Genomic DNA, 142,494 nt, shown 5'->3' on the forward strand with positions numbered 1-142,494 from the left:
ATGGCCCCATAAAGTTCATGATGGCCCCATATAATCCTGCATAATGGTTAATAATGGCCCCATAAGATGCTCCATAAAGATATTTGCGCCATATTGTGCTGCACAAACCATGATTATGGCCCCATAAGATGCTCCATAGACACTTGCCCCATACAATGCTGCACAAATGTTGATTATGGCCCCATAAGATGCTCCATAAAGATATTTGCCCCATATAGTGCTGCACAAACGTCGATCATGGCTCCATACAGACACTTGCCCCATTGATGCGATAAAAAAAATAAAAAAATCACATACTCACCTCTCCGTTGCTCAGGCCCCCGGCACTTTCAATATTCACCTGACTTCGTTCCGGCGCAGCTCCATCTTCAGCGACTTCTGCACTGATGTTTATGCAGAGGGCGCGCACTAACCACGTCATTGCACCCTCTGACCTGAGCGTCACTGCGGAAGACGCTGAGGATGGAGCGGCGCCGGAACGAGGAGCAGGTGAATATCGTGCAGTGCTCGCCTCCCCGTTATACTCACCTACTCCTGGCGCGGTGCAGTCCCCGTTTCCCCGGCGCAGCAGCTTCTTCCTGTACTGAGCTGTCACCGTTACCGCTTATTACAGTAATGAATATGCGGCTCCACCCCTATGGGAGGTGGAGCTGCATATTCATTACTGTAATGAGCGGTACCATGTGACCGCTCAGCAAAGTTAGAAGCTGTGGCACCGGGGAACCAGGGACCTGCAGGGACCGCGCCAGGAGTAGGTGAGTATAACAGCCCCCGCTGCCCCTCCCATGACAACCCCTGGGTATGACTCGAGTATAAGCCGAGAGGGGGACTTTCAGCCCCAAAAAAATGGGCTGAAAATCTCAGCTTATACTAGAGTATATATGGTATATATTTGACACACACATATATATATATATTTCATACAGAGCTAGATAGCAGAGAAGCCGGTAATTCAATTGTCGGCTTTTGCTAAATAATAACCGAACCCGACATGATATGAGACATGGTTTACATACAGTAAACCATTGCATATCCGCTAAATTTTTATATATCCCTCCCTAATAATGTTTGTAGTGTGGGTTTGTGTAAAATTTAGGAGCTCTAGGTGTTAAATTAAAGAATTCATGGAAAAAACTGGTGTGGGCAATTTTCTCCGCCAGAGTTGGAAAGCCAGTGACTGAGGGTAGATCTTAATAGCCTAGAGAGGGTCCACGGTTATTGGCCCCCCCGGCTAAAAACATCAGCCCCCAGCCACCCCAGAAAAGGCGCATCTGTAAGATGCGCCTATTCGGCACTTAGCCTCTCTCTTCCCACTGCCCAGTAGCATTGGCATATGGGGTAGTAAGGGGTTAATGTCACCTTGCTATTGTAAAGTGACATTAAGCCTTGTTAATAATGGAGAGGTGTCAATAATGGTGAAGAACAGGAATGTCTGAGGGGAAAATCGGAATATAGAGGAAAATATCCCGCTGTCGACCAGCTGCGGAGGAAATTTGTTCTGAACCAGCTTCACTCTAAATAAGCGGCCTCTGGTAAGGAAGAGATGTCAGAGACTTTATGCACACAGAGTGTTTTCTATTGACGGAGCCATAATATCCTTCTGAACGTGATGGCATTTGCCGATGATAGTGCAACGCAGCTAAGCGCATCCAAAGAGGCGTCCAGGAGACCATGGCTTTAGTTACCCTCGCCGCGGAAATCAATGGATAGTGCTGAACCCGAGGCCTCAAAGACGGAGCGAGTCAGATTCTCTGACGGTCCGTGTGTGATGATCCATCCGGCCAGGATAGAAGGATTTTGAATACCAGACAAAATACTGGCGGGTTCACAGCAGGAGATTCAGCTCAATCTTTCCACAGATCAGCTGATACGGGGGTGGGGGGGGGGGTGGGGGTACCTCGCACGAAAGGCTTCTGACCTGTGAGGCGTTTATCAAGTCACTCTCAGCGCCGGTTAAATATAACCTGGACCTCCGGGTGAATGGTAAATTCTGTATGAGGGTGATTTGTGCTCTTGGAGGGACTGTGTGTTCCGGGACAGAACCGGAATCCCCGTCAACCTTTAGAGTCCCCCATTTTCTGGAACTCTGCTGAGTGCAGATTCGGGGAAACATCCAATTCAAACTCAGAGTCTTGTTCTGCAAATCTCTGGTGAGGGAGAGCGAGAAACACAGCTCACAGACACCAAGGCCCGAGATTGCTCGGGTTAATCGTACCACGGATCCAATGTCTAGATGCCTGTACGTTTCTAGAATACTTGCGGCCCCTGCTAGCCGATGACTCCCGTGTAGGAGAGGATCCATTTATATCAGACCGGCTAACGCTCCGATCCACAGAGGAATCACGGAGGGATTCAATCTCTTTGGCCAGAGAAGCCATGGATTGCTACAGTGACACAGCCCACTCAGGGGAACTAGGTACACTGGGGATGGGCGGTGGAGGGCTCCTGAACGCATTTGAGGTCGCGACTTTGCAAATTAAATAGGACTAATAGTCTTATTAGACCCTTTGGGAGCTTGGACCTTGACAAGGTGTCATGGCGCCTTTAAGACCAGGAAATACTACAGGGGGAAACTGCAGGGGGAGAGAGCAGAGCTTCCTTACCCGGGTACTGATGTCCCTGGAGTTTGCATTGGATTAGTGCTATGTTTTTGCGCTAAGAGTCGCCTGCGAGGTCCTGTGAAGAGTCGTTGTGCCCCTTTAATGCAAAGCCGTCGTCCCTGTGTGAGCCAGCCGGGTGGACCAAGATGGCCACTGGGAGTTGCAGAGATGGTGAAGTCTCGCAGAGAGCGAGAGGCGCCAATTCGGGGGGCAGAGCCACAGCCGTGATGTGGGTGGAGCCTCGTATCTTCCATGAATAGGCCCAAGCCGGGGCCTCAATTTCTGCAGCCGGTGGGAGCAATGCCAGGGGTAGAGTGAGGGGGCGTTTGGGGGGGGGGGAGGTGGCGAGAAAAGCGAGCACTCCCATCCCAGGCAGAGCCACCTTAGTGCGGGCGTGGCTTCCGGGATGCGGCCTACACATCGACCGAAGTCGGGGACTAAATTTTTGTGGCCGGCCAGAGCGTTAGCTCAGGGAGGTGGGGACCACAGGGAAGCCATGGCTGAGGCTGCCTGTCAGCATGTGAATATCCCGCTGCAGAGGCCCACCGCCGACTGGAGCCACTCATCATCGGTGCGTGTCCCGGCATGGAGCCGCCACGGATGACTGGGTTTCTGCGCCAAGGAAGGCGCACGCACTCTACTGTTCTGCTGCAAGTCAGGTATTGCAGCGTGGACAGTGCATCGATAAAGGGGTAAACCTCAATCCATCATCCATTTGTTAGGGAGGTGGAGAGGAACCATCCGCCTCCTTGGGCCATCCGCTTTAACAGTGGTGGGACAGTGGGGGCTGCTCGGACACCAAAGAGAGGGGCCTCTGTAAATCCACGGAGTTCAGCCCCCGGGTGGACAGGGCCAGTTGTCCGGCAATAGGCCTGGCTGCAGAAGAGGGTACGTGGAGGCGGTACTATGTGCTCGTCCGTTCAGGGTGCGGGGAGATCGGTGCTCTTAAAGGGACCCGTCGCCCCTAAGAATCAGCTCAGGCATGGCACATCGCAGGAGAAGATACGGAGAGGCGACACACTCCATGCTCGCCTGTTGATGGTTCAGGGAGATTGGAACCTTGAAAGGATCCGTCGCTCCATTCGTCCATGGAAAGAATAAAAATCAAAAAGGTAAAAGAGTCAAAATTGAGAAGTAAAATAATAAAAGTTTTTGGCCTGAATAGCAGAGCCGTCCGTGTGCCTCCTACGGACACTAAGCAGGAACTGGTTCTCTGGGAGCCAGCATGAGGGTGTATACTGCAGGGGAGGGGCGAACTTTCTTTGTATCACTTAGTGCCAGCCTCCTAGTGGCAGCAGCATACACCACAGTCTGTGTCCCCCAATGAAGCGAAGGAGAAAGATATATGCGTGTGTCAATGACATATATAATTCTAACGCATCGGGTACTCTAGAATATGTATGTCCACGTAGTATATTGCCCAGTGACGTAGTATATTGCCCAGCCACGTAGTATATTGCCCAGTCACGTAGTATATTGCCCAGCCACGTAGTATATTGCCCAGCCACGTAGTATATTGCCCAGTCACGTAGTATATTGCCCAGTTACGTAGTATATTGCCCAGTGACGTAGTATACAGCACAGAGCCACATAGTATATTGCCCAGTGACGTAGTATACAGCACAGAGCCACGTAGCATATTGCACAGCCTATGTAGTAAATTGCCACGTATGACACAGGTTAAAAAAATAAACATATACTCACCTTCCGCAGGCGCGTTGTAGCTCTGTCGCCTGTGTGGGGTGCAGGCGTCATCTTCCGGTCCCAGGGTGTGCCGACGTCGCGGTCACATGACCGTGACGTCACGGCAGGTCCTTGTCGTGCAGGACCTGTCATGACGTCGCGGTCACATGACCGTGTAGCGGTCACATGACCGTGTAGCGGTCACATGACCGTGACGTCACAGCAGGTCCTTTCCGCGCAGGACTTGTGATGACGTCGCGGTCACATGACCGTGACGTCATGGCAGGTCCTTCTGCCAGACCATCCGTGCGACCGGAACGTGCCGGTTGCATCGCGAGGAGCGGGAAAGGCGGCGTAGGTGAGTATATAAATCATTTTTTATTTTTTTAAAATTATTTTTAACATTCAATGTTTTTACTATAGGCGCTGCATAGGCTGCGTCAATAGTAAAAAACTTGGTCACACAGGGTTAATGGCAGCGGTAACGGAGTGCATTACACCGCGGCATAACACGGTCCGTTACCGCTGCCATTAACCCTGTGTGAGGGCTGACTGGAGGGGTGTATGCGGGCGCCGGGCAGTGAGTGCGGGGAGTAAGGAGCGGCCATTTTCTTCCGGACTGTGCGCGTCGCTGATTGGTCGCGGCAGCCATGACAGGCAGCTGCCGAGACCAATCAGCGAACGAATAACCATTACAGACAGACAGAAGGACAGACGGAAGTACCTCTTAGACAATTATTTAGTATGTAGTAGATATATATATATATACTATATAATTGTCTAAGGGTCACTTCCGTCTGTCCTTCTGTCTGTCTGTCATGGATATTCATTGGTCGCGGCCTCCGTCAAGGAAATCCAAGTCGCTGATTGGTCGTGGCTGTTTTGCTGCGATCAATCAGCGACAGGCACAGTCCGGAAGAAAATGGCCGCTCCTTACTCCCCGCAGTCAGTGCCCGGCGCCCGCATACTCCCCTCCAGTCACCGCTCACACAGGGTTAATAGCGGCGGTAACGGAGTGCGTTACCCGCGGCATAACGCGGTCCGTTACCGCCGGCATTAACCCTGTGTTAGCGGTGACCGGAGGGGAGTATGCGGGCGACAGGCACTGACTGCGGGGAGTAAGGAGCAGCCATTTTCTTACGGACTTTGCCCGTCGCTGATTGGTCGCGGCAGCCATGACAGGCAGCTGGCGAGACCAATCAGCGAATGAATAACCGTGACAGAAAGACGGAAGTGACCCTTAGACAATTATATAGTAGATATATATTTTAATGTTTTCACGAATATTTGAGCCCATGAATCCATTTTGCAAGCCGGCGAGAGAATCTCGCCATACGGATGACACATGGATACTTTTTGGAGAAAAAAAAAAATCACATCCTCACATTGAATACGGATCACTGTTCATGAACATTTCTGCGTATCTCGCTCGCTGCCTGCTCTTCGCTCACTCTTTAGCTCACAGACACAAGCCTCAGGAACATGGAGGACGTTATACAGCAGAGCGGAGCTGTCCTGATCTGAATCAACCCCTGACACGAGGTAAAGCACTTGGTACAGTACATTAGGTTCAGTTCTTGTAGGTGGATACAAAATCACACTGCACCATGCTATCGAAACTAGAAAAGGTGGACTATGCTGAAAGAGGCCAGGTGGAGCACAAAGAGACTCAGTCTCATTAAAGGGAACCTGTCACCCCGTTTTTTGAGATTGAGCTATAAATACTGTTAAATAGGGCCTGCGCTGTGTGTTCCTATAGTGTATGTAGTGTACCCTGATTCCCCACCTATGCTGAGATATAACTTACCAAAGTCGCCGTTTTCGCCTGTCAATCAGGCTGGTCAGGTCGGGAGGGCGTGGTGACATCGCTGGTTCTTCCTCAGCTTTACGTTGGTGGCGTAGTGGCGTAGTGGTTGAACAAGCAGCGCGCGATCTGCGCTGTAATCCCTTGCATCGGTGGGGGCGGCCATCTTCCTGGGGCCGCGCGTGCGCAGATCGAGTGCTCTGCTGCACGGGGCTTCAGGAAAATGGCCGCGGGATGCCGCGCGTGCGCATTAGAGATCGCGGCGGCCATTTTCCCAAAGCCGAGATGCAAACTCGGCTTTGGGAAAATGGCCGCCACGATCGGCATCCCGTGGCCATTTTCCTGAAGCCCCGTGCAGCAGAGCACTCGATCTGCGCACGCGCGGCCCCAGGAAGATGGCCGCCCCCACCGATGCAAGGGATTACAGCGCAGATCGCGCGCTGCTTGTTCGCCACCAACGTAAAGCTGAGGAAGAACCAGCGATGTCACCACGCCCTCCCGACCTGACCAGCCTGATTGACAGGCGAAAACGGCGACTTTGGTAAGTTATATCTCAGCATAGGTGGGGAATCGGGGTACACTACATACACTATAGGAACACACAGCGCAGGCCCTATTTAACAGTATTTATAGCTCAATCTCAAAAAACGGGGTGACAGGTTCCCTTTAAGGTGAAGAGCTCTGATGGGAGCATGGCCCAGTTTTTGGAGTTTCAGATGGAACTCTCAATGGAGTTACGAACATGAGGCACAAATATGATGTGAGCAGGGCCTAAAAATGTGGAACAGAAATGGAACTTGTTATTCCAGCCTAAGGCTATGTTCACATGTTGTGTTTTTTTATGCAAATAAAAAACAGTTTTTTACAGTACCAGTAAAAGCTAAGATTTCAGAAATCTCATGTACATGCTTTTTTCTTTTACGGATTGATTTAGAAAAATAGCAGTGGGGTTTTTTTACCCATAAAAAGCAATGAGAAAGGGCAAAAATGCACAGCCTTGCATTTCTGCCAAATAAAACTAAACGTCATTTAACACATACTGTACAAAAACCACACATATAATCCGCACTAAAAAAGACAGTCAATAAAAAAGCTGAAAAAACATAGCAAAATCTACTTTTTTGGTAGCAGCTTCTTCACTGCAATGAGAGCAAGTTTCGACTGCAGAAAAAAAATCTGCATGAACTGATGTGTAAACATAGCCTGAACTTGCAGGCTATGTGCACACGCAGGTTCGGGTCCCTGCGGGTTCTCCCGCAGCGGATTTGATAAATCTGCAGGACAAAACCGTTGCGGTTATCCCTGCAGATTTATCACGTTTTGTCTTGTGATTTCCGCTGCGGGTTTTACTCCTGCACTGGTTTTACTATTGATGCTGCATGTGCAGCATCAATAGTAATGTTAAAAATAAAAAAAAAAATGGTTATACTCACCCTCTGACGTCCCCATCTCCCCTGTGCTGCAGGCGGCGGTCCGGTTCCAAAGATGCTGTGCGAGAAGGACCTTCGTGACGTCACGGTCATGTGACCGCGACGTCACCGCAAGTCCTGCTCGCATAGCAAACCTGAGACCGGACGGCTGCGTGCAGCGCTGAGAGGTGAGTATAACATGATTTTTTATTTTAATTCTTTTTTTTTACCACAAATATGGTTCCCAGGGCCTGGAGGAGAGTCTCCTCTCCTTCACCCTGGGTAGCAACCGCACATTATCCGCTTACTTCCCGCATGGTGGGCACAGCCCCATGCGAGAAGTAAGCGGATCAATGCATTTCTATGTGTGCAGAATCGCTGCGATTCTGCACAAAGAAATGACATGCTGCGGGTTGTAAATCGCTGCGTTTCTGCGCGGTTTTTCCCGCAGCATGTGCACAGCGGTTTGCGGTTTCCCATTGGTTTACATGTTTACTGTAAACACAATGGAAACTGCTGCGGACCCGCAGCATCAAAATTGCTGCGGTAAAAACCACAACGTGTGCACATAGCCGCAAGAGAGCAAAAAAAAAGGAAAAAAAAAAAAAAAGAAACCGCAACAAATAATGAACATAACGCACAGCAATGTGAAAATGACTTTTGTCCACGTTTGTTTTTTTGGTAAAGAGGTAGGTGAACAAAATACAGAAATTTTGGTATTCATTTTTGTATTTTTTTTTCCTTTACGAAAAATTTGTGGTTGTTTTGTGATATGGGTTGCTAAGGACAAGGAGATACCAAATACATGTCCTACTTTGACAAATGCCTTCTTTTTTCACATTTTCATTGTGAAAACTGGCCCTTTTTTTCCTGTTGGGGTGCAGCTAGTGCTGAAGATTTTTTTTTTATTTCAATATTTTGCGATTCTCCTGTCCCTATGCTCTATGCACTTTCCTTATAGTTTATATTTTGATAAAGTAAAGCTCCTGCCACCCCTCCATAAAACTTGAATGCTTTTCTCCCTCTCCATACACTGATCTATCTTATACAATCACACCCCTACTCCTATCTGAACTATTTTGGATACTCATCTGTTCCTGGCCTTATAGATGAGAGTATGCAAAATAGTTCCTTTTTCATCCAGAAAACCAGACTATTTTTTTTCTCTATTGTCATATGCAATACATTTATTTTTACATCTATTAAATAGTCAAAAAATACAGTTGCTTAATAACTATTGATGAGCGAACGTGCTCGGATAAGGTGTTAGCACTCGAGCTTGCTCGGATAACGAGTGTCTTTGGCGTGCTCGAATATCTTGGAGTCCCCGCACCTGCATGTCTAGCTGCTGTTCGACACCTGCAATACATGCAGGGATTGCCTGACAAACTGGAAATCCTTTCATGTGCTGCGGCTGTAGAACAGTCACGAGATATATAGCCGTGGGAACGCGGACATATTTTTCGAGGACGCCGAAGACACTGTTAGCACCCGAGCATGCTCAGATGACACCTTATCCCAGCACGTTTGCTCCTCACTATTCATAACTGCAATGGATCCATAAAAAAAAAAAAAAAAAAAAAACAGTATGTGATCTGTTTTTTTTTTTTACGCACCCATTGACTTATAAAAGAGCGAGTCTGATCCACAAAACAAAATAGTGCAGGCTGTGATTTTTGGCAGACTATGGGTCCGTCGGTAAACAAACCACATCTACTCGCATTGGTTAGTGTGCGGTCTGTATGCTAGCCATTTTGTATACAGGCAGCACAAGGTCTGAATGAGCCCCAAAACTGACAGGAGAGAGATGGAGGGCAAGAGGGAGCTAGAAGCAGAGTACTGTTAGAAGTAGCAGGACAGCTAGCTATGTGAGGGAGTTACACAGACTATACAGAAGAAAAAAGTCAGAATTTTTTTTAATGAAGACTATTCAAAAATTTGCATTCAGGAAACAAAAACAACTAAAAGTGAAGCCATTACTGGGATTGAAGTCACTCAATAACCAGTGTGTCATTAAGCAGCTGGGGTTTAGCTTTCCAAAACACAATGACTCTGAAACTGGCAGTTTTTGTATTAATGTGTAATAGAACTCATCAATCACCTAAATGAGTCCACGACTGTAGTCTAGCGCCATCAAGGGGTGGGAGGGGGTAGTGCATAAACATTGCCCAAATCAAATGGAAGAAGGTATGCCCCACCAGATGCACTGGCCAATGGCTACTTGCATTTATTACAACAAAGTTCTCATTTATCAAAACTAAAATGGCAAACAGAGCAAAAATGATACCGCAAACTCACCGTTTGTTGTGATTTTAGGCTCATGGACAACAATTCTCCCAAGTGCATTGGTACACCACCTGCCTACAGAAGAGAAACAGCGTTATTGAGCTTTACTTAGAAAGGCATGATATAACGCAGCGCTGTGCAAAGAGGGTAGTAATCCAAGTAAAAAAAGTAGTGACTAACCCCAAATCTAGAATTCAACAAGTTACACACTCTCGATTGCAGCCAGCAATGGATATGAAGGACATTTTTATCCTGATTTCTAAGGGTACAACCAGGAACATGTAGTCTTATCATATATATTATCTGGCAATACTGTGAATCGATTTGCAGGACTCAGTCCATGTCCATTGGCCAGGTCAGTAACCCGAGTCTGGACAGCAGCCCTCTGCACCGCCTCTCACCTGACTCAATCCTCGGCTCTTCTATTGATTAGCTGGCCTGGTGAGATGCCACACTGCAACGATGGCCAACCAATCAAAAGAAGTGCCACGGATGCCGGAAGGTAGTTCTCAAGGGTCTTGTATGGCAGCCAAAGACTACTGAGTGCAATTAGAAAGTCTACACTAAATACATAACTAATGAAAAAAATAGCTTAGAAAGCAACTAAACAAAATAGTAACTTATGGAGGGGGGGGGGGGGGGAGCAGGAAAACTTCTTGAACTGACGACCCCTTCAAAATGTCGCAATATTGAGGATGTCCTGCCGACTATGACAGGACAGCGCTTTTAATGGTTGACTATTGACGGAAAAAATGAAAGGATGCCTTTTTGTTTCCTTCTGGACCACACAAAAAAAAGAGAAAAAGATGGAATAGCTTAGTAAAATACGCTTTTGCATCTTGCATGATCCAGTAAAAAACATCAGTTAAACAATATTTTTTTTACATGAAAGTCTATGGATGACCGATGCCATTGTTGGCATAAGTCAGAGCCATAATTTACCAGGCAAGTAGGGAGCTTTTCCCGGCATGTACTGTACGTTTTAAAGGCAACCTTAAAATATGATGCGAAAATAGCCTTAAAAGGCATTCTCCAGGCTATATAAAAAACTGTAATCAAGAGACTGGATATATAAAAAAAAATATACATCAACTCCCACTTGCCTCCAGCGCAAGCGGCTTCATTTCCTGCACAGACAGCACGCAGCCATATCACTATGCCACCAGCCATGGGACAGCTGTGGCCTGTGAATCAGGTGATTGAGCAGAACAGAAAACATCCAAAGTCACCTGACCGCTGCACACAATCACTGGCCACAATTTTCAGGTAAAGTCAAGGTTTCCAATCTCTGCACACACCAGAGCAGTTTGCGCTGGATCTAGGTGGGTGCTGATAGCTTAGTGTGGCGGAGTTTATTTTTTACATATGGGCAGAGTTCTCGTTTGCCGGCACAGCCCCTTTAAGATCCATGTGCACTGGGTTGTTTTAGCGAGAGTCCTGTGGATTCTTTAAATATCAGTAACCCCAGAAAAAAAGGCCTTGAGTAAACTGGCACTTCCAATTCGATAACCAAACCTACATACAAACAGAAGTACCGTAGTTTTTGCCACAAATATTTAAGAAAAATATTCCAGCATTATTTAAAAAAAAAAATAAAAATGGGGAAAATAAATGCAGACAACAGCTGCAGGATATGTTATCACTCATAGAGGTACTTTTTTCTCATACCCACAAAATTGTTACATTCTTGTATATTACAATACCTATAATAATAATAATAATAATAATAATTTTTATTTATATAGCGCCAACATATTCCGCAGCGCTTTACAAATTATAGAGGGGACTTGTACATACAATAGACATTACAGCATAACAGAAATACAGTTCAAAACAGATACCAGGAGGAATGAGGGCCCTGCTCGTAAGCTTACAAACTATGAGGAAAAGGGGAGACACGAGAGGTGGATGGTAACAATTGCTATAGTTATTCGGACCAGCCATAGTGTAAGGCTTGGGTGTTCATGTAAAGCTGCATGAACCAGTTAATTAATTTTTTTTTTTTTTTTAATATAGGCCACACAGGGATCGTTAGGTTAATGCATTGAGGCGGTAGGCCAGTCTGAACAAATGAGTTTTTAGGGCACGCTTAAAACTGTGGGGATTGGGGATTAATCGTATTATCCTAGGTAGTGCATTCCAAAGAATCGGCGCAGCACGTGTAAAGTCTTGGAGACGGGAGTGGGAGGTTCTGATTATTGAGGATGCTAACCTGAGGTCATCAGCGGAGCGGAGGGCACGGGTAGGGTGGTAGACTGAGACCAGAGAGGAGATGTAGGGTGGTGCTGAGCCATGGAGTGCTTTGTGGATGAGGGTAGTAGTTTTGTACTGGATTCTTGAGTGGATGGGTAACCAGTGTAATGACTGGCACAAGGTAGAGGCATCGGTGTAACGGTTGGTGAGGAATATGATCCTGGCAGCAGCATTCAGGACAGATTGGAGCGGGGAGAGTTTGGTAAGAGGGAGGCCGATTAGTAGAGAGTTACAATAGTCCAGACGAGAATGAATAAGTGAAACAGTAAGAGTTTTTGCAGAGTCGAAAGTAAGAAAAGGGCGAATTCTAGAAATGTTTTTGAGATGCAGGTAAGAAGAGCGAGCCAGTGATCGGATGTGGGGGGTGAATGAAAGGTCAGAATCAAGGATGACCCCAAGGCAGCGGGCATGTTGCTTTGGAGTAATGGTGGAACCGCAAACGGAGATGGCAATGTCAGGCAAAGGTAGGTTAGTAGAGGGAGAAAACACGAGGAGTTCAGTTTTTGACAGGTTTAGTTTCAGATAGAGGGAGGACATGATGCTAGAGACAGCGGTAAGACAATCACTGGTGTTTTCTAATAAGGCAGGCGTGAGATCAGGAGAAGAAGTGTATAGTTGGGTGTCGTCAGCATAGAGATGGTACTGGAAGCCAAATCTACTGATTGTTTGTCCAATAGGGGCAGTATACAAAGAGAAGAGGAGGGGGCCTAGGACTGATCCTTGAGGAACCCCAACAGTAAGGGGAAGGTGAGAGGAGGAGGAACCAGCGAAACATACAGTGAAGGATCGGTCAGAGAGATAGGAGGAGAACCAGGAGAGAACGGTGTCCTTGAGGCCGATGGAGCGGAGCATAGTGAGGAGGAGCTGATGATCCACAGTATCAAATGCTGCAGAGAGATCCAAGAGAATTAGCATGGAGTAGTGACCATTAGATTTAGCTGTTAGTAGGTCATTAGAGACTTTAGTGAGGGCAGTTTCAGTAGAGTGTAAAGAGCGGAAACCAGATTGAAGAGGGTCGAGAAGAGAGTTATCTGAGAGATAGCGGGTAAGACGGGAGTGGACCAGGCGTTCGAGGAGTTTAGAGATGAAGGGAAGATTAGAGACAGGTCTATAATTAGCGGCACAGTTTTGGTCGAGGGATGGTTTTTTAAGTAATGGATGTATGATGGCATGCTTAAATGAGGAGGGAAAAATACCGGAAGTGAGGGAAAGGTTGAATATTTTAGTTAGGTGAGAGGTGACAGCCGGGGAAAGGGACTGGAGGAAGTGTGACGGAATGGGGTCACTGGTGCAAGTGGTCGGGCGAGAAGATGCAAGGAGCCTGCTTACTTCTTCTTCTGTAACTGGTTCAAAGTCAGAGAGTGAACTAGATGCAGTGGGGGAGGGAGGACAGTGCATGGTATGAAGAGATTGGGAGATGATTTCCTGTCGAATATGGTCAATTTTTTCTTTGAAGTAATTGGCCAGATTGTCAGCACGGAGATCCGTGGTTGGGGCCTGCGCTCTTGGGTTGAGTAGGGACTGGAACGTGTCAAAGAGACGTTTAGGGTTATTGGACAGGGAGGTGATGAGGGTGTTGAAGTAGGTTTGTTTGGAGAGGTGAAGGGCAGAATTGTATGTCTTTAGCATGAACTTATAATGGATGAAATCTTCGGGTAGAATAGATTTTCTCCACAGACGTTCTGCGCACCTGGAGCACCGCTGCAGGAAACGTGTTTGCAGCGTGTGCCACGGTTGTTGCCGTCTGTGCCGAGTTGTTTTATGTATAGGAGGAGCAGCTTCATCCAGGGCACTTTGCAGGGTTTCATTGTAATGCTTCAGAGCAGAATCAGGACATGAGATGGAGGAGATTGGGGCCAATGAGGACTGCAAGTTCTTCATAAGTTCCTGGGTGTTAATGGCCTGTATGTTTCTATAAGTGTGGAAAGTGGGGGTGACCTGAGCGGGATGGCAGTTCTTGATAGAGAATGAAAGAAGGTGGTGGTCAGAGAGTGGGAGAGGGGAGTTTGTGAAATCATCCACTGAGCAAAGCCGGGAGAAGACCAAGTCAAGGGAGTTTCCATCTTCATGTGTTGGCGAGTTAGTATGCTGCGAGAGGCCGAAAGAGGAGGTTAGAGCCAAAAGGTGAGAAGCAGATGGGGAGAGGGGAGAGGCAATAGGGATGTTGAAATCACCCATGATAAGGGTGGGGGTGTCACAGGAAAGAAAGTGTGGAAGCCAGGTGGCAAAGTGATCCAGGAACTGATGAGAGGGGCCGGGAGGACGATACACCACCACCACTCGCATGGAGAAGGGGACGTAGAGTCTGACCACATGGACCTCAAAGGAAGGGAAGACAAGTGAGGGTACTTGGGGGATAACTTAACTTGGGGGATATACCTATGGGTTGAAAACAGCAACATATGCAATAAATAAAGAAACCAATCTTTCTAAATTTACATGTATCTCCCACATGAAAGTAGCTATTTTGGGGGCATGAGAAAACAGTACATCTATGGCCGGCGTCACACTTGCGAGTTTTACGGACGTAAGAGCGCAGAAACTACGTCCGTAAAACACGCAAAAAATACGGCACAATTATTCTCTATGCCCCTGCTCCTATCTGCCGTATTTTACTGATCAGTATTATACGGCTTTCTACGGCCGTAGAAAATCGCAGCATGCTGCGTTTGTCACCGTACTGCGCAAGAAATACGCCAATGAAAGTCTATGGAAGCGTGAAAAATACGGATTACACACGGACAAGCAGTGTGACTTGCGAGAAATACGCAGCGCTGTTAGAGAGAAAAGCCGGTAATTCAGTGCGGTGTACAGTAAAATCACACTGACAGCTTACAGTAGAATAGGTAGAATAAATGTGTACACATAGAATAGGTATATATATATATATATATATATGTCAGTGAGACACATATATGTATATATATTAATATTTATTCCAGCGCTATACAGCTTGAAAGCCGGTAATTCAATTACCGGCTTTTTCTTTCTCCTTCCTAAACCCGACATGATTTGGGACATGGTTTACATACAGTAAACCATGTCTTCTCTCCATTTTTTTTGCAGATTCCACACTACTAATGTCAGTAGTGTGTATCTGCAAAATTTGGCTGTTCTAGCTCTTAAAATAAAGGGTTAAATGGCGGAAAAAATTGGCGTGGGCTCCCGCACAATTTTTTCCGCCAGAGTAGTAAGCTAGTGACTGAGGGCAGATATTAATAGCCTGGAGAGGGTCCATGGTTATTGGCCCCCCCCTGGCTAAAAACATCTGCCCCCAGCCACCCCAGAAAAGGCACATCTGGAAGATGCGCCTATTCTGGCACTTGGCCACTCTCTTCCCATTCCCGTGTAGCAGTGGGATATGGGGTAATGAAGGGTTAATGCCACCTTGCTATTGTAAGGTGACATTAAGCCTAATTAATAATGGAGAGGCGTCAATTATGACACCTATCCATTATTAATCCAATTGTAGTAAAGGGTTAAATAAAACACAAACACATTATTTAAAATTATTTTAATGAAATAAAAACAACGGTTGTTGGAGTATTTTATTCTACGCCCAATCCAGTCACTGAAGACCCTCGTTCTGTGAAATAAAAAACATAATAAACCAACAATATACTTACCCTCCGCAGATCTGTAACGTCCAACGATGTAAATCCTTCTGAAGGGGTTAAAACATTTTGCAGCAAGGAGCTTTGCTAATGCAATGCTACTCCTCGCTGCAAAACCCCGGGGAATGAGGCTAAATATAGATCAATGAGCTATATTTAGCTTCATTTGCGATGAGGCGGGCTTTCTAGGAAAGTTCCCACGATCTATGAACAGCCAGCAGAGGGCGCCTCACCGCAAATGAAGCTAAATATAGCTCATTGATCTATATTTAGACTCATTCCCCGGGGTTTTGCAGCGAGGAGTAGCATTGCAATGTTTCCCTCTCCATGCTTGCTCATTTCTAACATGCACATTTATGGGGAATCAAAGTCTGCACTCCCTCCGACAGCATTGACAAAATTCTACAATAGGGCCGCAAAACCCACATTCATTTTTATCTGCACCTGAACAATAGGGTTTTCCAAAACAGAGGCCGAAAGTGGCCATTCATGCTTCTCAGACCATGAATCTGGAGCCATAGAAAAGGACTGACACTTTCAGAGTAAAATATCATCAAAGGTATCTTCACACTGAACAACTTAACGATATCGCTAGCAATCCGTGACGTTGCAGCGTCCTCGCTAGCGATATCGTTGTGTTTGACACGCAGCAGCGATCTGGATCCTGCTGTGACATCGTTGGTCGGAGCAAAAAGGCCAGAACTTTATTTTGTCGCTGGATCTCCCGCAGACATCACTGAATCGGCGTGTGTGACGCCGATCCAGCGATGTGTTCACTGGTAACCAGGGTAAACATCGGGTAACTAAGCGCAGGGCCGCGCTTAGTAACCCGATGTTTACCCTGGTTACCAGTGTAAATGTAAAAAAAACAAACAAACACTACATACTTACATTCCGGCTTTACGGCCGGCCGGCGCTGACAGTGCAGGGAAGCAGAGCGCCGGGAGACAGACACCAGAATGCAAGTATGTAGTGTTTGGTTTTTTTTACATTTACACTGGTAACCAGGGTAAACATCGGGTTACTAAGCCCGGCCCTGTGCTTAGTAACCCGATGTTTACCCTGGTTACCCGAGGACTTTGCATAGTTGGTCGCTGGAGAGCTGTCTGTGTGACAGCTCTCCAGCAACCACACAGCGACGCTGCAGCGATCGGCATCGTTGTCGGTATCGCTGCAGCGTCGCTAAATGTGACGGTACCTTTAGACATGAGCTGGAGGGGAGAGAGAATAGTCATCGGGGCCAGGGCGGTGGAGTCGGTAAGCCAAATCTCTGACTCCTCAATTTCCATAACACTGACTCCGCCAAAATGGGCTCCGACTCTACAGCCCTGATCAGGGCAGCCACCCTAGCTTCTCCTTCCCCAGCTTAGCTTGATTGACATGTCTCTTTCTACATAAAAAACGGACGGGCTGACCAAACACTGATGGAAATTGGACCGCTTTTTGCTTGCATACCAGTAAAATCATGAACATCTGAATGAGGCCTAAACTAGGTTTCTCCCTGCCAGCAATAATGACCTTGCAGGTTCTCTGGTTATTCTTGCAACCCCCCACTGAATTTAATCTGCATGTATGGCTTTCAGAAAACACCAAGATTTAAAAAAAAAAAAAAAATGAAATTAAAAAAAAATTTACAGCACCCGCCTCAATTTTCTAGCTAATAAAAATTAAACCCGAGGGAATATAGAAATATAAAAACATGCTCTCCAAAACAGGCGACCTAGTCAGAAGTCTGTCATTGAAAGGAGACAGTATAGTAGGTATTCACACATCAGTGTTTTTGTCAGGAGTGGTGTGAATATTTTAGGCCTTACTCAGACGTTCGTGTTGCACATGCTTGTTGTATCTGTTTTTTTTTTATGGATGCAACACTTACCTATTATGATCTGTGCTGCTATTCACAAGTCCGTTTTTTTATGGTATCATGGATGAAAAAGTGCCACGATAAGTCCGTGGATGGTAAAAACGGACACAGACACAGATGGTAAAAAGGGACACACTGACACGGATGGTAAAAACGGACACAGACACGGATGGCAAAAACGGACACTGACACGGATGGTAAAAACGGACACAGACACGGATGGTAAAAACGGACACACCGACACGGATGGTAAAAAGGGACACACTGACACGGATGGTAAAAACGGACATATTGACACGGATGGTAAAAACGGACACACTGACACGGATGGTAAAAACAGACACACTGACACGGATGGTAAAAACGGACATATTGACACGGATGGTAAAAACGGACACACCGACATGGATGGTAAAAACGGACATACTGAGACATGGATGGCAAAAACAGACAATGACAGATGGTAAAAACTAACACGGATGGTAAAAACGGACACAGACACGGATGGTAAAAACGGACACAGACACGGATGGTAAAAACGGACACAGACACGGATGTCAAAAACGGACATACTGAGACATGGATGGCAAAAACGGACAATGACAGATGGTAAAAACTGACACGGATGGTAAAAACGGACACAGACACGGACGGTAAAAACAGACAGACAAGGATGGTAACAACGAACACAAACACGGATGGTAACAACGGACATAAACACGAATGGTAAAAAACAGACATGTATGGTAAAACGGACACATGATGACACACTGGTGGTAAAAATGGAAACAGGTATGACACACTGGTGGTAAAAACAGGCACAATGATGACGCAGGTGGTGAAAACAGACACACGGCTGACACGTCTGATGGTAAAAATGGACATGGGGATGGACACACTATGTAAAAAAAACAACGTTAAGGATGACTGATGGTAAAAACGGACACACAGACACAGATGGAAAAAATGGAAACATGCATTACACCCTAAAAGTAAAAACGTAAACATGGATGACATACTGAAGGTAAAAACAGACACATTGGTACACTAGTGGTAAGAGCAGACACACAAAGGACACTGATGGTAAAAAAGGACACATTGATGAAACACTGACAGCAGTACCATTTTTTCACGAACGTGTGAATGAGGCTTACTGATAGTTTTTCTCATGAAAAATTACATGTAATCCACACATGTACATGACAGTATCAATAAAGTTTTGTCAAAGCCAAATTCCAAGAAGAGTATAAAAAAAAAAAAAAAAAAGCAGCTTAATTGAAAACATGACAACCCAAAAAAGACAAGAAAAAAAAAAAAGAGTCAAAAACACGAGGGGAAAAATAAAACTCCACAAGTGACATAATTTACTTAAAAGGTGCAGAAAATCTGCGACATCAAAAGGTCATTGTGAGAACACAGTCTTTGTGAATTCACCATGACGCCTTCGTCTGGCAGGGAGTTCAGACCAGCTCCGTTCTTAGGGTAAGCGCACACGATCAGGAACTGCTGCGGGTTTGACGCTGAGCATTTATGCAGCATCCAATCAGCAGCGTCTTGATGTGACCGCATAAAGGATGAGATTACAAGAAATCCTATGTCCACTATGAGTGCACAGAGGCCTGCGGATCATCCGCGGAGACTGACATGCGGCACATTTTTCCAGACTGCAGCATGTCAATGTCTCCGCAAGAGCAATGTCACCAATACAATGTATTGGACACGGTGAATCCGAACGTTTCAGTGGTCACATGCGGATTCACTTGCGTTAAATAGACAGCAACGCTTTTGTACGCAACGAACAAAGTTCCGGATCATGGGCACCCGGCCTTGATGTAAAGAATCTCATTTTGTGCGGGTTAAGAAACTGCTTTCCTCTTGATGTAGAAGAAGCCTCTGTTATAATTTAAGTCCTTAGTATAAGAAGGTGATGACAGAAGTCTGTGTACTAACCCTTGGTGTAATTAGTTACTAGGGTCACTTCCTATCCATCTTTGTCTAAGCTCTCCCCAATACTGCAGCCCCCCATTCTATAGTTCTCTTTAGTTTCCTGCCTTTGAACTCTCTCTTTTCTAAGAAAAATCCTATTTGAAACAACCGGAACAGTCTCGGCCAATGGTAGAAAAGATATATATGAACACACCCTGGGAATAAAGACTATCAGGAAGGTTCCAATTATTTATCAGCTATGTTAGGACACATTCACTCATTTCCTCCCAAGATCCTTCATCCATTTTTAAAATAAACAAAAAAAGGAACAATCTGCCCATTGCTTTACAATAGCAAAGCACAAAACACACTGCATGGTGTCCGTTTTTCTCGGATGAGAAACAAACTAAGGCCACGTTCACACGTTCATTATTTTACATCAGTATTTGTAAGCCAAAACTAGCAGTGGGTGACGTGTTTCTATTATACTTTCCTTCTGATTGTTCCACTCCTGGTTTTGGGTTACAAATACTGACTGTGGCCTTCTAGGTAGGAGTGCTATGCACATAAAATTATGGGCTAGTACCACCAAAATGGGGGCCTTAACAATTAGTGGGGGTCATTGATGGACAAAAAGAACTGCGCACCTCTCAGGGAGTTTTTGACGACGGGGGTCTCGGGACCATCACAAATGTGCTTGTAATTAATAAAATGACAGACGTTTAGTGTACAATTTTCTCTCAATTTTTTACAAAACTGGTGGTTAAAGAAATCTTTTTTATTACATGCCTCTTTGCATTCAGCTCCCGCACATCTCTCCATGTGGAAAAGATGCAAAATGGTCTCCTATTTCTCCTGCCAGTCATAAGTCTGGTATTAACAAGGGCCCGGGCTGCAAAATACTGACATGGGGTTAGGTACTAATGTGAGGGTAGATTACAGTGTGTCACTTTACAATAATCATGTTAGCGCTGTTCGCAGAGGCCAAGTTGTCACACAAAGTATTAGCACTTCATGATCCTTTGTGACACATAGGACAACTGTTGCATTAAAGTTACAGAATCAGAGCAAAAATATGAACAATGTGTACAAATATAAATGTTCTAAAAGTAACAGCAAGCGAGCGATGCCAATTAAAGGGTTGTCAGAACATGACCCTGCTTAAATCAGGTTATGTTGCCAAACACATTTGAGATCATTTTCGACACCACTAAAAAAATAATAAGGTTTTTTTTTTAACACCATCTTCACACCACCGTATTTTACAGTCTGTATTCGGGCTGCATTGCCTGACTCATGAGTCTTCTGAACTGACATATACCTCCTGACCATAGTATTTAGCCTAATATGTGCCAATGAAGCAGCTGGGTGAGGAGACCTCGGTTCGGACCTGGAAACGCAGACCGAAATTACAGTAAAATAAAAGGGTGCATTCACATGACTTTAAAGCTTGTTCAGTAGCCATCGCTTCTCGGTAGTCATCAAAGACAAGATTATATTGACAGAATCCATCACAGTTTACTATAGGTGGTCACAGCTCACCTCCTCTCCCTCTCTGTAAAATGACCTCTGCAGAGCATGCCTAGAAAACTCTGCCACAGACATCAAATCAGCATCTCCAGTCTAAGTCCACATGGCAACTAAAATCCACATTTCAATGCAGTTAACACAAGGCCAGGCAAGAATATGGCTGCACAATAATAACGGACCAATCATAGAATGAAAAATCTACAATAAGAACACAAACACATTAGAAAATAGTACATTTTCTCTAATATATAAAAAATGATCAGTTCATTTTAATATATACAAACTTTTTTTTTTTTTTTTTAAAGTCCCTGACATCAGCAATGTTCAGTAATTCAGCACGAACGCCTGTGTTGTGGTTTAATGATGACTCCTCTCAAAATGTTTATCTACCCATTCCATCAGAAGACATCATCTGGGTACAGGGAGGGGTGAACCATCAGGCTGTTTTCTAACCTCATCCAAATGAACCCACAGCCATGTTGTTTAGGGACAGACATTGTGGGATACAGTTACAAGGAAGATTAGGCAGATTTTCCGTGAATCTCTGCCATTTTGCTCTGTACTTGTCTGTTTTTACAGGTCAGACCTGTAAGATAAAGGTGTCTCACCCACATGACCACTAGCTGTATCACAAAAAGGGGCAAATTGTAGTTATACCACAAGTGGTTTTTCATACACGTGAAAGCACCCAACTTGCATTTGTTACGAACTGTATAAAATGTGTAAAGCCGGTTTCACACGTCTGTAAAATACAGACCGATCTACCATCGCCTCATCCGGTTCGACCACCTATTCCAAGCTGACTGACTAGTATACCTATTATGGGGGTTGTCAAGGCTGGGGGCTCAAGTCTGCAGTCATTCTATGTGACTGCAGAGTGGTGAATCCTCACAGTGCACAGCGCACGCAGTCAGGATTCTCCAGTGCTGAGAGCAAATGGTCATGTGACCATTGCATACTTCCAGCCACATTCCAACTAGACGTGTCCAACTCACTTGCATTGAGCGGGGATGCGCACCTCTAGTTGGCAGGTGACTGCATGAATGCAAACTGCATACTCACAGTCACACGCCCTTCTGCTCCAAGAATTCTGACAGCATGCACACTGGGCATTGTAAGGAATCAAATCTGAGGTCACATAGGGTGACTGCAGATATGAACCCCAAGCGGGGACAACTCCTTTAAGCATATGTGCCCATGATGAGTTTTTGATGCTGTGTATTTTACACTTGTACCTCCAGCAAAGTGGATGAGAATTATAGAAATCTCCTGCCCACAAAGTTTTTTTTTTTTTATGCAGTGTAAACTGACTTACGGTGCAGGTTTCAAATCCGCCACATGTCAATTTTTCGTGCAGATACACTGAGCTTTATGTGCAAACAAAACATCAAAAACTCATGTAATCAGCACATCACTATACAAATAAAGTTGTCAAAACCAAATACTAGGAAGCATCGAAAACAAAGCAGCATTGTTTAATACAAGACACACCACCAAGAGACAAAAAACACGAAAAAACGACTTAAAAAAAAAAAAAAACAGAATGAAAAAACAAGTGACCTAATTTACACAATAGGTGCAGAAATTCTGCATCATCAAAAGCTCATCGTGGGAACGTAGACTAAGGCAATTAGGTCAGGAAACCCAGCTTTGGGTCTTGGTGTTGTACGTTTCCTGAACATATGAAACCGGCCTGATTTATATATTTGGGGTTTGAAAAAAGCATTTTTGCAATTGGGTTTCATTAAATATTGTGCACCGATTGGCTTTTACGGTCTCTTATTTTCCAATTTAGACAAGCTGACGTAGCTTCCAGAACGATCTGTAGTAGATTGCCATTGCTCTCACAAGCACGTCTTTGCACAGGACGATGTGCTGCAGAGATTGACGATTAAAAAGCAATTTCACCTGACGAACAAGCATATTATTTGTTCGTGGCGTGATCGGCAGCCAATTTACACTGGCCAATAATCACAAAACTAGCGTTCCACCCTTAATCTTAATGAGAAGAGATGGAGTGGGAAATTGGGGTGATCTACACCCACCCACACCTGCATGTTGAAGTTTCCTCCAGATCACACACCTATAGATTCAGAGTGGTAATAATAAGAACATGATAGTCTATATAAACCGTAGACTTCCCCATAATATTGCAGTTAAGGACCAAATTGCATCTGGCGCCGCTCTTACTTTGGAGTTTATGGAAGGGTCACTTACATTCTGGTGTAGTACGGCACAATCCCTAAAGGATAACAAACCTCTAATGGCTTGAAACGCGTAAGCGTGGTTTTGTGGACAAGTATTTTTCAACAAAATTAATCCTCCTGTCTTCATTCACACATATTAGTCCATGACCAAACCATCGTCCAGAAACCTGCGGTACTCCAGCTGCTGGGGACTACACAATGGAGCATGCTGAGAGTTGCGCTTCCTCAGCAGCAGGCGCGCCGCAGGATGCTCTATTCTGTCTGTGGGCTCCATAGTGCGAGACACTGATGGCTTTTTCTGGGCTGAAATTGCAAATCTGGGACAATAAGAGAATGTGTATTTTAAGAAGCCTCGCTATAAAATTAGTAGAGCACATCATAAGGATTCCTACTAGCGATACAAGTGACGTACCCAATCACAACAGCACTGGGGTATAAAGAGAAATCATATGGCGCCTGCGGGTGAGGTCGCAAAGGTTAATTAGGCTAATTGCCCAGCCGGTGATAATGGCCTGGGAGGAGTCAACCTGATCTTGTGGGAGGAGTCAGAGAAGTATAAATGGCTGCCCATCAGTGGCCAGGTGGCTTTACGCTCAGACAATAACGTAAGTGGAGCCGGCATGACTACTCAAGAAGAAAAACCTCCTGGAAAGAAGTTCTTCCTGCCCTACTGAGCTGCCCGGCACATCTGAGGACTGTAAGATTTGGGGTCATTTTGCACTGGATTGGGGTAAAAAAAAAGCTATGAATCACTAACCAATATATCATCTAAAATGCAAAAAGTCAACGTCTGGCACTCCCAGCTGCTGCAAATCCCCAACATTACCTGACAGCTTGGGTTTCGTGTTGGATGATGGGAGTTCTAGTTTCACAGCAGCTCGGAGCGCCAGAGGTCGCTGATTCCTACTTATGCGACTTGCCTTCCCTTCCTTCTCATCTCCAGTCCTGCTAATGGTCAAAAAAAAAGCACAGAAGAAAATGCGATGTTAGATTTTTTTTTTTTCCCCCCCCCCCCCCCCCACAACCAATGACTGGTGCAGCAAACCCTATGTGAACTATTAAACTAGATCATAAGACGACGGCAACTTTCCAGCTGTTGCATCAACCCAGTCCTGCTGCCACAGCTGGGGAATTCAACATGTAAGTATCAAAGCGATATGCAGACACAGATAGGACGGCGAGGGCCACCATGTGCAAGCGACGGGTCCTTTTAATATCATATATACGTATAGCAATAGGCGGGCTACCACTCGCCACCTGCACCCTCTTTGTGCTGCAATTTTCCTTAGATCCCACGTTGGAAATGACCATCCTATGGGCTAAAATTATTGATAGCATTCAAAATCCAATTTCTAACTATACAACGGTGGCCCATAGGGCTCAGTATCTGATTCATAACTATACAACGGTGGCCCATAGGGCTCAGTATCTGATTCATAAGTATAATACGGTGGTCCATAGGACTTTATATCACTCATAACTATAGTACGGTGGCCCACAGGGTTCAATATCTAAATTCAAACTGTACTACGGTGGCTCATAGGACTCAATATCCAATACATAACTACACTACGGTGGCCCATAGGACTCAATATCAGACTCCTAACTACACTATGGTGGCCCTAAGGCTAAACATTGATTTTTTTTACTATTCCACAGGCCTTACAGAATACGTCGGCAGATACAATTGCCGTACAAACAAGTATCCCCCCATTATTGAGAACGATTAGACGGCAATCATACACATCCCCGGCATTACCTGCCCGTTACATAGGTCTGAGTGCAGAGGAGGCAGCAATTTCACACTTTTGGGGATTTTTCACCTTGCGTCGGCCATTAGGTGGCGACATTTCATACAAGTGATGGATCTACATAGGAAATGGCAGGTTGGTGATCAGGGGAAGCACGAAGAGCGCGCTCTAGCGCCATGTCTGCCATATTGGAGCGCGCACAGCTCTGCCCCCTGCCCCAGCTCTGCCCCAGCTCTGCCCTGTGCCCCCTCAGCCACAGCTCAGGCCTATGGGGTGAGCAGCAGACAACACACACACACACACACACACACACACACACACACACACACAAGCAAAGTGCTGAAGGAGAAGCTCTCACCGCCCCCGGGAGGATGCAGAAAGGTGGGGGACACCGCTTCCGGTTTGAGGGTTGTTTGGGGTCTATTTTTTATCCAACGTTACTGGGTTTGTACCAAGGCTATTGTAAAAAAAAAAATAAAAAAATAAAAAACAAAACCCAAAGGCGCTCGTCACCCGAAAGCCGGGCCGAGAACTCGGCTTATTTTCGTCACACAGGCTTCCGGAGCTTATTTATTGCCTCTTTCGCTCTCCGTCCACAGCTCGGTGGGACCCAAAATGGCGGCGACGGGCTCGGCCTCCCCCCTTCTCTCGCTCGTTTGCTCTCTTCCCCTGTCTTTCACTCTCCTCCGCGGTGGAACCCAACGGCACGCCCCCTCCACACGTGTTTTGAGATGCTATTAGACGGTACGAGTGTCAGTCAACGAAACGCAGCGCTTTGATTGGACGGTTTTGAGGTCATTCAAGAGCGCCCGCCCTATGCTTGGCTTCTATTGGGCCAGACGGAAGGCGAGGGAGGCGGTGACAGTGATTCTGTTGGGCATTGGTCTGTCAATCACGATGACGCCAGGATGGAGGGCTGTCTGGAAGGCGGGACTTGTGAGGGAGAATATGATTGGATGTTGGGCGGAGGGGATGTCAGTCGGTGCCGGGACTGACAGGAAGAGTTGCTGGTTTGTACACTCGGCTGTCAATCGCGGCCAGCAGCAAAAGGAAGAGGAGTGATTGGCGAGAGCAGCGTATGGGAGCACCGGGCACACCGAGCAGGGTGCAGGCAGGCGGTACGAAAGCAATGGCGGGAATGCTCAGCGATCAGATCTGCGCGATGTTATCTTGTGCGATATTATACCACGAATTCAACCTTACATTAATGTGCTGTCAACTACAACTCCCAGCATGCCGGCAGACCAATCTCTCCGCTATATAGTGGTAGAACAGCTCTGCAGACCAATATCACCGCCATATAGTGGTAGAACAGCTCCGCAGACCAATATCACCGCCATATAGTGGTAGAACAGCTCCGCAGACCAATATCACCGCCATATAGTGGTAGAACAGCTCCGCAGACCAATATCACCGCCATATAGTGGTAGAACAGCTCCGCAGACCAATATCACCGCCATATAGTGGTAGAACAGCTCTGCAGACCAATATCACCGCCATATAGTGGTAGAACAGCTCTGCAGACCAATATCACCGCCATATAGTGGTAGAACAGCTCTGCAGACCAATATCACCGCCATATAGTGGTAGAACAGCTCTGCAGACCAATATCACCGCCATATAGTGGTAGAACAGCTCCGCAGACCAATATCACCGCCATATAGTGGTAGAACAGCTCCGCAGACCAATATCACCGCCATATAGTGGTAGAACAGCTCTGCAGACCAATATCACCGCCATATAGTGGTAGAACAGCTCTGCAGACCAATATCACCGCCATATAGTGGTAGAACAGCTCTGCAGACCAATATCACCGCCATATAGTGGTAGAACAGCTCCGCAGACCAATATCACCGCCATATAGTGGTAGAACAGCTCCGCAGACCAATATCACCGCCATATAGTGGTAGAACAGCTCCGCAGACCAATATCACCGCCATATAGTGGTAGAACAGCTCCGCAGACCAATATCACCGCCATATAGTGGTAGAACAGCTCCGCAGACCAATATCACCGCCATATAGTGGTAGAACAGCTCCGCAGACCAATATCACCGCCATATAGTGGTAGAACAGCTCTGCAGACCAATATCACCGCCATATAGTGGTAGAACAGCTCTGCAGACCAATATCACCGCCATATACCAGCTCTGCAGACCAATATCTCCGCCATATAGTGGTAGAACAGCTCTGCAGACCAATATCACCGCCATAGTGGTAGAACAGCTCTGCAGACCAATATCACCGCCATATACCAGCTCTGCAGACCAATATCACCGCCATATAGTGGTAGAACAGCTCCGCAGACCAATATCACCGCCATATAGTGGTAGAACAGCTCTGCAGACCAATATCACCGCCATATAGTGGTAGAACAGCTCCGCAGACAAATATCACCGCCATATAGTGGTAGAACAGCTCTGCAGATCAATATCACCGCCATATAGTGGTAGAACAGCTCTGCAGACCAATATCACCGCCATATACCAGCTCTGCAGACCAATATCACCGCCATATAGTGGTAGAACAGCTCTGCAGACCAATATCACCGCCATATAGTGGTAGAACAGCTCTGCAGACCAATATCTCCGCCATATAGTGGTAGAACAGCTCTGCAGACCAATATCTGCCATATAGTGGTAGAACAGCTCTGCAGACCAATATCACCGCTGTATAGTGGTAGAACAGCTCTGCAGACCAATCTCTCCGCCATATAGTGGTAGAACAGTTCCGCAGACAAATATCACCGCCATATAGTGGTAGAACAGCTCTGCAGATCAATATCACCGCCATATAGTGGTAGAACAGCTCTGCAGACCAATATCACCGCCATATAGTGGTAGAACAGCTCTGCAGACCAATATCACCGCCATATAGTGGTAGAACAGCTCTGCAGACCAATATCACCGCCATATAGTGGTAGAACAGCTCTGCAGACTATTATCACTGCTATATAGTGGTAGAACGGCTCTACAGACCAATATCACCGCCATATAGCGGTAGAACAGCTCTGCAGACCATTATCACCGCCATATACCAGCTCTGCAGTCCAATATCACCACCACATAGTGGTAGAACAGCTCTGCAGACCAATATCACCGCCATATAACAGCTTTGTAGACCAATATCACCGCGCATATACCAGCTCTGCAGACCAATATCACCGCCATATACCAACTTTGTAGACAATTATCACTGCCATATACCAGCTCTGCAGACCAATATCACCGCAATATACCAGCTTTGTAGATCATTATCACCGCCGTATACCAACTCTGCAGTTCAAGATCACTGCCATATACCAGCTCTGCAGACCAATGTCACCGCAATATAACATCTCTGCAGACCAATATCACCGCCATATAGTGGTAGAACAGCTTTGCAGACCAATATCACCACCATATACCAGCTCGGTAGACCAAAATCACTGCCAAATACTGATGCACCAGTTCTGCAGACCGATATCACCGCCATATACCAGCTCTGCAGACAATATCGCTGTCATATAGTGGTACATCAGCTCTGCAGACCAATGTCACCGCTATATACCAGCTCTGTAGACCAATGTCACCGCTATATACCAGCTCTGTAGACCAATGTCACCGCTATATACCAGCTCTGTAGACCAATGTCACCGCTATATACCAGCTCTGTAGACCAATATCACCACAAAATACTGATGCACCAGCTCTGCAGACCAATATCGCCACCAAATAGTCATGCACCAGTTCTGCAGAGCGTATCAGGCATTTCAGTAGAGTTGTGTTCTTCTTTATAGGAGTCGTTCACCTTTTTCATCCGGCCCAGACCATCACTACAACTTCAAGACACGTTTGACATCTGGCATTTCCAGCACAGTCCTCATCTCTCCCCAACCTGCACAAAGTACCTTCCAGCGCCACCTTGTGTTGCCTCCTCTTACTGCACCTGCTGTACAGCACAATGTTCCCAATTATGGGATGTAAGAAATATTGGTGAGATCAGTAGCTACCGGGGGGTAGAGGGTGCGAGCCCCCAGAGCTCTGAGGGGGCCCTCCCAGAGCTACGCTACTGTAACTGCATCGGCGCGCGCTGCTCTCTGATACAGTTACATTCTGCGGCAGAGCACGGAGAATCAATCTCCCTGCTATGCCGCTATGGGCCCCAAGGCGGGGGGGGCCCGGTGCCAGCAGTGGACCCCCCACCTGTCATCGCAAGGTGAGCTGTATCAGCATTTAGCTGATACAGCTGACCGCATTGATGAGGGAAGGAGCGTTACACTCCTCCCATCATCCCCCTGTCAGCGTTTCTGGCGTCTCCGACAATGACAGCGGGCGCGATGACGTCACTGCCCGGCGCCCACTGTCCGGAGATGAGAGGCAGCTCGGAGCAGTGCTGGAACAAGGAGGAAGAGAGGAAAGTATTGTTTTTTTTTTTTGTTTTTTTTTTATGGGGGCTGCCTTATATTACAGGGTCTGCCTATGGGGGTGCTGTCTTATACTACAGGGTCTGCCTATTGGAGTACTGTCTTATACTACAGGGTCTGCCTATGGGGTGCTGCCTTATACTACAGGGTCTGCCTATAGGGGTACTCTCTTATACTACAGGGTCTGCCTATGGGGGTGCTGTCTTATACTACAGGGTCTGCCTATAGGGGTGCTGTCTTATACTACAGGGTCTGCCTATAGGGGTACTGTCTTATACTACAGGGTCTGCCTATTGGAGTACTCTCTTATACTACAGGGTCTGCCTATAGGGGTGCTGTCTTATACTACAGGGTCTGCCTATAGGGGTGCTGTCTTATACTACAGGGTCTGCCTATAGGGGTGCTGTCTTATACTACAGGGTCTGCCTATAGGGGTACTGTCTTATACTACAGGGTCTGCCTATAGGGGTACTCTCTTATACTACAGGGTCTGCCTATTGGAGTACTCTCTTATACTACAGGGTCTGCCTATAGGGGTACTGTCTTATACTACAGGGTCTGCCTATAGGGGTACTCTCTTATACTACAGGGTCTGCCTATTGGAGTACTCTCTTATACTACAGGGTCTGCCTATAGGGGTACTGTCTTATACTACAGGGTCTGCCTATAGGGGTGCTGTCTTATACTACAGGGTCTGCCTATAGGGGTACTGTCTTATACTACAGGGTCTGCCTATAGGGGTACTCTCTTATACTACAGGGTCTGCCTATTGGAGTACTCTCTTATACTACAGGGTCTGCCTATAGGGGTGCTGTCTTATACTACAGGGTCTGCCTATAGGGGTGCTGTCTTATACTACAGGGTCTGCCTATTGGAGTACTGTCTTATATTACAGGGTCTGCCTATTGGAGTACTGTCTTATACTACAGGGTCTGCCTATGGGGGTGCTGTCTTATACTACAGGGTCTGCCTATAGGGGTGCTGTCTTATACTACAGGGTCTGCCTATAGGGGTGCTGCCTTATACTACAGGGTCTGCCTATAGGGGTACTCTCTTATACTACAGGGTCTGCCTATTGGAGTACTCTCTTATACTACAGGGTCTGCCTATGGGGGTGCTGTCTTATACTACAGGGTCTGCCTATAGGGGTGCTGTCTTATACTACAGGGTCTGCCTATAGGGGTGCTGCCTTATACTACAGGGTCTGCCTATAGGGGTACTCTCTTATGCTACAGGGTCTGCCTATTGGAGTACTCTCTTATGCTACAGGGTCTGCCTATAGGGGTGCTGTCTTATACTACAGGGTCTGCCTATAGGGGTGCTGTCTTATACTACAGGGTCTGCCTATTGGAGTACTGTCTTATATTACAGGGTCTGCCTATTGGAGTACTGTCTTATACTACAGGGTCTGCCTATGGGGGTGCTGTCTTATACTACAGGGTCTGCCTATGGGGGTGCTGTCTTATACTACAGGGTCTGCCTATAGGGGTGCTGTGTTATACTACAGGGTCTGCCTATAGGGGTGCTGCCTTATACTACAGGGTCTGCCTATAGGGGTACTGTCTTATACTACAGGGTCTGCCTATTGGAGTACTGTCTTATATTACAGGGTCTGCCTATTGGAGTACTGTCTTATACTACAGGGTCTGCCTATGGGGGTGCTGTCTTATACTACAGGGTCTGCCTATGGGGGTGCTGTCTTATACTACAGGGTCTGCCTATAGGGGTGCTGTCTTATACTACAGGGTCTGCCTATAGGGGTGCTGCCTTATACTACAGGGTCTGCCTATAGGGGTACTCTCTTATACTACAGGGTCTGCCTATTGGAGTACTCTCTTATACTACAGGGTCTGCCTATAGGGGTGCTGTCTTATACTACAGGGTCTGCCTATAGGGGTGCTGTCTTATACTACAGGGTCTGCCTATTGGAGTACTGTCTTATATTACAGGGTCTGCCTATTGGAGTACTGTCTTATACTACAGGGTCTGCCTATGGGGGTGCTGTCTTATACTACAGGGTCTGCCTATGGGGGTGCTGTCTTATACTACAGGGTCTGCCTATAGGGGTGCTGTCTTATACTACAGGGTCTGCCTATAGGGGTGCTGCCTTATACTACAGGGTCTGCCTATAGGGGTACTGTCTTATACTACAGGTCAGTAATGAGCACGCTAGACCTCAAACATGCTTATTACCATGTACCCATCCATGTCTCACATCAGAAATTCCTCAGATTTGCAATAAAAGACCACGGGTATATACATGATTTCCAATTCCGGTGCCTGCCATTCGGTCTCGCTTCTGCCCCACATATATTCACAAAATTCATGATAGAGGTTATGGCCTCAGCGTCCCATACCTGGACGACCTTCTGTTGATGGCAGACTCTCCACAAGAGATGGAGGAATCTCTAACAGTAACCACGTCACTCCTGAGGAAACTGGGGTGGGTAATAAATTTAAAAAAAAATCAAATTTCAAGCCAGAAAGGAAGAAAACATTCCTGGGGGTACTGCTAGAATCCCAACAGGAATACTCATTCCTTCCAATGCAAAAACAGCAGACAATCAAGCGAGAGATTCAGGCGCTAATGAAACGCAGATACATATCCATCAGGAAAGCCATGAGGCTTCTAGGTCTAATGACTTCATGTATTCCCAGCGTACAGTAGAGTCAGTTTCATTCAAGAGCCCTTCAACGGGAGGTTCTTTCAGTATGGGATTGCAAGAAAGATTCGTTGGACAACAAAATGTTATTGCCCAGAGAGGTAAAACAGTCTCTGTCATGGTGGACCAACATAACAAACCTCAAAAAAGGGAAACCCTGGAGAGCATTTCCATGCATAAATATCACCACAGATGCAAGCCACAGCGGGTGGGGAGCTTACATAGAAGGATGTTACCTTCAAGGAACATGGCCCACATCTGTACGCAGCAGTTCCTCAAACCACAAGGAACTCAGAGCGGTTTGGGAAGGACTGAAAAGATGCCAAGAAGAGTTACACGAACGTCATGTCGGGGTCTTTTCAGACATCTCAATCACTGTATCCTTCCTTCTACATCAGGGAGGTCCGAGGCACCGTCACTTGCAGGACCTAGCAGAGTTAATATTCTCCTGGGCAGAACACACGGTAAAGTCCATCACAGCAGTACATCTGAAAGGTTAAAAAAAAACAGATGGCAGACTTTCTCAGCAGGGAAAGGGTGCAACCCTCAGAATGGCCTCTAAAGGAGAAGGTCTTTGTTCAGCTAACCCAACAATGGGGCACACGACAAATAGACTTATTTGAGTCAAGGCGAAATACAAAGACAAGAGTTCTTCTCCTTAAATCCAAGAGACAATCCAACAGGAGTAGACGCCTTTGCACAGAGTTGGCATATGGAGCTTGCTTACGCTTCCCCACCACTCGCCCTAATACCGAGAGTTTTGAGGAAAATACAGGAAAGTTAAACATCGGTAATCTTAAAAGTTCCATACTAGCCCAAGAGGAGCTGGTTCTCCCTTTTGAAGTGGATGGCGTTGGAAGATCCAATTCTCCTACCATCAAGGCGGGACCTTCTGACACAAGGACCGATGGTCCATCAGAACCTAGACATGCTACAGCTTTCAGCGTGGATCTTGAAAAGGAGATCATTAGGTCAAAAGGTCTGTCAGTCATGTCAACCATGCAAAAAAGCAGGAAGCCGGTGACCTCAGCCATATATCTAAAGGTTTGGAAGAAATTTTGCACACAAAGCAAAACTCCAGTATCCATCTCTCACTGTCCAAATATTCCTCAGATCCTAGATTTCCTTCAAGCAGGCTTCGATAGGGGTCTGAGACCTAGTACATTAAAAGTACAAATTTCAGCTCTAAGCGCCTTTTATGACTATCCACTAGCCAATCATCCCTGGGTGGTAAGGTTTGTTGAAGCTACTCAACGTATTAGGCCAACAATATGTAGTTCAGTAGCCCCCCCCCCCCCCCGGAACCTCAGCTTAGTACTAAACGAATTATGGAAAGTCCCATACGAACCTCTAGACCAGGTAGGCCTAAGTTCTCACTCACTGAGAGCAATCTCTGCTTCATGGGCAGAGAGTGCGGTGGCATCCATGGACCAAATATGCAGGGCTGCAACTTGGTCCAACTCAAATACTTTTTGTAGACACTGCAAGCTAGATGTTCTGTCAAACCAACAGACGGTCTTTGAGAGGAAAGTCCTCCAAGCTATAATCCCACCCTAATAGGAGTTATTTGGTATTTCTTCTGGCGGTGCTGTCAGTAGGGACATCCTGGAAAGTAGGAATTAGTCCTACCTGTAATGGTGTGTCCAGGAGTCCCTCAAGACAGCATCCCTTAGTTACCCTCACTTGGCTTTCCTGTCTGATATGTGATATGAACATGTGTAGGGGGGGAAGTTCAATAAAATTGTGTTGCATGTTGCATCCATCCTGGTGTGGTAGTTTGGAAAATCACTGAAGGGTGGTGGTCGGGAGGGGCTATTTAACCTCTTCTGTGTTCCTGTTCCTATCAAGGACAACGAAGGACAACCTCCTGGTGGTGCTGCCATGATGGACTCCTGGAAACGCCATTACCGGTAGGACTAATTCCTACTTTTTCCCTAAAGTTATTTTTTACGAAAAAATAAAAAAGGCCCCAAAGTTTCAGCTACCTGTGCAGTGAAGTCAGAACTGTGCTAGTGTCTGTCCATGGAGCTGAGTATACCCCTTCTGCAAAGTTTCTCCACTTTTCCAAAAATTGGTGGAACTAGTGTAAAAACATCAAACGTTAAAAAAACTAATTTCTATGCCAGATTTCTAGCAAAAAGGGCTCGAAGAATCGGCACCTGTGACTTTCCTTCAGTCCTGATACTACCAAGGTTGTGTCATACTGTCCTTACTGGATTGATCGCCATTACACCACAGTCAGCCGTATAAATCAGACTGAGATAAGAACGCTGTGCACAAATTGGCCGGCGGCTCTCCAGACCCAAGCGGGACAGTTGCATAGAAATACATGAAGCTGTCGCACTCGGGTCGGGAGAGTCGTTGGCTGGCCAGTCCATGCACTATGCTCCAATCTGTCTGATTTATACAGCCCTCTGAGGGCACTCTTAGAGAGCAGGACACTTCTACAGATGAGAGAGATGTTGGCCAACATACAGGTGCTTGCAAAAGTATTTATCCCCTTGACTTTTTACCCGTTTTATTACTTTACAACCTGTGTTTAAATATTTTTGTAATCTGATTTGTCTGTGATGTATCAGCACGAGTTCTGCAATGGACTAAAAACTTACAAGAGCCTGTGGACCCCTGTTTGCACTTGCTGAGACCTGAGGAGGATAATCATCTAGTAGGATGCTGCTCTGGGGTCCAAGCACCTGGATAAAAGGAGCCTGGAGTAGGACCTTTCTATGATGGAGGGTGTTATTCTTCCTGTTCTGCATCTGCAGAACCCAGCGCTAACCCAAGCCCAGTTGGTAGGTCTCTCTATCTTTGGAGCAGGATATTCTTAAAGGGAGTTATAGTTATCGGCCCCTCATCTACTTTTATTGCGAGGACAAGATGTCCCCCGTAAATGTACCATCTGTTCAAAAAAATAAATTGCTATCTCCCCACAATAAGCCTCCTTACTAGTGATGAGCGAATATACTCATTACTCAAGATTTCCCCAGCATGCTCGGGTGTCCTCCGAGTATTTTTTTTTAGTGCTCGGAGATTGTTTTCATCGCCTCCGCTGAATGATTTACAGCTATTAGCCATGCTAAGTACATGTGGGGGTTGCCTGGGAATCCCCACATGTAATCAAGCAGGCTAGTAGCTGTAAATCATCCAGCTGTGGTGAAAAAAACTAAATCTCCGAGCACTAAAAAATACTCGGAGGACACCCGAGCGTGCTCGAGAAATATCGAGTAACGAGTATATTCGCTCATCACTACTCCTTACCTTGACAAGCCACAGCTGGTATGTCACTCTCCACAAGGAGAAGCCTTACCCCTTCTACCTTCCCACAAGAAACCCCTGTGTCAGAATTGCACAGACAAGTTTATTAAAGCTGAACAGTTCTACTTAATAGAAGCACTAAGAGGCATGGTCCGCCAGAAGGTCCAAGCATCCCTAGCCTCATTTTCCCAGACCTTTTCGGTAACTCCATTGGGGACCAAAAAGAGGAATATAAGTATGGAGGAGCAGTCTGATTCAGACTCTCAAGAAGATCAGAGATCCTTTTCTAATGAATTGTGGGAAGAAAGTGAGTCAACCTTAGGGACGGAATAGACCGAAGAGAACAAAAAATACTACGTCTCATCAGAAAATATGGAGGAACTTATCACGGCAGTGAGAATCACCATGAATGTGGAGGAGGAAGCACTGCTCAGGATTAGATATTTGGGAGCCTCGGGACACAAAAGAAATTATTTCCTCTAGATGAGAACATACAAAAGCTAATACTTGATGAATGGGAGTCTCCAGAGAAGTGCTTGGGAATACAAGCAGAACTGAAGGAGAGGTTCCCACTAGAAGAAAGAATATCTAAATGTTCGTCAAAAATACCGAAAGTAGATATTCAAGTAACAAAAGTGGCAAAAGAGACAACTTTGCTCTTTTGAAGACTCCTCACAATTCAAAGACCCAATGGATAGTAAAATTGACAGCCTGCTAACGAAGTCCTGAGAGACATCCGCGGCATTGTTGAATGCAAAGGTGGTATCCAGCTATATAGCGAGATCAATGTCCTGATGGTTAAACCAGCTGGAGAACACATCAGCAGGGGCACCTCAAGGGAAGAACTATTGGCGGCCATACCTATTTTGAAAAAAGCCACTGGTTTCTTCTGTGAATAGCAGCCAGATCTTCAGTCCTGTCAAACTCCACTAAATGGGCACTATGGCTAAAGCAATGGAGCAAAGACGTAGCCTCAAAAATCAAGTTTTGCTCTATTTCTTTCAGAGGGGAATACGTGTTTGGGCCAGCCCTAGATGAGTTACTAGAAAAAGTGAAATACAAAAAAAAGACGCTGCCAGAACCTTAGATGGCAAAAAAGCTGTCCTTTCGTCCCCCACCAAGTCTGCTCCCATATTATAGGGCAGTGTTCCCCAAGTTCGGTCCTCAAGAGCCACCAACAGGTCGTGTTTTCAGGATTTCCTTAGTATGGCCCAGGTGATGGAATTATTGCCTGTCTAGATGATATAATTCTCACCTGGGCCATACTAATGAAATCCTGAAAACATGACCCGTTGGTGGCTCTTGAGGACTGAACTTGGGGAACACTGTTATAGGGGAAGAGGGAAAACAAGACCCTGAAGCTATTCCAAGGCAGGTAGAGGCAAGAACATCCTATTCTCCCAGGGACAACATCAAAAGATACGACGTCAGAAGAGTTGGGCTTTGGATCTCCAGATTCCTCTCCCAGTGGCAGCTGCTGACCCCAAATCAGTGGGTTCTATAATCTGTCCAAAATGGGATAAGGATTGAATTCTTATCCGATCCTCCACAGATCTTAAGAACCTCTTTCATCTCGGGAGTCATGGAGCGCCTTAACATTGTGGCTCAAAAAAACTCCTAACCGCAGGGGTAATCTCCCCAGTACCAGAAATAGTTTGCGGAGAAGACCATTTTTCTTGTGAGTTCCTTATGAAGATGCCAAATGAGACCCACGGAATAATAAACTTAAAACCACTAAACGTACATGTACGATGCAAAAAGTTCAAGATGAAATCGCTGAAGACCACCATTCCATTAATAGGATAAGACTTTGTGATGGCAACCTTGAGCCTTCAGGATGCTTATTATCACATCCCCATTCATCCAACACATCGGAAATATCTAAGGTTTACAGTGGGCCTTGGACATCGGGACTTCACTATCAATTCAACATCCTTCCTTTCACGATTTCATTGGCCTCCCCCAGGTATTCACCAAAATCATGACGGAAGTGATAGCATTCATCAGAAACCAGAATATTTGTGTTGTTCTGTACCTCATCGACTTGCTGGTAACAGGCCCATCAGAACCAATTCTACAGGATCACATACAAGAGATTCTTCATCTCTTTACACCCCTGGGGTGGCTGATTAAACTATTAGAAATCCGATCTGATCTCTTCCACGAAGAAGATCTTAGGGATACTGCTAGATTCGCAGGAACAGATGCATTAAGAGGTGCAAATCCAGATACGATCCAAGATAACTACTCTGCAAAATCAGAGGAAAACATCTCTAAGATTCACAATATCAACCTTAGGTTCCATGCCTTCTTACATCTGGCGGTGGCTTGAGCCCAGGCCCACACAAGAAGCTTACAAACCCACATCTTATCTTGTTGGGATGGTACCCCGGGATCCCTAAGCAGAACTATCCACCTATTGGGCCAAGAAAGAATATCACTCAGCTGTTGGCTCAATTCAAGAAATTTGAGCAGAGGAGTAGCCTGGGATCCAAATCCACGATCAACCGGCACAACAGGCGCCAGTAGGAATGGATGGGTAGCCACAGTTTCCCATACCTCATTCCAAGAGATATGGTCTCAAAACATCAGGCTTTGCTCATCCAATTTCAGGGAATTAAAAGCGGTAGAGGAAGCATTAAAAGCTGCAGTAAACCTTGTAGAGAAAACTTATGTAAAAATATACTCGGACAATATAACCACAGTGGCTCATCTGTTACCAAGGAGGCATGAGACACAAAAGCTTAAAAGCAATTTCAAGCAGGATTTTTGCTTGGGCAGAACTCTGAATCTGAACGACACCTGCCTGGCAGTAGATGCTTTCTCTCACCACTGGGACTTCAAACTGGCATATGCCTTCCTGCCAATTCCTGTTCTGCCAAGAAAGTTGGAGAAAATCAGGAGAGGCAAAACAAAATTGATCCTGATAGCACCTTGCTAACTGAGAAGAAGCTGATTCGGCACCTTGAATAGTCTAAAAATAGATGGGTTCCCTGGTTCTTCCATCAACCAGCAACCTCCATCAGGGGCCGAATTATCACCCAGATCCTCAACCCTTACAGCTGGCTTCTGAGTCCATCATCTTAAGGGCTAGGGGTCTCTCAGACTAAGTTGTAAATATACTCCAAAATAGCAGGAAGCCAGTAACAAATTCCATTTAAAGCAAGACCTGCGAAAACTTTCATATCCTGATGTGACTCTAACAACGCAAAATCGTTTACATCCGAACATGGCTCAAACTTTCGAAGAAAAAAAATAAATAAATATGAGAAAGGCCTAAAGACTATCACTTTAAAAGTCCAAGTTGCAGCCTTCAGCTCATTCTTGGACCAGAGTCTAGCAGACCATCGCTGGGTGAAATGATTTATGGTTGCATTGTTTTGGTTACAACCCCGAGTTGCCTGTTTATTCCCAACCTTGGATTTAAATGTGGTTCTCAAAGGGCTCACAATACCTCCATTTGAGCCTACAGATGACATAGACTTTGCTAACAGGAAGGCTGTCTTCTGCGACAGTTTATTAATCACAACAGCAAGGAGAATGGATGAACTGCAGGCCCTCTCAACCAGAGAACCCTAGCTAAGAACTCTAAACAATAGAATCATTCTTTGAATGGATCAATCATATATGCCTAAGGTAATTTCGGAAATCCATATGTCCCAAGAAAGTGTTGCTTTACTTTTGTCAAAATCCATCTTATAGTAAGGAAAGGAAATTCCGTACGAATGACTGTCATCCATTATCTTCAAAGATCAAAATCCTGGAGGAAGGCTCAAAACCTCTTCATCCTACACTGTGGACAAAATAAACACAAAAAGGCTTCAAAGAGCACAGTGGTGAACTGGATCAAAAGGGCAATATGTGCAGTTTACGAAAACCAACAGCTGCTACATCCAGAAAAGTTTACGGCACACTCCACCACAGCCGTATCTGTCTCATGGGATGAAAGGGCAAGCGCCACTACTGAGCAGATCTGCAGAGCCGCTACATGGTCCTCGGTCCATACCTTTTCAAAACATTATAAGCTAAATCTGATATCTACTGTTTTGGCCTTTTGGAAGAAAAGTTCTCCAGGCCATTGTTCCTCCCTAAGAATTCTTTGGCATTCCTCCTGTGGTGCTGTTGTGGAGGGTGACTAGAGAAAATAGAATTAGACTTACCGGTAATTTTATTGCTAGGAACCTTCCACAACAACACGGGTAATGGCACCCTACTATTTCATTGTATAATTTGTTTAATGTAAACACATTTTGAAGCATTCTTGCAGGTGTGGTCCTTTTATAAAAACACAAGGGAGAGGAAGTGCAGAGGGCTATCTGACCTTTTGTTTTTCGTGTCCCTACTAGGTCAGAGCGTATTCTCCTGTGGTGCTGTTGTGCAAGGTTCCTAGAAATCAAATCACTAGTAAGTATAATTCTATTTTTGGCCACCAAGGTAAACGCTATGTCTGGCGCCAAACCAACACAGCTCATCACCCCAAGAACACCATCCTCACAGTGAGATAAGGTGGAGGCAGTATCATGCTATGAGGATGTTTTTCGGCAGCAGGGATAGAAAAATGGTCCGAGGGGAAGATGAATGGTGCGAAAAACAGGGATATTCTTGAGCAAAACCTATTCCACTCTGTTAGTGATTTGACATTCTTTGCTCAAGAATATCCCTGTTTTTTGCACCATTCATCTTCCAATAAGACAATAAAGCAACAATTGAGTGGTTTAAGGGGAAATGTGTAAATGTTTAGGAGTGACCTAGTCAAAGCTCAGACCTTAATCCAATTGAGAATCTGTGTACAGACTTGGAGATTTCTGTTCACCAGAGGAGGAAGCCATCTAACTGGAAGGAGCTGGAGCAGTTTTGCCATGAGAAATAGGCAAAAATCCCAGTGGCAAGATGTGGAAAGCTCATAGAGACTTTGTCCAAATGACGTTCAGCTGTAATTACAGCAAAAGGAGGCTCTACAAAGTACTGACTTTAGGAGTTTGAATAGTTATGCACACTGAAGTTTTCAGTTATTTTGTCCTATTCCCATTTTATTCACTGTTGTAGGCATGTTCTTTACAGGAACTGATGCAAACCCTAAAAAAAACACTGAAATTCCAGATTGTGAGGTAGCAAAACACAAAAAAAATGTCAAGGGGGTTGAACACTTTTACAAGCCACTGTCAACGTGAATGATTGCTACGGGGAAGAGCCCCCCTACTAAATATTAAAGATCCAGTATTTAAAGTTAATCTGACTCCATTCATGATGCCCACACCCCAGGCAGCATGAATCTGCTCCAGCCTATTGCACAATTGCAGCTCATTTTTTCTTTCTCTGCGGTTCAGAGAAAATATAAATTGATGATCCTGCCAGGCACCATAGAGAGAGACTGGACTAGTCCAGCTCCGCCGCCCGCTGGTTTCTCACCACACCTCTGATTGGCGGGTCTCTCTCATGTGACTAGTCTTGCCATGCTGGACTAGTCAGGTCTCTCCGGCCACTGGATGGCATTTAAATCCTTGTTTTCTCTGTAATGCTGCAATGTTTTAGATAATACTTACCCAGCTGCCTGTGAATCTAGTGACAGGCTCCTATTAAATGTTTTGTGATACCGTTCACTGCTGCATCAGAAGGGAGCTACATTGATGCAGTTTTGACCCGACATAACTTGCACCATTAACTTGCGCTGAACAACCCCTTTTTAAACTTTATTTTTCTTCCTCCTGAACAGATGCAAAATCGCTTTTTAAATTTTTAAGTTGGCCCTTGCTGGTCTTTATTCACTTAGATGTAGTGATATATTCACGTGACCACTGCAGCCAGTCTCTGTTGCAAAATTAATAAATGGGTCTTGCGTTTATGCAGCAATCAGGAAGGCATGTGGGCAGGGAGGACTTGGCACATTACGGAATCTCAGGAGCAGCAGGATGGATGAAGTGGAACCCAGCAGGGAAGGAAATGCAGGAAGTGGAGCACACCAAACATAGATGCCTAGAGACTCAATCCCAAGACACAGGAGTGTGTGTTACAAGTGGGCCTTAAATGGATCTAGGAAGATGTCATTGGTCCACGCAGGGCAACCTGCAAAACCTGACATGGAGCACAACAGAGGGCCACAGAGACCCAGGAGAAGCAAGCAGAGTCCAGGTTAGATCTGTAAGACTGCCGTCACACGCTCAGTATTTGGTCAGTATTTTACATCAGTATTTGTAAGCCAAAACCAGGAGTGGGTGATAAATACAGAAGTGGAGCTTATGTTTATTATACTTTTCCTCTAATTGTTCCTCTCCTGGTTTTGGCTACAAATACTGATGTAAAATACTGACCAATTACTGCCAGTGTGACAGCAGCCTAACTTGGGACATTTAAATTTTTTTTTTTTATACTATGTCCACGCTGAACTTTCCTCTCACCTTGCATCTGCAGCGCCCCCAAGGGCTGTGGGGTACTCGGAGCCAGGTCCTTCGGTTCTCAGTGGGGATGTCACGGTGGTGGACCCGGTCTGTGGCCCTAGGGGAACGTCCGCTGTAAATTGTGGGGGCAAGGTCTTTAAAGGGATAATGTTCGTGATGCCACCTGTGGTATTCAGTCAGGATGACCGACGCTGCTTAGGGGTCCGCTGGGGTGATGTTATGGCAGCTAGATGGTATACCTTCCCACAGGTGAAGTGTGTCCCCAGGGCTTCCCAGAGTGTAGATGGTGGATGATGTAAGGCACAGTGAATAACGAGGACACAAGGTTGCAGTCTCTTTACCTTTACTGAAGGCTTCAGCGTCCACAGTCCAGAGCACCAGATCACAGGGCAGGCAGAGTCCGGCCGGTCTGAAGGCAAATTCAGAGTCCCCTTATCCAGGTGGAATTCAATAGCCTTCCTCTAGCGCCTGGGCGTTGTAGTCCCTCCCTGCTGAGCAACTCGGTAAGGTCCTCACAACTCTTGTAGATGTTAAGTCTCTTTCTCTCTGTCCCCCTGACGGATAGGACAAACCCGTATGACTGGTGGCCTGAGGCTTTTTATAGGGACCCTAGAGACGCCCCAGTCCCCACAAGTTGCCACCCTGCCTCCTGGGTATATGGTCGGGCAGCCAACGTGAAATCAACTGTCCTGCCAGTCTCTGAAGTAACGGCATAGAGATCCTTACTCCCTCAGTGTTCTGGCTACTGGTACTGCGCTTCAGAAGGAGGCAGCCTGCTTCTATCTGGTCTCCCGCTGATATTCCTCTCCTATTGCTATGACTTTGTTGCTCACTCACTGCAACACAATACCTTTCAATGTCTCTTTCGTGGGACGCTGCCGCATGGGATGCAGGCGCAGCTCCGTGCGCGGCCAGTGGAAGGCAGGGGTGCAGTCTGGAGCTGGCTGGACCCACTCCAACCAACCTCTGCCAAACTCGGTCGAGACTCACTGACTATCTCCTACTCCCTCCAGTCAGCTTCTGTCTAACTTCCTAACCAACCCACCAGTTTTACCTAAGTGTGAGGAGTGCCCTTATAGATAGAAGCATGGCTCCCCCTGGCGGACTGGAGTGTGTATTGTGGTTGTGATACCTGGACAGAAGATCTCCTTCATTGCCTCCAGACGTAACATCACTCCCCCTGGTGGAAGAGCAACATTACTACAACGACCAGGACTCTGGGGCGCTGCACATCTAACTCTCCTCGACAGCCTACAATCTGGCTTCTGTCCCCACCATTCCACTGAGACTGCCCTGACCAAACTTACAAACGACTTACAGCCAAAGCTAACAGACAATTCTCTATACTCCTCCTTTTAGACCTGTCCTCTGCCTTCAACACAGTTGACCACTGCCTCCTACTACAGATCGTCTCTTCCTTTATTGTCAAAGACCTCGTCCTATCCTGGACCTCCTCATACCTTACCAACCGCACATTTAGCGTTTCCTACTTCCATACTACCTTTTCATCTCGCCCCCTCTCTGTTGGTGTACCACAAGGCTCTGTCCTAGGACCTCTTCTCTTCTCAATCTATACGCTTGGCCTGGGACAACTCAAAGTCCTATGGCTTTCAGAACCATCTATATGCCGATGACACTCAGATCTACCTCTCTGGCCCAGATGTCACCTCTCTGCTCTCCAGAATCACGGAGCGTCTATCAGCCATATCCTCCTTCTTCTCTCGCTTCCTCAAACTCAATGTGGACAAAACCGAACTAGTTATCATTCCTCCATCTCGCATATCTTCCCTACCTGATCTATCTATCACAGTAAATTAAATCACACTTTCCCCTGTCCCGGTAATCCGCTGCCTCGGAGTAACCCTTGACTCTGCCCTGTCATTTAACCCCTTAGCGACCGCCGATACGCCTTTTAACGGCGGCCGCTAAGGGTACTTAAACCACAGCGCCGTTAATTAACGGCGCTGTGGAAAAAGTGTATAGCGCCCCCCACAGGCCGATTTTCTCCGGGGTCTCGGCTGCCGAGGGTAGCCGAGACCCCAGAGAACATGATTCGGGGGGTTTTTAACCCTCCCCGCATTTGCGATCGCCGGTAATTAACCGTTTACCGGCGATCGCAAAAAAAAAAAAAAAAAAAAAGCGATCTCTTTTTAATTTCTCTGTCCTCCGATGTGATCGCACATTGGAGGACAGAGAAAAGGGGTCCCAGTTGGCCCCCCAATACTCACCTAGCTCCCCTGATGCTCCTCGTGTCTCCCGGTGGGCGCCGCCATCTTCAAAATGGCGGGCGCATGCGCAGTGCGCCCGCCGGCCGGCACCGGGAGAATCTTTGGGGTCTCGGCTGCCTAGGGTAGCCGAGACCCCAAAGAGCATGATCGGGGGTCGGTTTTAGCGACCCCTGTTTTGCGATCGCCGGTAATTAACTGTTTACCGGCGACCGCAAAAAAAAAAAAAAAAAAAAAGTAAAGTGTAATTCTCTGTCCTCTGATGTGATCGCACATCAGAGGACAGAGAAATAGGGGGATTCGGGGACCCTAGCATACTCACCTAGGTCCCTGGATCCTCTTGCTGCTCCTCCTGGCCGCCGGCAGAAGAACATGGCGGACGCATGCCCAGTGCGCCCGCCATCTGTCTCCATCTGCCGGCCGGCAGGAGAACAGCAGTTAGGGCTAAAATTAGGGTTAGGGGTAGGGTTAGGGTTAGGGGTAGGGTTAGGGTTAGGTTAGGGGTAGGGTTAGGGGTAGGGTGAGGGGTAGGGTTAGGGCTAGGGTTAGGTTAGGGGTAGGGTTACGGCTAGGGTTAGGTTAGGGGTAGTGTTAGGTTAGGGTTAGGTTAGGGGTAGGGTTAGGTTAGGGGTAGGGTTGGGGCTAAATTTAGGGTTAGGGTTGGGGCTAAATTTAGGGTTAGGGTTGGGGCTAAATTTAGGGTTAGGCTTCTTTCACACTTACGTCGGTACGGGGCCGTCGCAATGCGTCGGCCCGACATACCGACGCACGTTGTGAAAATTGTGCACAACGTGGGCAGCAGCTGTAGTTTTTCAACGCATCCGCTGCCCAATCTATGTCCTGGGGAGGAGGGGGCGGAGTTACGGCCACGCATGCGCGGTCAGAAATGGCGGATGCGACGTACAAAAAAACGTTTCATTGAACGTTTTTTTGTGCCGACGCTCCGCCAAAACACAACTGATCCAGTGCACGACGGACGCGACGTGTGGCCATCCGTCACGATCCGTCGGCAATACTATGTGCAAAAAACGCATCCTGCGGGCACATTTGCAGGATCCGTTTCTTGTCCAAAACGACGGATTGCGACGGAATGCCAAACAACGCAAGTGTGAAAGTAGCCTTAGGGCTAGGGTTAGGGTTGGGGCTAAAGTTAGGGCTAGGGTTGGGGCTAAAGTTAGGGTTAGAGCTGGGATTAGGTTTAGGGTTTGGATTAGGGTTGGTATTAGGGTTAGGGTTGGCATTAGGGTTACGCTTGGGATTAGGGTTAGGTTTGGGATTAGGGTTAAGGTTAGGGTTGTGATTAGGGGTGTATTGGGATTAGGGTTAGGGTTGAGATTAGGATTTAGGGGTGTGTTGGATTTAGGGTTTTGATTAGGGTTATGGTTAGGGTTGACATTAGGGTTGTTTTGGGGTAAGGGTTGTGATTATGGTTAGGGTTAGTGATTAGGATTATGGATCAGGTTGGGATTAGGGTTAGGGGTTGGAGCTAGAATTGGGGGGTTTCCACTGTTTAGGTACATCAGGGGGTCTCCAAACACGACAGCCAATTTTGCGCTCAAAAAGTCAAATGGTGCTCCCTCCCTTCTGAGCTCTGCCGTGCGCCCAAACAGTGGGTTACCCCCACATATGGGGCATCAGCGTACTCGGGATAAATTGGACAACAACTTCTGGGGTCCAATTTCTCTTGTTACCCTTGTGAAAATAAAAACTTGGGGGCTACAAAATCTTTTTTGTGAAAAAAAAAAATATTTTTTATTTTCACGACTCTGCATTCTAAACTTCTGTGAAGCACTTGGGCATTCAAAGTTCTCACCACACATCTAGATAAGTTCCTTGGGGGGTCTAGTTTCCAAAATGGGGTCACTTGTGGGGGGTTACTACAGTTTAGGTATATCAGGGGCTCTGCAATCGCAACATAATGCCCACAGACCATTCTATCAAAGTCTGCATTCCAAAAAGGCGCTCCTTCCCTTCCGAGCTCTGCCGTGCGCCCAAACAGTGGTTTACCCCCACATATGGCACATCAGCGTACTCGGGATAAATTGGACAACAACTATTGCAGTCCAATTTCTCCTGTTACCCTTGTGAAAATAAAAACTTGGGGGCTACAAAATCTTTTTTGTGGAAAAAAAAAATATTTTTTATTTTCACGGCTCTGCATTATAAACTTCTGTGAAGCACTTGGGCATTCAAGGTTCTCATCACACATCTAGATAAGTTCCATGGGGGGTCTAGTTTCCAAAATGGGGTCACTTGTGGGGGATTTCTACTGTTTAGGCACATCAGGGGCTCTCCAAACGCGACATGGCGTCCGATCTCAATTCCAGCCAATTCTACATTGAAAAAGTAAAACGGCACTCCTTCTCTTCCAAGCTCTGCGGTGCGCCCTAGCAGTGGTTTACCCCCACATATTGGGTATCAGCGTACTCAGGAGAAATTGCACAACAACTTTTGTTGTCTAATTTCTCCTGTTACCCTTGTGAAAATAAAAATTTGTGGGCAAAAAGATCATTTTTGTGTAAACAAAAGCGATTTTTTTATTTTCACGGCTCTACGTTATAAACTTCTGTGAAGCACTTGGGGGTTCAAAGTGCTCGCCACACATCTAGATAAGTTCCTTAAGGGGTCTAGTTTCCAAAATGGTGTCACTTGTGGGGGGTTTCCACTGTTTAGGCACATCAGGGGCTCTCTAAACGTGACATGGCGTCCGATCTCAATTCCAGCCAATTCTGCATTGAAAAAGTCAAACGGCGCTCCTTCACTTCTAAGTTCTGCGGTGCGCCCTAACAGTGGTTTACCCCCACATATGGGGTATTGGCGTATTCAGGAGAAATTGCATAACAAAATTTATGGTTACATTTCTGTTTTTACACTTGTGAAAATAAAAAAAATGGTTCTGAATTAAGATGTTTGCAAAAAAAAGTTAAATGTTCATTTTTTCCTTCCACATTGTTTCAGTTCCTGTGAAGCACGTAAAGGGTTAATAAACTTCTTGAATGTGGTTTTGAGAACCTTGAGGGGTGTAGTTTTTAGAATGGTGTCACACTTCATTATTTTCTATCATATAGACCCCTCAAAATGACTTCAAATGTGATGTGGTCCCTAAAAAAAATGGTGTTGTAAAAATGAGAAATTGCTGGTCAACTTTTAACCCTTATAACTCCCTAACAAAAAAAAATTTTGTTTCCAAAATTGTGCTGATGTAAAGTAGACATGTGGGAAATGTTATTTATTAACTATTTTTCGTGACATATCTCTCTGATTTAAGGGCATAAAAATACAAAGTTTGAAAATTGCAAAATTTTAAAAATTTTCGCCATATTTCCGTTTTTTTCATAAATAATCGCAAGTAATATCGAAGAAATGTTACCACTAACATGAAGTACAATATGTCACGAAAAAACAATCTCAGAATCAGCGGGATCCGTTGAAGCGTTCCAGAGTTATAACCTCATAAAGTGACAGTGGTCAGAATTGCAAAAATTGGCTCGGTCATTAAGTACCAAATTGGCTCTGTCACTAAGGGGTTAAACTGCACATCCAAGCTCTCGCCACCTCCGGTCGCCTCCAGCTCAAAAATATTTCCAGAATCCGTCCTTTCCTCAACCCTCACTCTACCAAAATGCTTGTGCATGCCCTAATCATCTCCCGCCTCGACTACTGCAACATCCTCCTTTGTGGCCTACCTTCTAACACTCTCACACCCCTCCAGTCCATCCTTAACTCTGCTGCCCAACTAATTAATCTCTCTCCTCGCTACACTCCTGCTTCCCCCCTTGCAAATCCCTTCACTGGCTCCCAGTATCCCACGTATCCAGTTTAAACTACTAACACTGACCTACAAAGCCATCCATATCCTGTCTCCTCCGTATATTTCTGAACAAATCTCTCAATATCTTCCCTCATGTAATCTCCGGTCCTCCCAAGACCTCCTTCTCTCCTCCACGCTTATTCGATCCTCACCCAATCGCCTCCCGAATATCCCCCATCCTCTGGAATTCAGTGCCCCAACACATCCGGTTATCCACATTTGGATCCTTCAAATGGAACCTGAAAACCCATCTCTTCATGAAAGCTTACAGCCTGCACTGACCACACGGCCACCTCAACACCATCGGAGCTACTGCAACCCCTGACCTACTGTCTCCTTCCCCACCATCCTGTAGAATGTAATCCCTCTGTACCAGTCTGTCATTGTTAGTTTTGTTTACTGTAAGTGATATTTGTATTTTGATGTAACCCCGGGTCATGTACAGCACCATGGAATTAATGGTGTTATATAAATAAAAAATAATACGGTAATAATACTATAGACAAGAGGACCCAAAAAACTGCTGAAAATTGTATCCAGCACACTGATTAGAATTAGCATTTATTGTTTTATTTTCAAGAAATTAAACTGATGTGTGAATGGGGCCTTGGATGCCACAGTCAATACTTTTCATTGGACCCCCAACTTTTAAGTGACCTGTGGTATAGTAGCTTGTTCTTCATGTATCAAGGGGTCTACAATTAGTATATATAGGAGCAAAGTTCTCTTCTTAAAGATATGTTTTAATCTAACAAAACAAAGAAGACTTTTATGGAACGGTGAGTGTGACCCTTTTCATTCTACACCATATTATCGGTTCTCAGTTTCTTTGGGTGGATTCAGATAGCGACATATCCCTCTGCAGAATCTCTATTCAGGTTGTGTGGTGAGACAACTCTTTTTAAATAGTTGAGATTTGTCAGTAGTTGGGTTTAGTATTGGGTTTAGTATTATTTGTACAATTTACATTCATTTATTTTACTCCCTTATGTAGCACCTTTAATTCACTTTACAGACATCACTGTCCCCATTGGGGCTCGCGATCTAGATTCCCTGTCAGTATGTCTTTGGAGTGTGGGAGGAAACCGGAGAACCTGAAGGAAATCCACGCAAACACGGTTAAACTTCTGTAAAGATATAGTCTCCAAATCCTGCACGCAGTGACATGGTGTGGTGTCACGGTAAAGCGATAGTGGGCACTAACCTCACAATACAGGTCTAATGCAACCAATAAAACTTTAGATTGTGAATCATGCAAATAGTCCATCTGGCTTGACCCCACATGGAAGTTCTGTCACACAAATTGATCAATCAGAGCTCCATGCTCACCAATATCATCTTTTTCAAGCACCTACAAAGGACCGGAAAATGGCGCAATGAAAGAAAGTGGCCTTGTTTAATAAATAACACTTCCTTATTATACCCTATGGACGCTCAAATATTCGTGTGTCACTTCGTTTGGAAACGGATGGCCTAAGGGAAGAAGACCACCAGAGGAAGCGGGTAGATCCACAGATGGCGGAAATAGTTTTTTCCGCGCAATTTCAGAAAACATGGCAAAAATACGCTAAGTGTGAACTTAGACATTTCCATAAGGTTGCAGTCATCAATGCATCCATGTTGGATGGCCAAGGAAAGGAAGAGTTGCATTTTGTTATATAGTATTTATTTTAAGTTGTTTTTCTCTAGTAACCCCCCACGACAGCACACCTGGAGGATGTTACCCCTTTCCTAATAGGGACAGGAAATGACAAGAGGTTAAATAACCCCTCCCTCATCCTCCCCTCAGTGTTTTTTCCTGTCCCTACTAGGGATGAAGAGGTCATCCCAGGTGTGCTGTGCCGGCAGCGGTCACCGGGGGGAATAGAGATTCTATGCCGGGCAGCTGGGGAGCAGACTTACCTCTCTTCCCCGAGCGCTGCTCCCGTCTCTCCGGACTCGGGACTTCCGCCACCAGTCCGCACCGATAAGGCAAGGTCTGGGCGGCATTCTTCGGCTGGAGGCCTCCCTGAGCTCTCCAGCCCCTCTCCTCCTCCAGCGCTGTGCGCGCGATGAGGGCTTCCGGTCTGAAGCCGGCGGCAGGAAGTGACGTCAGACGCCGGCCGGCTTCAGTACTCAGGAGGCTCCTTTTGCGTTCCACGCTGGAACGCATGACAGTTAGCGTGGATATCGGCGGTTTCTCCCCCCACATCCGGACATTGGAGGAGGAGGTCCTCTCACAGGAGGACAGGTGCTGTGTCCGGTCGCCTATTTAAGAGCCCCGGACAAGAAGACGTCTCAGGTAAGACCACAGTGTGGTGAAATCATGGAGACGTCTGCCTCGCGCTCTGCTCTTGCAGATCCCAGCACCATCCCGGCCCCAGTAAGTAATCTGGCCCAGGGTGTCCATTCCCTGATGTGGGTTGTAGTCTTATGATTCCTTCTCCCCTTCCTTTTTAGGGGGACAAGGAACCCACATCAGGAAGTAAAACAAAAACTACCCGCAAATGCGCAGTTTGTATGAAGAAGCTGTCCTCTTCATACAAGAAATCATTGTGCAAAGAATGCACAGACAAAATAATCAGAGAGGAACAGCCATCCCTGATAGAAGAGATTAAAACCTTAATCCAGCAGGAGATTAAAACATCTCTGGCCACTCTTTCCCAGCCTACACCATCTCCTAGTGCCCCTCCTGAGGCTAAGAAAAGGAAACTTAATCCACAGGAGGAAGAGCAGGAGGACTCTCAAGGAGAGACGTCGGACGAACCCCCAGAGGAGGGTGAATTATCCCTGGACTCTGAAACTGTCCAGCAAGAGAGATACTACTTCTCTTCATCTGATATAGAAGAACTCCTTACGGCTGTAAGGAAAACTATGGAGGTTGAGGAAGAGAAGACGGCCCAGTCAGTGCAAGAAGAGATGTTTGGAGGACTTCGTTCTAGGAAGCGTCAGGTGTTTCCTATTCACCAAAACATCCGGGATTTAGTTCTGGACGAGTGGGAATCCCCAGAAAAGAAGCTGACTACTCCAGCAGAAATCAAAGACAGATTTCCTGTGGATGCTGAGACAGCGTCATGCTGGTCTGAAGTTCCAAAAGTGGACGTCCAGATTGCCAGAGTAGCCAAAAAGACCACGCTACCATTCGAGGATGCCTCCCAACTGAGAGACCCTCTGGAACGTAAAATGGACGGACTACTAAGGAAGTCGTGGGAAACATCAGCGTCTTTACTGAACATCAATTCAGTATCCACCTGCGTGGCTAGATCGATGCATCGCTGGCTGGGGCAGCTAGAGGAGCACTTGTCCTCAGGTACCCCGAGAGAAGATATTCTAGCCTCCTTGCCTATCTTCCAGAAAGCAACAGGCTTTTTAGCAGATGCTTCCGCAGAATCCGTGAGAGTGACGGCGAGATCATCCGCACTGTCAAACTCGGTAAGGCGTGCACTCTGGCTAAGATCCTGGTCTGGGGATATGACTTCCAAGATGAGGCTGTGTTCTATTCCTTTTAAAGGAAAGTATATGTTTGGACCAGCCTTGGATGACCTTTTGGAGAAGGCTTCAGACAAGAAAAAGACCTTACCAGAACCTAGAAACCCTAGGAAAAGACCCTTCCGCGCTCAGCAGGAGCATACTCCTCAATACAGAGGAAAGGGTAAAACAGGTCGCTGGAGCTATCCGAAAGGAGGGAAAGACAGGAATCTTTTTCTTTCACAACCCCAAAACCAGAGAAAGCAATGACGCCGTCATAGTGGGGGGTCGGATTTCGAACTTCCTCCCAGTCTGGCAAGAGATCGGTGTGGATCAGTGGACCTTAAGATTGGTCAAAGAGGGGATGAAAATAGAGTTTACATCATATCCCCAAAAAAGAATGAAAACAACAATGTTATCAACACCGAAGCTACAGTCCACCTTGAATAATTCCAGCCTATTTCTGATAAGGAAACCAAACGGAACCCATCGGATGATAATCAATCTGAAACCGCTGAATCAATATGTAACCTACAGAAGATTCAGAATGGAGTCCGTCAGATCGACAGTACCCTTAATAGGGCAAGACTTCGTCATGGCAACCATCGACTTACAGGACGCATATTATCACGTCCCAGTCCATCCAACCTATCGGAAATTTCTAAGGTTTGCAGTCACCAGAGGAGAAGTTATAGACCACTTCCAGTTCAATGTCCTCCCATTCGGACTATCATCAGCTCCAAGGATCTTTACAAAGGTCATGTCCGAGGTGATGGCGTACATCAGAAGTCGACGGATATGCATAATCCCATACCTCGACGACCTCTTGGTAGTGGCTCCCACGGTTCCAATTCTACAGGAACATCTTCAAACAGTCCAGATCCTGTCATCCCTGGGTTGGGTGATAAACCCCAAAAAATCAGATATGGTTCCGTCCACAACGAAGATCTTTTTAGGGGTCTTATTAGACTCCCACAGACAAACCTCTTTCTTGCCCGAACAAAAACGGTCCCTGCTTACATCAAGGATAAGAACATTGCGGGACAAGAAGAGAGTATCTCTAAGATGGGCCATGTCGGTTCTAGGTACCATGACATCTTGCATCCAGATGGTGGCATGGGCTGAAGCCCACACCAGGATACTTCAGACACATATTCTGTCAAGCTGGGACGGATCCCCAGGTTCTCTAGACAAAAAGATCCGGATACCACCGCATGTAAAGTCCTCATTAACATGGTGGCTACAAAAAGAGAACTTAATGAGAGGAGTTCCCTGGTTGCAGGTCCCAGCAGTGACCATAACAGTAGATGCCAGTGGAAAAGGTTGGGGAGCTACGGTAGACCAGCACATATTCCAGGGATTCTGGTCAGCCGAAATAGCACAACAATCCTCGAATTTCAAACAGCTAAAAGCAGTAGAAGAAGTTCTCAAAGCGGCGGTAACTCTTGTACAAAATTCCCACTTAAAAATATACTCAGACAACATGACAACAGTTGCCCACCTTCGCCACCAGGGAAGTACAAGACACGAAGATCTAAAAAGAATATCAGCAAGAATATTTTCGTGGGCCGAAGAACATGTTCTCTTCATATCCGCCCTACACATAAAAGGGGAGATAAACGTACAAGCCGACTTCCTGAGCAGAACAGAGGTCCATCCAGGAGAATGGAGCCTAAACCCAGAAGTCTTTCAGATACTAGTCAAAAGATGGGGACAGCCAGAAGTGGACTTGTTCGCGAACAGTCAGAACGCAAAGGTAGACCAGTTCTTCTCGCTAGATCTGATGAATCCGGGGTTAGCTGTGGACGCATTGGTCCAGCCATGGACATTCTCGCTAGCATACGCGTTCCCGCCATTGCCGGTCCTACCAAAAGTCCTGCAGAAAATAAGGGCAGAAAAACTCAAGGTGATCCTAGTGGCTCCACTTAGGCCCAAAAGAGGTTGGTTTGGGGCCCTCATCAGTCTAAAGATAGATGGGCCAATAGCACTTCCACCGGTCAAAAACCTTCTCTACCAGGGGCCAATACTGCATCCAGATCCCGAGAGGCTACACCTAAATGCCTGGCTTCTGAATTCTCAATTCTGAGAACTAAAGGACTATCAAAGAGGGTAATTGAAACATTACAAAAAAGTCGCAAAACAGTTACTAATTCTATTTACCAAAAGATCTGGAAGACGTTCATCACGTGGTGTGCTCCTGAGCAACCTAACCCAGATAAACCAAACCTAGCCAAGATCCTGGATTTTCTACAAGATGGGCTGGAGAAGGGTCTCAGACCCAGCACCCTCAAGGTACAAGTGGCAGCCTTGAGCTCTTATTTTGACCAGTCTTTAGCCAACCATAGATGGGTAAGAAGATTCATGACGGCGGCATCCCGCATATCTCCAAGACCCATAAATATAGTTCCATCCTGGGACCTGAATATAGTCCTGAAAGGACTTACACTGCCACCATTTGAACCCTTATCTTCCATAACCATGGATAAACTCGCTTGGAAAACCACCTTCCTGGTAGCTATAACAACAGCCAGAAGAGTGGGTGAACTACAAGCCCTGTCAATCAATGAGCCCTATATGAAGATTCTTCAGGACAGGCTTATCCTACGATTAGACCCATCCTTTCTCCCAAAGGTCGTCTCCGATTTCCACAAATCGCAGGAGATAATTCTTCCATCATTCTATCAAGAACCAAAGAATGAGGAAGAGGAACATTTCCATACTTTGGATGTTCGAAGAATGGTACTCTATTATCTTAATGCCTCAGAGAAGATTAGAAAGGATCAAAATCTGTTTATTCATCTTCTCGGCCAGAATAAAGGGAAGAAGACTTCCAGATCCACAATTGCAAATTGGATCAAAAGAGCAATCCTGGAGGCTTATCAAATTCAAAGCCTTCCACCACCAGAAAAGCTCATAGCCCATTCTACTAGAGCAACAGCTGTCTCCTGGGCCGAGAAAGCCAGTGCTTCCATCGAGCAAATATGCAGAGCGGCTACGTGGTCCTCGGTCCATACGTTCTCCAAACATTACAGGCTTGACCTGATGTCAAAAGAAGACTTAGCCTTCGGAGAAAAAGTCCTTAGCGCTGTAGTCCCTCCCTAAAAATTACTCTTGGGTACTGCTCCAGGTGTGCTGTCGTGGGGGGTTACTAGAGAAAATAGAATTATTCTTACCGTTAATTCGGTTTCTAGTAACCCACCACGACAGCAGGAGTAATCCCTCCCTTTGCTTAATATACGTTCTGAAAAGAATAAATATAATTTGAAGCATTCATTCTCCTGTGGTCCTTTATAATAACACTGAGGGGAGGATGAGGGAGGGGTTATTTAACCTCTTGTCATTTCCTGTCCCTATTAGGAAAGGGGTAACATCCTCCAGGTGTGCTGTCGTGGTGGGTTACTAGAAACCGAATTAACGGTAAGAATAATTCTATTTTTTATATGCTGGATAATCCCTGGTTTGTTTTATACTTTTTGGATGCATTTATCACGTACCTAGGAATAATAGACTCCTCATGCACTACCTTTATGCCTGAGTGGTTAGTCCTCCCCTGGTAACAAATTGACTATGCCATCTGACATGTGGTGAGAAATTGGTACAGTAAGGTACATATATTACAGAGTATCTGTCATGGGGGGTGCAAAGTAAAGTGCCCCCTTGTGATTAGGACAGACTGCTTCTGCCAAGAAAACCTGTCCTCATTGGGGATTCAGACCTCCAGCTTTTATGGTTTCTCCATAAGGGGTAACATTTCTTCTTTCGGAGAGTGACATGCCCAGCCTGGCATGTCAGAGTAAGGAGACTTATAAGCCATGCAGTGCTCCTCTGGGAAAGTAAATATACAAATTGTCTCTGCAGAGAGGAAGAGGGCTAGAATTCTAGCAGAACTGGAGTTCTAGTACCTTTCCTCTCTGAAGAGATTATTTGCATGTTTTTTGTATAAATTACATTTATATTAGTTTTTTAAATGATCAGGACTTGGACAACCACTTAACAAAATGTACTGTCCTCATATAACCTGCTAATATGGCAGGATGGATGCATCGTTATGTAAGGGTGTTGACCCGAAAAGATGCATCACTGAACTGTATTGTATCGAACCAGGGAAGTTACTCGCTCCCCGAGGTATGTTCTGACTTGTTACATTAACTTCTGTTTCCTAGTGTTTTGCAAATTAATCCGGATGCTACTTCTTTATTATAAGGGCATTTTATGAAAAATACGATTTATTTTTTATTATGTATACCCCTCCTCACATGTAAAGCGCCATGGAATAAATGGCGCTGCTATAATAATAATTGTGCTGTAGGCTTTGTGCTTTGATTTACAGCCTAAGCGGTTGTGTTAAGAGTTTACGTGATAACGCGGATATTCTAAGCGCCAGATCAAGGTGAGTAAAACGGATCAGAGACAATGATTCAGCAGAAAAAGAGAGCAAGTGGATCAGAACTGGGACAGCAGATGGGCAAGTGAAGCTGGAAACACTACATGCAGCTGGAGGATGGTCACAGCTGAGACATATATGCAGCCCAGAACTTGCAGCATGGATATAGTTAATAGCAGAGAGATGTATATTCCATCAGAAACTTGCAGTAGTGATATGGTTGATAGCAGAAACCCATGCAATTAGTTGAGAGGGTAATCACAGGACTGAAGCCAGGAAGTAGAAGTTAGATGCTGGTGAGATCACTAGTCTCCTATACCTCAAGACTAATCCAGACAACTGTCTAGCTTCTAAAAACAAAAACTCATGGTAACTAGGTAATATACTTTCCTAAATACTAAGGCTACTGCCTGAGCCAACAAAAAGCTTTGGCAAATGATGCCAGAGGAGTTTGTTGTGTTCCCAAAGTAACCAGGAGCAGACTAGTATAGAGGGAGCAGCCAGAGAAGAAGCGAGCAGGGCTGACGCTGGAGCCTGGACAGGTGTGTAACATTACCCTCCCATCCTTTTAAGGACCCTCACAGAAGATTTATTAAATTAAGGAAAGGTTGCGTGGTGTGAAATCTTAATCCGACAGGAGCATTAATATCCTTTTAGGAATCCAGCATCTTTAGCACTTTATGCCTTTAAATTAACTAAAAAATTCCCACATCTCTTCTTACTGTTCAGGAATTTGGTGGCTCTCATACTCCATGTCAGGATCAGTGGCAAAAGTAGAAGCTGTCTTGACTATAGGAGATTTTTTTTAGAGGAAGTAGTAAGGAGACCTACAAAATATTGGGATTTTTTTTTTACCATGGAAAGTAATTTCAGACAAAAATAATTGGATTGATTTGTTCAATAATTTGAAATAAACCAATGGTCTTATGATCCAATATTTATCACCACCTCTTTTTTTTTTTTTGTGCCTTGGCTGCGTCTGCTGCCAAATTGGATTGCACTTCAATCCAAATGCCATAAATGTCCTGAGTGCAATGATTCCTAATTGGAGGTAGACACTTTGGTCCCAATTTATCAAGACTAGCATTGTTCGTGTCGGTCTTGATGAGGTGGAGTGCTGGACACAGGTTCACGCTTGGAGAAACTGGTGTAAAAACACCAAAGTCGCAAAATTTAGGTGCAACTCCACGTTGCACCTAAGTTTTGCAATTTTTTCTCTAAGCTTTTACATCAGTATTCTGTCGTGACAGCTTTGATGAATCAGACCCTTGGAGGCTGTCACCTGTATAGGTGTTTAATTGATAAGATATTTATCATCATTGGTGTGGTCCATAGAATCTTAGCGAATACCCGGTCCTGGCTTACATTACCCGAGACACGGCCGAGCTCTGGCGCCGGCACTCCGTGCAGCTCCATGTATTGCTGTGCAGCTGCACGCTCTGCTCCGGAGTGCTGGCGCCAGAGCTGGGTTTTCACCTGCAGTGACACATTACTAAACCCAACGTGTGCATTGTGTTTATTTTCCCATGGAAAAAAATGTAGCCTTTTAAACTACCAGCAAAGTGAATGAGATTTCTGAAATTTGCACACGCAGCTTATTTTTTCCCTGCAGATCTGAATCTTTAAAGCATTTTTTTTTAAAAATCAATGTGTCGGCTCTGGGGGTGGGAAATGCATGCAAGAAACGGGTGCATTTTTCCTGCCAACACTTTTTTTCCAGCAGAGAAATTTGCTGCAAATACTAAACATGTCCTTGTAATATGCGGTAGCTACATCCATAAAATACAGGCCATCTGCCCCAGGAATAGAATCAAGATAAGCAAATCTATCTTTGGAGACTTTGGAGTCTCAACTTGGGTGAGCAAAAAGTAAACATACCCTCCCATTATGATCAGTAACTAAATTGTGTAGCTCCAAAACAACAAACTTCATAACCTCTGCCTTATATCATATTATATAGCCAAGCGGAGCATACATGTGTATGGATTGTCTGATCTCTGTATTTAGATTTATAGCACCTTTCTTGTGTAAGCTGCTTATGCCATAAGCACTACTGAAAAAGAGATGCAGAACTGTGCACGGATAACAAGCTGGATGGTCCCCCTCTGCGAACTAGCTGAATGTCTGCCCCCCCCCCCCCGGATAATGAGCTGGATGGCCCCCCTCGGAATGTCCCCCCCACCTCGAGTACACAGGACATGGTTTCCATGTTTTTTTCTACATTTTGATTCATCTGAGCTTTCCATTTTGCCTCCGTCCATTATGAGTTTTGGCCCAGAGAAGACTGTGGTGTTTCTGGATTGTGTTAACAAATTGTTTCTTCTCTGCTTTCACTTACATTTGTGCATTGCTCAATGACAATGATTTATGGAAGTATTCCTGAGCCCATACAGTAATTTGAACTAACAAATCAGGTCTGTTTTCAATGCAGTGCCACCCGAGGGCCCCTAAATCACAGGCATCTGATATTGGCCTTGACCCCATATGCACAAGGGTTTCTCAAGAATATCTGAGTCTTTTGATATCTATGTCCTGTACATGGTGGTATATTCAAAGTGTTTCCAATTTTAAGTTGAACATTTTTCTAAAATTGTTCCACACCTTTTAGATGCAGTTGTTCAGATTGGGGAACCTCCGACCACGTTTTCTTCCGAGAGACTCTGCCCCTCTAGCATACTCTTTTTATACAGTCATGTGACTTAATTGAAAATTAACCCTCCAGCTGTTTTTCATCAGTACCACTTACTTTTCCAGCCTTTTATTAACCATGTCTCAACTTTGAGATGTGTTGTGTCGCCATCAATACTTTTCTTTTTTGCTGGGTACAGTATGATGGAGAGCGCCTAGCTGCTGACCCCCCCCCACCTTCCGATTATGCTGACTGTTATACAACTGGCACCTGGCTGCTAGGCTATGATTGCTGCTGGCAATCATATGCTAGAAGTCACTCCGTTCTGTAAGGCAGCATGTACAACAGTATTAAATGCATATAGTATAGGATAAAACAATATAATACCATTTATTCGGCAGCACAGATACAACATCCATCTGATTAAAAACAAAAAATAAAGTCCATTTTATTGAACATAGAAATTAGATTCTTCTCTAGCGAACTGGCAAATGACTCCTCTCCCATCCTGGCTGACGACATGGTGTAAGGTTGCAATGTGGAGCTCATCCACAACCAATAATAGTTTCCTTTTAATAAATCTTCTCCATTACCCTGTAAATGGTCTCCGTTCCTTAAGAGATGAGGTGTTCAGAGTAGACCAGATAATCTGGGTGGCCAGTTCATAACTCAGACAAGTCCACAATTAATACAGCAGCTTCACTGCGTCATAGTACCATTTTTCTCATGCTTCACTTTCAGGAACTCTGCCATGCTGGAAAAATATTTCTGATTCGCCTCAGCCACCTTCTTCTCTGCAGCGTGTGGGTTAACAATCTCCAGACCCTGAAGTGATATAATAATAAAATAAGTAGGAATATATAATACATGAAACATCAACATAAGCTGAAAAGAAAGTGCCAGCTCCTATAGTGCTGGCAAAACGCAGATAAATAGCAACCACTTACTCAACACGAGCGTGAATGTACCTCATATAAATTATTAACAGTTGAAGAGTTTTTTTTTTTTTTTCAAAGCTAATGTGGTCAAGGGTGGATGCAAAACTAAAGAGATATTTCTTACTGAGTAGCAATGCAAAATATAAAGCGATGATAAAGTTTAAAACAGCAGGGCTTACCTGAAGGGGCGTAAAGGCTACGCTGGAAGCAGTACCCGAAGATCTGTCCCGTACTGTGGACTTTCCTCCATAAACCATGCTCTGCTTCTGTAGTGTACGCTGTTAAAAATGTGAAGATTGGAGGGAATGGTGAATGCAATTGTTAGAAGGCACAAACTAAATGAACGGTAAATGCCTGCGTTTCTCAGCTTACCTGTAAGGTTTTAGAGATTCTGGCTTTGGTTGCTTCATTAACTTGTGCTTGCCGTATTCTTCCACTTCCAGACTTCCCAAGATGTCCTAAGCTGAAGCCCAAGTCTTCCTGATAGGCATCTTCTTCAATCTATGAGAGTCAAAAATCACGTAAATTATTATTTTATAGCATGGTTATATATCATAGTTAACATAAATAATGCATGAAGCTAATAATTTTGTTTTAGTGGTGCTGGCCATGAATACCACCAGAGGTATAAAAAGTGACCCTGGGATAGAGAGCAAAACAGTGTGGCAATACCTTATTGAACCACAAAAACAGGCAAATAACACATAGAACAGTCCCAGCAAAATACCCAAGATGGTACAAAATTACAGAGTCTCACCCTTCCGCTGGCTCACCGGGATAAGAGCAGCTTTGACCTCAGAGCTTACAGTGCCGACTACCCCCATCTGTGGCATGCACAGAGAGGAGGTAATGACAAGCTTAGGAAGATGACAGTCTATTGAGGTGCAAGGCCAGGTGACTGGAGGGTCACATCCTGGCTTCTCCTAATATCTCGATGTAGGCAGATGACCAGTGGGTCCCAATCCTGTCTTTCCTCAAATATGTCCATGGGGCTCAGGTGACCGGTGGGTCCAAATCCTGACTACCCCAAATGGTAGTCAATGGAGCAGACCTGTATTCTTTCAGCCTGGGCCGTGGTCCCCTAAGCTGACATCCTGTAGATTGTCAAATCTGTGTACCTCGTGAATGGAGCCCTATTGTCTTGGCTGCTGTCTTCTAAAGAGTATCTGGGTCTTTTGAATCTCTGGATCTCTTGGCTGTCCAGATGTCTGGTTGTATCTATGTTAGAGAGGCACAGCTCCTCTTTTTATAGTTAACTGTCCTTCAAGCCATCATCCAGAAATAAATCGAAAGAATGGTGATGAGATCAACTCACATTGTTTGATTATTTAATCTATTTGCATAGTTTTTCCTCCTCTGTTTTGCAAGTCAACAAGCTAGCTGGCTGGCGTGTAGAATGTGTAATCAACATATCAGCAAACATCATCGTTCATTTATTCTGCGTCCCTAGTCATGCAGGATCACAGCACAATATGTTAAACAAATGTCAACTTATAATGCAATATTAAAGGCTTATAGGAACAAAAGTCTGTGTTTTCTTGACCAACAACAAAGAAACACATAAATTTAAAAGTCAGCATATAGATACCAGTCATGGCTTGCTGAAAATAGAAGTCTGGTTAATTAATATAAAATGCTGTGTCATCACAGGCGGCTATCATGGCAAAATTTGCGATAAATTGCCAATAGTATCCTACAATTTCCAGAAAGGTCCAAATTTGCTTTTTGGAGATCGGTTGCGACCAATTTTGGATTGCCTACACCTTATTTACGTGCTGCTTTATTTTGCCCCTTCCCACAACATAGCCCAAGTATTTTGCCTCTTCCTTACCCTTTGGTACCCAAGTATGGGGAAGCAAACCCACTCGGCTTTCTTAGGGACCTCTTGACCACCTAGTATCATTCTACTAGGCCAACCAGGTCATCCACCTTTTGTGGATCCCCCTGGGCAACCCAGGTCTGCATCGGCCTGGGAACAGATTCATTAAATCTGTCCATTACAACCTGCTCTACCATCTGGGTGGGGATGGAGGACTCCGGCTGCAACCACTTCTGTACTAGATGCAGCAGATCAAACATTTTGGGAATGTGGGGGTTTATCACCACAATATGCCCAGTGGTGAATTCTTTGAGCTCAGACAGACATAGTGACCCGTGAGCATGCCAATATCTCAGTTTTTACTTTGGCATATTCCCGGGCATCTTGAATATATATAATTAAATAAATAAATATATAAATAAATTAGATAAATATGAAATGCCACATTTATAGTTATGTTTCTTATAATATTTTATTTCTATATGCATAATTTTAATCAATGCTGAGAGATAGTTTTGTGTATTTATAGTATACAATAATTGCTAGGATCACTTGGATCATCTTTGTTATGTCTAAGTGTGACTTTATAAGTTATAAATTTTTTCCTTATCACAGTTGACCTTAAAGACATTATATGAAGACTGTAAGTACAAAGAATTGGTGTTACATAAACTGCAGTCACCATAATGTATTACAGTTACAAATTTTTATATTTACCTGTATATTCCAAACTTTTCTGTTAAATTATATAAATTTCAGATGATCTCTCTAGAATATTCTTAATATGACGTATGACAGAGTCACTGGCACTGTATGCGAGAACAGGGGCGGACACTGACAGCTTGAGGCCCCTGTGCAAGATGTGTGTCTGGGTCCTCCTTTCATGGCTAAAAAAGCTACATATACTATATATATATATATATATACACACATATATATATATATATATATACATATATATATATAATATATATATTTTATATATAAAAGAACCTGAAGACGCACCTCTTCCGACAAGCCTACAACCTGCAGTAACCACCGATCGACCAAACCGCTGCATGACCAGCTCTACCCTCACCTACTGTATTCTCACCCATCCCTTGTAGATTGTGAGCCCTCGCGGGCAGGGTCCTCACTCCTCCTGTACCAGTTATGACTTGTATTGTTCAAGATTATTGTGCTTGTTTTATTATGTATACCCCTCCTCACATGTAAAGCGCCATGGAATAAATGGCGCTATAATAATAAATAATAATAATATGGTGACTGGGTACTGTGCTACTATCCATCATATGGTTGTTTACATGGTCGACTTGATCTCATTTCTCACATTATGAATCTGCAAATCATGGGATAATGGCAGGAGTAACATGCTGGGAAGGGAGGAAAAGAAAGTGTCAACTCCTATAGTGCTGGCAGAATGCTAATGGAGAGGAACTGCTCACTCAAAGATGGATGGCAAATTATGGAGCAGGAGAATATGCATGGTTCCTGGACATAGACTGGCGAGTAACACTAAATCCAGACTCAGACTCATAGTGTGACCCTTACCAATTGCTTGGTCACTATATTTACCTCCATATATATCAATACAAAAATAGGAGAAAAACATGGAGGTTTTTTTTTTAAATCGTACAAAATTCCTTTAATGACACATACCAAAAAACTGACACAAAAATTACAGACAAACAATAAAACGAGTGATGTGTAGATGCCTAAAACATATACAGCGAGCCACCTTTCCATATAATAGCATAACACATGATATGTGGTAACAGGTGCGAGACACCACCCACCTAACAACTCCCAAAGCAAGTCAAAGATCACCCCCTCTGAAAAAGTGGTCAGTGCTCAATTGCAGTGAGCCTAGTCACTCTTATTTAGGGTCTGTCCATGTAGTAAACCATATTATAACCAACAGAGGTAGGTAGATAAAGGGAGAGGGAGGAAGGTATAGATATCTCCTCACCAGTGGCAACGCTGACCGGACATCCCCGACGCGCGTTTCGCCGTTTCTTAGCCCTGCTTTCTCAAGGGGAAGTGTGGTACAGTCTCCTTTGAAGGACCCTAAGTATCCTAGGATACTGGTCATGTGCGCGTCACAAGACCCAGGCTTGTTCAGCACTGCATAATGACGGCGCATGCACCCGCCGTCACTGAGAAAAAGCACCCACTCCCCGCCGCCCGGACATGCCCAGATGACAGCCGCGAGTGTGTACAAATGTCTCAGTCGCACGCCGCGCCAGGACTGCGCCGGACCGCAAGAGGCGGGTGCCCGTGACAAGCGCGCGCACGCGCACCACAGTGTGAAGTACGCCTTAGGTATTACTGATACAAAAACCATTTAACAAAAAACCATTTAACAAATACAAAATAGAAAGATTTTTAAAATCTATAACAGTGTCCAGAAATCCACATAGCTCCACAGGAAGATGTCATGTGCAGTTTTGTTACGCTGATGCCTTCATGAATTATCCAAAGTCCGTAATAAATATAGTCATCAAAGTCCATACGTGACACTACGGTCCCAAAGGGAATCCTGATAATGGAATTATAAAGAACCTATATACGAAACAAAACAATTAAAATCGATTTTAATTGTTTTGTTTTGTATCTTTATAATTCCATTATCAGGATTCCCTTTGGGACCGTAGTGTCACGTATGGACTTTGATGACTATATTTATTACAGACTTTGGATAATTCATGAAGGCATCAGCGTAACAAAACTGCATATGACATCTTCCTGTGGAGCTATGTGGATTTCTGGACACTGTTAAAGATTTTAAAGATCTTTCTATTTTGTATTTGTTAAATGGTGTTATGTTAAATGGTTTTTGTATCAGTAATACCTAAGGCGTACGCCACACTGTGGTGCGCGTGCTTGTCACGGGCACCCGCCTCTTGCGGTCCGGCGCAGTCCTGGTGCGGCGTGTGACTGAGACATTAGTACTTACTCGCGGCTGTCATCTGGGCAGGTCCGGGCGGCGGGGAGTGGGTTCTCAGTGACGGCGGGCGCATGCGCCGTCATTATGCAGTGCTGAACAAGCCTGGGTCTTGTGACGCGCACATGACCAGTATCCTAGGATACTTAAGGTTCTTCAAAGGAGACTGTATCACACTTCCCCTTGAGAAAACAGGGCTAAGAAGCGGCGAAACGCGCGTCGGGGATGTCCGGTCAGCGTTGCCACTGGTGAGGAGATATCTATACCTTCCTCCCTCTCCCTTTATCTTTTATCTACCTACCTCTGTTGGTTATAATATGGTTTACTACATGGACGGACCCTAAATAAGAGTGACTAGGCTCACTGCAATTGAGCACTGACCACTTTTTCAGAGGGGGTGATCTTTGACTTGCTTTGGGAGTTGTTAGGTGGGTGGTGTCTCGCACCTGTTACCACATATCATGTGTTATGCTATTATATGGAAAGGTGGCTCGCTGTATATGTTTTAGGCATCTACACATCACTTGTTTTATTGTTTATCTGTCATTTTTGTGTCAGTTTTTTGGTATGTGTCATTAAAGGAATTTTGTACGATTTAAAAAAAAAAACCTCCATGTTTTTCTCCTATTTTTGTATAGACTGGCGAGTGCATGAAAAGCAGTTTTAACTTGTGGAGGATGAAGGCACAGATGCCATGTTTTTCCACAGGTGTAGTGTAAATTAACAGGTCCACTTTAGACTGAGTTCACAGGTTGTGTATTTGTTGTGCACAAAGTGGATGGGTTTTACCTTAAAGAATTATTCCCATCTCCATCGATAGGGTCAGATAGTCTTTTGCAATTTACTGCTTATTAATAGAAATGAGCAGATCACTTCATGCAATAGTGATCCATTGTCCAGGTCAGCGCTCTCTGGCTGTGGACAAGAACTCTGTGAATCTCCTTCCTTCTGGGATCCCACGCTTACTTATGATTGGCTGGGCTGACAAGATGTCACCAGAGGACGATATACCAAGCCCAGCGAACCAAATTCCACGATGGGGAACCAGGACGCTCATGCCAACCGCAGATGTGTAGCTCATAAGCACTGCACTGTTTTTGAGACTTTTCACATGTCTTAGCCTTAAGGAACTGGGCAGACCGCTCTCCCACTGTTACGTTGAAACATCTTTGTGGGTAATGTGGCAAGTATCCCCATTGAAGATACCAAAGACAAACTTGTGCTATCAAGCAGCCAGACAAAAGCATGGCTGACCATAATTGCTCACCTCCCCAAAGCTCATTCTATTAGCCTGTTTGCGGATTTCAGTCAGTCCAAGTCGTTCTTTCATTTTACGGTACCTGGGGGGAAGAAGAAAGAATATATCATAATTTCATCGTTAAATATAGAAAAATAAAGAGTTAAAATACACTTTACCGGCGCCCGCCTCGTTTCTTTCTCTGTCCATCAAGAGGTGCTGGCAGAGGCTTCACCTGCTTGACAGGAGGAGGTTCTTGCCACTTATCAAACTTCCTTTCAATCTCCTCTTTTAGATCATAGCCGACCTGTAAAGACGAAAATCTAAGTGGTCAAAATCTACAAAAGATTATACATCTGTACATTATAAGAAAATAATTCATGAGACATGAGGGGACACGGGCACAAATATTATAGTCTGACAGCAAGACGACGCGTCCACCATGACGAGAGTCTTTTATCACACCGTCCCCTCTGGATTATATGGATGTTATCAATGACAGGGGTTAATGTACGTGTAGCAAGTCCCATTGATACCAACCTTTCCCTCGGTACTCTCATGAAAGCTGTCTACTCGTGCGGCCAAGGTGCATTTTGCAGACACCAGTCGTGCTGCCTTTCGATGCAAGTCCTAAAATGACATTAAGACAAAATACGTTCAGCCTCGACCACTACAGCTACAGCATGCAAAGCTTTCTATTGCTTACCGAGGGCAATAACTGGACGATGTCACTGTGGTAAATATAACCTGTATGAGGAAGGACAGAAGTGCTAGAAAAGCCAGATAAGGTTTTCCTCTGAGCTCCCAGGAGCATGACATTGCAGGCAGGCATCTTAGAGAGGTTTGTAAGACCACCAGCGATACCTGAAGAGGATGTGTTGTTAGTACACCTATGACCATCAAGTGCTGCACATATGATGGAAAAGTAGTACAGGACAACAAGCTTCATACATTACCCATTATCTTGGCTGCAGTTGAAGCCCCAACAATAATGGAGAGATTGGGCGCAATGAAGGACATGCGAGACTCCACGTACTCATAGATCCGGTGTTTGGACTGGTTCAGCTCCAGCGCCATGTCACATGCTTCTTCAATGCGTTCCAATTCCTCACAAGTCAGCTGCTGCCTGTATACAAACCAGACATTAACAAAAATACAGCCGTCAGCACAGCATGGGATACAGAAAAGAACTGCCTGTGTATGGGCTTACCCCTGGGTAGTGGAGGCTGTTACACTCACAACCATGATGGTGGCATTGGTCAGAATTTGCTGTAGATTCTCATTATTCTTACATTTATCCAGATTGTTTCCCAATTCCTGAAAAATAATAGTAAAATAAGGTTCATATTAGATGCAAGATCAGCTGCTCAGACCCGAATATCAGCTGTCATACAAGGTCAGTGAACATTATAAGTGGATTTACTCTGCATCCCTATCTTGGAAAAAAATAAATAAAAGCAGAGGTTAGCCGGCACCTTCTTTGCTTTCAGGAGCTGAGCCTTCACTGTCTATGGGACTGCCGAGTATGGTGGCGCTTGACTGTTTCCGGCAGTCCCATACAATGAATAGCGCGGAGGCCACACGTGCACCTCTGCTTTCAGGATGGAGTTTCGGAACCCCATTCTGTGGATCGACAGGGGTCCCCATCAATAGAGGAGAACTTCATATTTTGTGAATAAGCTTTTAAAAAGGGATATTGCATCTCTGTATTACACGTTACTGTTTGGGTCAGGAGCCTCGTTACTGGTCCACACACTGCAGGCTATTTACAAAGATCTGAATTTAGACCCTCCCAAAAAAAGTGAACGACAGATATGTGCACCTTTTTGACCCTTAACGTTACACGGCACACCTACCTTCACTGTTCTTATGTAGTCCAAGGCATTTGGAACCAGAGACTCCAGCTCAGGAAACCGCTTTGAATACTTGTCTCTGATGAACTTGTGGATAATATCTAAATAAGAAAAAATACCTTACACGTCATAAGCAGAGTTTGGCTAAACTTGTGGCTGCATCATATTGTAATAAGAACGTTAAAAAATGGTCCTGGACAACCCCCTTTTTTTTTTTTTTTTAAATATGGACCTAAAAACTGACAGGCAGGTGGTTAACAGAGACAACTACCTGCCTGTTCTACTCGACTGGCTCAGAGCGATCCCCAACTGCTCCACGTCAACAGAACAGCACTTCTTCAGGACGCCACTGATGATGGGGCATGACGGGTGACATTATGCCAATTGACAACTGGCTCCTCGCAGTTAGGTAAATAGAAGCTTGCTGTCAATCAGCATGGCGTCTGACAAGAGAGGAAAAGAAGCTCTGTGGATGTGATGTCCGCAGAAGCCACTGAACTGCCAGTAGGAGCCGCCTGTGACTGCTCTGTACTGGTAGATTGGCACCGGGCACAACACACAGATAGTTAGCAACTACTTGCATGTCAGTTCTAAGGCCCATAGCAAAAAAAAAAACAATTAGTCATGGATAATCCTTTTAACCCCTTAGCGACCAATACGACTTTTTAAAGAACTGCGATATAAGAGACTAGCATCCCCCGACGGGTGACAATCCAGCAGCTGTCAGCTGTACACTACAGCTGACAGCTTGCTGCATCAGCCATGATCAGTGTTGGTACCGACTATAATCGTTTAACCCCTTAAATGCTGCTGTCAATGACTACAGAATCTAGATGGATAACAGAGTGTGGGGGTGCCCTCTTTAACCCAATCAGCACCCTGAGACCTCTGATCGTGTGGTCCTGATGTTTGCGATGGCAGTTCACGGCCAAATATCGGCATTAAAGTCTGCCGGCTATAGCAGCCTGTTCAGAAGTCACCAGCATTTAGATTGTAAAAATACGTTTCTTCATTTCTGTTATGCCACTTTGCATTAATTCCTGAAAAGCACCTGAAGGGTTAATGAACTATATGAAAGCATTTTGGATATGTTGAGGGGTGCGGTTTTAAAATAGTATCACTTTTGGAGGTTTCCAATGTATAGGACCCCCAAAGTCAATTCAAAATGTAATACATAAATAAACACAGAAAATCTAAACATAAATTTACCATTATCATAAAATACAATGTGTCACGAAAAAACAATCTCAAAATCAATGTGATATGGTGAAGTGTTCCAGAGTTATTACTACATAAAGTGACACTGGTCAGAATTAAAAAATATGGTCCAGTCACTGAGTGGTTAAAAGGCTGCACATGTGACTGCTCAGAATAAGCGGTCATGTCCTTACATGAGGAATAACACTTTCTGCCCATTACATTACGTCTATCCTGCATATTTTTTATGTTTGTTTTCTCTCTGCTCCAGAAGCCACCATCTTTTTATTGTTTCCTTCCAGTTTCTCCCCCTCCCTTTTCCATAGGGTAGTATAGCGGGAGTAATTTGTATCCCTTGCTGCAGACAAATTTGTAGACATATTTGAGCAGTTTCAGAATGACTGATCAAATCAATAGACTAAGTCATTATTAAGTGGGGGAAAAGAGAAAAAGCACATTCCTCTAATAAGAGATCACCAAGCTTTTTATTTTTTTGAATCTTAATTGGTACTGTTCATTTACGTGGAAATAAATTACTGTTTAAATTTGTGGCTTCATCTCTTAAATAAATATTTTAGTCCACCCTGATGAGCTTACTTAATTCATTTTCTATTTCCACAGTCAAATTGTTTGCATCCACAATCACTTTATACTCGGGTGCTGCTTCCACAGGTCCCATAACTGCGAGTCAGAACAGAAAATCACATTAATACAAAGATATAAACAATCGTAATATCAGAACATAATTCACACTGAACAGGAAGCAACAGCAAATCTTGATATGCCATCAAATCAGGAGAGGCGTAAACTTCTATCATCTTATATCCCCTTCGTAATACAACGTAGGCTAAAAATAAAGGAGTTTTGTCAGCTTCTTCTGCAGCAGCATGGACGCTCCCCGGCCTCCTGCTCAATGACATCATCGCATTACATTCATGAACTTTGCGCTCTAAGATGTGGCAAGAAGCAGCAGCTTTGCCTCTCCAGCCTCAGAAAAGCGCAGTCACTGAAGGTGGCAGAGTACAGTAATCAGAGGAGTGATTACAAGCTCTATATCAAAGAGTTTGTAAGCATTGCACTCTGCCTAGGAGGCTGCCCACCAATGACATTGCAGTAGTGGCCAGTAATCTTGAGTGAGAAAATAATTCCTCTGTTCTGAAAAACGAAGAGCATCTTTAAAGTGGTTGTCCAGTCCAAAATGATAAGCCTGTAGTCACAATGTGTGACTGCAGACTTATGAGTCCCCCAGAGCATGCACTGTGTGCTGTGGGAATTCGCCTGTTTCTGAGACATTACCAAGTGTATGTTTGCGTTATACAAACTCTAGGCTAGAACCTCATTCCATACACTTGTATTGATCCATGGCCATGGCCACTAGTCAGCCACTTGCACCAGACGGCTGTGTCTCCAGTTGGGGTGTAGTGTCTGCTCAATACAAGTGTATGGAGCGAGGCCGCACCCACTAGTCGGGTTCTGGCCAGGAGTATGTATAACGCATACATACCCCTTGGTCCAGACTCAGAAAACTCCGAATCCCCGCAGTCTGCAGTGCATGCGCTGGGGGGGAATTGAGAAGTCTGCAGTCACACAGAGTGACTGCAGACTTATCATTTTGCACCGAACAACCCCTTTAATAAGTAAATTGCAAAGCTGCTTGTTTTTACTAGAGCTTTGCAATTGTCACCACTTATGATGATGTTGGGGATAAACATTTAACAATACCTTCAGATGCTTTTGGTTGTCTTTTGACATATTCATCGATTTTGTCAAGAATGTCTGAAAACTAAAAATACGAATCAAATTAGTATTCATTTTATCTTGAAAGAGTTTGAAAAATATCAACTACTAAAAGCAACAAAGATTAAAAAAGAAAAAGAAACACACCAAGGAGCCAATGTGCCTGAAACAAAGGTTGACGGTCTTCAAACAAATTTTACTTGACCAGAAGTACAGAGGTGCACGCCACTACATGTCTTGCCCAGTTCACTGCATGCACCTCTTAATTAATCAGAAGCGTCCATCCCAACTCACCCCCTGATCAAGACTAGTGGGGGAGAGAAAAAAAAAATAAATAAATAAAAAAAATAAATAAAATAAATTAAAAAAAAAAAAAAATCGCCAACCTTGATGAATCGGGGCCTTTGCTCTGAGGCTTCTTGGTGTCTGGATATTGTATGTGATGGTGCCCAAAGGAAAGCACAAAAATTGAGAAAAATGAGCATGTGGAGTGCTGGTGTGATGCTAGTCACTACTCATGTACAAGCCATGAGGTTGGGTAGTCAAGAGGATTCATCATGAACAAAGGGAAAAGGCAAAGACATACTCAGGACACAGTCCTAGGTCAGAATTCCTGGAAGGATGGTCAATGGCAAAGTCCAAGGTCGGGCAACAAAATCAAATACAGGAACACAGCATAAAGCAAGTCCACATCATTTGAGCAAAATTGCCCAACCTTAATCTTTTGCCTTGATTAGTTTCCTTCCTGGAATTCTGACCTTGGACTCTGACCGGACTACTCCGTTGCCTTGTCTCGTTGTATATGACCCCGGACCTCGTGACTACCCAAGCCTCAAGGGTTGTCAGTGAGTAGTGACTAGCGTTACAGTCGGGAGATTTGACAAGTATTTTTCGGCCTTTCTGAGACTCACCTGTCTGCTATCCCATAACTTCGCTATACTTTTCACTGACTCAGCATTAACGTCCACCTGCATCTCCTCCTGTACTTCTTCAATGGTATCCAAGTCATCCTCATCTATTAAGTTGTCCTCTTCTTCATCTGCAGCCTCCTCTAAATCAGCTAGCAACTCGTCCGCCAGAGACATGTCTTATCACTGTGAGAAATGGCGAATTCATAGCAGGATTATGCTTTATAGCATTAATTCACTCACAGAAAAAATGTTTTTATCCTTATTGCTATGAATGTAGTAATACATCAGTAACCAGATTATACAGCTTTTATGTTACATACAAACCCAATAAACAGTGCTGCAGCACCACACACGTCCTGTAACCAGTGCAGCAGCAGCCCCACACTCACATCCTGTAACCAGTGCAGCACCACACACGTCCTGTGACAAATGCAGCAGCACCACCACACTCACATCCTGTAACCAGTGCAGCAGCAGCCCCACCACCACACACATCCTGTAACCAGTGCAGCAGCAGTACCACACTCACATCCTGTAACCGGTGTAGCAGCCCCACACTCACATCCTGTAACCAGTGCAGCCCCACACACGTCCTGTGACAAATGCAGCAGCACCACCACACTCACATCCTGTAACCAGTGCAGCAGCAGCCCCACCACCACCACACATCCTGTAACCAGTGCAGCAGCCCCGCCACCACACACATCCTGTAACCAGTGCAGCAGCCCCGCCACCACACACATCCTGTAACCAGTGCAGCAGCCCCGCCACCACACACATCCTGTAACCAGTGCAGCAGCCCCGCCACCACACACATCCTGTAACCAGTGCAGCAGCCCCACCACCACACACATCCTGTAACCAGTGCAGCAGCCCCACCACCACACACATCCTGTAACCAGTGCAGCAGCACCGCCACACACATCCTGTAACCAGTGCAGCAGCACCGCCACACACATCCTGTAACCAGTGCAGCAGCCCCACCGCCACACACATCCTGTAACCAGTGCAGCAGCCCCACCCCAACACACATCCTGTAACCAGTGCAGCAGCCCCACCACCACACACATCCTGTAACCAGTGCAGCAGCCCCACCACCACACACATCCAGTAACCAGTGCAGCAGCCCCACCACCACACACATCCTGTAACCAGTGCAGCAGCAGCACCCCCACCACACATCCAGTAACCAATGCAGCAGCAGCCCCACAACCACACACATCCTGTAACCAGTGCAACAGCCCCACACAAGTCCTGTAACAAATGCAGCAGCACCACCACACACATCCTGTAACCAGTGCAGCAGCCCCACACACATCCTGTAACAAATGCAGCAGCACCACCACACACATCCTGTAACCAGTGCAGCAGCCCCACACACATCCTGTAACCAGTGCAGCAGCCCCACCACCTCACACATCCTGTAACCAGTGCAGCAGCCCCACCACCACACACATCCTGTAACCAGTGTGCAGCCCCACACATGTCCTGTAACCAATGCAGCAGCACCACCACACACATCCTGTAACCAGTGCAGTAGCCCCACACACGTCCTGTAACCAATGCAGCAGCACCACCACACACATCCTGTAACCAGTGCAGCAGCCCCACCACCACACACATCCTGTAACCAGTGCAGCAGCAGCCCCACCACCACACACATCCTGTAACCAGTGCAGCAGCCCCACCACACACATCCAGTAACCAGTGCAGCCCCACCACCACACACATCCTGTAACCGGTGTAGCAGCCCCACACTCACATCCTGTAACCAGTGCAGCACCACTACACACATCCTGTAACCAGTGCAGCACCACCACACACATCCTGTAACCAGTGCAGCACCACCACACACATCCTGTCACGAGTGCAGCACCACCACACACATCCTGTAACCAGTGCAGCAGCCCCGCCACCACACACATCCTGTAACCAGTGCAGCAGCAGCCCCACCACCACACACATCCTGTAACCAGTGCAACAGCCCCATACACGTCCTGTAACAAATGCAGCAGCACCACCACACACATCCTGTAACAAGTGCAGCAGCCCCACACTCACATCCTGTAACCAGTGCAGCAGCCCCACCACACACATCCTGTAACCAGTGCAGCAGCCCCGCCACCACACACATCCTGTAACCAGTGCAGCAGCCCCGCCACCACACACATCCTGTAACCAGTGCAGCAGTCCCGCCACCACACACATCCTGTAACCAGTGCAGCAGCCACACACATCCTGTAACCAGTGCAGCCCCACCACCACACACATCCTGTAACCAGTGCAGCAGCCCCACACACGTCCTGTAACCAGTGCAGCACCACCACCACACACATCCTGTAATCAGTGCAGCACCACCACACACATCCTGTAACCAGTGCAGCAGCCCCACACACGTCCTGTAACCAGTGCAGCAGCCCCACACACGTCCTGTAACCAGTGCAGCAGCCACACACACGAACTGTAACCAGTGCAGCAGCCCCACCACACACATCCTGTAACCAGTGCAGCAGCCCCACCACACACATCCTGTAACCAGTGCAGCAGCCCAACCACACACATCCTGTAACCAGTGCAGCAGCCCCACCACCACACATCCTGTAACCAGTGCAGCAGCCCCACCACACACATCCTGTAACCAGTGCAGCAGCCCCACCACACACATCCTGTAACCAGTGCAGCAGCCCCACCACCACACACATCCTATATTGTTTTAGGTCTTGCGTCAGTTTTTTGTTTTTTTCTTGTTGATTAGTAGACCTTGGCTATTGTGAATTTGGTTTTTTCCAGCAGCCCCACCACCACACACATCCTGTAACCAGTGTAGCACCACCACACACATCCTGTAACCAGTGCAGCACCACCACACACGTCCTGTAACCAGTGCAGCAGCACCACCACACACGTCCTGTAAACAGTGCAGCAGCCCCACACACGTCCTGTAACCAGTGCAGCACACACACGACCTGTAACCAGTGCAGCAGCCCCACCACACACATCCTGTAACCAGTGCAGCCCCACCACACACATCCTGTAACCAGTGCAGCAGCCCCACACACGTCCTGTAACCAGTGCAGCACCACCACCACCACACACGTCCTGTAACCAGTGCAGCACCACCACACACGTCCTGTAACCAGTGCAGCACCACCACACACGTCCTGTAAACAGTGCAGCAGCCCCACACACGTCCTGTAACCAGTGCAGCAGCCACACACACGTCCTGTAACCAGTGCAGCAGCCCCACCACACACATCCTGTAACCAGTGCAGCAGCCCCACCACACACATCCTGTAACCAGTGCAGCAGCCCCACCACACACATCCTGTAACCAGTGCAGCAGCCCCACCACACACATCCTGTAACCAGTGCAGCAGCCACACACACGACCTGTAACCAGTGCAGCAGCCCCACCACACACATCCTGTAACCAGTGCAGCCCCACCACACACATCCTGTAACCAGTGCAGCAGCCCCACCACACACATCCTGTAACCAGTGCAGCAGCCCCACCACACACATCCTGTAACCAGTGCAGCACCACCACACACGTCCTGTAACCAGTGCAGCAGCCACACACACGACCTGTAACCAGTGCAGCAGCCCCACCACCACACACATCCTGTAACAAGTGCAGCAGCCCCACACTCACATCCTGTAACCAGTGCAGCAGCCCCACCACCACACACATCCTGTAACCAGTGCAGCAGCCCCGCCACCACACACATCCTGTAACCAGTGCAGCAGCCCCGCCACCACACACATCCTGTAACCAGTGCAGCAGCCCCGCCACCACACACATCCTGTAACCAGTGCAGCAGCCCCACACACATCCTGTAACCAGTGCAGCAGCCCCACACACATCCTGTAACCAGTGCAGCAGCCCCACACACATCCTGTAACCAGTGCAGCAGCCCCACACACATCCTGTAACCAGTGCAGCAGCCCCACACACATCCTGTAACCAGTGCAGCAGCCCCACACACATCCTGTAACCAGTGCAGCCCCACACACATCCTGTAACCAGTGCAGCCCCACCACACACATCCTGTAACCAGTGCAGCCCCACCACCACACACATCCTGTAACCAGTGCAGCAGCCCCACACACGTCCTGTAACCAGTGCAGCACCACCACCACACACATCCTGTAACCAGTGCAGCACCACCACACACATCCTGTAACCAGTGCAGCACCACCACACACGTCCTGTAACCGGTGAGGCAGCGTCACCACCACACACATCCTGTAACCAGTGCAGCAGCCCCACACACGTCCTGTAACCAGTGCAGCAGCCCCACACACGTCCTATAACCAGTGCAGCAGCCACACACACGAACTGTAACCAGTGCAGCAGCCCCACCACACACATCCTGTAACCAGTGCAGCAGCCCCACCACACACATCCTGTAACCAGTGCAGCAGCCCCACCACACACATCCTGTAACCAGTGCAGCAGCCCCACCACACACATCCTGTAACCAGTGCAGCAGCCCCACCACACACATCCTGTAACCAGTGCAGCAGCCCCACCACACACATCCTGTAACCAGTGCAGCAGCCCCACCACCACACATCCTGTAACCAGTGCAGCAGCCCCACCACACACATCCTGTAACCAGTGCAGCAGCCCCACCACACACATCCTGTAACCAGTGCAGCAGCCCCACCACCACTGACATCCTATATTGTTTTAGGTCTTGCGTCAGTTTTTTGTTTTTTTCTTGTTGATTAGTAGACCTTGGCTATTGTGAATTTGGTTTTTTCCAGCAGCCCCACCACCACACACATCATGTAACCAGTGTGCAGCCCCACACATGTCCTGTAACCAATGCAGCAGCACCACCACACACATCCTGTAACCAGTGCAGCAGCCCCACACATGTCCTGTAACCAATGCAGCAGCACCACCACACACATCCTGTAACCAGTGCAGCAGCCCCACACACGTCCTGTAACCAATGCAGCAGCACCACCACACACATCCTGTAACCAGTGCAGCAGCCCCACACACGTCCTGTAACCAATGCAGCAGCCCCACCACACACATCCTGTAACCAGTGCAGCAGCCCCACCACCACACACATCCTGTAACCAATGCAGCAGCCCCACCACACACATCCTGTAACCAGTGCAGCAGCCCCACCACACACATCCTGTAACCAGTGCAGTAGCTCCACCACACACATCCTGTAACCAGTGCAGCAGCCCCACCACACACATCCTGTAACCAGTGCAGCAGCCCCACCACACACATCCTGTAACCAGTGCAGCAGCCCCACCACACACATCCTGTAACCAGTGCAGCAGCCCCACACACATCCTGTAACCAGTGCAGCAGCCCCGCCACCACACACATCCTGTAACCAGTGCAGCAGCCCCACCACACACATCCTGTAACCAGTGCAGCAGCCCCACCACCACACACATCCTGTAACCAGTGCAGCAGCCCCACCACCACACACATCCTGTAACCAGTGCAGCACCACCACACACGTCCTGTAACCAGTGCAGCAGCCCCACCACACACATCCTGTAACCAGTGCAGCAGCCCCACCACACACATCCTGTAACCAGTGCAGCAGCCCCACCACACACATCCTGTAACCAGTGCAGCAGCCCCACCACACACATCCTGTAACCAGTGCAGCAGCCCCACCACACACATCCTGTAACCAGTGCAGCACCACCACACACATCCTGTAACCAGTGCAGCCCCACCACACACATCCTGTAACCAGTGCAGCCCCACCACACACATCCTGTAACCAGTGCAGCCCCACCACACACATCCTGTAACCAGTGCAGCAGCCCCACCACACACATCCTGTAACCAGTGCAGCACCACCACACACGTCCTGTAACCAGTGCAGCAGCCACACACACGACCTGTAACCAGTGCAGCAGCCCCACCACCACACACATCCTGTAACAAGTGCAGCAGCCCCACACTCACATCCTGTAACCAGTGCAGCACCACCACACACGTCCTGTAACCAGTGCAGCAGCCCCACCACACACATCCTGTAACCAGTGCAGCACCACCACACACGTCCTGTAACCAGTGCAGCAGCCCCACCACACACATCCTGTAACCAGTGCAGCACCACCACACACGTCCTGTAACCAGTGCAGCACCACCACACACATCCTGTAACCAGTGCAGCAGCCCCACCACACACATCCTGTAACCAGTGCAGCAGCCCCACCACACACATCCTGTAACCAGTGCAGCACCACCACACACATCCTGTAACCAGTGCAGCAGCCCCACCACACACATCCTGTAACCAGTGCAGCACCACCACACACATCCTGTAACCAGTGCAGCCCCACCACACACATCCTGTAACCAGTGCAGCCCCACCACACACATCCTGTAACCAGTGCAGCAGCCCCACCACACACATCCTGTAACCATTGCAGCACCACCACACACGTCCTGTAACCAGTGCAGCAGCCACACACACGACCTGTAACCAGTGCAGCAGCCCCACCACCACACACATCCTGTAACAAGTGCAGCAGCCCCACACTCACATCCTGTAACCAGTGCAGCAGCCCCGCCACCACACACATCCTGTAACCAGTGCAGCAGCCCCGCCACCACACACATCCTGTAACCAGTGCAGCAGCCCCGCCACCACACACATCCTGTAACCAGTGCAGCAGCCCCGCCACCACACACATCCTGTAACCAGTGCAGCAGCCCCGCCACCACACACATCCTGTAACCAGTGCAGCAGCCCCACACACATCCTGTAACCAGTGCAGCCCCACCACACACATCCTGTAACCAGTGCAGCAGCCCCACCACCACACACATCCTGTAACCAGTGCAGCACCACCACACACGTCCTGTAACCAGTGCAGCACCACCACACACGTCCTGTAACCAGTGCAGCAGCCCCACCACACACATCCTGTAACCAGTGCAGCAGCCCCACCACACACATCCTGTAACCAGTGCAGCAGCCCCACCACACACATCCTGTAACCAGTGCAGCACCACCACACACGTCCTGTAACCAGTGCAGCAGCCCCACCACACACATCCTGTAACCAGTGCAGCAGCCCCACCACACACATCCTGTAACCAGTGCAGCACCACCACACACGTCCTGTAACCAGTGCAGCACCACCACACACGTCCTGTAACCAGTGCAGCAGCCCCACCACCACACACATCCTGTAACAAGTGCAGCAGCCCCACACTCACATCCTGTAACCAGTGCAGCAGCCCCGCCACCACACACATCCTGTAACCAGTGCAGCAGCCCCGCCACCACACATCCTGTAACCAGTGCAGCAGCCCCGCCACCACACACATCCTGTAACCAGTGCAGCAGCCCCGCCACCACACACATCCTGTAACCAGTGCAGCAGCCCCGCCACCACACACATCCTGTAACCAGTGCAGCAGCCCCACACACATCCTGTAACCAGTGCAGCCCCACCACACACATCCTGTAACCAGTGCAGCCCCACCACCACACACATCCTGTAACCAGTGCAGCAGCCCCACACACGTCCTGTAACCAGTGCAGCACCACCACCACACACATCCTGTAACCAGTGCAGCACCACCACACACATCCTGTAACTGCTGAGGCAGCGTCACCACCACACACATCCTGTAACCAGTGCAGCAGCCCCACACACGTCCTGTAACCAGTGCAGCAGCCCCACACACGTCCTGTAACCAGTGCAGCAGCCCCACACACGTCCTGTAACCAGTGCAGCAGCCCCACACACGAACTGTAACCAGTGCAGCAGCCCCACCACACACATCCTGTAACCAGTGCAGCAGCCCCACCACACACATCCTGTAACCAGTGCAGCAGCCCCACCACACACATCCTGCAACCAGTGCAGCAGCCCCACCACCACACATCCTGTAACCAGTGCAGCAGCCCCACCACACACATCCTGTAACCAGTGCAGCAGCCCCACCACACACATCCTGTAACCAGTGCAGCACCACCACACACATCCTGTAACCAGTGCAGCAGCACCACCACACACATCCTGTAACCAGTGCAGCACCACCACACACATCCTGTAACCAGTGCAGCAGCCCCACCACACACATCCTGTAACCAGTGCAGCACCACCACACACGTCCTGTAACCAGTGCAGCAGCCCCACCACACACATCCTGTAACCAGTGCAGCACCACCACACACGTCCTGTAACCAGTGCAGCACCACCACACACGTCCTGTAACCAGTGCAGCACCACCACACACGTCCTGTAACCAGTGCAGCACCACCACACACATCCTGTAACCAGTGCAGCAGCACAACCACACACATCCTGTAACCAGTGCAGCAGCACAACCACACACATCCTGTAACCAGTGCAGCAGCCCCACACACATCCTGTAACCAGTGCAGCACCACCACACACATCCTGTAACCAGTGCAGCACCACCACCTCACACATCCTGTAACCAGTGCAGCAGCCCCACCACACACATCCTGTAACCAGTGCAGCAGCCCCACCACACACATCCTGTAACCAGTGCAGCACCACCACACACATCCTGTAACCAGTGCAGCAGCCCCACACACGTCCTGTAACCAGTGCAGCAGCCCCACCACACACATCCTGTAACCAGTGCAGCAGCCCCACACACGTCCTGTAACCAGTGCAGCAGCCCCACCACACACATCCTGTAACCAGTGCAGCACCACCACACACATCCTGTAACCAGTGCAGCACCACCACACACATCCTGTAACCAGTGCAGCACCACCACACACGTCCTGTAACCAGTGCAGCAGCCCCACCACACACATCCTGTAACCAGTGCAGCAGCCCCACCACACACATCCTGTAACCAGTGCAGCACCACCACACACGTCCTGTAACCAGTGCAGCAGCCCCACCACACACATCCTGTAACCAGTGCAGCACCACCACACACATCCTGTAACCAGTGCAGCCCCACCACACACATCCTGTAACCAGTGCAGCACCACCACACACATCCTGTAACCAGTGCAGCACCACCACACACATCCTGTAACCAGTGCAGCACCACCACACACGTCCTGTAACCAGTGCAGCAGCCCCACCACACACATCCTGTAACCAGTGCAGCAGCCCCACCACACACATCCTGTAACCAGTGCAGCACCACCACACACATCCTGTAACCAGTGCAGCCCCACCACACACATCCTGTAACCAGTGCAGCCCCCACCACACACGTCCTGTAACCAGTGCAGCACCACCACACACGTCCTGTAACCAGTGCAGCAGCCCCACCACACACATCCTGTAACCAGTGCAGCACCACCACACACATCCTGTAACCAGTGCAGCCCCACCACACACATCCTGTAACCAGTGCAGCAGCACCTCACACATCCTGTAACCAGTGCAGCACCACCACACACGTCCTGTAACCAGTGCAGCAGCCCCACCACCACACACATCCTGTAACCAGTGCAGCAGCCCCACCACCACACACATCCTGTAACCAGTGCAGCAGCACCTCACACATCCTGTAACCAGTGCAGCAGCCCCACCACACACATCCTGTAACCAGTGCAGCCCCACCACACACATCCTGTAACCAGTGCAGCCCCACCACACACGTCCTGTAACCGGTGAGGCAGCACCACCACACACATCCTAGAACTGGTGCAGCAGCCCCACACACGTCCTGTAACCAATGCAGCAGCCCCACCACACACATCCTGTAACCAGTGCAGCAGCCCCACCACACACATCCTGTAACCAGTGCAGCAGCCCCACCTCACACATCCTGTAACCAATGCAGCAGCCCCACCACACACATCCTGTAACCAATGCAGCAGCCCCACCACACACATCCTGTAACCAGTGCAGCAGCCCCACCACACACATCCTGTAACCAGTGCAGCAGCCCCACCACACACATCCTGTAACCAGTGCAGCAGCACCACACACATCCTGTAACCAGTGCAGCAGCACCACACACATCCTGTAACCAGTGCAGCCCCACCACACACATCCTGTAACCGGTGCAGCACCACCACACACGTCCTGTAACCGGTGAGGCAGCGTCACCACCACACACATCCTAGAACTGGTGCAGCAGCTACACACACACATCTCCCCCCCCCCCACATTCTGCCATGATAACGCTCCGACATTCTATGCCACCAGCAGACATCAGCGCAACATTTACCAATAGCAAGAAGCCTGGGAACAATTGGCAAAAATCTGTCCGACTTCTGTTCAACTAGAACCGGAAGTTGAGGCACGAAAATATGACGTCACTGCAGCGACAGCATCCGGAATGCTATCTGGCTTTTCGATTGGTCCGCAGATGCGCATGCGTAGTCAAGTGAACGCTACCATTGGTCGATCAGCTGATTTTTTTTTCTTTTTGTATAGTGTAACTTTATTTGTATACACCAGTGTTGCATTGGCTTCTATCACGCTGCACTTGGGAAGAAGGAAGACAGACGATGTGAACAGGTACGTGCGGAGGAGGAGGACACGGTCCTGTCCTGTGATGTCAGGTAATGAGGGGACGTGGCTTCTACCAGTCCTGCTGCTCGTGTGTATCACAGAGACATGTGTGTTGTGTCCGGTTGTCACCCCGGTTACACTGGCAGTAGTACCCCCTGGTGCAGAACCTGCTCCCATACACGTGTGTATGGACTGGAGCACTTGCAGAGTAAGGATAGATCTGTACATGTAAAATGTGGGTGAGAAGGGTAACATCCTCTGTGATCACCACCACAAGTCTGCAGCAAGATCCACAGGAGGATTAGTGGCGGATTCGTCCTTCCTAGTGGAGATGACATAATGGCGCCACACTGGGCTATTCCTTGATTTGCCTGAAGTCACAGCGTAGAGGCTGTCAGTCAAGCAGGAGGAAATAGAGCTGGAGTGACAGAGGCTTCAGATCTACCATAGCTCTTCAGCCTCATTTTGCATATCGATTCCAGCTTTGATTCCTCAATACCGGAGGAACCATGTAAAGGTATCACTGGGCTTGTCTTTAAAGGGCTACATGCACATATAATTAGTTTGGGAAGTGAACTCCCGCTTACAGAATCCCTTTAAATCACCAATTCACAGGCTACATACTAAGAAAATGATCACTTGGGGTCCAGCTACTAAGGCCCCCCCTGATCCCAAAGAACAATGTGAATTAATGGGGTTGTCTGGTTACAAGTTATCTCCTATCCACAAGAATGGACAACTTGCTGATTAGCTCATGTCCCATTGCTGGAATCCACACATATTGGCAGAACAGGGAACTTTTATCCCCAGGTCAGATGTCGACTGCTGCTCCATTCATTCTCTATGAGGCTGCCGGAAAAAAGGCGAGTGCGGAATGAATGGAGCGGCGGTCAAGCTTCCACGCTGCCGATAAAAGTTCCCCATTCTACCAGTCGGCGTGAGGGTCTGCTGATAGGTAATTACTTGTTTTCACAGGACATCTCCTTTTAAGCCTAAAAAAATCCCTTTTATTAAGGTGCAGGTGTGTCCACTGCTGCACTATCAGTATGGACAATGAACTGTGCAGCTGTCGCACATGCTCACTAGGACTGGGGGCTGTGGCACTCTGCCCTTTTGAATGGTGGGGGTCACAGCAACTGGACCCCCAGCATTTATACATTATGTCTCCTGTCCAATAAAGTTGCTTCCCTGCAGCCCCCATTGCCAGACACAAGATGTCTTCTAACAGTAGAGTTTTGTATGGATATGCTCCTGGACCTGGTGTTGTCCACCTTATTAGGGGGGCAATTTCGATAAGAGTTTTGAGGGCAACACCCTGAACCACATATCTGCAGATAGAGATTCTGGTTTGGCTTTTATCCTAAGTCGTGTCAAGCCTCGTTAAAGGGTCAATATTGACTTGTAAGATAAGTACTACCAATAGGTGGCGCTTGATTTCTAGTCCCTTACCCTCTTATGAGGCAATTTGCATATTTAACTTCCCAGAGGAGCATTGCATGGCGTATAAGTCTCCTTACTTTGACATTCCAGGCTTGGCACTCTGCACAAGTAGAAACGTTACCCCTTAGACCCCACTCCAGAACCTCTCCCCTAGCCAAATCAGATCTCATACTTTGCACTGATGAGGAACAACACCGTGAAACATGTGGCTGGAAATAGAAGGTCTGATTTAGCTTTTATCCAAAGTCACATGGCAAGGCTCGTTAAAGGGTCGATAATGACTTTTAGGATTGCTACTTCCAACAGGTGGCGCTATAGAGTTCTAGTCCTCTTCCTCTCTGGAGAGGCAATTTGCATATCGCTTTTCAAAATCCAAATTAGTGAAGCTTCCAAGTAGATGAAGGTTGTGTTGGACTTCACGCCGTACAAATCTAAAATGCCCTTTTTTTTTTTTTTTTTTTTGGTGTCTTAGAAATTCCATCATGGCTGCTGTAAACTTTGAGGAGTTTTCTGTGCCACCTGGCTCTGAGCTCGCTCTTCCACCTCTGTTTGGTGGTAATATTTTAGAAAGTGAATTGGAGACAGAGGTTGAGTTTGTTGATGGAGGCCTGAGTGGCGACAACCTACAAGACGAGGAGGAAGAAGAGGCGCAGCAGCGCATGAGAGAGCTCAGTAGGAGAAAGTTTCTTGCCTTGAATCGCCGCTGCAAAGAAATTGAACAGGTTCGTGCATGACTGTTTTTGCTGCCATCTTGCTATAATTTAAATATGTCCCGATTCATCATTTGTGTGTCTGTGTGTGTATACACACACACACACACACACACACACACACACACACACACACACACACACACGTATTTGATCCCTTGCTGATTTTGTAAGTTTGCTCACTGACGAAGACATAAACACTCTATAATTTTAAGGGCAGGTTAATTTTAATATTGAGAGATAGAATATCAAAAATAAAATCCAGAAAATCACATTGTATAAATTATATAAATGTATTTGCATTTTGCAGTGAGAAATAAGTATTTGATCCCTCTGACTACAACACTTAATACTTGGTGGCAAAACCCTTGTTGGCAAGCACAGCAGTCAGACATTATTGTAGTTGATGATGAGGTTTGCACACATGTCAGTAGGAATTTTGCTCCACTCCTCTTTGCAGACCATCTCTAAATTATTAAGATTTTGAGGCTGTCACTTGGCAACTCGGAGCTTTCACTCCATAAGTTTTCTGTGGGAATAAGGTCTGGAGACTGGCTAGGCCACTCCATGACGTTAATGTGCTTCTTTTTGAACCACTCCTTTGTTGCCTTGCCTGTATGTTTTGAGTCATTGTCTTGCTGGAAGACCCAGCCACGACCCATTATTAATGTCCTGGCAGAGGGAAGGAGGTTGTCACTCAGGATTTTGTGGTACATGGCTCCATCCATTCTCCCATTGATGCGGTGAAGTAGTCATGTGCCCTTAGCAGAGAAACACTCTCATAATGTTTCCACCTCCATGCTTGACAGTGGGGACAGTGTTCTTTGGGTCATGGGCAGCATTTCTCTTCCTCCAAACTTGGCGAGTTGAGTTAATGCCAAAGACCTCAATTTTGTCTCATCTGACCCCAGCACCTTCTCCCAATCACTCACAGAATCATCCAGGTGTTCATTGGCAATCTTCAGCCGGGCCTGCACATGTGCCTTCATGAGCAGGGGAATCTTGCGGGCACTGCAGGATTTTAAACCTTTACAGCGTAATGTGTTAGCAATGGTTTTCTTGGTGACTGGGGTCCCAGCTGTCTCGAGATCATTAACAAGTTTCCCCCGCGTAGTTTTAGGCTGATCTCACACCCTACTCATGATCAAGGATACCACACAAGGTGAGATTTTGCATGGTTCCCCAGATCGATGTCGATTGACAGTCATTTAATATTTCTTCCATTTTCTTACTGTTGCACCAACAGTTGTCTCTTTCTCACCCAGCGTCTTACTTATGGTTTTGTTGCCCACTCTAGCTTTGTGCAGGTCTATGATCTTGTCCCTGACATCCTTAGAAAGCTCTTTGGTCTTGCCCATGTTGTAGAGGTTAGAGTCTGACTGATTGAGTCTGTGGACAGGAGTCTTTTATAAATGTGACTATGTAAGACAGCAGCTGTCTATAGTGCATGTAACGAGTTGATTAGGAACGTCTAACTGGTCTGTAGGAGCCAGAACTCTTAATGGTCGGTGATGGATCAAATACTTATTTCTCACTACAAAATACAAATAAATGCATATAAATTATACAATGTGATTTCTTTATCGCCTCTCATTGGGGGACACAGGAACCATGGGTGTATGCTGCTGCTACTAGGAGGCTGACACTATGCAAATAAAAAAGTTAGCTCCTCCTCTGCAGTGTACACCCCACCGACTGGCATTAAACTCTTCAGTTTAGCTTAGTGTCAGTAGGAGGTGGACACGGGTCTTTCATTAGACCCTTATCTACCTCAATGTGCGTCGTTCCTTTTCAGGTTTTCCGGAGGGATACAGGGTGAGCAGTCACACCTGTAGTCCCACAATACGGACTATGAGTACGGCGTGTACTGCCACCCCGTATCCTCATAGATCCCTCACCAGAACCAAGATCCTAGCACACAAGCGTGCTTAGAAGTTCGGTCCTGGCTCCGTCACCCACCCACTCGCCCACCAGAGCCTGTCGGTTGAGGAGACGAGGACGTCCATCAGCTCCCTGGACGTCTCATACCCTTCTTTTCAGGTTAGTATCGGCGTGGGATGTTTTAGGTGAGTATTTCCCCCATCCCATCCCAGATCTTTTATAGGGGGGGGTTCTTGTTAGGGGCTCCCAGAAGGCGACCCTCTAATACCTGGTCATCGCCTGCATCCATGCAGTGGCGAGGCCGGGATTGTTGTATCGCGCGGTGACATCCGTAGTTGCGCATTTCTTCCCCCCCATTCAGCAACGGCGGCCCTCTGCTTTCTTTCCGGCATGGGGCCCTTACAGGCTGCCGCGCCGCGCTCCTATCCCCTGTGGCCATGTCAGCACCTTCTGCCAGACAGCTCTAAGGCTGCCGTGCGCTTCTCCCCGCGGCGCACTACCCGGCGCTGCGGTTTTTCAATGGGCACCATCCACAGCGCGGCAGCCCTGTAGGCTGTCGCACCGCTTCTCCCTGCGCACTGCTCTGGCGCCGCAGGAGATTGTTCTCTGCGGCGCCCTTCAGCGGCGCAGCCTGGTAGGCGACCGCGCCGCCAACTTTCCCTTATGGCGCTATATTCCGGCTCCTTTCCTCGGCCGCCGGCTCCTAATTTAGGCCCCGGCTCCTACTTCCGGTTTTTGGCTCTTCCGTTTCTGCGGGCGGGCTTTTTCCCACCCGACTTACTGTGCCCTGCCCACCGGCGCCTCTGCGTCTGGCTCCACCCCCTTCTTCCAGGGACACTCGTCTGGTGTGCGCACCGCTTCGCAGCAGCAGCTCACGCAGCGCGCCCCGCTCCTTCGCCACCACATCTTCTGTGGGCTCAGCACGATTTGCGGAATACAGCACCTCAGGGCAGGAGTTCTCCACCGACAAGTGGGACATCTTCCAGGACCTGGTACGCGAGTAGCTGCACTGCAGACTGACACCCCCCTCTGCCCCACTGTCCCCTAACCCGCTGGCATTTTCTTCAGGGACCTCTCAAAATGTCTAACTCTAAAGGGGGCCGCTCTCGTCCCCCTACTTCTTCATCTTCTGTCAAGTACTTTGCATGTTCGTCCTGTAACAGCAAACTTCCCTCAGGTCAGTCCTCTCCGCTATGTCAGTCCTGCAGCAACCCGATTGTTCCCACCGCCCAGGATCCCCTGGCCGATCCACCCGAGAGTGATACCCGCATTCCAGGCTGGGCCTCCTCTCTGTCTCAATCGGTGGCTGATTTAACACGGGTGTCCCAAACCCTGGTGTCCGTGGATCGGTTACCCCTGCAGACCCCTGCAGTTGCCAGCGGGTCGCAGGAACCGCCGCCCGAGCCCTCTTTGATAAGCCACAAAAGGTCCAGACAGGAACGTCGGTCTGAGTCCTCTTCTCGCTCCATCTCGCCACACGGCCCTCCTCCGAGGTCGGCGTCCCCCCCGCTCCTCCTCCCCTGAGTCAGGCGAGGCATTCTCTGATGCGCCCTCGGAGGATATTTCGGAGCTGGATCCTAACCAAATCGCCACCATGAGGGATATAGTCCAGAATCTCATTGGGGAAATAAACCAAACCTATGGCATCAAGGATCCTTCTACGGAACCCGCAGATCAGGCGGTTTCGTTTAGACGGACCAAACCACCTTCTAAATTTTTTGCTCCTCATCCTGAATTCAAGGAAATCTTGTCCAGAGAGAGAGAGAATCCGACCAGACGTTTTCAGAGGGGAAAACGCCTGGGGGTGTTATATCCTTTTTCTCCAGAACTTACCGCCAATTGGACGGTCTCTCTCTCGGTGGATCCCCCTGTTTCCAGGCTGTCCACCAACACGGTGCTTCCACTGTCCGGCGGAGCATCTCTGAAGGACTCTAACGATAGAGTTGTAGAATCCTTTGCGAAGTCAGCCTTTGAAGCGGCTGCAGCGGCCCTATGCCCAGCTTTTGCTTCTACTTGGGTTTCTAAATCCATTTCCAAATGGGCCAAAGATCTCCGTCGAGGTATCCTGGACGGGGCGCCTCCCGTGCAACTAGCGGAGCTTGCCAGCCAGATTTCCCATGCTGGTGAATACCTGGTCTCCGCCTCCCTGGATGTCGCGTCTTGTGCGGCTCAGGCCTCCAGCAATGCTGTTGCCATCCACCGGACCGTTTGGCTCAAGGCCTGGCAGGCGGACTTATCTTCCAAAAAGTCCCTCACTAGTCTGCCCTTCCAGGGCTCTCGTCTCTTTGGCTCCCAGCTGGACCAAATCATTAAGGACGCCATCGGGGGTACAAGTTCTCTTCTCCCCCAGGCTAAGCCTCGTCGCCCTCCTCATAGACGGCAGTTTCGCTCCTTTCGGCCTTTTCGTCCCTTCGCTGCGTCAAACTCCTTTTCCCAGCAGCAACAGAGGCCACAGGCACGTCAAGAGAAGAAGGCGGTGTCCTTTAGGCCCACTCCGTCCTGGCGTCCTCGCTTTTCCCAGGGTAGATCCTCCAGGCCCAGGACTGGAAGATCCACCTCGGCATGACTCATGGCAAGACTCCAGCCCAACTCCCAGATTGGGCGGCCGTCTTCTCCTTTTCAGGGACGTTTGGATTTCCGCAGTAGAGGACGCATGGGTCAGGGAAGTTGTATCCTCGGGATACATGATAGAGTTCGCCTCCCGACCCAGGGATCGTTTCTTCCAATCCCGTCCTCCAAGAGATCCCGCTCTAGTTCCGGGTTTTTTCGCAGCCATCGCTTCTCTGCTCAAATCCGGGGTAATCGTTCCCGTTCCAGAAAAAGAACGGTTCACGGGTTTCTACTCGAACCTTTTTGTGGTACCGAAAAAAGACGGCAAGGTTCGCCCCATTCTGGACCTCAAATTGCTGAACAGGAGGGTTCGTCTGAGACACTTCAGGATGGAATCCCTTCGTTCAGTAATTGCTTTCATGGAGGCCCAGGAATTTCTATGGATAGATATCCAGGACGCCTACCTCAATGTCCCGATATTTCCCGGACAGCACCGTTTCCTGCGCTTTGCAGTGCAACGGGAACATTTTCAGTTCGTCGCCCTGCCGTTCGGTCTCGCAACCGCTCCAAGGGTGTTCACGAAGATCATGGCGGCGCTGATGGCCATCTTGAGAGTCAGAGGCCTGGTCCTATTTCCATACCTCGACGACATCCTCATCAAGGCTCCGTCCTTTTCTCAGGCTCACGAAAGCCTGTCCACTGTTCTCGACACCTTAGCCCGTTTCGGGTGGCTAGACAACCGGAAGAAGTCCTGCCTTATTCCTTCTCAGCGCATCATCTTTCTGGGCATGCTATTCGACACTAGTCAGACCAGAGTCTTCTTTCCCAAAGACGAGATCCACTCTTTGTCGGAACATACGCTTGCTCCAGGGTCCTCGGCCTCCCTCCCTCTGATCGGCCATGAAGGTTCTGGGGAGGATGATAGCTACATTGGAAGCGATTCCCTTAGCCCAATTCCATTTGCGACCCCTTCAGCAAGCCATTCTGTCTCAGTGGGACAGGTCTGTCTTCTCCCTGGATCGGCCGATCAGACTCTCTTCTCGGGTCAAGTGGTCTCTCAACTAGTGGCTGACGTCACCTCTCATCTTCCAGGGCACGTCCTTCCTTCCAGTTCACTGGCAGGTGGTGACAACGGACGCCAGCCTGCTCGGCTGGGGTGCGGTTTTTCGCCACCTGACCATTCAGGGCCGTTGGTCGTCGCAGGAGTCATCTCTGCCAATCAATGTCCTCGAAATTCGGGCCATCTTTCTGTCCCTCCGCCACTGGGAATGGATTCTCAGGGGCCTGCCCGTCCGGATCCAGACGGTCAACGCCACGGCTGTGGCATATGTCAACCATCAGGGGGGGACCCGGAGCTCCTTGGCCCTTGCCGAGGTATCCAAGATCCTCCTTTGGGCAGAGGCAATGGTTCCGGTGATATCCGCGGTGCATATCCCCGGTGTGGACAACTGGGCCGCCGGCTTCCTCGGCCGCGAGGGCCTCGCGGCAGGGGAATGGTCCTTGCATCCGGAGGTCTTCCATCAGATTTGTCTTCGATGGGGGACTCCGGACGTGGACCTCACTGCGTCTCGAATGAACAAGAAGGTTCCGCAGTTCGTCTCCAGGTCTCGCGATCCTCTCGCAGTGGGCGTCGATGCTCTGGCCATCCCTTGGTCACAGTTCAGGCTGCCCTACCTGTTCCCACCCCTTCCATTACTTCCCAAACGAAGAAGATCAAAGCGGAAGGGGTGCCGGTCATCCTGATCGCCCCGGATTGGCCCAGGAGAGCTTGGTTCGCGGAGCTCGTCAACCTTCTCGCAGACGCTCCCTGGCGCCTTCCAGACAGGCCCGATCTGCTGTCTCAGGGTCCGATCTGCTCAGTTTAACGGCGTGGCTGTTGAGACCGCGGTTCTAAGAGCATCCGGCCTTTCGGACCGGGTGATTCACACCATGATTCAGGCTCGGAAGCCTTCATCTTCCAGGATCTACTACCGTACCTGGAAGGCTTACTTCCGTTGGTGCGAGTCCAACCGCGTTCCATCTATCGTTTTTTCCCTGCCTTCTCTTTTGGCCTTCCTTCAGGCAGGACTGGATTCGGGCCTGGCTCTTAGCTCCCTGAAGGGTCAGGTCTCTGCACTTTCCATCCTCTTTCAGAAGACTTTAGCTTCTCGGCCACAGGTTAAGACCTTCCTTCAAGGAGTAGCCCACGCTGTCCCGCCGTACAGGGCCCCTGTGGAGGCATGGGACCTAAACCTGGTACTGGACGTTTTGAAGGTTTCTCCCTTTGAGCCTCTTAGGGAGATTCCTCTATCAGTTCTTTCTTGGAAGGTGCCCTTTCTTGTGGCCATCACGTCTATTCGCCGCGTTTCCGAGTTGGCGGCCCTGTCTTGCCGTCCTCCGTTTTTGGTCATTCACCAGGACAAGGTGGTCTTCCGGCCCCCACCTTCTTTTCTTCCTAAGGTGGTTTCCACCTTCCACCTCAATGAGGACATCGTTCTACCTTCCTTTTGTCCAGCTCCGACTCATCCTCTGGAGCGATCGTTGAACAAGCTAGACCTCGTCAGGGCAGTGAGGATCTACCAGGATAGAACGTCCTCTTTCCGGAAGACGGATTCTTTTTTCGTCATTCCTGATAGCACGCGCAGAGGCCATCTGGCTTCCAAGGCGACTATTGCTCGATGGATCAGAATGGCAATTTTGGAGGCTTACCGGGTCAAGAACAGAGTGCCTCCTCCTGGGATTAAGGCTCACTCTACCCGGGCAGTCGGCGCCTCCTGGGCGGTGCACCACAGGGCTTCCGCCCTACAGCTTTGCAAAGTGGCAACTTGGTCATCCATCCACACGTTCACCAAATTTTACAAGGTCCATACCTACGCATCGGCGGACGCCAGCCTAGGCAGAAGGATCTTGCAGGCAGCAGTGGTGAGTCCTCTGGCCTGATGGAAGTCTGTTTTTCCCGCCCGTGGGACTGCTTTGGGACGTCCCATGGTTCCTGTGTCCCCCAATGAGAGGCGATAAAGAAAACAGGATTTTTGGTTGCTTACCGTAAAATCTGTTTCTTCGAGCCTCCATTGTTTTTATGTTTTTATGTTTTATGTTCTATAACTGTTCTCACGTTTACAGTTCTCAAGTTTGTGTTTATGGTTTTCAACCTTGTTCATTATCTCCTACTGCTTTCTCACTAACTGAAGAGTTTAATGCCAGTCGGTGGGGTGTATACTGCAGAGGAGGAGCTAACTTTTTTATTTGCATAGTGTCAGCCTCCTAGTGGCAGCAGCATACACCCATGGTTCCTGTGTCCCCCAATGGAGGCTCCAAGAAACAGATTTTACGGTAAGCAACCAAAAATCCTGTTTTTCTGGATTTTATTTTTGATATTCTATCTCTCAATGTTAAAATTAAGCTACCCTTAAAATTATAGACTGCTGATGTCTTTGTCAGTGGGCAAACTTACACAATCAGCAAGGGATCAAATACTTATTTCCTTCACTGTCTAAATATATGTAAGTGTGTGTGGTTAGTACAGAGAGCGGCACATGACTTATTCCTTCCAAAGACCATATTGATATAGAATGAAAACCTGATGGAGAATGTTTTTTTGCAACCTATATAACCAATCTCCACATCAATACCCCTGATTACCGTATATACTCGAGTATAAGCTGAGATTTTCAGCCCAAATTTTTGGGCTGAAAGTGCTCCTCTCGGCTTATACTCGAGTCACGGTAGCGGTGGGGTCGGCGGGAGAGGGGGCTGAGGCATACTTACCTAGTCCCGGCGGTCCTGACGCTCCCCCTGCCTGTCCCACGGTCTTCGGGTGCTGCAGTTCTTCCCCTGTTCAGCGGTTACGTGGGACCGCTCATTAGAGAAATGAATATGGACTCCACTCCCATAGGGGTGGAGCCGCATATTCATTTCTCTAATCAGCGGTAACGGTGACCGCTGATAGAGGAAGAGGCTGTGGCACCCGAAGACCAGCTGTCCGGGAGAAGGAGCGGGACGCCAGGAGCAGGTAAGTATCGCATAGTCACCTGTCCCCGTTCCACACGCCGGGCGCCGCTCCATCTTCCCGGCGTCTCTCTGCTCTGACTGTGCAGGTCAGAGGGCGCGATGACGCTTATAGTGTGCGCGCCACCCTGCTGCAAGCAAGAGAGGTGAGTATGGCTTTTTTTTTTTTATTGCAGCATTATATATACCGGTAGCACAGCTTTATAAGGAGCATCTATGGGGCACAAATGAACGGTGCAGAGCACTATATGGCACAGCTTTATAAGGAGCATCTATGGGGCAATAATGAACGGTGCAGAGCACTATATGGCAGATGCTCCTTATAAAGCTCTATGGGGCAATAATGAACGGTATGCAGCATTATATGTGGCACAGCTTTATATGGAGCATCTTATGGGGCAATAATGAACGGTATGGAGCATCTATTTTTATTTTTGAAATTCACCGGTAGCTGCTGCATTTTCCACCCTAGGCTTATACTCGAGTCAATAAGTTTTCCCAGTTTTTTGTGGCAAAAGTAGGGGGGTCAGCTTATACTCGAGTATATATGGTATATTATAAGATGCTGTTTGGTTTTTGGTTTTCTAGGTCAACGAGAGAATCCTGAACAGACTTCACCAGGTTCAGAAGATAACACGAAAGCTGAAACAAGAAAGGAGGTTGGTACTTTCCCATCACATTAATAAGAGTAGACCCTGTGCACACCACGCTGTATTCATCTGTCCAAGAATAGAAGACTTTATTATTATTATTATTTATTGCTATAGCACCATTTATTCCATGGCGCTTTACATGTGAGGAGGGGTATACATAATAAAACAAGTACAATAATCTTAAACAATAAAGGTCACAGCTGGTACAGGAGGAGAGAGGACCCTGCCGCGAGGGCTCACAAGCTACAAGGGATGGGTGAGAATACAGTAGGTGAGGATAGAGCTGGTCAAGCAGCGGTTTGGTCGATCCGTGGTTACTGCAGGGGTGTGAATACTTTTGGCCATGACTGTATGTGTGTGTATATATATATATATATATATATATATATATATATACATACATACATACATACATACATACATACATACATACATACATACATACATACATACATACATACATACACACATATATATATATATATATATATATATATATATATATATATTAATATTTAATACAGTGCTAGATAGCAGAAAAGCCGGTAATTCAATTACCGGCTTTTCCTATTTCCTTCCTAGACCTGACATGATATGAGACCTGGTTTACACACAGTAAACCATGTCATATCCCAATTTTTTTTTTTTGCATATTCCACACTACTAATGTTAGTAGTGGGTATGTGCAAAATTTGGGCTGGCTATTAAAATAAAGGGTTAAATGGCGGTAAAAATTGGCGTGGGCTGCCGCGCAATTTTCTTCGCCAGAATCGTAAAGCCAGTGACTGAGGGCAGATATTAACAGCCTAGAGAGGGTCCATGGTTATTGGCCCCCCCCTGGCTAAAAACATCTGCCCCCAGCCACCCCAGAAAAGGCACATTATTATTATTATTTATTGTTATAGCGCCATTTATTCCATGGCACTTTACATGTGAGGAGGGGTATACATAATAAAACAAGTACAATAATCTTAAACAATACAAGTCATAACTGGTACAGGAGGAGAGAGGACCCTGCCCGCGAGGGCTCACAATCTACAAGGGATGGGTGAGGATACAGTAGGTGAGGGTAGAGATGGTCATGCAGCGGTTTGGTCGATCGGCGGTTACTGCAGGTTGTAGGCTTGTCGGAAGAGGTCTTCAGGTTCTTTTTGAAGGTTTCGATGGTAGGCGAGAGTCTGATGTGTTGTGGTAGAGGGTTCCAGAGTAGGGAGGATGCACGAGAGAAATCTTGTATGCGATTGTGGGAAGAGGAGATAAGAGGGGAGTAGAGAAGGAGATCTTGTGAGGATCGGAGGTTGCGGGTAGGTAAGTACCGGGAGACGAGGTCACAGATGTATGGAGGAGACAGGTTGTGGATGGCTTTGTATGTCATGGTTAGGGTTTTGTACTAAAGTCTCTGGTCAATGGGGAGCCAGTGAAGGGATTGACAGAGGGGAGAGGCCAGGGAATAGCGGGGTGACAGGTGGATTAGTCGAGCAGCAGAGTTTAGAATAGATTGGAGGGGTGTGAGAGTGTTAGAGGGGAGGCCACAGAGCAGGAGGTTACAGTAGTCGAGGTGGGAGATGATGAGGGCATGGACTAGGGTTTTTGCAGATTCTTAGTTGAGGAATGTACGGATTTGTGAAATATTTTTGAGTTGAATTCGACAGGAAGTGGAAAGGGCTTGGATATGTGGTTTGAAGGAGAGATCCGCGTCAAGGATTACCCCAAGACAGCGAGCTTGTGGGACTGGGGAGAGTGGGCAGCCATTTACTGTAATGGATAGGTTCGTTGGGGGGTCAGGAGAGATGGGGGAAAGATGATGAATTCTGCTTTGTCCATGTTAAGTTTCAGAAATCTAGCGGAGAAGAAGGATGAAATAGTGGACAGACATTGAGGGATTCTCGTTAGTAGGGAGGTGATATCTGGTCCAGAGATGTAGATCTGTGTGTCATCAGCATAGAGATGATACTGAAAGCCATGAGATTCTATGAGCTGTCCCAGGCCAAAGGTGTAAATGGAGAAGAGCAGGGGCCCTAGGTCTGAACCTTGTGGGACTCCGACAGATAGTGGGCGAGGTGAGGAGGAGGTGTGTGAGTGGGAGACGCTGAATGTCCGGTCTGTTAGGTATGATGAGATCCAGGATAGGGCCAAGTCTGTGATGCCAAGGGGTGAGAGGGTCTGTAATAATAGGGAATGGTCCACTGTGTCAAAGGCAGCCGACAGGTTGAGGAGGAGGAGGACAGAGTAGTGTCGCTTGCTCTTGGCGGTTAAGAGGTCATTGGTGACTTTAGTTTGGGCAGTTTCAGTGGAGTGGTGTGACCGGAAGCCAGATTGTAGGCGGTCAAAGAGGGAGCAAGAAGAGAGATGGGAGGACAGTTCAAGGTAGACGTGTTGTTCCAGTAGTTTGGAGGCAAAGGGGAGAAGTGATATAGGGCGATGGCTAGATACAGAGGATGGGTCAAGAGAGGGCTTTTTGAGGATAGGTGTGATGGAGGCATGTTTAAAGCTTGAGGGGAAAACACCAGTTTTTAGTGATAGGTTGAAGAGATGGGTTAGGGTTGGGATGAAGACTGTGGTGAGGTTTGAGATGAAGTGGGATGGGAGCGGGTCAAGTGCACAGGTGGTGAGATGCGATCATGAGAGTAGAGTGGAGAGTTGATCTTCTGTAATGGTGGAGAAGCTGGTTTTGGAGGCGGAAGGCTGGGAGGTCGGGAGGAAGGGCTCTGGGGGTTGTCGACTAAAACTGTCTCTGCCTCATTTTTCAAGCAGACGATTGATAGCATCAAAGTCTTCAGCTGAGAATAAGTGGGGGACGGAGGAGAGAATTTAAGGTGTTGAATAACTGTTTAGGGTTGTGAGACAGAGAGGATATGAGAGATGAGAAGTAGGTTTGTTTAGCTGTGGCGAGTGTAGTCTTGAAAGTAGTGAGGGACTGTTTGAATGCGATGAAGTGCTCGTTGGCGTGGGATCTTTTCCATCTGCGCTCAGCAGCCCTGGAAGCTCGCCTCAGTTCTTTGGTCAGGCTGGTGTGCCAGGGTTGTCTGTTGATTTTGCGAGCTTTGGTATGTGTAAGTGGGGCAGCAGATTCCAAAGCTGCAGCTATTGTGGTGTTATATAGAGCGGCAGCGTCATCCGCATTGTGTATGGAACTTATATCTGTGAGAGGGAGGAGGGATTCAGAGAATGAATGTAGGTCAAGATGTTTAAGATTTTTGCGAGGGTGTGAAAGTTTGTGGGGTGGGGATTGTAGACATAGAGTGGAGAGGGAAGAGAATGTGAGAAGGTTTTGGTCAGAGAGAGGAAGAGGTGAGTTAAAGAGGTTAGATAGGGAGCAGAGGCAGGTGAAGATGAGGTCCAGTGTGTGACCGACTTTGTGGGTGGCTGCAGAAGACCATTGAGTGAGGCCGAAGGAGGAAGTGAGAGATAGAAGTTTAGTGGCAGCTGAGAGGGAAGTGTCAATGGGGATGTTGAAATCGCCCATGATGATAGTGGGGATGTCCGCGGAAAGGAAATGAAGTAGCCAGGTGGTGAAGTGGTCAAATGGGTCAAGGTCCTGCACATAAGCGTAGGCAAAGCAAGGGTCAGCATTGGCCCAGTTCAGGTGTGAGGCAGATCTCGACTCACCCCGGTCTTTCCAACTCCTCCTTTGATCCTGAAAGTCATTATTTTTTCCCCCAAGCACACTGAATTATTGATCCCGACCATCCACAGAAGAGGGGACCCTTTTGCACACATTAGTGAAGGGCTATATTGCACAGATCTCATTCTCTCTTGCTTTGTACATATTTCAGATGCCTCATGAAAATCTTGGACTCCTACGGAGATGATTACAGACAGAGCCACCTCACCTTCCTACTTGAGGTATGACTTATTATGAAAAAATGCATGTGTTATTTAAGCCATACTTAATATGGTTTTCTGAATTCATCCAAGATGGCCACCATCACCTGCAAACCGTCCTAGGCATAAATGAAGACTGGCAGCAGCCTGAAGAAACACTGCTCCAGATGTGTCTCGACATGGCAGGCTGAAGAGCTGCATTGCAAACTGATCTGCTCACTCCAACGGAATAGGACTACTAGGAAGAAAGCTTGGAGGCTCACGGAGCAGAATTACTTTTTCTCGCCACGTCTTGTGTCCCTGTTGCAGACCTGTCAGGTGGAGTGTGCAGATCGGTTATGCTTGATCACAATCCTGCTCCTCAGCCTGACAAGGAAGACACACTGTAATTAGCATTTCATTAGGCTGCAACCTGTCCTAATGCGTAACTGCTCCTCCTCTCCACACGGTAAGAGATGAGGCACTCAAGAATCCTGTTTTTCCTCACTCTAGTGCTGGATTCACATTACACTGCTCAGTACTGCTGTATATCTTAAATGATGATGAGGATGATCCTTTGTCTGTACTACAGAATCAGGAATCCCTCTGTGTGCGCTGTGTATAGGAGACTTCTTCACTCCAATGCTGGATTCACAGCTACACTGCTTAGTACTTCTATATAACGTCCTAAATACTGCTGCTCTTTTCAGTCTGTACTACAGCAGCAGGAATCCCTCTGTGTGCACTGTGCATACGAAACTCCTTCATACCAATGCTGGATTCACAGCTACACTGCTTAGTATTGATGTATTCCTTGCTACTTCTCCTCCTCAGTCTGTACTACTGAGAAACAAGCAGGAATCCATCATATGATGTTTCCTGTCCACAGCACACACATAACAGCTAGTCTCCATCCATTAGCTCAGAGAGAAAATTAGAGCCTGCAGAGAGGATACAGGTGACATGGCTAGGAATGGCATTTCTCAATGTATTCTAGATTTATGAAGTTACAGGTGTGTTTTCAATTATAAACTAATTTGTAACCAATTTCTATACATTTACCAAGTTCCCTTGATTTTTTTTACAGGATGAAGGCACCCAAGCCTGTAATACACTCACCCCAATAAACTCTGACAACGAGTTTCCAGATAATGAGGACTTAGCGAGGTGTCTAAGCGGACCTCCCCTTGGCTTAGAGGCTACCAGTCCAGAAAGCTCACCTCTTGTAGAAGGACCGCCAGCTAAAAAACGGAAAAAGATCAAAGAGGAGAAAGACCATGGGAAAAAAATAAGTCCGTCTCTTCTTCCGTCAGAGCCACTTTTAGCACAGGTAAGGCGATGCAAAGAATATAGTAGACATTCCCTTAGGCCGGGATCACACACAGCGAGATACGGCCGAGTCTCGCAGGTTAAAGCCAAGCTCTGGCACCGGCACTCCAGAGCGGAGCGTGCAGCTGCATAGCAATACATGGAGCCGCACGCTCCGCTCCGGTGCCAGAGCTTGATTTTAACCTGCGAGACTCTGCCATATCTCGCTGTAGTGTGACTCCGGCCTTAAAGGGAATGTGTCATCAGAAAATCCTCCCGTGAATGCCGGCGTTCATAGTTCGTGATTTTTGCTATACATAGCAGTGCTGGAGCACAGTCTCCTAAAGAAACTATTAAAGTTTTCACAAATATGAAAAAAATAAAAGTTCAAATCACTCCCTCTTTTGTCCCATTGAAAATGCAATTAAAAAAACACACATTTAGTTTTGCTGCGTTTAGAAAGCCCGATCTATTCAAATATGAAGTAATAAGATCGGTAAACGGTGAAACGGGAAAAAATAAACGCCAGAATTGTGTTTCTTTTGGCCACCGCAACATTGCAAAAGTAATAAGAGGCAATCAGAAGATCATATCTACCCCAAAATGGGATAAGTAAAAACATCAAATGAAGGCGCGAAAAAAATAAGGCCTGACATAACCCCATATCTTGAAAAATTGCGACAAATCAAAAACTTTTTTTTTTGTACAAATTTCAGAATTTTTTTCATCAGTTAAATACAAAACTATACATGTTTGGTATCTGCATACTCTTACTGACCTGAGGAATCACATTGCCAGGTCAGTTTTACCATATAGCGAACATAGTAAATAAAACAAAAACCACAATTGCACTTTTTTTTTCTGCAATTTCACCACACTTGGATTTTGTTTTCCTGTTTTCCAGTACCCTATATGGTAAAAGTAATGGCATCGTCCAAAAGTACAACTCGCCCTGCAAAAAGCAAGCCCTCATACGGCTATGGAAAAATAAACATTATGGCTCTTGGGAGAAGAGGTGGGAAAAATGGCCATGGCATGAAGGGCTTAAGATTTTATTTTCCATATCACAATCTGTATTAAAAATGAAAGTAAGAAATTCCAGTTTTCACACCGATCAGTAGGACTTTTAGTTTTCTGTTTATTTAAAGGGTAAAACTTTCTCATATGCACAGTTTTTACCATCCTTAAGTCCAGTGCCCAATCTCCACTGTGTGGAGACCCAATAATGGACGTACCAGTACATTCAATGTCAGGAAGGGGTTAATAGAGATGCCTTCCATTGAGTGGAGGGATATTCTGCACGATCATAGTCATTTCGATCAAGAACAACATATCCAGCAGTGCCGCCATCACATGATAAAAGAATGGACGTAGAGTACATTATGTAAGTGTCAGACTATTGAATGATAGGTAGCCAAGCGGTTTAAGATTGGGCGCATCCTTCCTTACCAAAACCACTTGATTACATGGGTCAGAGATTAACTGCAGCTTTTGCCTGTGCCAACGATAGTCATATGGGTTCGCTCATGATGGGGTCTTCAGCAACCCTCCATTCTGCCTCGCAGAAGTTAAAGGGATTCTCCAGTGAAAACAAGTTATCACCTATCCATAGCAGAGGTGATAGTGATTGATGGGGATCTGCACCAATCGGCAGAACAGGGCACTCTTATCCCTGATGCAAAAGTTGGACGCCCGACCGCCGCGTCATTCATTCATTCATTCATTCAGTGGAAAGCAGCGGTCGGACATCCAATATTTTGCAATGGGGATAAAAGCACCCTGCTCTGCCGCTCGGCTCAGAGGTCGGACACCCACCAGTCTGAATAGGGAGCATTAATTCTTTCCTCCATTACTCACGTCTGTTTCGCTCTGCTCCAGGTTAAGATTGAAGAGGATTACTTATGCGATGGAGACGAGGAGCTTAATCTTAGTTGGCGCCCTCTCAGTCCACGAGACAAGATTCTGCAATACACAAAGTTTTCCAGCCCGGATTTCGATTGATACATAAACCTACAATGTGATTACTATGAAAGTTGTGTTTTCAGCCGCCCTGGCAGCCATCGTTCAGTCTGGCAAGATCAGGCGGAATTCTGAATTAACGGACAAATGCGCCAATTTCTAGAAATCTGTGGTCGGCGTCTCTGGACCCGGATTATATGTGGACGGTGTCAGACAAGAGAAGCCTCCAACGCCTCGTCTGTACATAAGGATTGGTCTCCTGCTGCCCCCAGATACATTTCACCTCCGACGTGCCCTGTTATTTCAGGCATTTATCTGTCCACTATTTCAATACTATGAGAAGGGATCAGCGCTTTTATACTTTTCTATGTGGATGTAATGTTTTCTGTACAGTAAACGTAGAGCGTCTGTGTGTGCACATTTCATTGTATCCAACGTATCTAATCTTATTTCTGTATATTGCGACTTCCATCCTGGTATAATGGCCATACATCACTATGAAGAACACTTTCTTAAAACGCCAAGATTTATTTTCTATAAATTCAAAGATCAGGTTCATTATACTATATTAAAAAACCCTCACGTGGCCGACTGCATTAAAGTGGTTAGCCACTTTTTTTTAATTTTACTTAATTGCATGTATTTGAGGGTGCAATTCATTTTAGTAGTTGGGTTTGATTAAAAAAAAAAATTGTACCATTTGCCTTCTATCGCCGCTGTGATGTGCTGTTTTATTTAACTCAGAATCCATCAGTGAGCTCACTCTGGCAGGCCAATTAAAGAATTGTCTAGCTTTTTTTTTTTTTAAATCTCAGCTGATTTATCACCACAGATCAAAGTAAAGTGTGCAAACAGCATGTAAAGGAAAATAGTGCGTTTTTTGTAATTTTTAGCCCCAACTATAAATATTTCAAGTTAAAAAAAAAGCTGAACAGGAATGAATGGAGCTGTGGTCCCTTTAACAGTTTGTCTAATGGATGGATATGAAGCAAGTGTCCAAAGCGCATCTGTCTGGAACACTGGAACAGTATCTGCTCAGGTTGAAAAAGCCCTTCCACTATCTGAAAGGGAACATAGAGGATTTCATTGATGGAATCAAGATATTAAGAGATGAGCGGACCTGAACTAAGTTCATGGTTCGTACTAGGGTTGAGCGACTTTTACTTTTTTAGGGTCGAGTCGGGTTTCGCGAAACCCGACTATCTCTAAAGTCGAGTCGAGTGAAATCGGCCGATTATGGATTATGCAAAGTCAATGGGAATTTTTTTTATTTTTTTATTTTTGTTTTATTTTTATTTTTCTCTCTCTCTCCCCCTCTGTCCCTGAACAGAAAAGCTGGTGTTACACATTGCAAATCGCTACTGCGCACAATCGACAAGACGATAGGCGTCCACGCCCCTAAGACCTATGTCATCACTCTGCCCACGCTCCTTCATTGGCTGAAAAAAATGGCGCCAAGCGCGTCACACGAAACGCGACTTTGGTGCGAAAGTCGCGTACTGCATGGCCGACCCCACACAGGGATCGGGTCTGGTTTCATGAAACCCGACTTTGCCAAAAGTCGGCGACTTTTGAAAATGAACGATCCGTTTCGCTCAACCCTAGTTCGTACCAGACAGCCAGTGTTCAATGCTGAATTCCGAATCCCTGAAGTCCATTATAGTGTTCAGATTGGTATTCCGGGTGCACAGATGTCACTCGAATCCACAGTAACATTTTACCATGGATTCGTGTGACGTCGACAACCTGGAACGTCAAATTGCGTGAGAGGCGATGATGCCCATTACTGAAATAAATTAAGCATACCCCTCGGACCAAATGAGCCAATAAGATCTAACCATATCAAGTGCTTTTTGGACATGATTACAGCGCCGGTTTTAATGAAAAAAAGTTAGTGATGCACATTGCATCACTAACAACTCATTGGGGACAGTTCACATGATAAAAATGTGATCGGTTCCCTTTCGTTTGTTTTTTTTTTTAGGGATTTTTTTTTTTTTTTTTTTTGAGAAGGCACCAATCCTATAAACTGAAAAAGCTGTGTGCACATTCACTAATAAGGGATTTTAAATTTGGTTTAGAAAACCAGACAGTCCAATGAATGAACAGATTCCACCACATTCACACAGCCAAAATGGATTCTTATGTCCCCCGCCCCCATGCATAGTAGACTAGCGTCGGCCGCACCTGTATGGGAGCCTCAAACAATTTATTGTTGGGGAAATATTGCTATGTCTGATTTTGGACTGCTGATCATATGGTCTCCGAGAGACAAGCTGCTGCCAGATCGCTCTATAAGGGGGAGATGGCAGATGAGCGATGGATCGCACAACAGCCATCCAATGTATATGGCGGCCTATAGAGCCAGCCTATACTATAATAACATTACAGAGTAAAACGAAGAGTGCGTTCTATTGGGAAAGTAGGTTTATTGTGTTAACGATACCACAAAGGTAATTCTGGGAAACCGTATGTCCTTTACAAATCGCTCTTCCAGAAGAATTTACTCATATTTCTGCATTCCTGGCTGACGCCGTACTTGGGTGCTGTGACCATCGGACGTGATAACAAGCGAAGATTTCTGATGAGACACAGATTGAATCGTCACAATTACAGGTTCTTCAGCCAATCCAAATTAGGCCCAACTTTGTCACAGGGATGGCTGGGGATATCCGGCATGTTCCCGTCATCCCGAACTGGAACTGATAGAAAAGTACATTAATGAAACTATTAAGTTCATGTTTGAATCTTACTGTATCCCTGCCTGCAAAGAGGCGACCTGGTCTTGTATGTTGCATAAGCCTAACACCAAACTTTTTTTTGGGAAGCACATTAAAGGGCATCTGTGAGTAGGATCAGGCCGTCTACATGGGCATGTAGATCATAAAAAGCTGAATAAAATGATACCTTGATATCGGAGATCAGACGTCTTATTCCAGAGAAATCCCTGTTTTTCTTAATGAGCTGTTAAGATCTATGTCCAGCCCATAGATCTTAAAAGCTCATTTACATATTAAGAAAAACATGGATTTCTGGGGAATAGAACATCTGATCTCAGATATTAAGGTATCATTTTATTCAACTGTCCATGACCTACAGTTTTTCAGGTATTTTTGGAGCTGGCCGCCTTTAAAAAAAAAAAGCAGTGGAGTAAAACGTGTGAATATGGTGAAAATACAGTCAGAGTGATGTATTTGTCAACTTTTTTTTTCCAAGAACTAGCAGAATTTCTTGCCCAACACATACACTTGCATTCGTGGGTGCTGGTGCCCTTAGTACTGTCCATCAGTCAGACAGGAGACCTCTTACCTGGGTAACTGTAGGGTACAGCCTTGTTGTACATGGAGGCGTATTTCATATATGGACTAGCCAAAGGAACAATAGCGGCTGCAACGACAAAGATGACAAGTTATCTGGTCAGTACACGGCACACTCAGGTACAAGGGCAGTATGGGAGCGCTGACAAGCCCTCACACCTGAAATTAAAGGCGTTGTCCAACTTTAGGGACTTTTTTTTTTATTAAATGCATGTAATGAGGGCTAAATATTATTTTTGCAATTGGGTTGCATTTAACATTTTGAACCGTTTGTCTCCTATAGCCTCTGTACTCTCTATGACTGGCTGTGAACGAGTTAACCGAGAATCTGTCAGTCAACCCACTACTATGGTCTGCAGGTAGTGTTTAACTCTTAGGGTATGTGCACACGTAGGAAAAGAGGTGCAGAATTTGCTGCACAAAATACGCATCTCCTGGCAGAATCCGCAGCCGCGGATTTTGTGCGTTTTTTATGCGGAATTGATGTGGATTTTGTGTGGATTTTCAGCGGTTTTGGGCCACTGCAGAATTTTAACATGGAGGGGCGCAGAACCGCTGCAGATCTGCACAAAAGAAGTGACATGCACTTCTTTGAAATCCACAGCAATTCCGCAATGATTTTTCTGCACAGCTTTTTTTTGCCATAGACTAACATTGTACTGTACATCACAGTGCGGATCTGCAGCGTTTCTGCGCGGTAAAATCCGCTGCGGATCCAAAGCAAATCCACATCGTGTGCACATAGCCTTAGACTTTTTCTGAGCTGCATCAGAGGGGGGAAAAAAAAAAGAGCCTGTAAGAGCAGAACGGTGGAACATTTTTAATCACTTCCAATTGGCAAAATTACTTAAAAAAAAGTCCCCAAAAGAGAAAAAAAAAACCTTTACAATCAATTGGGGCACACCAAGAGGGTAGGTAACCTTTATTAAAAAATAAACCCTCTGCTATTGTTGGTAATCTATGATAGAAAAGCCAGGGATGTTCACAGAGGTCAGCACCACTAGCGACATGACATCAAGGTCTTGCAGTTAAAAAAACCCTGAAGATGTCAGTAAGATGAACCCGCTGCAGCCCCCTCCAAACCCAATATATGGGGTCATGCAGGTCTTTGAAATGTAAAACTATCAACACCTTTATATCTTCTATCTGTTGCTGCCTTTCCAAATAACTAGCATTTTCCTTCATATGAATATGAGGCTTTAAGTGCTCTGGGTGTGACAGAGCACTTCCAGAGCCTCAGTCTCCAGAGGTTCTTTCCCCACCCAGCAGCAGCCCCTTTAGGTTGATTGATAGCTCACTGTCTGTGCGATATCAAGCAAGGGAATCAGACATAGATCTATCAATCAAGCTAAAGATTCTGGTGCTGGGCGGAGAAACAACCTGAGAAGTGCTTTGTCATGCCAGGAGCACTTAAAGCCTCATTTGCATTAAAACGCTGATTTCTCAGGAATGCAGCAACAGATAGAATATATAAAGGTGATGATGGAGTTATATTTCAAAGACCATGTGTGCAGTTTGGGGATGGGAGGGGAGTTGCCCTTACTGACAGATTGTGTTTAAATTTATAGCAATAAACTTCTACAAATTTCTTCCAAACAGTAATTCAGTGTTCTCTCCTGCCCACAAGGTTCTCCTGACCTGTCAGGTTTAATAAATACTGTACTTGGATGCCTCATGAAATGCTGATTTTGGGGCCTCCATTCCAGAACTCTACCTCGTGCTGTTCCTCCGTTATTACTCCTGGTAATGTATCAATGAATTGACAGCTGGGCGCCCCGAGTCCCTTTGTGGGCAGGAGTTCTTAGACTCTGCCAGCACTGTTTGGACCATACCTGCGCCATCTAGAGCAAGTCCCTATACACTCAGCCTTTATAATTGAACGCCAGGAGGTCTTACCCAAAATACCGATGCCGACGGACACAGTGACGACGGGTTCCTTGTTCCAGGCATTTTTGAGGAACGCTCCCACTCCTTTAGAAACAAAAACAAGAAAACACGATGAAGCGATTGACAGCAGCGGTGAAAGGATCAGGCACCAAAATTCAACATGCCCCATCATCTCTGCGACGGTCTTCATAGTTGGAGCCTAGTCCGGCGGCCAAGGACTACTGACGGGGGCGCTGCAGGCCACCTCCTACCTCCAGGCATCTGCGGCTCCGCGACATCATCATGGAGGCATGAGGAACACACAACGTTCCGCCAACCAATCAGGAGAGAGGACTCCACAGGTAGAGGGCAGCGTGCTGGGCTGCCATCCCGAGGGCACGGAGTACAGACTGGAGCGCTGCGCCAGGATCCTGGCAACTTATCCGCTCATATTTCACTCATAAACATATTTAAAAACATTTAAAGGGATTGTCTGTGTATGGGCAAACGCCTTTAAGACTGCTTTTCCTCACAAACGTGTGTCTGATATAAATCACAGTGGTGTTAGAATTCACTGCTAATAAAGCTGTTACAAAAAAATGCTATTGAGGAGAGTCCCTGCTGCTGCCAGGACAGACAGACGGGCAATGACATGTCGTCACGGAGCCCTCTCACCCGATGCCCGGCCGTATACGAGCCCACACCTGCCAGCACCATGACGCCCATCACCTGTAAAGCACAGGAGTCTCCTTGACCCACACTTACTGGAGAACACGGCCATCTTTTTCTGCCACCGGAAGCGGAAGTGCGGCGCGGGTGCGCTATGACTGCTGGGAATTGTAGTCTTCTATGTGTCAGAGGGCGGGGCTTATATTCCGGACTCAATCTACAGTCTTGGTAGATAGTGTAGATACGTCCTGACGATGCAGAGATCAGAGGAGAGGGGAGTATTTTATTTTTTAATCAATGAGACAATTATCTGGGCCATTATACTGTATGGAGTGTATTATACTGTATGGAAGGCAATGTGGGGTCTGTTATACTCTGTGGAAGGCATTGTGGAACTTATTATACTCTACTAGATGGTGGCCCGATTCTAACGCATCGGGTGTTCTAGAATATGCATGTCCACGTAGTATATTGCCCAGCCACGTAGTATATAATAATAATAATAATAATCTTTATTTTTATATAGCGCTAACATATTCCGCAGCGCTTTACAGTTTGCACACATTATCATTGCTGTCCCCGTTGGGGCTCACAGTCTAAATTCCCTATCAGTATGTCTTTGGAATGTGGGAGGAAACCGGAGAACCCGGAGGAAACCCACGCAAACACGGGGAGAACATACAAACTCTTTGCAGATGTTGTCCTTGGTGGAGTTTGAACCCAGGACTCCAGCGCTGCAATGCCACAGTGCTAACCACTGCGCCATCGTGCTGCCCGTATATTGCCCAGTCACGTAGTATATTGCCCAGTCACGTAGTATATTGCCCAGTCACATAGTATATTGCCCAGCCACGTAATATATTGCCCAGCCACGTAGTATATTGCCCAGCCACGTAATATATTGCCCAGCCACGTAGTATATTGCCCAGCCATGTACTATATTGCACAGCCACGTAGTATATTGCCCAGCCACGTAGCATATTGCCCAGCCACGTAGTATATTGCCCAGCTACGTAGTATATTGCCCAGTCATGTGGTATATTGCCCAGCCACGTAGTATATTGCCCAGCCACGTAGTATATTGCCCAGCCATGTACTATATTGCACAGCCACGTAGTATATTGCCCAGCCACGTAGTATATTGCCCAGCTACGTAGTATATTGCCCAGTCACGTGGTATATTGCCCAGCCACGTAGTATATTGCCCAGCCATGTACTATATTGCACAGCCACGTAGTATATTGCCCAGCCACGTAGTATATTGCCCAGCTACGTAGTATATTGCCCAGTCACGTGGTATATTGCCCAGCCACGTAGTATATTGCCCAGCCATGTACTATATTGCACAGCCACGTAGTATATTGCCCAGCCACGTAGCATATTGCCCAGCCACGTAGTATATTGCCCAGCTACGTAGTATATTGCCCAGTCATGTGGTATATTGCCCAGCCACGTAGTATATTGCCCAGCCACGTAGTATATTGCCCAGCCATGTACTATATTGCACAGCCACGTAGTATATTGCCCAGCCACGTAGTATATTGCCCAGCTACATAGTATATTGCCCAGTCACGTGGTATATTGCCCAGCCACGTAGTATATTGCCCAGCCATGTACTATATTGCACAGCCACGTAGTATATTGCCCAGCCACGTAGTATATTGCCCAGCTACGTAGTATATTGCCCAGTCACGTGGTATATTGCCCAGCCACGTAGTATATTGCCCAGCCATGTACTATATTGCACAGCCACGTAGTATATTGCCCAGTCACGTAGTATATTGCCCAGCTACGTAGTATATTGCCCAGTCACGTAGTATATTGCCCAGCTACGTAGTATATTACCCAGTCACGTAGTATATTGCCCAGCCACGTAGTATATTGCCCAGTCATGTAGTATATTGCCCAGCTACGTAGCATATTGCCCAGTCACGTAGTATATTGCCCAGCTACGTAGTATATTGCCCAGTCACGTAGTATATTGCCCAGTCACATAGTATATTGCCCAGCTACGTAGTATATTGCCCAGTCACGTAGTATATTGCCCAGCCACGTAGTATATTGTCCAGCCACGTGGTATATTGCCCAGCCACGTAGTATATTGCCCAGCTACGTAGTATATTGCCCAGTCACGTAGTATATTGCCCAGCCACGTAGTATATTGCCCAGCCACGTAGTATATTGCCCAGCTACGTAGTATATTGCCCAGTCACGTAGTATATTGCCCAGCCACGTAGTATATTGCCCAGCCACGTGGTATATTGCCCAGCTACGTAGTATATTGCCCAGTCACGTAGTATATTGCCCAGCTACGTAGTATATTGCCCAGTCACGTAGTATATTGCCCAGCCACGTAGTATATTGCCCAGCCACGTAGTATATTGCCCAGCTACGTAGTATATTGCCCAGTCACATAGTATATTGCCCAGCCACGTAATATATTGCCCAGCCACGTGGTATATTGCCCAGCCACGTAGTATATTGCCCAGTCACGTAGTATATTGCCCAGCCACGTAGTATATTGCCCAGCTACGTACTATATTGCCCAGTCACGTAGTATATTGCCCAGCCACGTAGTATATTGCCCAGTCACGTAGTATATTGCCCAGCCACGTAGTATATTGCCCAGCCACGTGGTATATTGCCCAGTCACGTAGTATATTGCCCAGCCACGTAGTATATTGCTCAGTCACGTAGTATATTGGCCAGTCACGTAGTATATTGCCCAGTCACGTAGTATATTGCCCAGCCACGTAGTATATTGGCCAGTCACGTAGTATATTGCCCAGTCACGTAGTATATTGCCCAGTCACGTAGTATATTGGCCAGCCACGTAGTATATTGCCCAGCGACGTAGTATATTGCTCAGTCACGTAGTATATTGCTCAGACACGTAGTATATTGCCCAGTCATGTAGTATATTGCCCAGTCACATAGTATATTGCCCAGTCACGTAATATATTGCCCAGCCACGTGGTACATTGCCCAGCCACGTAGTATATTGCCCAGTCACGTAGTATATTGCCCAGCTACATAGTATATTGCCCAGTCACGTAGTATATTGCCCAGCTACGTAGTATATTGCCCAGTCACGTAGTATATTGCCCAGCCACGTAGTATATTGCCCAGCCACGTGGTATATTGCCCAGCTACGTAGTATATTGCCCAGTCACATAGTATATTGCCCAGCTACGTAGTATATTGCCCAGTCATGTAGTATATTGCCCAGCCACGTAGTATATTGCCCAGCCACGTGGTATATTGCCCAGCCACGTAGTATATTGCCCAGTCACGTAGTATATTGCCCAGCTACGTAGTATATTGCCCAGTCACGTAGTATATTGCCCAGCCACGTAGTATATTGCCCAGCCACGTAGTATATTGCCCAGCCACGTAGTATATTGCCCAGCTACGTAGTATATTGCCCAGTCACATAGTATATTGCCCAGCCACGTAATATATTGCCCAGCCACGTGGTATATTGCCCAGCCACGTAGTATATTGGCCAGCCACGTAGTATATTGCCCAGCGACGTAGTATATTGCCCAGCCACGTAGTATATTGCCCAGTGACGTAGTATATTGCCCAGCCATGTAGTATATTGCCCAGCCACATAGTATATTGGCCAGCCACGTAGTATATTGCCCAGCGACGTAGTATATTGCCCAGCGACGTAGTATATTGCCCAGCCACGTAGTATATTGCCCAGTGACGTAGTATATTGCCCAGTCACGTAGTATATTGCCCAGTCACGTAGTATATTGCCCAGTCACATAGTATATTGCCCAGTGATGTATATTGCCCAGTGACGTAGTATATTGCCCAGTCACGTATATTGCTCAGTGACGTAGTATATTGCCCAGCCACGTAGTATATTGCCCAGCCACGTAGTATATTGCCCAGTCACGTGGTATATTGCCCAGTCACGTAGTATATTGCCCAGTCACGTAGTATATTGCCTAGTGACGTAGTATATTTCCCAGCCACGTAGTATAATGCCCAGCCACGTAGTATATTGCCCAGTCACGTAGTATATTGCCCAGTGACGTAGTATATTGCCCAGCCACATAGTATATTGCCCAGCCACGTAGTGTATTGCACAGGGACATAGTATACAGCACAGAGCCATGTAGTATATTGCCCAGTCACGTAGTATATTGGCCAGTCACATAGTATATTGCCCAACCACGTAGTATATTGCCGAGCCACGTATGTAACAGGTTAAAAAAGACTTAAAATAAAAAATAAACATATACTCACCTTCCGAAGGCTCCTTGTAGTCCTGTCGCCTGTGTGCGGTGCACCCGGCAGCTTCCGGTCCCAGGGTTGGTATGAGCACAGGACCTGTGATGACGTCGCAGTCACATGACAGTGACATCATGGCAGGCCCTTCTCGCATAGCATCCTTGGCACCGGAACCTGCCGCTTGCACTGCCGAGGACAGGGCGCGACATCGGAGGGTGAGAATAACGTTTTTTTATTATTATTATTTGTAACATTAGATGTTTTTACTGTTGATGCTGCGTCACACAGGGTTAATAGCTGTGTTAATGGAGTGCTTTACACTGCGGTCCATTAACACTAGCATTAACCCTGTGTGAGAGCTGAGTGGAGGGGAGTATGGAGCGGGCACTGACTGCGGGGAGGAAGGAGCGGCCATTTTGCCGGTGGACTGTGCCCGTCGCTGATTGGTTCTGGCAATGGTCGTGGGCATTTTGCCATGACAAATCAGCGACTTGGATTTCCATGACAGAGGCCGCGACCAATGAATATCCGTGACAGACAGACAGACAGAAGGACAGACAGAAGTGACCCTTAGACAATTATATAGTAGATAGAAGGGAATGTGGGGCCTATTATACTGTTTTCAGGACTATGTGGGGCCCCTTATACTGTATGGAAGGCTATGTAGGGTTTGTTATACTCTATAGAAGACCAATATCGAAGTGAACATAAACAATAATAACCGAAAAAGTATATAAAAGATATAATTTTATTGAAAATAAAAATCACAAAAAAGGAAAAAACAACCAATGATACTACAACATGTAACAAAGAATATTTTGAATAAGGAGACCAGATCCATATAATATATAAAGATACTAAAAAAGTGTATGCTAAAACATATAACCCTCCAGAGTGCAACAAAATGAGACAAAGTAGATGACCCCAAAAAAATAAGTCATCCATCTCAATAAAGTGCATATGCATCTATCATAAATAGTCTAACCTAGACAAAATAAGTGCATAAAGCTCTGAAAAAATACTAGTACCAGTGTGGAGATGATCTGTGACCCTCAAGGACTCCGACTCCAACGTACGTTTCGCCAAAGTGGCTTTTTTCAAGGACCCTCAAGGACTCCTTGAAAAAGCCACTTTGGCGAAACGTACGTTGGAGTCGGAGTCCTTGAGGGTCACAGATCATCTCCACACTGGTACTAGTATTTTTTCAGAGCTTTATGCACTTATTTTGTCTAGGTTAGACTATTTATGATAGATGCATATGCACTTTATTGAGATGGATGACTTATTTTTTTGGGTCATCTACTTTGTCTCATTTTGTTGCACTCTGGAGGGTTATATGTTTTAGCATACACTTTTTTAGTATCTTTATATATTATATGGATCTGGTCTCCTTATTCAAAATATTCTTTGTTACATGTTGTAGTATCATTGGTTGTTTTTTCCTTTTTTGTGATTTTTATTTTCAATAAAATTATATCTTTTATATACTTTTTTGGTTATTATTGTTTATGTTCACTTCGATATTGGTCTTACATTTGCTGGTGGACATTAATTCACTAGGGTGAATTGTGTTGTTTATTTATACTCTATAGAAGGCAATGTGGGGCTTATTATACTCTATAGAAGGCAATGTGGGGCTTATTATACTCTATAGAAGGCAATGTGAGGCTTATTATACTCTATAGAAGGCAATGTGGGGCTTATTATACTCTATAGAAGGGAATGTGGGGCCTATTATACTGTTTTCAGGACGATGTGAGGCCCCTTATACTGTATGGGAGGCTATGTGGGGTTTGTTATACTCTATAGAAGGCAATATGGGGTCTATTATACTCTATAGAAGGCAATGTGGGGCTTATTATACTTTATAGAAGGCAATGTGAGGCGTATACTCTATAGAAGGGCATGTGGGGCCTATTATACTTTTTTCAGGACTATGTGGGGCCCCTTATACTGTATGGAAGGCTATGTGAGTCCCCTTATACTGTATGGAAGGCTATGTGGGTTTTGTTATACTCTATACAAGGCAATGTGAGACTTATTATACTCTATAGAAGGCAATGTGGGGTCTATTATACTTTATAAAATGCAATGTGGGGCTTATACTCTATAGAAGGCAATGTGGGGCTTATTATACTCTATAGAAGGCAATGTGGGGCTTATTAAACTCTATAGAAGAGAATGTGGGGCCTATTATACTGTTTTCAGGACGATGTGAGGCCCCTTATACTGTATGGAAGGCTATGTGGGGTTTGTTATACTCTATAGAAGGCAATATGGGGTCTATTATACTCTATAGAAGGCAATGTGGGGCTTATTATTCTCTATAGAAGGCAATGTGAGGCTTATACTCTATAGAAGGGCATGTGGGGCCTATTATACTTTTTTCAGGACTATGTGGGGCCCCTTATACTGTATGGAAGGCTATGTGGGTCCCCTTATACTGTATGGAAGGCTATGTGGGTTTTGTTATACTCTATACAAGGCAATGTGAGACTTATTATACTCTATACAAGGCAATGTGGGGTCTATTATACTTTATAAAATGCAATGTGGGGCTTATTGTCATGATCCCAATGGCAGGGGATCACAAAAGGACAAGCACAAAAACAAAACAAGCTCTAGGGTGATGGAACCTTAGCTGACCGCGATCCTGAACCTAAACACACAACTAGCAGTAGCCGGGGAACGTGCCTACGATGATTCCTAGACGTCTCGCGCCAGCCGAAGGATTAACTTCCCCTATTAGAAGAAACACAGACCTCACTTGCCTCCAGAGAAACACCCCACAGAAATAGCAGCCCCCCACATGTAATAACGGTGAAATGAGAGGAAAGCACATACGTAGTTATGAAAATAGAATCAGCAAAAATGAGGCCCGCTAAAGCTAGATAGCAGAGGATACAAAAGTGAACTGCGCGGTCAGCGAAAAACCCTTCAAAAAACCATCCTGAAATTACTTGAACTCATGTGCCAACTCATGGAACATGAGGAGTAATTTCAGCCCACTAGAGCAACCAGCAGCAAGGAATCACATATCTGCAAGCTGGACTAAGACAAAAATAAAGCAAAACGTGGAACAGGAAAATCAAAACTTAGCTAGTCCTGAAGATAACAGACGCAGGGAGCAGAGGTAAAAGGACACGCTGATTACATTGATAGCCGGCGAGGAAATGACAAAAAAGCCAGGTTAAATAGGAAACTCCCATAACCTGATGGAACAGGTGGACACCAGAGACCGCAGAGAACACAAGTCACCCAGTACCATCAGTAACCACCAGAGGGAGCCCAAAAACAGAACTCACAACAGTACCCCCCCCCCTTGAGGAGGGGTCACCGAACCCTCACGAGAACCACCAGGGCGACCAGGATGAGCTCTATGAAAAGCACGGACCAAATCGGCAGCATGAACATCAGAGGCAATCACCCAAGAATTATCCTCCTGACCATAACCCTTCCACTTGACCAAATACTGGAGTTTCCGTCTGGAAACACGAGAATCCAAGATCTTCTCCACAACATACTCCAATTCACCCTCCACCAGCACCGGAGCAGGAGGCTCAAGCGAAGGAACAACAGGTACCTCATACTTCCGCAACAACGACCGATGGAACACATTATGAATAGCAAACGATGCCGGGAGATCCAAACGAAACGACACAGGGTTAAGAATTTCCAAGATCCTATAGGGACCGATGAACCGAGGCTTGAACTTAGGAGAAGAGACCTTCATAGGAACAAAACGAGAAGACAACCACACCAAGTCCCCAACAAGAAGTCGAGGACCCACGCGGCGACGGCGATTAGCAAACTGCTGAGCCCTCTCCTGGGACAACTTTAAATTGTCCACCACAAGACTCCAAATCTGATGCAACCTATCCACCACCATGTCCACTCCAGGACAATCAGAAGGCTCCACCTGACCAGAGGAAAAACGAGGATGAAACCCCGAATTACAAAAGAAAGGAGAAACCAAGGTAGCAGAACTAGCCCGATTATTAAGGGCAAACTCGGCAAGCGGCAAAAAGGAAACCCAGTCATCTTGATCAGCAGAAACAAGACACCTTAAATAAGTTTCTAAAGTTTGATTAGTTCGTTCCGTCTGGCCATTCGTCTGAGGATGGAATGCAGACGAAAAGGACAAATCAATGCCCATCTTAGCACAGAACGTCCGCCAAAATCTAGACACAAACTGGGATCCCCTGTCAGAAACGATGTTCTCCGGAATGCCATGCAAACGGACCACGTTTTGAAAAAACAGAGGGACCAACTCAGAGGAGGAAGTTAACTTAGGCAAGGGTACCAGATGAACCATCTTAGAAAAGCGGTCACACACAACCCATATGACGGACATTTTTTGAGAGACAGGGAGATCCGAAATAAAGTCCATGGAAATGTGCGTCCAAGGCCTCTTCGGGATAGGCAAAGGTGACAACAATCCACTGGCCCGAGAACAGCAAGGCTTAGCCCGAGCGCAAACTCCACAAGACTGCACGAAAGAACGCACATCCCTCGACAAGGAAGGCCACCAAAAAGACCTGGCCACCAAGTCTCTAGTACCAAATATTCCAGGATGACCTGCCAACACAGAAGAATGGACCTCGGAGATGACTCTACTGGTCCAATTATCCGGAACAAACAGTCTTTCCGGCGGATAACGATCAGGTTTATCCGCCTGAAACTCCTGCAAAGCACGTCGCAAGTCTGGGGAGACAGCCGACAAAATCACCCCATCCCTAAGGATACCAGTGGGCTCAGAATTTCCAGGGGAGTCAGGCACAAAACTCCTAGAAAGAGCATCCGCCTTCACATTCTTTGAACCTGGCAGGTATGAAACCACAAAATTGAAACGGGAGAAAAACAGTGACCAACGAGCCTGTCTAGGATTCAGACGCTTGGCAGACTCAAGGTACATCAGATTTTTGTGATCAGTCAAGACCAGCACACGATGTCTAGCACCCTCAAGCCAATGACGCCACTCCTCAAATGCCCACTTCATGGCCAAAAGCTCCCGATTACCAACATCATAATTCCGTTCAGCGGGCGAAAATTTTCTAGAAAAGAACGCACATGGCTTCATCACTGAGCCATCGGAGCTTCTCTGTGACAAAACCGCCCCCGCTCCGATCTCGGAAGCATCAACCTCAATCTGAAAAGGAAGCGACGTATCTGGCTGACGCAACACAGGAGCAGAAGAAAACCGGCGCTTAAGTTCCTGAAAGGCCTCCACAGCCGCAGGAGACCAATCAGTAACATCAGCACCCTTCTTAGTCAAATCCGTCAAAGGCTTAACAACACTAGAAAAATTAGTTATGAAGCGACGATAAAAATTAGCAAAGCCCAAGAACTTCTGTAGACTCTTAAGAGATGTAGGCTGCGTCCAGTCACAAATAGCCTGAACCTTGACGGGATCCATCTCAATAGTAGAAGGGGAAAAAATATACCCCAAAAAAGAAATCTTCTGGACTCCAAAGAGACATTTAGAACCCTTTACAAACAAAGAATTGGCCCGCAGGACCTGAAACACCTTCCTGACCTGCTGAACATGAGACTCCCAGTCATCAGAAAAAAACAAAACATCATCCAAATACACGATAATAAATTTATCCAGATATTCACGGAAAATATCGTGCATAAAAGACTGGAAGACACAAGGAGCATTAGAAAGTCCAAAAGGCATCACCAAATACTCGAAATGGCCCTCAGGCGTATTAAATGCGGTTTTCCACTCATCACCCTGCCTTATCCGCACAAGATTATACGCACCCCGAAGATCAATCTTAGTGAACCATTTAGCCCCCTTAATGCGAGCGAACAAATCAGTCAACAATGGCAAAGGATACTGATATTTGACTGTAATCTTATTCAAAAGACGATAATCTATGCAAGGCCTCAAGGAACCATCTTTTTTGGCCACGAAAAAAAAACCTGCTCCCAAAGGGGACGAAGATGGACGGATATGTCCCTTTTCCAAGGACTCCTTAACATAATTCCGCATAGCAGTATGCTCTGGCACTGACAGATTGAACAAACGACCTTTAGGGAATTTACTGCCAGGAATCAAATCTATAGCACAATCGCAATCCCTGTGAGGAGGAAGCGAACTGAGCTTAGGCTCCTCAAAAACCTCCCGATAATCAGACAAAAATACCGGAACCTCAGAAGGAGTAGATGAAGCGATAGAAATCGGAGATGCATCATCATGAACCCCCTGACATCCCCAGCTTAACACAGACATTGTTTTCCAGTCCAGGACTGGGTTATGAGTTTGTAACCATGGCAGACCAAGCACTAAGACATCATGTAAATTATACAGTACCAGGAAGCGAATCACCTCCTGATGAACGGGAGTCATACGCATGGTCACGTGTGTCCAGTACTGAGGTTTATTCATAGCCAAAGGTGTAGAGTCAATTCCTTTCAAAGGAATAGGAACTTCCAGAGGTTCCAGACTAAACCCACAGCGATTGGCAAATGACCAATCCATAAGACTCAGGGCAGCGCCTGAATCCACATAGGCATCGACGGAAATGGATGATAATGAACAAATCAGAGTCACAGACAGAATGAACTTAGACTGTAAAGTACCAATGGCAACAGACTTATCAACCTTTTTTGTGCATTTAGAGCATGCTGATATAACATGAGCTGAATCACCACAATAAAAACACAATCCATTTTTCCGCCTATAATTTTGCCGTTCACTTCTGGACTGAATTCTATCACATTGCATTATCTCAGGTGCCTGTTCAGAAGACACCGCCAAATGGTGCACAGGTTTGCGCTCCCGTAAACGCCGATCAATCTGAATAGCCATAGTCATGGACTCATTCAGACCTGTAGGCGCCGGGAACCCCACCATAACATCTTTAATGGCCTCAGAAAGGCCATCTCTGAATTTTGCAGCCAGAGCGCACTTATTCCACTGAGTAAGCACCGACCATTTCCGAAATTTCTGACAATATATTTCTGCTTCATCTTGCCCCTGAGAGAGAGCCAATAAAGCTTTTTCAGCCTGAATCTCTAGGTTAGGTTCCTCATAGAGCAAACCCAATGCCAGAAAAAACGCATCCACATTGAGCAACGCAGGATCCCCTGGTGCCAATGCAAATGCCCAATTCTGAGGGTCACCCCGCAGGAAAGATATAACAATCTTGACCTGCTGAGCAGGGTCTCCAGAGGAGCGAGATTTCAAGGAAAGAAACAACTTGCAATTGTTCCTAAAATTCAGAAAACTAGATCTATCTCCAGAAAAAAACTCTGGGATAGGAATTCTAGGTTCAGACATAGGCGTATGTACAACAAAATCTTGTATATTTTGAACCTTAGCAGCAAGATTATTCAGGCTGGAAGCCAAACTCTGAACGTCCATGATAAACAGCTGAGGTCAGAGCCATTCAAGGATTAAGAGGAGGAAAGAAGCAGCCAAGCTGCAATTAAGGCTAGGCAGCAAACACTGAGGAGGGGGAAAAAAAAAAAAAAAAAAAAAAAACTTCCTCAGACTACTTTTCCTCCTACTTCAGCCAAAACGATTACCAATTTTTTTAGGCCGGCTATACTGTCATGATCCCAATGGCAGGGGATCACAAAAGGACAAGCACAAAAACAAAACAAGCTCTAGGGTGATGGAACCTGAGCTGACCGCGATCCTGAACCTAAACACACAACTAGCAGTAGCCGGGGAACGTGCCTACGATGATTCCTAGACGTCTCGCGCCAGCCGAAGGATTAACTTCCCCTATTAGAAGAAACACAGACCTCACTTGCCTCCAGAGAAACACCCCACAGAAATAGCAGCCCCCCACATGTAATAATGGTGAAATGAGAGGAAAGCACATACGTAGTTATGAAAATAGAATCAGCAAAAATGAGGCCCGCTAAAGCTAGATAGCAGAGGATACAAAAGTGAACTGCGCGGTCAGCGAAAAACCCTTCAAAAAACCATCCTGAAATTACTTGAACTCATGTGCCAACTCATGGAACATGAGGAGTAATTTCAGCCCACTAGAGCAACCAGCAGCAAGGAATCACATATCTGCAAGCTGGACTAAGACAAAAATAAAGCAAAACGTGGAACAGGAAAATCAAAACTTAGCTAGTCCTGAAGATAACAGACGCAGGGAGCAGAGGTAAAAGGACACGCTGATTACATTGATAGCCGGCGAGGAAATGACAAAAAAGCCAGGTTAAATAGGAAACTCCCATAACCTGATGGAACAGGTGGACACCAGAGACCGCAGAGAACACAAGTCACCCAGTACCATCAGTAACCACCAGAGGGAGCCCAAAAACAGAACTCACAACAGCTTATACTCTATAGAAGGCAATGTGGGGCTCATTATACTCTATAGAAGGGAATGTGGGGACTATTATACTGTTTTCAGGACTATGTGGGGCCCCTTATACTGTATGGAAGGCTATGTGGGGCCCTTTATATTATATATAGAGCTATGTGGGAGGTCATTGTAATATTTGGAGGTTTATGTGGGGGTCATTATACAATATGAAAGGCTATGTGGGGGTCATTATACTATTTGTAGCTCTATATAGGGGTCATTTTACTGTATGAAAGGCAATGTGTGGCCCAGTATACTGTGCGGAAGGCAATATGGGGATCTTTATATCATATGGAAGGTTATGTGGGGCTCTTTATTCTATTTGGAGGGCTATGTGGGGGCCATTATAATATTTAGAGTGATATGTGAGTTGTGAGCCTGCCAAATATTATTAATATATATATTTATATTTTTTTGGGAGGAGGGGGATCCAATTAGAACTTCTGGTATGGCGCCCCATGATTTCTGTGTATGACCCTGCCTAGGAAGTAGAAAAATTATGCACAACCGCCCCACCTTATAAGGTACAGGACAGGAGAACATATCAGATTGTTAATGACCCTGTTCTTTAAAACTGATGACCTATCTTGCCATGAATATTATGTTAGGTGGGTGTAACTCAGTGCCCCTGTAGAGCGTTGGTGCGATTTGGATGTGTCATTCCGGTAAATTGCTTATTGCTTATGCGTCCCACACAAAGTCAATGTATCGTTAGTGGCCATTCTGGTGGCTTTGTCATATACAGGTGAATGGGATGTAAGGTGCACAGGGTGATGGTCATGGACGAGGGGCTGCTGTGTTCCCACACCCTGGAACCCTACAATTAATAAGTGTCCCATGTGCTATACATGTGGTGCAGAATGCTCTAGTTTCAGCCGCAGTCCTCCTCTGTCTCCAGGCTCCTGGATCCAGGAACATCAGCACACAAATCAGGGGATGCCCACTTCTTAACAAACAGTTCAACTTTACTTAGCATCTTGAGGTCATTTGCAGTTACAGCACAGTACATTTCCACGTTCTCGATTTCTTCTGCTTGAGCTATCCTTTTTCTCACTGGTATCTATGACCATGGGGATACTTTGTACGGCTTCACAGTTTCTATGGGTCCTGTCCTGTCTCCCTAATCGTTTTCTTGCCCGGCTTCCACTTGTTGGAAGGGAATAAGGCATGCTTCCACTTGTTGGAAGGGAATAAGGCATGCTTCCACTTGTTGGAAGGGAATAAGGCATGCTTCCCAGTGCCTAGTTAGGGCCGTAGGTCCCGAACATTGCAGGAATGTCCGCTGAAGACGGATTCCGACGTTCTCATACTGAAAAATATTCCGTACTTCTCTGCCCTCCATCCCTCTGGCCTTGAACTTCTGCTATTACTTTATCTCAGATTTAATGTCCAACTCTCATCTGTCTCAGTAAAACCAGTAAGTGTTCCCTTATTAACTGACCCTGTCCCCTCCACTGGCTGGGGCTGACCCCAACTATATTAACTGTATACTTACCTGCAAACACACTTCCTATATCTAATATGTCCACAACTGAATCTTTCCTAATTTAAACTCTGAGCCCTATCCTATGCCTGATTCTCGAAACTTAATCTTGTACTTCCCTCGATATGCTACACATAAATAGATACATTAATCACAATACATTACATTTACTGAGTACATTAGTGCCTATGAAACTCTATGCAGTTCCACATTTTAATACAATTACAAAAATACAATAAAATCACACACTTTGCATAAACACTGTTTTGAGAGGCATATGACTGCCCCTGTCACACCCTAAGGGTATGTGTCCACGTTCAGGATTGCATCAGGATTTGGTCAGGATTTTTCATCAGTATTTGTAAGCCAATACCAGGAGTGGAACAATTAGCAGAAAAGTATAATAGAAACATATGCACAATTTCTGTATTTATCATCCACTCCTGGTTTTGGCTTACAAAAACTGATGGAAAATCCTGACCAAATCCTGATGCAATCCTGAACGTGGACACATACCCTTAGAGGGACACAACTGCCAATGCCAAGAGCAGACACTTCTAAACTTGCTGTGCAGTACAGAACAGCCACAGCCGCTTACAACAGTAGATTAAAGGGGATCTCCGGTGACTCGTTATCACTTACCTAGGGAATAGGTGATAATTAGTGGTACAGCCTCTGAGACTGTCACTGATTGGCTGATCGGATAACTTTTATTTAGTTGGCATGGCAGTGAGCGTGCTGGACTGCCGCTCCATTCTAATTAATGTGTTTGGCTTTTCCAGCAGCCCTATAAAAATGAAAGTATCGGATCTTGGGGAAAAAGTCTCCCCCTAAGTTCTGCTGATTGGTGCGTGTCTCAGCAGTCAGACCCCCTCAGATCAGTCATTTATCTCCTCTTCTACGTCTCAGGGATAACATTTTCACTGGACAATCTGCTAGGGTGCAAAATAACGTTGAGCTATATCGGTGACACAATATATCATTACATCAGGCCTCCTGATGAGCCTAAGCAGGCGAAACGCGTTGAGGCGCTAAGTTCTTAAGGGCAGACGGTGTAGGATGTTCTTTGAAACGCAGATGAGTATCAATGGTCTCCACTTTTTGAGGGGATATCATACCGGATACTTACCGTATATACTCGAGTATAAGCCGAGATTTTCAGCCCAAATTTTTGGGCTGAAAGTGCCCCCCTCGGCTTATACTCGAGTCACGGTAGCGGTGGGGTCGGCGGGTGAGGGGGTGAGGGCGCTGGGGTATACTTACCTAGTCCCAGCGATCCTCGCGCTGTCCCTGCCGTCCCACGGGCTTCGGCGCTGCAGTTTCTTCCTCTCTTCAGCGGTCACGTGGGACCGCTCATTACAGAAATGAATAAGCGGCTCCACCTCCCATAGGGGCGGAGCCGCTTATTCATTTCTCTAATCAGCGGTGCCGGTGACCGCTGATAGAGAAAGAAGCTGCGGCACCGAAGACAGGAGGGGACAGCGCGAGGATCGCCAGGACTAGGTAAGTATAGCATATTCACCTGTCCTCGTTCCAGCCGCCGGGCGCCGCTCCATCTTCCCGGCCGGCGCCTCCATCTTCCCGGCGTCTCTGCTCTCTGACTGTTCAGGCAGAGGGCGCGATGACGCATACAGTGTGCGCGGCGCCCTCTGCCTGATCAGTCAGAGCAGAGACGCCGGGAAGATGGAGGCGCCGGAACGAGACGCCGGGAGCTGCAATCAAGGGAGGTGAGTATGTGTTTTTTTTTCTTTATTGCGGCAGCGGCGGCACAAATTTATGTGGAACATCTATGGGGCACAGTGAACGGTGCAGAGCACCGTATATGGCACAGCACAGCTATGTATGGGGCACAATGAACGGTGCAGAGCACCGTATATGGCACAGCACAGCTATGGGGCACAATGAACGGTGCAGGGCACCGTATATGGCACAGCACAGCTATGGGGCACAGTGAACGGTGCAGAGCACCGTATATGGCACATCTATGGGGCACAGTGAACGGTGCAGAGCACCGTATATGGCACAGCACAGCTATGTATGGGGCACAATGAACGGTGCAGAGCACCGTATATGGCACAGCACAGCTATGGGGCACAGTGAACGGTGCAGAGCACCGTATATGGCACAGCACAGCTATGGGGCACAGTGAACGGTGCAGAGCACCGTATATGGCACAGCTATGGGGCACAGTGAACGGTGCAGAGCACCGTATATGGCACAGCTAGGGGGCACAATGAACGGTGCAGAGCACTATATGGTTCACACCTATGGGGAAATATGAACGGTGCAGAGCACTATATGGCACAGCTATGGGGAAATAATGATCTATTTTTATTTTTGAAATTCACCGGTAAATGCTGCATTTCCACCCTAGGCTTATACTCGAGTCAATAAGTTTTCCCAGTTTTTTGTGGCAAAATTAGGGGGGTCGGCTTATACTCGGGTCGGCTTATACTCGAGTATATACGGTATGTACATGGGGCATTTGATGTACCTGTCGAAAAGAAAGCCAGTATTGATATAGAGCACTAGTATTTGGGTGGTAATGTGCATCAATGGCTTTTATCCTGATGGTGTCAGATGTTAAGCAAGTGAATACCTGGTATACGTGTGTACATATCATAAGGCCAGAGTGTGCCGTATGCTAAACAAGGCCTATGATTATTAAGGTCTAAGTAAACCTCTTTGGGTATATATAAATCTGTTATATGGTGGAGATGGATATGTAATATCAGCCACCTGATTGGTTATCAGCATCTGCTCATATCTGCTATATTATACACCTGTCCTGCCCTGTTTGTGTTCATACTGTTTTTATGCTTTTTGGGTTCTAGTTATCCCCTTAGGATAGTACTTGCCTGTCTAGCAATAGAGGTCCTGTAGCCTGCGGGTAGAAGGGTTCACTAGCAGCTGCAGGGTATAATAGGGCCCTCAGGGTCAGTCATCGTGGAGCGGGGGCGCCAATACGCTCCCCCCTAGGGTGCCAACCTCCGCTGACAGGTAGGGTGTATCTAGGATCCTAGTTAGGGATTTCTAGTGGAATCCCATAGTTTTTACTGGGTTGAACACTGTGTTTTGTGGTTTTAGTTTTGTCACTCTTGGTGGCATTGTATGCCTTGGTTTTAATAATAAAGATTATTTGGGTATTTACATGATTTTCCTCTGCAAAATAAAGTTGGTCAAAAAGATTAGCAGGACCTTAAGGTACCGTCACACTGAGCGACGCTGCAGCGATACCGACAACGATCCGGATCGCTGCAGCGTCGCTGTTTGGTCGCTGGAGAGCTGTCACACAGACAGCTCTCCAGCGACCAACGATCCCGAGGTCCCCGGTAACCAGGGTAAACATCGGGTTACTAAGTGCAGGGCCGCGCTTAGTAACCCGATGTTTACCCTGGTTACCAGCGTAAAAGTTAAAAAAAAAAAAACACTTCATACTTACCTTCCGCTGTCTGTCCCTCGGCGCTCTGCTTCTCTGCCCTGTGTAAGCACAGCGGCCGGAAAGCAGAGCGGTGACGTCACCCTGGTTACCAGTGAAGACATCGCTGGATCGGCGTCACACACGCCGATTCAGCGATGTCAGCAGGAAGTCCAGCGACGAAACAAAGTGCTGGACTTTCTGCAGCGACCAACGATGGCACAGCAGGATCCTGATCACTGCTGCGTGTCAAACTGAACGATATCGCTAGCCAGGACGCTGCAATGTCACGGATCACTAGCGATATCGTTCAGTGTGAAGGTACCTTTAGTCCGTGGGCACAAGACCTGACCCCGTGAGGCTCTATCACACCAGTTTTGCCAGAAACCCAGGCTCTTCATTCAATTAAGTCATTGTTGCAGCTCACAGGGCTGGCTAATCAATTTCACTGTAACTAATTAGGAGAACTATACTACATTTCTAATTGGAGATATTTGCTAATATTACTACACCTACTACATACTGGGATAGGATCTTAGAGATGGAAATACAGCTTTAATTACATAGTTTTCATCTCGATTATATATAACACCCTCCTTGTTACATGGATCTGATAAAGGGGGTGTACATGATATCAGGGTCCTGACTGCAGGGGGCAGCGTTGTAGCAGATCCACCGTCCCCCACTGTGCTGGATCCAGTGTATTCAGTCCAGGCATTTCCTTGGCTTTGCACTGAGGATGGAATTATTATCGAGGCCTCAGAAGCTGCCGCAGGTTCTCTCCCCCGAGAAATACGGAGGAAATCCTGACCCCATGATGTGTTGGGGCCGTGAGGCCTGGAGTGTGGGGGGCACTGCTGTATGCGCCCACCAGACATAGGGGGCAGTATAATAATGACTACATGGCCGAGCAATGGAGTAAAGACAACACAAAGGTATAGGGGTAAAAAGAAGATTTTATTTATAGATGAGGTTATAATATATTGTATATATTGTATATGTGTAAATTATTCATCTATCAGACTAAACCTATCTATGGGCCGTGTTGATCCAGAGGAAGGCGAAACCCCCTGTGATGAACCGGCCAATTATCCTCATATCAGGGGGGAAAATTCCTTCCTGACCCCAAATATGGCGATCAGAATAAATCCCAGGATCAAGGGCTCATAGCTAATGTGTGTACGTAAGTTTAATTTAAAAAATATAGATTATTTAAAATTATTTTGGACTAATTTACGTTTATATTTTTGTCAACTAAATTATTGTAAATCAAAAATATTATATTATCTTACATATATATTTTTTATTATAAACATAAGAAACTACTTAGTTATTCTATTTTACTAAACCTATCTATGGGCCGTGTTGATCCAGAGGAAGGCGAAAACCCCCTGTGAGGAATCGGCCAATTATCCTCATATCAGGGGGGAAAATTCCTTCCTGACCCCAAATATGGCGATCAGAATAAATCTCAGGATCAAAGGCCGATACCTAATCTGTGTAATGTATCTGAGCTGTGTAATGTAACTGTCATGAGAAAAAAATAAAAACATTTTATTTACATATACTAATTATCATTTATATTTTTGGGAACTAATTTTTTATAACTTTTTTTATGCTACTAGTGTGTGATTCTACTTATTAATCTTAAAACTAAACCTATTTAAGGCCGTATAGATCCAGAGGAAGGCGAAAACCCCCTATGAGGAATGGGCCAATTGTCCTCATATCAGGGGAAAAATTCCTTCCTGACCCCAATATGGTGATCAGATGAAATCCCAGGATCAGAAGCCGATCTATGTCCTACATCTATGTGCTGATATGCACTGTGCTATGTGTGTGCCTGTACTGATGATGTAGTGTGGGGACCTGCACTGACCATGTAGTGTGGGTGATGGGTGATGGGTGCGATACTTACCAGGCCTGTGCTAAGGTGAGTTCAGGGATAATGGCCGCTCCTTACATGCTGCTGCCCGGCGGCCCCAGGACTGAAAGGTGCGACTATTGTTCCTGAACTCACCAGATGGAAACTTAGCACAGGCCGCTCCTGGGGTAGAAGATCTTCGGGCTGGAGGGATGTTAGATGCCAGCCCAGGAGGTCAAGGGTCTGGGGCAGCAATGGCAGTGGTCCAGCATGAAGATGGTATAGAGAGATGATGTTGAAGGGCAGCCGAGGTGACGTACAGCAGCAGAGACATGCGGCACGGGTCAGGAGGCATGAAGATCTGGGCAGTTGGCACGGGCTCATCCTGAAAGACATAAGAGGAAGACAGGAAATCTTCTATCTACCGGATCTTCTGTTACATTAGGGGAATGGTCTTTATAATGAACCATTCCGCTATATAACATCAGATACAATGTACTGATATATAGGTGTCCTGTGTGTACATCGGTCACTCACCAGATGGTCGTGGATCCTTTCACAGTCCAGATCTTTTCATCCACCTAAGAAAAATAGAAACACAAAGTCATTGTTAGAAAAAGTGAAAAAAGGCAAGATGGATGATGATGATTATCACAATGGGAGAACAGCACCTGATGAGTGTTATCCCCAGAGGAGAAGATACTTACCGGGCCCAGCTTGGTGACACGTACGTAAATCCGACCACGGGGTGAAGGACTGTGTGCTCCGGCCACTGCAGATGGTGGTTCTCCAGAACTGGCCTGAATGGTGTAAATGGTGGCTCTACTCTCCTTTCCTCCAGATCCTCCCAGCCGATGGTGGTAAAGAATGGATGCTCTCGGATGTTCCCGCTCACACCCAGGCGTCTCTGAGGGTCTTTGCGCAGCAGCTTCTTGATGAGATGTTTCGCGTCAGCATCAAGCCAAGTTGGAAATTTTGGCTTCTCGTTGATGATGGCTTTGAAAGCCATTTGCTTGACGGGGCCGTTGTAAAATGGGGATCGTCCTGCTGCCATCCTGGACACCACAATCCCCAGGCTCCACCAGTCCACTGCTGCGCCATACCGTTTTCTACGATGCACCTCAGGGGCCATGTAATGGAAAGTGCCCGTCACTCCAGAGATGTTTTTGGAGGAGGAGACGCCATCTTGGGCAAGCCCAAGGTCGATGATACGGATGTGGCCATCTGCATCCAACATGATGTTATCCGGCTTTATGTCTCTGCAATGAAAGAAGAAAACAAAATAAGAAATCTGTCCAGTGATACAAGAGATGGAAAATGGGTCACTACACGATATGGTAGAATAGGCGGCAGGACACCAGGGAAGCCGGGGGCCATATCTACAGCATGTAAAAGGGTCAGAGAGAAGGAGGAAAGTTCTGCTTACCGGTGGACGATCTTGTGTCCGTGGAGGAACTGGAGGCCACTTACCATCTCTGCTGTGTAGAATCTGATGGAGAGAACAGAGTGCAGAATCAATGTCCTGAAATCCTTCTCGGCAATCCCCAAATACCATGGCACCCCACCTCCTGCATCCAGCACCCTAAATATCTGCCCTACCAGTGCTCCCCTAGCTGCACTCTGACCTCAGGTTTTTTCCCTTTAGTTCTCTTTTAAGTAAATTTTCCCCTTTCTCACCTCACATTGCCGATGTTCAGGCAGCCGCACATCCTGATCAAATCCTCCAGGCTGCCACCGGACAGGTACTCCGTGATGAAATACGCCCTGTGCTGAGACTGGTGTGTGGCATAGAGGTGGCACAGGAATGGGCAGTGTCTGGCCGCCAGGAGTATCCGCCGCTCTCTCATGATGGTGTCCTCATTGTCCCTTTTGCTGATCATTTTGACGGCCACGTTGATGTTACTGCCGGGGACAGATGCCAGGACCACCTGAAAAACACAAATGGAGAATACTTAGAAGGTCTCTGCAGGGGTGGAAGGATCTGGATTTTATAGTCCACAAGGTGCATGAGAAAACAGTGATCGCTCAGTCTGCTGGTGACCAGGACCATGTAGAGGAGCAGAGCTATCTATCAGCACAATGCACTGCCTGCTCCATGGATGGGCTATGGAGAGGTCTTAATGAACAGTCATCATTTTTATCTGATAAGTCAATAATACACATGAAAATAAGCAATTTTTGTAATACATTTTTTTAAGAGAAATCTGCTTTTTTCTTTGCCAGGACTGATTTTCAGTTTTAAAAATTCTCTTATTTCCTGGTAAAAATCTACATTCAGTGAAGACAGATTGTTACATTACTGAGAAGAGATGACAGTTGGTGCCAATAATATTGTATGTAAGAGGGATGGGGGAGGGAGGAGTTTTGCATTTAGCCCCTCCCCTCTACATAGAGTACTATCTGCACCAACTGTCATTCTTTGAGTTGGCATTAGTATGGTCCAAATATCATTGATTATCTAGATTTAATAAAAACACAGAGACAAATGTATATACAATATGGCAGCCTGATAGGAGCCAATATTGACAATGACATGTAAAACATCAATGTCCCCTGCCCCCTACAGCTGTGACCCCGGAGATGAACCCTCCAGTATAGAATGATACCAGGTTATAGCAGCACTAGCCCTAACTATGGTGATGTCTTTTACCTCATTTCACAGAAAAACACTACAATGAGCCAAAACAAAGCAAGACATGGCTGATAACAGTGAACAATGCATGGGGATATTACACAGATATTAGCTTTCAAATAAATACAAAAATATGTAGGCCTTACTTTGCCAAATGCGCCTCTACCTAGGACCTGGTGGATGTTGAAGCGGCTGATGTTAAGCCTGGCATAGGGGCCGGATGATCCAGGGTCTCCGCTGCATCCAGGTGTTGGCTCCTCCAATCCGTTGTCTCGTCTCCTCTTCTTCGTGATCTTCTTGAAACCGGTCACGCTGTCCTCTTCCCTCTTCCTCTTCTCCTCGCGCCTCTTCTCCTCGTGCCTCTTCTCCTCGCTCCTCCTCTCGCTCTCTTCTCCTCGTCCAGTAGTCACCATTCTCAGTAATCTCTTCCCGCCTGTAGACCTCGGTCCAATCACCTCAGCCGACAGTTGGAAAGTAAACGGCAGTTGGTCGTGTGCAGGTGACCAGAGGTCAGAGGTGACGGGACCCTCAGGTGGCTCCTGCCAGGCAGCGGCTCCTGGCCCTGCTCTGCCCTATACACTGTGATGTGGGCATCATGGGTGACAGTTTAGGGTCCAGAGGAACGGCACAGAACTTCATGGCGACTGTAGTGATGTTTTTTAAAATTTATTCTCATATACATCAGGAATAATATAAAAAAGTCATATAAAAAATAATATTAATTTTCTGGCTCTTCCCCTTACCTATGTAATCCTATATTGCAGATTTTTTTTTCATCTCATTATAAGATGACACTTTTTATATGCCGTAGTTATAGATGATTTTTCTATTGCATTATACACTGATTATTGATGATTAATTCTATTATTAAACAACTACAATGTTGTCAGTCAATGCAAAAGGTAATAAGCGTAAAATCTGAATATCTAAGAAAGTAAAAGTGATGGTTTTGTATTTTTTAGGAGAATAACAACAAGTGCAGAATTATTGGGCAACTAAATAAAAAATATATATTTTCCAACTCAATTGTTTATTTTCATCTGTTGTGTTACAACAAGAATAATAACCGAACAACTCAGTATGTGCAAAATATATTTCTGACTTTCAAAAATATCAGTGACCAATGTAGTAACATAGCCGCCATTCTATTCAATAAGAGTCATAAGATCCATCCATGGAGCCTGTCAGTTTCTTAATCTGTTGACGATCAACTTCATGGGCAGCACCAACCACAGCCGCCCAGACACTTATAAGACAGGAGTGGTTATCCTTCCTGTACATCTTCTATTTAAGATGGGCCCACAAGTTCTCAGTAGGGTTTACTTAGATCAGGTGAAGAAGGGGCCGTGTCACTATTCTATAAGGCCTTTGGTGGCACCAAGCAGTGGAGACTTCGATGGTCTGATGGAGCATTGTCCTGCAGAAGTATCATGGTTTCCTTGAAAGATGCAGGCTTTTCCTGTACCACTGCTTGTAGAAAGACTCTTCTAAAAACAGGCAATAGGTTTGGGAGTTTATTTTGAGTCCATGTTCTACACGAAAAGGTCCAACTAGCTCCTCTTTAATAAAACCAGCCCAAAACCGTGCCCACCTCCTATCTTACTGGCATCTGAGTCGAAGTGGAGGTCTGTGCCCGTTACTTATCCAGCCACGACCCATCCATCTGGTCCGTCAAGAGTCACTCATCAGTCCATAGAACCGTTGTACAATCTGTCTTCAGTTATTTCTTGACCCAATCTTGACGTTTCCCTTTCTGTGTCTTGCTCATTGTTGGTCGGGCTCAGCCTTCCTTACCTCGGCCATGTCTCTGACCAGTGATCACCTTGTACTTCTGGGCTCTGGGGAGGTTGCAGATCTGGAACATGACAGCACTGGAGGGTAATGGGGCCCAGGACGCTTCACGTTTGATCCTTAAAATCTTTTTTTCTCCACACGTATTTTGTGACCCTGTTGACTATTGGCTACACAACTTTTGCTGGTTCTGTGATTGCACCCCAATATCTTAGCAATTTCAGCAGTGCTGCTCCCTGTGTAAAACTTAATGTTTTACTTCTCAGAGTTAATTATTACCGGTAAGTCTTCTTTTAGTTCATTTTGCCTGAGGAAAACAAGCTGCCTAATAATTCTTCACACTTTGGTAAAGAGCATCGTATCCTGACCTTGGTATAGTCGAAGGCGCTCTCTGGGAATACTAATACCCCTTAATCCAACTAATTGTTGATACCCCAAGTTAACAAAAACCCACCGTTCACCCGTCCCCCATTACCAATTAATGACAGAGACATGATTTTGTTGGAATAATATAGGCCACAGCAGCCTCTTTTATTAAACATCAAACATTAACAATAAATGTAAAAACATTAACACTTCAAAAACTAGGAGAAGTCCTTGGAGCCCCCAAGAATCTGGTGATTTAATAACCCATACCGTGAACAACAACTTAACCAATGTTTTACTCCCAGCCGTTGTAACCCTGGCTCGGGAGCACCAAAAACCCCCAAGAGGGTTCACTGTTCACGGTACTAATCTGGAGATCCGACCACCCCTGCCGGAACTCCCCACCACCATTCACCAGATCCGAAACCAATTAATTCCAAAGGGGGGACCCATATGCCAATGGACCCCCCAAACCAATTTTCACCAACTCCAAGGACTCCCCCCAGCCGCCAAGGCCACAATGACCCAAACTTAAAATAACATGAAATATTCCTATAACTACCCGCTCACCCCGCGATATAACTCCCAGAGATACAGAAAATTAGGGCGGGAGGGAGGGATGCTTCCGCTAAGGTGAGCGGGAACTGATCAGCCCCCGCCCCCTACCCTCTACAATATCCCCTGCCACTAGCCCACCCTCCCCCTACTAATTAGCCTAAAGACGCCCACCCCCTCCTCTCCTAACCCCTGTCATGTAGGCCTTCACTCAGCCGCGGGGGGGAGGGGGCGGCCCGCTCCGGCCTGTCCTTGACCTTGGTATAGTCGAAGGCGCTCTCTGGGAATACTAATACCCCTTAATCCAACTAATTGTTGATACCCCAAGTTAACAAAAACCCACCGTTCACCCGTCCCCCATTACCAATTAATGACAGAGACATGATTTTGTTGGAATAATATAGGCCACAGCAGCCTCTTTTATTAAACATCAAACATTAACAATAAATGTAAAAACATTAACACTTCAAAAACTAGGAGAAGTCCTTGGAGCCCCCAAGAATCTGGTGATTTAATAACCCATACCGTGAACAACAACTTAACCAATGTTTTACTCCCAGCCGTTGTAACCCTGGCTCGGGAGCACCAAAAACCCCCAAGAGGGTTCACTGTTCACGGTACTAATCTGGAGATCCGACCACCCCTGCCGGAACTCCCCACCACCATTCACCAGATCCGAAACCAATTAATTCCAAAGGGGGGACCCATATGCCAATGGACCCCCCAAACCAATTTTCACCAACTCCAAGGACTCCCCCCAGCCGCCACAACGAAAGGCCTTTGACCACCTTAAAGGCCCGAGACCCCACCACAACGAAAAGCTATGGCCCTTTCAATGCCTTCCTGAAGACCCAGAGTCCAAAAATCCATCCCCACAGCATTCAAATGGACGCCATCAGCCAACCAATATTCCCCTTCGCTTTTTTCCAATTCGAAGTGCCTCACCGCCACGCCCCCATTTCGAGCCATGAAGGCGGACACTGCCCTATTCACTTTAATCCTGGCCTTGTCAATTTTTTCCAGAGATCTCATATGCTTCCACCTTTTCCGTGGAACAATATCAGACCAGACAATGTTCAAACCAGGGTACAATACCCATAACCTCAAGCAATCCTGCTTTATGTCCTTTACCAACTCACGAAAAGGCCGGGACCCCAAATCGTTACCCCCAACATGTAAAACCAACACATCCGGGGCTCTGTCCAAACTCACGCCGTTGTGAATTTCGCGCAACACTCGATTCCATGTCATCCCCCGAAAACCGAGCCACCGGATCACTGCCACGCCTCGATCAAAACCGAGCTGTCTGCCCTCCGTCCGCACATCGGCCCGCAACGCTCCCCAATGGACGTAAGAGTGACCGAAAATCCACACCAGTAATGACTGGTGACCTGGAAAACAAAAAACACAAACTCAGAATAAAAAACCCACACCACCGCAGAACCTTCAACGACACTCTTACATGTCCCCATCAACCATCCCCTGTGGACGCACATAACTACGAAACCTGCTTGATCGCCACCTGCCTATCCGCCGAATGGCGGGCGACCCGAGACCCCCAAGCGCAGCCTCGGTCGCGGCCCCTATCCGAAAGGAATGTGGGGCAAAACAGGCCCCATCTAGACCCAATAACGCAATTGCTCTTTTAAAAACCGCTGTGAATTGGTAGCGAGACAACCAAGACCCATCCTGATGGCACAATAATGATCGATCGCGCCTAGGCTGAAGGCCCCAGAAGCGGCGCATACAAGCAACAGGACACATAGCCGAACCATTGACTGAGCCCAACAAGATCCTGCTACCCCGACCCTCCTGATCCGATTTTGATCGCCGTAACCACAGTTCCACGTGACCATCAGACAACAACACATCCCTGGCTAAAATTCCCCCTGACACCTGTGTACTAGGCGACACTAACTCGCCCACTCGAAAAGCCCCGAAAAAGGCTAAGGAAAAAGCCAGCCGAAATAAACAAAGCTCAAAAACCGAAAAACATAAAGATGGCAAAACCTCGCCCAACTTTTCTAATAATTTAAAGGAAACCGGACGCCTAGAATCCTTCTTCTCCGGCCTCCGCCTGAAACCTTTCACTGCTCGCTGCACCAAAAAAGACTTGGTAATATCGTGCAGGCCCCGTAACTTAAAACCAAAGGCCAAAGCTGCCAAGACTCTTGACACTTTAGAAGATGACCATCCAACAGCTGCCCCACGACTCAACCATGACAGCAGGACCCCCACCTGATCTTCCTGACTCGACCCACAATGTGCGGCCAAAAACAAGTCCTCCCACTCCCTCCAAATCGCCTGATAAGCCTCCCAAGTTCTAGGAGCCAACGACGCCTTTATCAACGCCTCAGCGTCCCGGATACCACTAGCCAAAGTTCCGCAGGGCACTCCAACCCGACCTCTTGAGCCTCCGGAGCCAAAGACCGAAAACGATCGAACTGTAAACGAGAAAGAGAGTCAGCGATGGAATTACAAACTCCCGGCACATGCGACGCCGTTACGTGTGCATTCAGAGACAAACACAACAACACCAATTGCCTTAACACACGCACCACCGGGGGCGATGACGCGGACAAACTGTTAATCGCACAAACCACCCCCAAGTTATCACAGTGAAAACGAACTCGCCTATTTCGAAAATTCCCCTGCCACAAATGCACCGCTACCAAAATAGGAAAAATTTCCAACAACGCAATGTTACTAACCAGACCGGAGGAAATCCAACTTGCTGGCCATTTTGACGCACACCATTGACCTTGAAAGTAAGCTCCGAAACCAGACCCACCGGCTGCGTCCGTAAATAACTCCAACGACTCGTTGTCAATTATGCTCTCGATAAACAAGGACCTGCCATTATACGTCTCCAAAAACTCACTCCAAACCGCCAAATCCTCCTTGTGTTCAGCCGACAACCGTATGAAATGGTGAGGAGCCTTAACTCCCGCAGTAGCACTAGCCAATCTCCTGGAAAAAACTCTGCCCATCGGCATGACACGACAAGCGAAATTGAGTTTTCCTAGCAATGGTTGCAACTCTCGCAAAGGCAGCTTGCGCAGGCGACCAACCCGCCTCACCTCATCACGAAGGCCTGTCACTTTGTCCTCTGGCAACCGAAACTCCCACTGAACTGTATCAATGACGATACCTAAAAAACACAAACACGTGCTCGGGCCCTCCGTCTTACCTGGGGCCAGCGGAACGCCAAAACGGAAAGCCACCCATTCTATTGCCCTCAAAATCCTAGCACAACAGTCAGACCCGGCCGGGCCAACACATAAAAAATCGTCTAAGTAGTGCAAAATCGAATCGCAACCAGAAACTTCTCGAACTACCCATTCCAAAAAGGAACTGAACGCCTCAAACAGGGCACAAGATAACGAACAGCCCATAGGTAAACACCTATCTACAAAAAATTGATCCTCCCAAAAACAACCAAGAAGTCTAACGCTAGACGAATGAACCGGCAACAGGCGAAAAGCAGATTCTATGTCCGTCTTGGCTAGCAAAGCACCTTTTCCGCATTTTTGTACCCAAACAGCCGCCTCATCAAACGATGCATAAACCACCGAACACAGCTCTGGATCAATGCCGTCATTCACCGATCTCCCCTTCGGGTACGACAAATGCTGAATCAGGCGAAATTTTCCCTCCTCTTTTTTAGGGACTACACCCAAAGGGGAAACGACTAAATCTTCAAACGGAGCCTGAGCAAACGGGCCCGCCATGCGACCCAGCGCCACCTCCTTCCGTAATTTTTCAGAAACCACATCAGCATGCAACAAGGCTGAACGCAAATTTTTCCTAACCAGGGGGACCGCAAAGGAAGGAGCCGGAATAACAAAACCTTCCGTAAAGCCTGACAACAATAAGGCCGCCTTTTCCCTATCCGGGTATCTATTTAGATAAGGGACCATCTTTTCCACCTTCACCGGTGTCTCCCCCATAAGAATTAACTGATCCTGACTTTGCCTTGCCTTTTTTAAAACATTTTGCGGCTCCGTGGGAGGTACCACTACAGTGGGAACACAAGTGCTTGAATTTACAATTGACTCCAAATTTGCACTGTCCCTCATTAAATTGCCAGCAGACGCCCAATTTCTGTCCGCCTGCCTGTCCCGCATTACCTGAGGTACTTGCAGCGCCTGGCTGTGAACCATGGCCGGAAGCACCGGCCCCCCCATGAAAGGGGGTACCGAATTTATACTGCGCCATTACGCGCAACCAAAGACCAATATCTTTTTGGTCCCATCTAATGGCCGGCCGAACAGCTTTTCTCTGCCTGAACTGCTCGTCATACCTAAGCCAAGCCTGACCGCCATACACCCTATGAGACTCACTAATGGAATCCATGTAACAAAATAAACCCGAGCAATTCTCGGGCGCCGTCTCGCCAATAACACTGGCCAGGATAGCGAACGCCTGAAGCCAATTGGCGAAGGTCTGAGGAATTAAACGCCACCGCCGTTTTTCCTCCTCCTCTTTTTTTGAATCATCCTTCTTCCCCTTATCAATGTTAAATTTTTCCAGCGGGAGCAGTGAAAAAATCTCCACATATTCATCTTTGCTTATCTTTTCTCTAACCTCTTTTTTCAGATGCGCCCCCAACGGGCCCTCAAAACACACGTACACTTCTCCGTGGGCCCTATCATCCAAATGGATCCTACACTCCTTCTCTTTCTCCGTCTGCACCGAGACGGAAACCGGTTCCGAAACCTCAACCTGCACCGCCGCTGCATTAACCGGGACCGCCTGCAGGCCCGACCACGCTCCCAAAAAACCCTGCGGACCTCCGCCGCCATCCAATCTTGCCAACAATGTCTGCACGCCAGCTAAAAGCTCCCGGACCCCCGCCACTCCGCCGCCGCCTGCCAAACCCGCCGCAGCTAAACCGCTAATCGCTCCCTGACCACCACCAACTGCAGGCGAACTCACATCAGCATGACACAAACGAGACACAGACGCATACTCACCGGGCTGCAAGGGGGCTGTGGTCCCTCCAGCCGGAGTGCTGGTATCCTGACGTCCGCGAACCGCCCAGTCCGCCAACGAACCGTCCACCGATGAACCAAGATGCTGGCTATCCGAACCGCTGTTCTGGAAAGTCGCTGGTAACTGCGGCACCCGATCCGGGGCCCAGCTGGCAGAAGCCGTCCGCGCCGGTGAATAAGGGGCCCGCTGTCCGCTGCCCGCCACGCTCCTTGCTGCCACAGGAGACTGCCCAGGCCCCGGCCCTGGAGCAGGGAGACCCCCCGCCGCCGCTGCAGGGGCTGACCCGGCGCCGTCCAGCCTCAGGCCGCCCGATCCTCCGGCCACTACCGCTCCTCCAGACCCTGTCGCTGTTGCCGAGGCAGGCCGCGCGGCAGGAGCATCACCGCCGCGGCCTCCCGAAGCCCTAGGCCCCATGCGTTGTCCGGCGCGTCTAGGCCCCGCCCCCACCACGCCACGAGGTGAGGGCCCAGCCACCGCCGCTGTGCCCCGTCCGGCTGTCGGATTCCTCCCAGGCCGGGGCCGCCTCGCCGCTGCTCTTACCGGCGCCCGGCCTGGAGGGTCCCGGGAGGGGCTCCTGCGCCTGCGGGGGGCACGTGGTCCTGAATCCGGCGACAGCCGCTCGGGGGGCCGTGTCCGCCGAGCACGCCGATCCAAAGGGGGGACCGCAGCTGAGGATCCTCCACCGCCGCCATCCATCAGGTGAGCCACCTGCGCTTCCAGCCAACCCTGAGGGCGAGAAGCTGCAGCAGCCCTCAGGCTCTCCAGCACGGCGTCCACGCTGGCCATGCTTCCGCTAAGGTGAGCGGGAACTGATCAGCCCCCGCCCCCTACCCTCTACAATATCCCCTGCCACTAGCCCACCCTCCCCCTACTAATTAGCCTAAAGACGCCCACCCCCTCCTCTCCTAACCCCTGTCATGTAGGCCTTCACTCAGCCGCGGGGGGGAGGGGGCGGCCCGCTCCGGCCTGTCCTTTAGTCCGAACCACCTCATTACACAAATACACATCACCTGAGCAGTAGTTCTTATTTTGGTGCAGGGTAAACCTGTATTTTTTACCATTTTTTGGAAGTTTCTTCTTAATACTTCCAAGTTCCAATACTTGCAACTGTTCCTATTGGAGAGTGACTTTGTGATCCTGCCTTACAAATGGAGCCAAAGTTGTTACTACGAGAGCTTGGTATGTAATTTGTGAATTAATAGTTCATTTATAGAGAGATTGGTTTTCAGTACATGAATATCTTTATGTGGCCAGCAGTGGGCAGCACGGTGGCGCAGTGGATAGCACAGCAGCCTTGCAGCGCTGGGGTCCTGGGTTCTAATCCCACCAAGGACAACATCTGCAAAGAGTTTGTATGTTCTCTCCGTGTTTGCGTGGGTTTCCTCCGGGCACTCCGGTTTCCTCCCACATTCCAAAGACATACTGATAGGGAATTTAGATTGTGAGCCCCAATGGGGACAGTGATGATAATGTGTGCAAAACTGTAAAGCGCTGCGGAATATGTTAGCGCTATATAAAAAATAAAGATTATGTGGCCACCTTCAGCCCTGAATAGACTGAATGACCAAACGCCATTAATCCTTTCCCACCATTGGATGTATTGGTTGCATATGTTGGGAGCGGGCTCAGGAGATGATCCGTACTCTGTAGGTGTCGTCTGTGTAAGGCCGGCGTCACACTAGCGAGTTTTACGGATGTAAGAGAGGTGCAGAAAATACGGATTGCATACGGTACAATTATTCTCTATGCCCCTGCTCCTATCTGCCGTATTTTACTGATCCGTATTATACGGTCTTTTACGGCCATAGAAAATCACAGCATGCTGCGTTTGTCACCGTATTGCGCAAAAAAATCGCCAATGAAAGTCTATGGGGGCGAGAAAATTATGGATTACACACGGAACAGCAGTGTGACTTGCGAGAAATACGCAGCGGTGTTAGAGAGAAAAGCCGGTAATTCAGTGCGGTGTACAGTAAAATCACACTGACAGGTTAGAATAGATTAAGATAAATGTCTACACATAGTATAGGGGGGTATATATATATATATATATATATATATATATATATATATATATATATATATATATTAGATGTTGGCCCGATTCAAACGCATCGGGTATTCTAGAATATGTATTTATGTACAGTCATGGCCAAAAGTATTGACACCCCTGCAATTCTGTCAGATAATACTCAGTTTCTTCCTGAAAATGATTGCAAACAGAAATTATTTGTTATTATTATCTTCATTTAATTTTGTCTTAAATGAAAAAACACAAAAGAGAATGAAGCAAAAAGCAAAACATTGATCATTTCACACAAAACTCCAAAAATGGGCCAGACAAAAGTATTGGCACCCTCAGCCTAATACTTGGTTGCACAACCTTTAGCCAAAATAACTGCGACCAACCGCTTCCGGTGACCATCAATGAGTTTCTTACAATGCTCTGCTGGAATTTTAGACCATTCTTCTTTGGCAAACTGCTCCAGGTCCCTGATATTTGAAGGGTGCCTTCTCCAAACTGCCATTTTTAGATCTCTCCACAGGTGATCTATGGGATTCGGGTCTGGACTCATTGCTGGCCACCTTAGAAGTCTCCAGTGCTTTCTCTCAAACCATTTTCTAGTGCTTTTTGAAGTGTGTTTTGGGTCATTGTCCTGCTGGAAGACCCATGACCTCTGAGGGAGACCCAGCTTTCTCACACTGGGCCCTACATTATGCTGCAAAGATTGTTGGTAGTCTTCAGACTTCATAATGCCATGCACACGGTCAAGCAGTCCAGTGCCAGAGGCAGCAAAGCAACCCCAAAACATCAGGGAACCTCCACCATGATTGACTGTAGGGACAGTGTTCTTTTCTTTGAATGCCTCTTTTTTTCTCCTGTAAACTTTATGTTGATGCCTTTGCCCAAAAAGCTCTACTTTTGTCTCATCTGACCAGAGAACATTCTTCCAAAACGTTTTAGGCTTTTTCAGGTAAGTTTTGGCAAACTCCAGCCTGGCTTTTTTATGTCTCGGGGTAAGAAGTGGGGTCTTCCTGGGTCCCCTACCATACAGTCCCTTTTCATTCAGACCCCGATGGATAGTACGGGTTGACACTTTGTACCCTTGGACTGCAGGGCAGCTTGAACTTGTTTGGATGTTAGTCGAGGTTCTTTATCCAACATTCGCACAATCTTGCGTTGAAATCTCTTGTCAATTTTTCTTTTTCGTCCACATATAGGGAGGTTAGCCACAGTGCCATGTTCTTTAAACTTCTTGATGACACTGCGCACGGTAGACACAGGAACATTCAGGTCTTTGGAGATGGACTTGTAGCCTTGAGATTGCTCATGCTTCCTCACAATTTGGTTTCTCAAGTCCTCAGACAGTTCTTTGGTCTTCTTTCTTTTCTCCATGCTCAATGTGGTGCACACAAGGAAACAGGACAGCGGTTGAGTCAACTTTAATCCATGTCAACTGGCTGCAAGTGTGATTTAGTTATTGCCAACATCTGTTAGGTGCCACAGGTAAGTTACAGGTGCTGTTAATTACACAAATTAGAGAAGCATCACATGATTTTTCGAACAGTGCCAATACTTTTGTCCACCCCCTTTTTTATATTTGGTGTGGAATTATTTCCAATTTGGCTTTAGGACAATTCTTTTTGTGTTTTTTCATTTAAGACAAATTAAATGAAGATAATAATAACAAAGAATTTGTGTTTGCAATCATTTTCAGGAAGAAACTGAGTATTATCTAACAGAATTGCAGGGGTGTTAATACTTTTGGCCATGACTGTATGTATGTATGTATGTTGCGCTATCAGTGGTGTTTAAATCCCGCACTAACATCGCTGATTGGCTGATATCCGAGACAGACAGACAATTAGACCCTTAGACAACACAATGGCGGCACTTGACAGCAGTGGAGGACAATGATGATTCCAGAATTCGCGGCAGACTGTGCCCGTCGCTGATTGGTCGAGGCCACCAGGATTTCCAGGACAGACAGACAATTAAAACCTTAGACAATTATATATATATAGATATATATATAATCAATGGGACACATATATGTATATATATTAATATTTCATACAGCACTAGATAGGAGAAAAGCTGGTAACTCAATTACCGGCTTTTGCTTTCTCCTTCACAAACCCAACATGATATGAGACATGGTTTACATGCAGTAAACCATCTCATATCCCTTTTTTTTTTTTTTTTGCATATTCCACAATACTAGTGTTAGTAGTATGTATGTGCAAAATTTGGGTGCTCTAGCTATTAAGTTAAAGGGTTAAATCGCGGAAAAAATTGGCGTGGGCTCCCACGCAATTTTCTCCGCCAGAATGGTAAAGCCAGTGACTGAGGGCAGATATTAATAGCCTGGAGAGGGTCCATGGTTATTGCCCCCCCCCCCTTGGCTAAAAACATCTGCCCCCAGCCACCCCAGAAAAGGCACATCTGGACGATGCGTTTATTCTGGCACTTGGCCACTCTCTTCCCATTCCCGTGTAGAGGTGGGATATGGGGTAATGAAGCGTTAATGCCACCTTGCTATTGTAAGGTGACATTAAGCCAGATTAGTAATGGAGAGGCGTCAATTATGACACCTATCCATTATTAATCCAATAGTATGAAATGGTTAAAAAAACACACATTATTACAAAGTATTTTAATGAAATAAATACACAGGTTGTTGTAACATTTTATTATACTGGTCATCCACCTGAAGACCCTTGTCACCTGAAACAAATGTAAACAAAACAAACAACAATATTCCATACCTTCCGACGATCAGTCTCGTCCCTCGCTGTAAATCCATCTAAAAGGGTTAACTAATTTTACAAGCAAAAGCCTGCTATTTCAGCCGCCCCTGCCTGTAAAAACCCGGCGAATGAATGGAATGTAAGTGAATGAACTGTAGTTACCTTCAGTTGCGATGATGCGCCCTCTGCTGGATGTCCTCATATGAACTCGAGCCTGGGAACTTTTCAGAATATTTTCAGATATATATATATATCTGAAAATATTCTGAAGAGTTCCCAGGCTCGAGTTCATATGAGGACATCCAGCAGAGGGCGCATACAGTATATATGTTTTTACGATTATTTGAGCCCATGGATCCATTGTATGTCCGTATTGCAAGCCTGCGAGAAAATCTTGCAGTACGGATGCCATATGGATTATATACGGAGGATGCCATACGCAAAATACGCTGACACACCCTGCCTACGGATGACATACGGATCACTATTTTGGGGACTTTTCTGCGTATTACGGCCGTAAATAACGGACCGTATTTTCATACGCTGAGTGTGACGCCGGCCTAATACAGAGCTGTGGAGTCGGTAAGCCAAACCTCTGGCTCTGACTCCTCAATTACCATGACACCAACTCCATGACTCTGACTCCCTCATACATGGCTCATGTTTAAGTGATACATTTACTGTAGTAAAATGGTAACATCAGGCTTTTAATCTTTATTATGATACAATAATCAAGCCATTAGAACATAAAATATATGTATTGGAATACAACTTTAGAACAAAAAAACTCTGCATATTTACAATTGATTATACACTCTGCAGTAAATGGGGACAAAACAGTTTGCAACAAAAACGTGCTGAATAGCATTTGTGCAATGAATTTGTTCTGAGAAATGGTATCGCCTCCATCAGATCCTCCTTTTATAGATGACCTCAAATCTTACCTAATTATTTTGAGGATAGAGAACAACCTCTCTACACTAACTTGAGTTGGTGGCAAAGCAGTAACCACATGGGCAACATCTCTAACAATTTCAGGGTATAAAGGAATTGCCTTGTGCACAGTCAGTTTTGATGAACGATTGAACTCTTCTACTTCTCTGAGAGCAAGTGAAAAATGTAGCTGAAATATAGTCAATCTGTTTTCTATGGGAGTGGAATCTTTTTTCCTGCATCAATGCTTTGCCTGCTCCATGTCGTCCAAATACTTGTTGAAATCAAGCTCCTCATCTGATGAGGATGAAGGAACTGCAGCAGCAACACTGGCAGGAACCGAGTCCTCTTGCTCTTGGCCGTCCTGTAGCCCACTCATCCTAACTGCGAACCTCAAAGTTTCTTTTCCTTTAGTAAGCTGTTGATCATCTCTCAATATACGATGACTCTTGTCCACATAAACAGCTGCCAGAAGAATTTTATTTTCTAATAGCAGTTTCTCGCTCTGTTTCATTGAAGCAGCAATGCCATCTGCGATTAAACCTCTTTGGGACAGGCAAAACAACAAGTTCTTCCACTCCTTTATAAAAATGAGGGGAGATAAATCCTCAGCTTGTAACTTTTTAGTCACTGTAAATGGGTGATGAAGCAATTCCTCAATTCAGCAACCTGTGTCCATTGACCTTCATGTAGTGTTACCTCAAGCTATCGCTCAGTCATTAAATAGGCACTGCCCAACTGAGTGGTTTGATCCACAATTGTCCCTTTTCCAGCATGTCTCTTCAAGAGGGAATCAATTTTGGGGGTTCTGGCAGCAATAGCCATTTACTTCACTTTGCTAAATCAGAGTTCCAGCATGTCCCTCTTGCAGACTATCTCTTATTGCCAGCTGCAGCACATGTGATGAATAGGAAAGATGTGTGAAGCAGCTTCAACAAGATCATCTAATTGCAAAGAATCATTTTGCTGTTCTTCTGTAGTAATATCTGTTTGTTCCTCCGTTATGGGAACAGGACTGTGGCCTTCCATCAACATACTGAATGTGAAATGTCCTAGCTGCTGTTCACCTTCATTATTCTCATTCATCAGTTTAATTGTACTTATCAGTTATGCATTATCAGTTACAATAGCAAGAACCTGTTCTTTTTTGAGTTCATAATCTTGAACTTTTTCCACTAAGGTCTGGAGAAACTGGCTGCTGTGATGAGGTTTAGTATCTCTTACTGCCAGTGTCTTAGTAACTATTTTTGTTGTCACAAACATATCGAACATTGATAGCAAAATAGTTCAATCTATGATGTGTGCAGGCTTCCATTTTAAAAAATACAAAGCTTTTTAAGATCTTCCGTTTGGTTAAGGGTTTCTTCAATCACTAATTTTCTAATACTTTCTCTTTACAGAGAAATACCAAGCTTGCAATCCATTTCTCCATTAAGAGCTGTAAAAGCTGGTCATGCAAATAATGCTAATGGTACACAGTCCTTCACAACAAGCTCAATGAGCTGTCTTTTAAACACATCTGCTATCATTGTTACAATAATTTTGTCACTTACAAAATATCTTGTAACTGACGTTTGAGACGCTCTTTCCTCCTCCTTTGCCTGGCGGGAAGTGCCGGTCTCTGGTTTCTTGGTGCTGCTGGGATCTTTTTTCAGTCTCAGCTTTGTACACGTCTGAGTGGCAGCGTTATAAATGTATTTTTAGATTGGAAGCTCTTGAAGGAGCATTTTTACCACT

General features: G+C 46.5%; 4 protein-coding genes across 17 annotated transcripts in view; 1 reads left to right on the top strand and 3 right to left on the bottom strand.

The window, feature by feature from the left end:
* The window catches only part of CNOT3 (CCR4-NOT transcription complex subunit 3), a 67,449-nt gene extending 41,811 nt beyond the window's left edge, over positions 1 to 25,638 (bottom strand). For 2 of the 12 annotated variants that reach the window (XM_069741324.1, XM_069741316.1), the window contains exons 1-3: positions 25,286 to 25,617; positions 24,003 to 24,121; positions 9,795 to 9,857 (exon numbers count right to left, since the gene is read on the bottom strand). The gene's annotated coding sequence lies outside the window, so the exon portion shown is untranslated. Of the gene's footprint in view, positions 1 to 9,794; positions 9,858 to 20,981; positions 21,168 to 24,002; positions 24,125 to 25,285 lie in introns of those variants that run through there. The other 10 variants (XM_069741320.1, XM_069741314.1, XM_069741326.1 and 7 more) reach the window with 8 other exon arrangements.
* Positions 25,639 to 58,506: 32,868 nt separating this feature from the next.
* On the bottom strand, positions 58,507 to 81,043 carry PRPF31 (pre-mRNA processing factor 31). Its single transcript, XM_069742544.1, has 14 exons — positions 80,957 to 81,043; positions 70,777 to 70,959; positions 69,851 to 69,911; positions 68,726 to 68,809; positions 66,935 to 67,032; positions 66,289 to 66,395; positions 66,035 to 66,204; positions 65,785 to 65,942; positions 65,619 to 65,708; positions 65,258 to 65,385; positions 65,109 to 65,181; positions 59,451 to 59,579; positions 59,258 to 59,356; positions 58,507 to 58,965 (listed from the first exon to the last, which is right to left on the bottom strand). Exons 2-14 carry the CDS (start codon positions 70,948 to 70,950, stop codon positions 58,840 to 58,842), a joined length of 1,497 nt encoding a protein of 498 aa, XP_069598645.1. The 5' UTR covers positions 70,951 to 70,959; positions 80,957 to 81,043; the 3' UTR covers positions 58,507 to 58,839.
* A 116-nt stretch (positions 81,044 to 81,159) lies between these two features.
* TFPT (TCF3 fusion partner) lies at positions 81,160 to 99,955 on the top strand. Of its 2 annotated transcripts, none has more exons than XM_069742503.1 (6): positions 81,160 to 81,249; positions 83,156 to 83,405; positions 92,400 to 92,470; positions 96,241 to 96,310; positions 97,356 to 97,598; positions 99,455 to 99,955. In XM_069742503.1, exons 2-6 carry the CDS (start codon positions 83,166 to 83,168, stop codon positions 99,575 to 99,577), a joined length of 747 nt encoding a protein of 248 aa, XP_069598604.1. In that variant the 5' UTR covers positions 81,160 to 81,249; positions 83,156 to 83,165; the 3' UTR covers positions 99,578 to 99,955. The 2 variants fall into 2 exon arrangements, with proteins under 2 accessions (XP_069598604.1, XP_069598606.1); XM_069742505.1 differs by having other exon boundaries at positions 81,177 to 81,293.
* A 1,989-nt stretch (positions 99,956 to 101,944) lies between these two features.
* NDUFA3 (NADH:ubiquinone oxidoreductase subunit A3) lies at positions 101,945 to 105,546 on the bottom strand. Of its 2 annotated transcripts, none has more exons than XM_069742507.1 (4): positions 105,484 to 105,546; positions 104,749 to 104,823; positions 102,845 to 102,922; positions 101,945 to 102,237 (listed from the first exon to the last, which is right to left on the bottom strand). In XM_069742507.1, exons 1-4 carry the CDS (start codon positions 105,497 to 105,499, stop codon positions 102,146 to 102,148), a joined length of 261 nt encoding a protein of 86 aa, XP_069598608.1. In that variant the 5' UTR covers positions 105,500 to 105,546; the 3' UTR covers positions 101,945 to 102,145. The 2 variants fall into 2 exon arrangements, with proteins under 2 accessions (XP_069598608.1, XP_069598607.1); XM_069742506.1 differs by having other exon boundaries at positions 105,448 to 105,532.
* Positions 105,547 to 142,494: the final 36,948 nt, after the last annotated feature.

The sequence above is a fragment of the Ranitomeya imitator genome, chromosome 10, assembly GCF_032444005.1.
Source record: "Ranitomeya imitator isolate aRanImi1 chromosome 10, aRanImi1.pri, whole genome shotgun sequence".
NCBI classification, from domain to species: Eukaryota; Metazoa; Chordata; class Amphibia; order Anura; family Dendrobatidae; genus Ranitomeya; species Ranitomeya imitator.

Bases quoted from the DNA above. Each gene is read 5' to 3' on its own strand.
- PRPF31 (XM_069742544.1), bottom strand. From the start codon at position 70,950: ATGTCTCTGGCGGACGAGTTGCTAGCTGATTTAGAGGAGGCTGCAGAT. The intron at 66,396-66,934 runs GTAGGTGTGCCG...ATTATTTTTCAG, and splicing joins ACTACATAAGAACAGTGAAG to GAATTGGGAAACAATCTGGA. The intron at 58,966-59,257 runs GTAAGCCCTGCT...ATATCACTTCAG, and splicing joins TAGCCTTTACGCCCCTTCAG to GGTCTGGAGATTGTTAACCC.
- TFPT (XM_069742503.1), top strand. From the start codon at position 83,166: ATGGCTGCTGTAAACTTTGAGGAGTTTTCTGTGCCACCTGGCTCTGAG. The intron at 92,471-96,240 runs GTTGGTACTTTC...TACATATTTCAG, and splicing joins AAGCTGAAACAAGAAAGGAG to ATGCCTCATGAAAATCTTGG. The intron at 96,311-97,355 runs GTATGACTTATT...TTTTTTTTACAG, and splicing joins ACCTCACCTTCCTACTTGAG to GATGAAGGCACCCAAGCCTG.
- NDUFA3 (XM_069742506.1), bottom strand. From the start codon at position 105,499: ATGGCCGTGTTCTCCAGTAAGTGTGGGTCAAGGAGACTCCTGTGCTTT. The intron at 102,923-104,748 runs GTAAGACCTCCT...TTGTCGTTGCAG, and splicing joins CGTCGGCATCGGTATTTTGG to CCGCTATTGTTCCTTTGGCT. The intron at 102,238-102,844 runs GTAAGAGGTCTC...CTTTTCTATCAG, and splicing joins TGTACCCTACAGTTACCCAG to TTCCAGTTCGGGATGACGGG.